Raw genomic sequence first — 144,179 nt, forward strand, 5'->3', positions numbered from 1 at the left:
TCCCTAACCCAAGTTGCACCTTAAATCTATCGGATTTCAAAACTACGGATTGAAATCAAGACGAGATGTAAATCGTTGCTGCAGTTGCTGTTAAGAATATGAGATGGATTCGAATACACTGATACCCCATCTTCTCATGATTCAATTGCAATGCTAGGGTTCAGCACAATAGTAATTGTGCTCTCAGTTATCCCTTGATGTAAGTTTGATTTTTTTTTCTTTTCTTTTTAAAGTTTATTATTGATTTTAGATGAACTGATTGATAATTGGATTTCTACTACTTCAATTTTCACAGGGGTTTCTACCTTCTGAGGCACCAATTTTCACAGGGGATTTATAAATGAGATCAAATTAAATAAGCTGAAGATGTGAAATATGTGCTTGTGTGGTTTTTAGAAGTGCTGACCAAGGGTGTTTGATATCCAGCCTATAATTGCGCGACTTTAACGCAGAAACTGAGAAGGTTATGGTGAGTATCTCATCCATATGAATGAGATAAAACTGTTTGAATTTGGTAGATGGTAAACGATACCAGTTATAAATATAATGTCACTTCAGATTTTACATTGTGGAATGAATTGAATTGTGAAATTTTCCGTTCCCTGAATTTTCCTTAATAGGGCAAGTGTGAAAGTGTGGGAACACTAGGAAGTATGCTTATAGTACTTCCAAATATATGTTGGAAATCTTGAGACTATTACAAGTTGTCTCATGTTTTAGTCAAGTTATTGTGCTTTGTTGAAGATTTTATCCAGCATTTAGAAGGGATTTACTTACCATCTTGTTCTGCGGCCATTTGTGAATCATGTTAAACTTGTATTTTGTATGGATATGCGTGGTTTCAACAATAATGGATAGAGTGAAAGGCACTGTCTGTTTTTTAATTGAATCGCAGTTGCTCTTTTCTACCCTGCCGTTTGTTAAATACTACGAACATCTGTGTGTCATCTATAAAGCAAATAGGTATACTTTGTTACCAACTTTGTGTTGGAAGATGACTACATGAATTACTAACTTAAACTGTATCTTTCATTAGTATATTAATTGTTGTTTGGTTTACTTTTGTTTGTTTCATTTTTGTTTAGAGTGAGACAGTGGAGAGTATGAGGTGATGATTAGATAATTTCCCTATTGGTTTGATTGTCGAAACGGTGACATAAATGTATTCCGTCTATCTGATCATTCTCTCCAGTCCTACTAAAGAGCGCCTTTTTTTGTCTGTTTTACTTCTTTTGTTGTGTGCCGAGTTATATTTTCTTTATTTCTGGAAATTCCGTTCATCTTCTAACTTAAAGTTCATTGTTGTTTGTTTTGTTGAGCAAGGTGTTATTAGCATCAAGGTCAAGAACATGTTGGATTAGGATCCTAAAGGAAAGAATGGTCCAATGACTCCATTGCCTGATGTTACCATCCACCAACCTAAGGTTCAAGAAGACTTCGTCAGGCCTTCAATGATGGCTCCTACCGAAATAGAAATGACAGTTCCCCCACAAATGACAGTAACTTGAATGGGATGCGGTTTCCATATTCATTATGATCTGGCATACAGTGAGTGATTACTGCTCATGTGGATGATGCTTATGTCTACATGCCAACTTCAGAGTTCAAGTATGTTAGTAGTGCTGTCGGAAGTTTTATTACATGGCCCAAGGATCGATTAGTGTTCCCATAGACATCTTCATAATCTTTTTGGAGTGTGTTCAGAAAACTTAACTTTTGTATCACTGCCATTTTTTTGAATGTATGTGGTTAACACTAGTAGGTTAACTTGAATGAATGTAAGTGTATTGCACTGGCAGGTTAATGTGAATGTGAAATACTTTCAGAAATCCAGTTTCAGCTATAATTTTTTTTTTCAAAATAGTTTTATGCACACAACTTCTAATAAAAGTTGTAGTTACACATTCATTTACAGAAAACAGAAGTTATTACTTCAAATATTACAACTGTTAAGGGTATTGTAAAAACAAATCTTGCAACATAAGTAGGAGTTGTTCAGTATAGTTGTAAAACTCTAGGAAGTGTAATGATAGTAGTATTCACAATACTAATCGATGTTGTCTTCCAGTTTTTGACTACGAAACAGTTACTTTACAACATAAGTTTGTGTTGTCCAAGATAGTTCGACAATTCATACAAGTGATGTGCAAATATTATTCATAATACTGGTAATTGTTGTTGCATATGTTTCTACGATATGCTACTTATGTTTTCCACGATTGTTCTAAAATACAAGCAAGAGTTGTGTTAGGTTATCAAAAAAAATCGAAAGAGAATCACAACATTGACAAACTATTGTCGAACCATGAATCACATCACCCTTTACAACACTTGTCAACCATTGTAGAAAAACTTGGACTTTCTACAATACCCCCGTTCCACAATGCATGAAATGGAGTTGTCGTAGGGGTACTGCGACTCTTATCTTGTGTCGTCAATGATGATTTTTCCCGTAGTGCTACTGATCCTTTAGATCACTTCAACCGCATATTAGTTTCCTGCCAAATCTTCAACATATGAGATTTGTTAGTGGTTGTAAAATATATATAACAATGGAATACAGAAATATATGCAATATTCACTAACATATATATACAAACCGGTTGTATCAGGTATACTTCATGTTTTCTTACTTAGTAGTTTGACTCACATCTTGATCAACATTTTAAGGATGCCACTACAACGACTACTTATGTATCATTATACAGTTACACCCAATTAACGCATATGGTAATGTAACTCACTGAATTGTGAAAACAAGCCAAAGTAATATCTGATTACTTCTTTTCTCTAGATCACCGCTGCCTGAAATGGTCCATAATCACATATCTCTGCGAACTCTCACAGTTGACGAATATGGATTGGAAGATCACAGATCTCAGCCCCTCCACCTATGGTGAATTATTGACAAGCTTGGTCACAAACAAATTAATTAACATTATGTATGTTATAAGCACTGCGGTGCATCGAGTAAAACATGTCAAGGGGATTGTATTGATTTTTCTTATGGAAACAAGATCCACAAAAAATGTTTTTCCACAAACTCAACATCTCTTGGCTAAGGCGAGTAGAATTTGTAAACATGTATCAAAATGTTCAACAAAGCCTACCTACAGATGTATATTCCACCAAACTGGTCCAAATAAGCTAAAGGTCCCCCACATTTTAGTAATTGCCTTATTATTTGAGATTATTTCTTACCTTCAGGAAGTTCAATTTGGCGACTAAACATCAAATCAACGAGATAAACGGACCCTCATCTCCCTTATTTGAAATTCTCAGCATATAATGTTCTTATTCTAAAGTATCATTATAAAGGTGACAACCTAAATATCTTCTCAATGACAGTCACATAAACGAACTATCTTAGGACTGTTTACCATAATTCATCAATTCTTACTCCATGAAGAGATTATATAACTCAAAATAAACATGCAACTAAAAGCATCTTTCTAGATGGGTGAGTACCTGACGTGAAATCCACTGTACCTTTGCATGATATTGAAGGAGATGAATTGCTGCACAATACTTACTAGTACCGTCGCGGATGCTTTTGTCAATGGAGAATACACTTTGGTTGGCAGAACCTAGTACTCCTGTTCCCGCATTTATCGCCTCATTTTGCAGGGAAGTTACGTACCTGACTAAGTGATCAATGAACACATTCATCGGCTCATATTCAAATCAGCAGTAATCCACAGCAGATTCGTCATTTGAAGTTTCCGATGTTTCAGTAAAACAAAAGAAGTTCATTATCAAACATCTTATGTGCATTCCTTAGAGCCACCTAGCATATCTATTCGAGAAAAATCGAATACCCATATTTCACATCTTTACGATTTGCACCATCCATAGATTTGGATTTTTAACAATCTCTTCTGGTCGTCTTTGTTTAATAAATCATCAAGTGCAGGATGACTTAAAAAGCAGTAAACAAAAAATCTGGAATTGATTTGATAATCTCATTCCTTATATCATATATAGGCTCCGGATTAAGGTATACTTCTACTACATTGCCAACACTTCATCTCTAGCTTCCTAGTTTACTGTTTAGAGAAAAACCCTTTAAATCCAATAAACCAACTACACCATGAACACCTTCTCCTCAATAGTTACCAGTAGCATCACCAGTATAAAATCTACAGCAAACTGCTTGCCTGCATATACAGCTGACAACGTTACAACCTCCATATTTGTTTATTTTTTCACTTTTACAGCACTTCAACCAAGAATTTGTTTGAATGTAATCCAGTTAACGGTCTCTGATTCATCATGAGATTTCTTAACCCAAGGCTCCCACCTCAAGCACGAGCAAGGAAATGCGTTTCTGATGAGCAACTGAAACATAGGTGTACCCCACAAGTGCATTCAACCTCACAAAATTTCTTGTTCACAACCCATATTGCATTTCCAATATTTCTTGTCCATAACCCATTTGACCCTCTGATCGTCTTTTTAGTAAGATTGTGCTTGGCAGTTGAAGGACGACGGATTTGTACCTTAGCATAGTAATACCGATGAAAGGAACTCAATGACATACTCCTTGCGCAAAGGACAGTTGATTCCGGTATTCCCTTGCCATCTCCTTAGCATGCGTATCAAGTCTGAACGTCGATACATTCGTGTAGATACTGGACCAGACGATAGCTTAATGCTGTCATCTCTTTCTCCAAAGTATCAAGTCGAAATGTTGATACACTTGAAAAGGTACCAAACATGTGATAGATTTCTGCTGACCAAAGAATCGAACACATGATAACTGATAGATGCACGAACATTATCAGTTGACCCGCCTATCAAATAATATCATGAAAACTGTCAGAAATTTTATGACATACCATACAAAAACAAATTTTATGGTTTCAATTGGTATGATAACAAGTCCTCACAGGCACGGTATCGGACACCTACTTGACATAAATTTAGGTTTGATCCTATCACCTACTAACACGTTTGATAGATAGGGTTTAAAAAGGAATTCAGAGATAAATAATCTCTAAACAAACATTGCATCACATTCCTGGATATGTCAATTGTGATTAGGAATTAATTCCCATCCAGTGGACTAGATACTAATTCATAGTCAATTTACAACACGTAGATAATAAATCTTTAAGTCAACGATGCTAGAGATGCTCGATCTCTATTAAAATTCCCATCAAAAATTAGATGATAATTACCCACTGTACGTATATAAAAACGTGGTAAGGATCTTTTCTTCTTAGGGTTCAAAGATTTTTAGATTTATAAAAATCAAGACCGACACTCAGTTTTACTGGTCCTAGTTATTAAACCCAATTCCACAATTATAATTGTTATTATGAAAAACATCTTGTCTTAAGATTTTTGGGGAATAACAATTAAAATTGATATTATATCAAATAACTAATTAATATAAGAGGCACTTATCTGATTTTCGTGTCGTCTACGATTCAATTGTTCATGACTTGAACATCCCTGTTAAACACCATAGACAGAAGAAACTGGTAATGGTAGATTGAGTCACATGTTCAACATGTTGTCCTTAAGACAAGAATGCCCGGCTACACTCTGAAAAAGATGATGCTATTGCCCTACGGGTACATCTGCCTCCAAGATAAAACAATCTTAACAAATTTGAATAACACATTCAAACTTGTCCTTCTAGAACTTGGCAGCGGAAAACTCACGAGGCGTTAGCACTTTAACCCTCGTATCAAAACATAGAAGACGAAGAAGAAGTTCTTTTTTTTCGGACGTAAGAGAGATTCATTATATTTATAAACCCTAACCCAAATCCAAAATATATAAGGTAAACTTATCCCGTAAAAACTAAGAGATAAATTTGGAAGGTGTTTTTATTTTTGGAAAAACCGTTTTATTATTAATTTTTATTCACATAAAAAACTTATTTTTCCAACATTCTCAACTTTGATTTCAACAAATTCTCACTTGCTATCAAGAACAGCCAGAATAATGGAACATTATATCAGAAATTCATCAAATTTGTAGACCAAGTGTTCATTCTTCGTGACAGCTCAAACATTCAGAGGGTTGATCTTGTTTGTGGCAAACAATGGAACGTTGATGTATCAGTAATGACTGGTTGTCTTACTACTTGGGTCCTCGCAGCTGTAAGACGGAATATTCAAGAATTTTATCTGGATATCTCTGCTGTGAAAATATCCAGGTTTCCTCAATGTCTTTTTACTTGCACTTCATTGATTAAGTTGGAATTAATACTGGGTGGTAATTCAAGTATTGTCATTCTACCTGCTTCTATGGATTTGCCTAGACTTACATTTATGAAACTAGATTCACTTCCTTCCACCGATGTTAACTCGACCAATAAGCTCTTCTCAAAATGTCCTGTTCTAGAATGTTTGATTATTGAAGGTCGTCTTGGTCATATGGATCTTCAAATTTCTTCTTTAACACTTAAACACTTGCATATACTGGATTCCGTTAGTAAAACCTCAAGTAAAGTCAAGATAGATGCTCCGAATCTTGTAACCTTCAAGTGCAGAGATTATATGTCGAAATTATATGTTTTAGAAAACGTTGCTTCTCTAGTTACTGCTGATATGGACATGAGAGCTACAAAAGAAGAAGTTGCCAAAATAAAAGACTATGCAAAAAATAATTGGTTGCTCCTCAATGCACTTTCCAGTGTGAAAGAACTAAGAGTAACGGAGGGTTTCTTGTGCATATGTAAGGTATGTATTATCGCTTCCTTTGGGGTAAAGTAATTATCTTTGTAGTTGCTTATTAGAGTCTTTACCTTTTCAAATTTCCTTGGTTTTGACGTCTTTAGACAGAAATGATAAGAAAACCGATGCAAGGTTAAGGTGCATGGGACTCAGCTTAATAAATCCTAGTTAACCCCAATGATTCGTTAGTCTGTTGATAAGCTAAGTGGTTAGTGATTTATATTTGGATAAGAACGTCTAATTAGTATCTTACATAAGAATGCACAGTTTACAGCTTGCATAGTCATCAGCCATCTGGGATTTGTACGCAGTATTCACATTCAACTTGTAATCTGTGGTTCCACCATTGTCCCTTGACATTTTCAGCTGCCTAAGAGTCTGACTTTTATTACTTAAGATGTGACAAATTGACAATCTTAACTGGTAATGTTTTTGATGGAGCACCAGCTCTAGAAACGTTATTCATATTAGAATAACTTTGAGTTTGGAGGCCGTTGTTATTACCAATCATCAGGTAGCATTTTCTGAAACTTTCTATTTTTATTTTTTTATGTGCCAAGGTTGGCTCTATTGTTTCTGCCAAAGTTTCCCTTCAGTTTTCTAATCTACGATTCGTCAAGCTGGAAACATTCTTAACAAGAGCCGGCATTCGAGCACTAGGATGGTTATTCTATATGTCTTCTAATGTAGAAAGTCTTTCGGTGGTAATTACAGGGGTAATAGTCTAACTCTTTTCATTAGGATCATGTTTATCATCACTATCATATGCCGAATGAAAATGAAACATCTACATTGTATCAGAAATCTGATGGAGAGACTCCTATATCCATTTTGCACAATGTTATATATCATCAGTCTTCCATGAAGCAACTTAGATTTTCTTTTTTCTGTTCCATCGTCTATTAAGTAGTACTGATGAAGCATATTAGGTGAAATATTTTAACCTCCATTTCCTTGTCATATTAATAGATGCCAACGTCGGACATACCCGACAGTGAAGACTATTGGGCTGGAGTGTCGCCTGATCATCTTAGGTCTGTTGAAATTCGAGGTCTCAGAGGACACTTTAATAATGAGCTGAAATTTGTGGAGATTGTGTTCAAGAAGGCTGTAATCTTGGAGAATATGGTTCTTTTTAGTTGTAAGAAATCCATGACGGATGAGCGCCTAATTACATTTCGTGAGAAGCTACCAACACTTCCAAGGGCGTCTTCAAATGTCGCAACCTTTTTGATTTAATCATTGGTAGGTCATGACTTGATTTTCAGTTTTATAATTAATAATTCATCTCAAGGAAGTTCATTTTGATTCAGGTCTTTAGACACTGTTTTAATTTTTATATACATTAAGGCCCAACCATGGGAATTATTTCAGTTCGAACACTTTTTACATGTATACTCTATATGGAATGGTTTATTTCGTAACTTGAATTGAGTGTTTTTGATACTCCTTGGTCTCCAGTTAATGTGTTTTACTTGAATAACATACCATCTTTTTCTCAATGAAAACACATTGCACACTCTAAATTTCGTAGAAACAAAGTGTTTTTGTACTCAAATCGGTTTGCCACCTCTTTGTGGGTAATCAAATTCCCCAACCTGGATAAGTGGGAAACAGCAGCTCCTAGACTTACCGGGATTCTACAGTCTCTGTTGTGTTGTGCAGTCTTTGGTGTTGGGTCTGCAGAGTTCATTAGACTACTGTTTCGTCTGAGGCAGTCCTGTATAACCTTTATGCTGTTTGTTGAGTCCTGTTTATACTGCAGAGTTGTCTTCTGTTTCTTAAGCTTTCTGCATTTCGGTCTCGGTTGTTTGAGACCCAGGTCGGAGTTCTTTTGTACTTACAGTTCTGTCACTTTCTTTTAATATAACCTTTTCACTTGAAAAAATTCCCCAACACGGTCTAAAGGCAAGGGGATCCAAACCCCCGCCTACCTGTACATGTAATATGCACTGAAACTTTATCTTGTTACCTGCTTCATATGGAGAAGTCTGATCTTATTCATGGTGTAAAGATACCTATTGTCCGGCAACTGGTCGGAAATACTCATGAGGGGGGCATTTTGTTTACTAGAAACATACACCATATACATAGGAAAATGTTGGCTAAATAACTTCACATGACAGATAAAAATGCGGGGGAGAAATATTTTGGTCCCCGATGATAATTCTGAAACTGAACTCAAACTCACGTGTCTCTTCTCACCTCAGTTGAGAAAAAAAAGTTAGCCGTTCGGAACAAAATTTCAGAATAACTTATAAAACAAAAAAATTAACTTTGCATGTAACAAATTATTTGTGCTTCTAGTTTTTTGATTTCCGCTTATGTCATCCGAAGGAGATAGAAACACCTTCTTTATTTACGAAGTGATGAAGATTCATAGCCGGGGAAAAGACCTGAAATTCAATGGAACACCACTGATCCTATAACTGCTCTCGGAAATAAATTACTAGTTCCATTACTGGGTTTGAACTCCATGAGCTTTCAGTTCCAACAGTGGTCTTGTTTGCTATATGTTGGTGTAAATAATCCATCGGGCAAGGTGGCAAGATCCTAAGCTAAGTTGCACCAGGAAACAAAGGAAAAGAAGCACCGAATAACTCGAGCATGCACGAAGAAAGAGAAATCACGTGGACCGAGTGTGACAACCACCTAGCTGTCGGATGTGACAAGTCTCCAATCATCTGACAAGACTGACAGAAGATCAGAAGGTACTCGGTCAAGCAAAGGAAGCGAATCAAAACAAAGGGACGAGAAAGGAGAGGGCGACATCGGACCAAATAACATCAAGGGATCGGCCTCGGGTATAACGTCATCAGGAACCTGAACCACATCGACCCACCAACAAGTCGGAGGAGCATCAAGGTAGGCCCGAGGAGGAACATCAAGATAGATACACCATGACTCACATTGTAACTTCGTTGTGTCCCAGTCTTAGCCTATAAATATAAGGGCTTGAAGAGAAGGTAGGTTGTAAGTGAGAGAAAGTTCACACTTAGAGAGAAAAGAAGTCATTATTGTGAGAGATCATCACTTGTAACCAAACTTGAAGTAATATTAATCGTTCCTTTCACCCCGTGGACGTAGGTAATCATGCCGAACCACGTATATCTTTGTGTTCATGTTTGTTCATGCATCTTCACTTTGGTTTAGTTTAGTGGTTTCACTCTTGGATGTAGTGTGCGATTTTATGCTACTACATTCTGGCACCGACTAAGGAGACCGTCTAACATCTTCGGATACCTTGATTTCGTCCACCAAATGAGATAATCTAAAGCTCCTAAGAACACCTTGAGTGCTGGTAGATGCTAAGAGATAAACTCTATTGGTGTGACTCTTTCTATTATTGTTTGTTTTCCGCGTTTAGTTAAGAAAGTTAGGTCTTAATTTACAAGGTTTCGATAGAATGAAAGATTCTCAGTCCGGTTGTGTCTGGTTAGTCAAGTTAACATGAAGATTTCCAAGAGCTCCCAAATAAGTCCATCGGCGTTTGGTAGTAGCCGCCGCGAAACTCTGTCAACAAATCGCTTGGCTGCCTGAAGTAGCGAGTAAAGTTATGATGTTTTAAGTGTTGGTTTTCGTCTTCTTTACTTATTTTCACCTTCAGATTCGAGCAGTTAGTGAACTTCTAAAAACTCCCGAGTAACATCTTTGATGTTTGGTTGTAGTCACTTGAAGTTCCGTGTCGATATCTTGAATATTTTAGACTTCACAAAACCCATTTCGACAGATCAACTCCAAACTGAGGAGTTAGATCGGAGAATAGGGAACGGATAGTAGCTGGATTTCTTTTACAGCTTTTGGTTTTGAAGTAGTTCCAGTGAAGTGAGTACTGATCTATCAGCTGCGGAGACTGAAGCGTAAAGGGTAAATATGAGACTTCATCCAGAGAGAGTTATCTTCAACAAACAGGCGACAAAACTGAGGAGAGAAACTGTTGGAGGTTCTGTGTTCAAAACCAGATACGAGCATGAAGAAAACTTCAACAACTTTGAAGCTCAGCGAATAAAAAATCTAAAGAGGACCAATCTTCTTCCTAATATTCTCTTATATCTTGTCCTTAAACATTGAGATTTGGAAGTTTTATGTTAAAAGATTTTCCAAAATATTTTCTTATGAAAATTGGGGTTTTGTCTTGGTGAAAAATTGAATGTTTTTTCGAAATCGTAACTCGATTTCAGTTTTGATCGGAGATTCGCTAACAAAAGATCTTGTTTTACAAACCCAATTAAGCTATTTTGAAAATATTGAATGACGAAGTTTTCAGTTGACTTGGGGATTTATCTATTTGTTTCATCTAGGGATTTTCTATCTTGAATGATATAATTACTCTTCTTGGCTATTCACTCAATCGATTTGTTGTTGCAGTGATGATTGGAATGGTGTAACAGTAAAGGGACAACCTCACAGTTGATTTTCTTAGACGCGATGGGAATCATCTCTTGTCTGCATCACCGGAGCTGATGATAAAATTCATGAAAATACCACCAATTTAATCGGGCCACGTCAACTAGTCACGGGACAAACTTCCACAATTGAACGAAGCTTTGACTAACTGGCTCGGATCATCGTCATCTCGTCTAACTTCCACCTTGGGGCAATTTAAGATTGTGAACTGCAATCAGTGTCGGATCGGTTGCTTAAGTGGAATATATCATGGGCGTGCTTGCAACTTTCCTAGGGTCAAATTCAGGGCACCATCGAATACTGTTCTTAAAGTGACTGAAAACCTTTGAATTCAGCATCAAGTTAGTTGGGTCTCAGCACTCAGCTTCAGGGTAGATCATCATCGGGACCGAACGTCACAGCTCAACCAAACTTACTATGTCAACTCATTGCACCAATCTCGGGTCTGGCCATCTCTGGGTTCATCGGCACAGCTCCAATCAATAACCAACTCGTCCAAATTTGTTCGTAGCATCAATGAGAATTACAACAACATAGTTAACCAATTCGGATCAGCGTGATTCCATATTGGACGAATTACTTAACTTACTCAGAGCAACATCACCTCGCCCCAGGTCAAATCGGGAAGATACCCAAGTAACAGATCAGAACTACCCATGTCGGTCATTCCCTTTTCATCTGCAACGCCTAGCTCGGGTCAGGTCGTTTTACATCGGGAGAGATGAATTATATCGGACAAGGAAGTCATTTCATATTGACTCGGGCTGATTAACTCGGGAAGATTGCAATTGACTCTCTTCGGGAACTTAGTTCGGGAGAATCGAGTCGGTTCGTTCCAGAATAGAACACTTTCATCGGGACATTCATCTATAACATGGAAACATTCTTAACTCCTCAATCCTCGTTATGCTAGTTATTTTGATGATTGTTATTTAAAATATTCTTCATATAAGTCTGGTGCAAGAGAGATCATGTTAGTCAAATGCAACCCACCTAAGAAAGCATAGATAGTTTGGTTTCAATATTTGAGAACGTAAATCCGAGACGTTTGTCATGCAAATATGAATTAGATTTACTACCTTGGCTTATTATCTAGTCATCGTGAAATACCGCTGTCGATCCATGTTTTTTCGCTATGAATTCCAGCCTTTCAATTGAGTAATCTCATTACCACTCCATCGAACCTGAAATTTCATTGGACTTCTTAATGGCACATCAACGCGATTGTTTTAATTGTCACTTTAACCATTTACCATTTAAATTGTCACCAGGCTTAATTCTTCGATGAATTTATTGGGGTCATTTAATATTTACAACTGTCACTTATCCGAATTGAAAGTCGCAGGTGCATAAATTTAATCCCGAGTATCAATTGAGAAGAGAATAATATTGGAAGCGCACACACGAACTGCGGGAAATGACGTAGACTCCAAAGGATCGGTAGATTTGCAAGGGGTGATGAAATGATCCTCTATGACCAAGCCACCAGACCTTACCCACTGAATTCGTGAAGTATCGGCCTCGCAGCATCGTGGAAGATCATCTCGGATGAAGATTGTTTCCAGTCACCTCAAACTACATCGGACTAACTCGGAGTAGAATCACCTCTGGACACCTCCATGCAATCTTTAGCTCTTGTCTCACCAACTTCCAGTCACTACCCATCGCCAGGAGAAGAACTGAATAGACGGTCAACTCTGACTGATATATCCTTCTTATATCGGATCACCTTGAATCACCATTTCGGATGTGATAATTTTTCCCAACACAACTGACGTGACAGCTCAACTTTGAAGCTGTACTGGGAGAACCTGCTCGAATCATGCGACGAAATGGGACAGCCACGCAATATAGGGTATAAAATTCTAACATAAGGACGTTCACGGTGACATCAAATGTATCTCTGAAGTAGGAGTAAGGATCGAAGCTGACGTCCTGTGTCAAGGGGTGTCCCTTACCAAAGCGCAGGCCATGGCATCAACCATCGGAAATAAAAGATAAGTTCCACCTTTCTCTAGCACTTAGTCCACTCAATACATCGCTTGTAACATTCATATTTTTTTGTTTATAACATTCAAATCCTAGTGAATAAACCAAATCTGATTTCGTATGCAATTGTTAAAGTAGATCATTTTATTTTGAAAACCTTAAGTACCAAGTCTTTGGCCAGGCTTTCGGGAAAGCGGGCGATGTCGTTAGTGGTACTATTATTATTGGGATGTCGAATGTGCAATCTGGGCTAAGTTCTTTCGTGTATGCTCACTGAAAATAGCTTGTTGTTGCAGAAAAGTGATGATGGGGATGGGATCTATTGAACCTTCGGCGAAACTATCTCAGAGGAATGTTGTTATAGACGATCTCTTGTGATCAACCATCTCGGATCAGCCCAACCTCGGAGTATGTCATTTCGTGCCATCTAAGCCAACGTTTATAATGAGAACACCTTCAACCATGACGGACGAATAGGAAACCACTCGTTAGAGATCATAAAGGACTACGCAATCACGTTATGATAAGGAACAACGCTCATTCGACTGTCTTATCGTCGTGATGATCAGAAAAATAAAACCCATTATTTGGGACCATAATAATGATCAATGTGGTGACTGAACAGAGTTCCACTGCGATAATGAGATAGTAAATTGGAGTTTATCACCAATCGCTATGGATATACATACAAATATCTCCAAAGATGACAGAAAAATCACTTGATTTTTTGAAAAAAAAAGTTCCGACGATATAGATGTTCGTATACTATAAATGGTCACTAATATCTTGGGCCATGAAAGAAATACATGGTGATGTAAGAACTTTAACACAAAGGAAAATTTAACTCGAAAAATATCAGCTCGGGAAGTGACAACCCGAAAATGATAACTTGTTATTAATGTGAGAATCCATCTCTGGTCGCTACCCAGTATATGGAGGAGAACTGCCCACACGATCAACTCAGACTCGCATACTCTACTCATATATGACCACCTTGGATCAAACCCTCGATCACTTCTCTAAACTGCGGCCTCGACTCCAGATAGCTCATCTCGGGACAACAAGAAGTTCGAAAATCCAAACAAGAATACTGATCGCTTAAAGAATATGTACGATGGATGCACAACAAAATGATCCAGTTCACTTCATCCCGAATCATTATGACAGACAGACTGCGAGCAACTCATAAAAAGGGGAGGATTCTTACACTACCGACTCTGATCTTTGATAGTGGTTACCTTGAATAAAAACATTTATCTCACACCTCGGTAGAAATAGCATTCAGATTAGTCGAACGAGACCAGACCAACGATAGGAAACATGACAAACTTCTGCACTTATCTGAGATTTGAAAAAACGGATTCTTGTTGTTTAGTGTGTAAGACATGAATTGATCGTACCTCCCGCATCTTTGAGTTTTCAAGCTTGATTTAATGCCTAACAACGATATAATGACACTAAATAAGAATTATAGGACATGTGTTGGCATAGGACGAGGATGATGTCTCAATCTCACTATAAAGTTTGGAAATAGACCGTGAACATCGATCCGTGCTTATCCGCTATGAATTCAAGAATCTCATTTCTGTTTCCCTAACATTAGTGGTTATAATTTTTAACGTACAGTGTCTGTTGTTGAAATTTTAGGGAAAGTTTTGGTCAAGATGCGTTCTACATAGCTCAGACAAATCAGACTATGCAGCACCGATCAACACGATGATGGTCAATAAGCTCGTTTGTGACAATAGTAATAAACCGAGGCCTCCAGTATATCGAGGCATCTCAATATGCACCCACTCACGCCAGGTCAGTCGGGGCACATACAATCCACTCGGACTCCAGTATCTCGAACCAGAAACGTCTGTGACCAGCCTGTATCGGGCAATCATCCTCTTCGTGTGAGAACTGAGAACGCTTTTCCTAACTGCTACATACCAACACAAAAAAGCTTGCGGCGATGCAGAAGTAAAATTCAGGATAGCTCCAGAAATGACAAGTCAAGGATTCCCCAGATAAGCTTGCTCCCTTTGCTTATTAATTACATGAAATACTCTAAGGAATGTCACTGGTCCATAGGAATTCATTAAAATGAACTCAAGAATTCTGCAAGAAACTCAGAAGATCGAAAGTCTAAACATGGAGACCCTGATTACTTAGAGAATCTGCACAATGAAGGCACGACAGAATGATCCAGTTTTCTTAAGTTTGCGAAGTTCATTAGGATATGCCAGTCGTACTATGAACAACAATCAGTCCTCTCGGGACAAACCAATATACCAAGATGTTGCGCCTACTCGTGTCGGGGAATATCCAATACATCTGGGGTCCTAGCAGTGAACACTTCTTCGTTGCGAATGATCATCGGGATATCAGCCAACTCGGACTAATCACATTGTCGACTCCATCTTGCAAGGCTCATCAACTTACGAGCGACACCTAAGAAAGGGGAGAATCCTTTCCCTCTTGTCTCTAGATCTTTAATTGCTGATAGTTTGAGTAACATCTGCAAAAACTCTTGAGAAGGCGCTGATTGAAACCACATGACGAGTCCAGCAAAGAGCTTCAGAAATTGAGAATTATATTCCTGAATGTCGCGATCGGTTTTATTATAGCAAGAATAAAAGGCTAAGCATTTTTTATCTTAGAAACTTCCCTTACCTAGTGTAACATGCCACAATATTTGATTAATAGTGCAGATATAATCTTCTATCTCGTTTGCTAGTTTTTCCGTATACTTTAGCTTCCCAGGATGGTGTACGACACAATTTGACACGGTAATACAAACTTTGTGGCTAGACCTCAAACTGTCTTGTGCAGGCCCGATTAACCTCAAACTGTCTTGTGGCTAGACCTTATTGTTGTGAAGATTTGAAGCATACTGTCTTGTGTCTAGACTTTCTTTGCAGTTTCTAACTTGTAACTGGAATTCACAAGGACTTTGAGGTTAATCGGGCAAGATACAACAGTGACATGATGGTGAGCATCGATCTTGGAATGGCCGTGAACCGAAATAGCAGCAATCACTTCTCTTACCAATTAGTCTACAGGTGTGGGAGATTCGGAGATACTTGGAGCAACGTGTGACTGAGACATTCCTATAGTGTGTGATGCTGAACGAACCAGGAGCAAATGCTTCTCCGGAGAACCAACTCACGACTAATTCCTTTTCGTTTCAACAAATCGGGAGCAAGTCATTCCGGGCAAACATGAAACAACTCGGGCATACCTCAATCAGTGGACAGTAAATCATCTCGGGCACCATCAGTACGGAATCGATTACCTCGCTGTAACGGCCGACTGCAACTTCGGGAAATAACACAAATGACCGCTTATCGAAATCTTTTGAAGACACCAAGTCTGATTACCAGTGAGACACTATCTCACCTTGTCGAAGCGTATAGCCGGGGGTGAAACCCGAAACGGAAGAAACCAGGACAAACAGCGGAAAGAACACATTCTTTGAAGAGAAATAACTACGCGGCATAGTTCGGAGGTTGACAGTAAATTTGTGCCAACTTGTAAAGTCACAAGTCTGCAGTGAGTCACGAGATAACCAGTAACTCTAACATCCGAAAAAGAACTTTCAAATTTTGGCAGCCAAGTGATACCGAAACTGAATATATGAAGAACGCAATATGTGTTGGATAAAACGTACAACGTTAAGAAGATGATGTGACAAATGCAGCGACAGATTATTCGTACTCAGGTCATCAAATGGAATGGCATGTGATGGTCCAAAAGTTTTGGTCCCGACCAAAACTATCGAGTCGAGGTTACCAATACACGAGATTATGGTGACTAAATAACCTGAGGGACGCCTTGGGTTGTTAGCGTATTGTAACACACGGATCATTCGTACTCGGGTCATCAAATAGAATGATCCGAGGTGATCTAAGAGTCCTGAACGAGTCAGGAGATAATCGTAATGGTCATTCGTACTCGGGGCGACGCCAGTGTGAAAGTGCCGAGGTGACTTACACTCGAATGGTCATTCGTACTCGGGGCAACGCCAGTGTGGAAGTGCCGAGGTGACTTACACTCGAATGGTCATTCATACTCGGGGCAATGGCAGTGTGCAAGTGTTGAGGTGACTTACAGTCGACTGGCTATTCGATACTCGGGGCGATGGCAGGGTGCAAGTGCCGAGGTATCCTAAGGGTTCTGGTGGTTGGAAACCAGCAACCAATTATCAAGGCATGAGTACTTTATAGTCGAGCTTACAACATTGTTCCCATCGCAAGTGTGATCGATTATCAAGGCATGAGTACTTGGTAACTCACTTGATCCGGGATAGTCGTTTGATGGCACCCAGGATATTCGGGTTATAGAACCTAGGCAAGACCTAATACACTTCCATTGGGTCAAAGCACCAATGATGAGATACCTCAATCGGGACATGGCATTGGGCCCGATGACCCTCCTTGTTGAGTGTGTTCGACAGATATGGAATATTAACTAATGCCTACTTTGAAATGCTTAGTATTACAGGAAAACATGTACGCTAAACTATGAACACTCATGAAAGCTGCAGGGGCGTTGCACATTTTGTAATGGACTTAACTTGTCAAGGGCAAGTGGCACTTGGAGGATTCATTTGGGAACCCACAAGGGCACGCGATGTATATCAGTAACAGGGGAAACACAATGGTGACGGAGGACCTACCAAATCATCAGCATATGAAACCTCATCGTCAACAGTATGAGCTAAGGCAGGGTCACGATTGTCGTCTCGGGACTACACAAACGAATAGGGGCAAGTACGCGTATTAGGACAGGGAGGATTATATTCCTTTGCGCAGTACCTTCAACAACAATCATACAATTACAAGACTGACGCAAGAAAAATGCTTTGGAGGGCCACGAGAACACCCTCATCGTTTGGATCAAACCGGGGATGCTAAGACTGTCAGCCGATCACATTATAACTTCGTTGTATCCCAGTCTTAGCCTGTAAGTATAAGGGCTTGTAGAGAGTAAAAGGCAGGTTGTAAGTGAGAGAAAGTTCACACTTAGAGAGAAAAGAAGTCATTATTGTGAGAGATCATCACTTGTAACCAAACTTGAAGTAATATTAATCATTCCTTTCATCCCGTGGACGTAGGTAATCATGCCGAACCATGTATATCTTTGTTTTCATGTTTGTTCATGCATCTTCACTTTAGTTTAGTTTAGTAGTTTCACCCTTGGATGTAGTGTGCGATTTTATGCTACTACACTATATTTCCCAGTTGACGCTAAAAGCTCATAAGTAACACATTCAGCAGGCTAGAGTAAGAGTTACTCAAGAATAAATTTCACTACACTTGCCGCCAATATATGTTAAAAAAAAAAATGGGTTTCACAAAGGATGAATGACACAGAGAAGAAATTGTTGCACTCCAAAACTTTCAAGGCTTGTATAAATTTCTTTTAGACAAATATTTCTACCCTCCCAATAACAATTGGCGATTACAACAGGTATGCGAAATATTGCCTTCAGGATACAATGAAAGCCCTGCAACGAAAACTGAATTCAAGGTTTGTACCCCTTGATTCAATCAAGAACACACAAAGAGATTTCTGATTTCTGATGATGTTTTTTTTGAAATAGAGAAAACAGATTGATTTTTCTTATATGTTAAACGAAACTGGGAGAAGCTATTTATAAAGGGTTTTGCACCTGTTGGGAATAGGTTTTTTATTCGCCAACAGGTTTCTATTCACGAAACGTCAGGTTCCTTCAGGTCGACCACAGCCTGGGGGGCGATGCCCCCCAGGACCCCCCTTTGGTTAGCGGCGTTGAAAATATTCCAACAATATATTCCTAAACATAAACACATTCAGCATTGTACTTCCATTATCTACACACCACAAAGATGCGCTAGGTTCTTTAATCATACATCTCATCCAGTACCATCAAAAAAAAAAGGGGGAGGACCAGAAAGACAATGAGCATGCAGGAAAAGAAGTCAGTAATTTCTACCCTGTCTGAAATCTCTGAACCTTAAAACTGTAAGCAGATATGTTCAGGCGAAACAGAAAAGCAGTTTATATTTCTCCTACTAAAATGTGTTTGCTAACGGATATGATGTTAAGCCTAAGTTTTACTCACAGTGAAACAAAAACATGCCATGAAATTGAAAATAAAACAATAGAAGTAGTAAAAGGATTTCAAACAAGGAAATATGACTATTATTTATTTTGTTCTATCGTGAAAGGAATGTACTTCTTACCTCAGAGTTTATGATGTGAAGATTAATACATACAACAAACAGATTTCGCATTTACAGAGACTCGATATCCATTGCCCAGTATCTATATAAAAACAAATAATAAAGATCACACCAAGAAAGTGTTGACAAAGCCATTAAATCGAATATTAATCACTTTCACCAACAACCAAGTAAGTCGTTGTAGTATAGTGGTAAGTATTCCCGCCTGTCACGCGGGTGACCCGGGTTCGATCCCCGGCAGCGGCGTTAATTTTTTTCTTTCTTAAGATTACTTCAATTCTTTTTGACGCGACCTTTAGGCTCGATACGCTTAAACTGAGAAGGATGGTAGTCTCAATGGCCAATACTCTCCGAAGGGTAAGTGATCTTACAAAGCCCTCATGGGAAGGATTGAGAGATCCATGATGCAGAAACTGTATGGATCGAAAGATTTGAAGCAAATCATCGTCAAAACTTCAAGTCAAAGGTCTTTGAAGAAATGCCTGTCAAGGATATTGTTTCTTGGAATAGCATGATTTCTGGACATTTAAGGCATGGAGGACGCAGCTTCTTGGAATTCTTTGATCAGTGGGTACGTTAAGGTAGGGGATGTGTTGTCCGCTGAAAGCCTGGACGCTCGTGATTGATGAGTGTGTTATAAGAGCTATGTACGGCCATGTATAATCCTGGCCATGTGCGGCCCTAGCTGTAAGAGCTCCCAACCAAAGATACGGCATATATGTCACTCTTTCTTATGCATAATCCTGGCCGTGCTTTCCGTAGAAGGGTATCAATAAAACTCCGATTCTCTCTAGGTTTTCACTAAACCCTCGAGTTATCACTTTTTCCTGGTTTTCTTCCAAACTGATAGTATTAGGTTTCAAACATGGAAGAACCAAGAAATTCGCCGATTTGTAATATAGCATCGACAGGATTAGCAATTTACCAGAAAACCTAATTCACCACATCATGTCTTTCATGGACATGACGTATGTAGTCCAAACTTGTGTCTTGTCAAAGAGATGGAAAAGTCTTTGGGCCAGTACCCCAATTCTCAACTTTGATTTCAACGTGCATTCACTTGCTATCAGCAACAACAACCAGAACTCCGGAGTACCATTTCAAAAATTCATCAAATTTGTAGACCAAGTTTTTATTCTCCGTGACAACTCAAACATTCAAAGTGTTAATCTTGTTTGTGGCAAAGGAACTTTGTCATTGATGCTTCTCTTACTACATGGATTGTCGCAGCTGTAAGACGTAATATTCAAGAAGTTCATCTCGATATCTCTGCTGTGAAAATATCCAGGTTTCCTCAATGTCTTTTTACTTGCACTTGATTGATTAAGTTGGAGTTGAAACTCGGTGATAACTCAAGTACTATTGTTCTACCCAGTTCTATGGATTTGCCTAGACTTACTTTTATGAAACTTGATTCACTTCCATCTGATGCTAATAGGCTCTTCTTAAAGTGTCCTGTTCTTGAATCGTTGATTATTGAGGGTTATCTTGCATCTTCAAGTTTCTTCATTAACACTGAAACACTTGACCGTAGTCGATCTTGTTAGGAAAACCTCAAGTAAAGTCAAGATAGATGCTCCGAATCTCGTTTCCTTTAAGTGCGAGGATTTTATATCGAAATGCTACGTTCTAGAAAACCTTGCTTCTCTAGTTACTGCTCATATACACATGACAGCTACGAAAGGTGATGCTGGCAAAATAAATGACTATACAGAAAATCATTGGTTGTTCCTGACTGCACTTGAATTTCGAGGTCTTCGAGGAGACTTTAATGAGCTCAAGTTTGTGCAGATTATATTCAAGAAGGCTGTGGTCTTGGAGAAAATGGTTCTTTTTATTACAAGTAAGAAATCCGAAAAAATGGATAAGCGCCTAATTACATTTCGTGAGAAGCTACCAACACTTCCAAGGGCATCTTCCAGCGTCGCAACCTTTTTGATTTAATCTGTTAAGGATCGAGCAAGAGAGAGGAGAGCATAAACGCGGAAGCATAAAAGACTACATTGATAATAATCTTGGTGTCCTATTTATAGTCTCATAAACTTGACGATGACTCAAAGTACTTTCCTAACTAAGATCAAACTCTAAACATAGACACTTTCCTAATATAACACAAACTCTAAATAGAACTCTCTAGAACCGACACACTTTGATGTGCATATCTCATAAATATAGACTCTTATATATTATTTCCTAATATCCTTCCTCAAGATGGAGCATGTAGATCACGAATGCCCATCTTGGACAAAAGAAATTTAACTTTGTTTTCTTCTTCTTCTTTTTTTCTTTCTTCGACGCTTTTGCGAAAATATCTTCAAATCATTGTTTAAGGACGTTACGGTCCCAATCATAGTTTAAGAACGTTTCGGTCCCCTTTGTAGTTTAAGGACGTTTCGGTCCCATCTTCGTAGTTTAAGGACATTACGGTCCTCTTCGTAGTTTAAGGACATTACGGTCCCCTTCGGAAGTTTAAGGACATTACGGTCCCAATGGAAGTTTAAGGACATTACGGTCCCATCTTCGGAAGTTTAAGGACATTACGGTCCTCTTCGTAGTTTAGTGACATTTCGGTCCTCTTCGTAGTTTAGGGACATTTCGGTCCCCTTCGTAGTTTAAGGACATTACGGTCCCAATCGTAGTTTTTGGACATTGCGGTCCCAGTGGAAGTTTAAGGACATTCCGGTCCCAATCATAGTTTTTGGACATTTCGGTCCCAATCGTAGTTTTTGGACATTGCGGTCCCAATCATAGTTTTTGGACATTTCGGTCTCATCTTCGTAGTTTAGGGACATTTCGGTCCTCTTCATAGTTTTAGGACATTACGGTCCCATCTTCGAAAGTTTAAGGACATTACGGTCCCCTTCTTAGTTTAGGGACGTTGCGGTCCTCTTGGTTTCTTCGATAGAATACTTTGTGTACTCTCTCGACAACTCATAGGATTTTAACCTACTATTGTTGTTCTTTTTCTCATCACCTCTCGGTGATTGTTTTTTTTTTCTTTTTTTTTTTCACAACATGAATGTTGTTTCTTCTCCTCTTGTTCCAGTCACGCTTTTGTTGCGAAACCTTCACACTTCTTTTTTTTAAGATTCTCTCACAATCTTTCTCTTGTTATGCTTCTGCCACAAGCAATAACTAACACAAAGTCTGCCACACTTTGTAGGATTTCCAAATTTCTGCCACAAACTCTTCAATCACCATGTTTCTGCCACAAATTCTCCCTGACTTCCCCTTCAATTCTCAATCAAGAACGGACCTAAACTTAATTCCATCCATAACTGGATATCGATGCCAGGGACAACACCCTTTGGTTGTTTCTCGGTCAAAATACATACAACGACCACTTCCTTCCCATCTTCTAAGTCGAGCTCTAAACCCTTTTCTAGGGTTCCAACTTGGACCAAGAAAATCCACGGACTCAAACTCAAACCCAAACCATCTGGGTAACGACTTAGTTTCTCCCTTTTCGCAATTATGAAACTCTATAAAGTTCCTTGTTTATCTTTTAACTCAAATACTTACTGCCAAACTCTGTTTCCTCTAGCGAACACGTTCTTAAAATATCACATACACCATTATTCTTCAGCATCTCTGCCATCTTCGAATCACCACAGCATCACCATGAACAATTTCATGTTTTGCTTTGACCAATAGCAGCAGCCTAACAAACTCGATCTTCATCTTCTTTCCACTATCAGGAACTTCATCTCCGGTTTCTTTATTACTTCCTTGCTGCAAATCAAACCTTTACTTTCACGGCTTGCGAACTCCTTCTAGACCTTCAAACAGCAACAACTCTTCTCGAACCTTCAACACAGCAACACGACTTGCTGACCTTCAAACTTTTTATTTTCTTCTTTAACTCGTCAGAACTTTTCGCAACTTTCTCATTTTTTTTTCTTCTTCAACCTTCTCGTCTTGTCCCTCGGACACAGCTTGCACCAGCTCTTGGAGCAGCAACATCAATCCTCTTTTTTTTTAACAGCAACAATTCTTTCGTGAACATCTCTTCATGATTGTAAAAACGTCAGCAACAACTATCCTTATCACCGATCCAGCAATACTACTCAAATAATAACAGCATCCGCTGTCGAATCCGTCAATGGCAGCAGCAGCGAAACCTTTTGGAAGTGATCAACCAAATACTCATCATGCAACATTAACGGCAGCAATCTTGTCTCTTCGTCTCTGTGTTTTACTGTTTTAGGGTTCCACCTTGGACTAAATAACTCCACGGACTCGACCTCAAACCTCGCCACCAGAACCCATCTGTCAGTTCTCGCTCCATTCATTACCGATATCCATCAGTGATCTTCATCGTCTACTTACGATAAAACAACGACCCACTACTAACAATAAACGGAAGCACCAATAAATCATCGTTGTAATATAAATCATCGGAAGCTCCATACTCTTCTTTGTCAACTCTGTCCATCAATCAACATCGACAACACAACACCATGAGAATCATCAACAATGCCAGAGATCCAACAGTAGCAGCAGCATGTCCCTATCTTTTCTCGTTCCAAAACCACCATCCTTTTGTTTGTTCAGAGAACCCTAATCCTTCGTAACCAGTCACGATTTTTTTTTTTTTTTTTTTTAACGAACATGAATTTTTTCACTAAAGAAAACCTAAACATCATGAATTCTCTAAGATTATCTAACTGTCTTCCTCTCCTCTCTCCCTCTCACCTCACTCTGATACCATGTTAAGGATCGAGCAAGAGAGAGGAGAGCATAAACGCGGAAGCATAAAAGACTACATTGATAATAATCTTGGTGTCCTATTCTTATGGCTCAATAGCCTATTTATAGTCTCACAAACTTGACGATCACTCAAAGTACTTTCCTAATTAAGATCAAACTCTAAACATAGACACTTTCCTAATATAACACAAACTCTAAATAGAACTCTTTTAGAACTCTCTAGAACCGACACACTTTGATGTGCATATCTCATAAATATAGACTCTTATATATTATTTCCTAATATAATCATTGGTAGGTTTCTTTTACGTACATCAAGGCTCAACCATGGGAATTATTTCAGTCCGAACACTTTGTGTATACTCTACATCGAATGCATGGTTTATTCTATAACTTGAATCGAGTGTTTCTGATACTCTTCCGTGTCCAGTTAATGTGTTCTACGTAAATAACATACCATCTTTTCCTCCATGGAAACACATTGCACATTCTAAATTTCGTAGAAACAAAAAGTATCTTTGTCCTCGGATCCGTTTGATATATTTCTTTGTGGGTGATCAAAACCCCCGCCTACCTCTATAGAATATGCATTGAAACTTTATATTGTTACCTGCTTCATATGGAGAAGTCTGATCTTATACGCGGTGTAATTAAAGATATCAAACTTTGCTCCTCTAATTAGCCAGTTGCTTTTTGTTGACGATAGTGTAATAATAACTACCAAGGCCAATATTCTGAAGTTTAACAATACTGAGACTCCCTGCAATGATTGTTGTGCGGCAACAACTGGTCAAGTAATCAGTACTCATTAGTCGCGCATTGTTTACCGGAAACATACATCAAATAACATGCTAAAATACTCACATGACAGATCATGTGGGGGAGAAATATTTTGGGGCTTCGACGTCAATTTTGAAACTAAACTCCAACTTATCTTTCTATGTTCGCCTCAAAACAAAAGTTAGTGCTAGGATTTTCTGTCCTTGTCTAAAGCAGATAGCGAAAATGATTTACATCGCACGGGCCAAATCCCTTGGTTTGTACCGACGTGACACAAAGGGGTGAGATCCATACTAAAACCCACCCTCTACTAAACCGCCGAGTCATAAGGTCCCCGCTCCCTTTCTCTCCTGCAGTACAATCCGTGGGATTGGGCCCGCAGGATATGTATCACTTCCGAGCAGATCGCCCAACAATTCTGAAAAATGTGGGGCATGTGATGTCTTCGTGCCAGAGGCTTGAGGCCAAGCACTATATTGTGTTTTTTCCCTTCCCTATCTCGTAAATGTACAAATTTTTTGAGAAATCCAACTATTACATAAATATGCCTTTAAAATAGGGATATATACCTTCCCTACAATTAAAAGTGAATCAGATCTGATCCACGTAGTAGAGACGGGAAATCTGTTTTATGGATATTCAGTGTCTGTGACTTTTTACATGGTAACAGAGTATTTGTTTTCTAGACCTTTTTTTCGTTTACACTTCTCTCACACCCGATTCTAATCATATATCATTCACAACGGTTCTATCTTCTCTACCGTCGGATCTCAACGGTTATTTTTTCAAAAACTTATCAAAAATCCTCTCTCAATGCAACTCTAATTATCTATTCAAATCACTCCAAATCCTCTTCTTATACCTTGTTTTTTCCACTCAAATTAGAGTTTTTTAATTTTTATTTTTCTTGCTCATCACAATGTTGCAAACTCAAAAGGAAAGAAACAAGCATAGAACGATGTAGTTGCGGGAAATCCCACAACTACACCCGTTGTAATGATAATAACACAAAGCTTAAGTCATATGTATCAACTCAAACATTAATGATATTATTCACTACTTTGACGCTACTATGATCTTCACAAACACTTTGTGTTGAATATATGGAGTTCTTACAATGATCACAAGATGAACTTGTACACAACAATGGAGAAATATGAGATGGATGAGAAGTTCTCATAGTTTTCTCTTAGTTCTCTAGATGATTTACTTAGTACTTCTCTCCCAATTGATCTCTCTCCCCTTCTCTATCATTTCTTACCCCTTATATAGGCAAATATATCAGTAGAATACAACTATGGTTCACATGCAAAATCTCTGTTGACGGATCTTATTTCAGTTTGTCTTATTCGCCAGGCTTTGGGAAGATGTCGATTTCTTTCGCACAGCTCCTTTTGAACCGATCTTCGTTCTGTCTTCATCGCGTAATTTCTTCCTCACAATCTTTCTTAATTGTCATGCTTATGTTCTTCGCCTTGATCTTTGATTATCGTAATAACTTCGTATTTGGGGTAGTTTTATCTGGAGCGAAATTAAGTTATGTCTTGTGCGATATTTCGCCCCTATATTTTGTCTCTTCTCGCATTGTTCTTCTGCAAGTGGAATAATGCGAGAATCTCAGCTTCAGATTTGTGACTTTTTGCCTTTTTTTGCCTGATATTAATTTCTCCGGCTTTTCCATATGGTTATTTCCACGTGCAGTAACTTCACCTTTTCTCAATTGACACATCAAGGTTTCAATTCTTGACCAGTTATTGCTTCAGCCGGTTCTCCTGTTTCAATAAATACTTTCGAAGAGAGAGATTCATCTTCTTCACCTTATTTCTTCCTCTTTGCTTCGACAGAACCCGTTTTCATAAAGTTCGCCTATTTGAAATATTTACCGTTATGTTGAGCCAATCTACTATCCTTTCTTCTAATGAATCATCTCCACAGTAAGTATCTGTATTTTGCTTGAGTTTTTAAGGATTGACTGCGTTTTCGGGGTTTTTCTTATTTCTGTTATTGTTAGTGTTCTTGGTACTTTGTTTAATTTTAGTATTCCCATACTTAAATCTGGTACCTCGGGTGTAATCTATCCAAACTTCTGGTGAATCCCGCTGGTGACCGGAAGAGGATGACAAAAAAGGATTCTCGGAAATGGAAACTTTCTCCGGGCAAAGAGGGCTCACCTCAAAACAAGAGGGATTCGCGCAGCAGGTCCCTCGTGCGTGTTGTGAGTCCCCTAACGCTGATGCCACCATCTACTGTCGCACAAGAAAAGCGCGAGATGACTGCCAATCTTTCCCCTAAACCTCTGTATAATCTTGCTCCTGATCATGCTCATGAAGGCACCACTACGACAATAATATGCTCTTCCTCTGATGATGTTGTCGCAAAGGATGAGTAGGCATCTGGTACTGTTGTGGCCAATGTGGTTGTTGAAGCTTCGCAATGGTCCGGGATAATATCTATCGCGCTGGGTATGCCGCATCCCAAGACTGATTCAGATTCGTCCCAACTTTCCAAGCGCGATAAACTTATCGCCATTGAATCAAAGGTAAGTTTTTCTCTTATTGATTTTTACTCCTTTCTTTGTTTATCGTGGCTCTGAAATTTGGGTTTTTGTAGGAATTTCGTCGTCGCTTGGTTCAAACTGATGAATTCTGCAAGTCTGAACAAATCATTGATGATTTCAAAAAGCAGGTGTCTGAGCTATATGCTGGAGCAAATGATGTTGCTAGGCTTCATGCGAAGAATGAGTAACTTAAAGGTGAGATTCAGCAAAATTTTCTGTCTTTCGTGCATGTTTTGATTTTGCGTCGCCCTTCTTGATTTTAGACCTTTCGTAATTAAGATTTAAACTGAAAACGTACGTCCAAACAATATGAATTCGAATTCGCCGAAAAAGATGCTAGAGATGAGTGTGTCGCAATGAAGGCTCAGATTACTCGGTTGGAGAATAGTCGTTTGCGCTTACGCGAGCAAGTTGTGGAGCTACAGATTGATAATTCTAGTTGGCATGCTCGGTCAGATCAACATTGCTTCGTATCTGGTCAACTTGCCAGAGCTCTTGAGGTATCTAATATGGTAAATCATTCCTTTCTTGATGAGAATCGGACATTGTCTGATGACAACCGAGGCTTGAGAGATAATAAGCTTTCTTTTGACGGTGCGTATTATAGGCCTCAACGAGACCGTAGTTTGTTAGAGGAGTCTCTTCTATCACATAAGGGTGTATCTGATGACTTAGCGTCGAAGCAGGTAAAATTATCGGGAGAAAGAGATGAAGATTGTCGGTGTAGAGATAAGGAATTAGAATATCTGCGGTTACTTCAAGATGTTACCCGTTAGCCTATAGTTTCGCGTGACCTTTGTGTAATTTTTTCGCAGAAAGAAGGTAGTCGTGAAGGCTACCATAATTGCTTCCTCAGTTTTGTATATTTATTTAAGCCGTGTCGTTCTGACTTATCTTTCTTTTTGAATTTACAGAGTCGTTCTAACAAGGAATTGTTGCGTTGAAGCAGAAGTTGGAAGAGTCTATCAAGGCGCGGGATTCTTCTTCTCAGCAATTTTCTACAGTTTCACGCATGGTGTCTGATCTTATGCAGGAGCGAGATAACTTACGAAAATCAAAGGAGGAGTTGGAGCAAGAATATCAGTCTTTCGTGGACGGCGCTAGCAGGAAGTATTCGAAGGAGACCCAGCGTCGTGTGAACGAAGAAACTCAGCTTGCGGTTAATTGGGTTTGCGGAATATGGTCTTATTGATGTTTTCCAGTGGCGGAACTAGAAATATAACCTAGGGGTGGCTTAAGCCTAGTACATGGTCTTAATTTTAGTAGCCCAACTAAAATAGGTAGTGGAAAACAAGGCTTTTTGGGCTCTCAGGGGTGGCTTAAGCCAGCCCTTGTCTGGCTGTAGTTCCGCCCCTGATAATGTCGATTCCGGGAGAGAAGAAGACCATTCTCAGGCTGGCGGTGGCGATATCGTGAGTCAAGAATCCATTGATGGTGTTGATGTCTCAGAACAAGCTGCTCATTCTGTGCCCGAGACCACTGATTCTTCTTCAGCCGTCCCTGATACCATTCCTTCTTCGATTTTTTCTTCTTTCCTTTTCTTTACTTGTGGACATCTTTAGCCTCTTTTTTGGATCTGGGTTCTCCCAAGCTTGGAGGGCGTATCTTGACTTTGAATACTCCTTGTTTTACTGTTCTTCAATATTTGGACAAGTAATTCTAATTCTATCGTTGTTATGTACTTAAAATTCAAAATTTATCTCAGCGTGTTTCTAGGCATCTGACAGAGGAGGTGGAAAGCATATTAATTTTAGTATTCCCATACTTGCCCCTGTTTTCCACCTTCGAAGGAAGATTAGTGTTCTATCATGTTATACAAATATAATTTATGCAAACAAATCTAGGACAATGGTTGAGGGCGAATACTTTTTTATAACCCTCGCGAATGTTGAATTTAGGTTTTGGATAATGCTAGGGTAACGCGAGTAGTAAGTTAGGGCGAAAATTAAATTTAAATCTGTTTCTTATCATGTCATTCGTGCATGGTAACGACAATGGTAACTCGAGGTTATGTCATATTTTTAGGGTTTGATACATGTGCGAAGCAAGTCCTTATTGAGGTGTTATGATTGGATGTAGAGTGTGTCGCATGGTATCATGATGATATAGGCATTTAAGTATTTCCTATCATGATATGGTGATCAAAATATCTTAATTTGTAAGTTGGATAATACTTAGCTCAAGAGGAATGTGTTTCCTTCGTTCCTCAGCGTGATTTTCTTACTGCCTCAGTTTCTTTCGCGCTCCTTTGTTATTTGTATTCGCATGATATTTATAGGTCTTATTTTCCTCATAAGTACGGTCTTATTTCATTCAACCACATAGAGAACTTAAAGGACTTATGGTCGCCTTGGGTAGGGTCTTCAACATTGGGCGACGAAATCTCAGTTCCATGTGCTCTTGCGAGTCATTGTCCATTGATCTCTCCTTAACTGTATTAGTATTTTTACCCCTCGGGTCGTATTTGCGACAATATACCGGGTCTTAGATACTCCCATGAGTAAAAAGTCCCAACACATTGTCGTCTTTGACACAATTCAACTCCCTAATGGAGGGTGTCGTCCATTTATATTCCCCCTGAATTGCCCTTTCAAGTAGGTCACCCCTAACCATTTCAGTTGGGCTCCTCCCATCCAGTTATTCAACAACCATTGTTGTCGTGACCTCGTGCCTTTCGCCTATGTGGCTTATGGGTACAAGGTCACACCCTAAGTAGGGTTTCTTTAGACCGAGTGTATCCAAGCCAGGATCTCCTGCTCCACTGGTCATGTTTCTACACCCCATGCCGGAGAAGTTATTCGCTGAGTGATTCGCTCTCAGTGGCCTCCGACGGATAGGCTTTTATTTCGCCCCAATATAAGTGACTTCTACAGGATTTTCCCAATATGACGCGCGTTAGGGCATAGGGTCGCCTCTTACGTGATCGTGCTAAAACGCCATCGCACAATCACGCGAACTAAGTTGACACGCCAAAATTTGGTATCCAGCCTCCCTAGTTAGAGGTTTTAAATAGTGACTTGTTGCTCCCTATTGAGGTCTAACGAAATAATTATGTAGACTTTGTTTTCGCCTTTGGCTTGCTCGCTTATAGAAAAATCTTTGCTTCGTATTAATGTTTTTTTGGTAGGGACATATCTTGCTTTATTCATTACATCATTTCTCCATTGCATTCGTCCTTTCATATGGTAACTTGTGTGCGACGTATCTCTTTACTTTCGTCTTCAGTCGTGGCTTCAGCGTGGTCAGTTTTAGTTTCTTGCTGATGACCTATGGTCTCCCCTTTACTTTTATTGCGAACATGGTGATCAGTTGTGTGCGGTTAGGGATTTCATTTCACTGGGGCCTTCCATCTTAATACCAAGCCTTGCAAACTTTCGCCTTGTTATCTCTTCAAGTCGAATAATGTGTTTCTTCTTGTTTTGAGCAAATCGATTTGTGCGTATGCTTTTATGAGCGCACTCTGCGATTCTGAAGAGGATGTAATTCTCATCTTTTGAGAGTGGTTGTGCTTTGATGCTTCACCTTGCTCCATCATCCCTTTAGGAGGTGAATCTCGTGACTGGCTAATCCTGCGAAATGCTCTTATCTCGCCATATTTTGATATCTTCTTAGGTTTTCGCAGGTTTGAATTCGCGTTCATCTTAACACATTCAGTCTGACTCCCCTCCTCTGTATTTCTCTCAATATCTTTGCTTTGAATTTATTTCTCTTCCGCGTATTCCTTTTCTTTTTCCCTTATCATATTGATCATCAGTCTCTCCACCCATTTATCGTCTTTCACATTTTGTCCTTGTTTTTCCTTTAACCTCCTCGCCTTGACCTCATATTGCTTCACGTCCAGTTCGTTACATCTCTTCGCACTGATACAATCCCTTAGGATCTCTCCTATGCTAGATGGCATTGGGGAGTAGATTTGTCTGTGGTAAGTTGACGCGACTCCCATTACTCCATAAATCCAGGGTCTCCCAATGATGGCATTGTATGGCGATTCTACATTTACCACACAAAATGGGACCACCGTTTCCAAAGTTCCCGCAGGAATGACCATTGTAATCTCGCCTTTTGGTCTTGATGCGACACTGTTGAATCCGTAGATTGTATACGTGGAAGGGATCAGGTCTGAGTCGTTGTACCCCATGGTCCTGAACGCGTGATGGAACAAAATATTAACTGAGCTCCCCGTGTCTACTAGGATCTTGTTTATCGCCCATGGTCGCTTTTTCTCTTCTTCGTCTTCTTCCCATTTAGAGTGTGGCTGCATAGTCATGGTGACTACTAATGGATCAGAATGCATCCCTCCTCCTATTGGTATGTTGTCCATTGTGTAGGAAATCGGTTTCTTTTGCCATTCTTCTAGTGATCGACTTTTTGTTACCAAATGTATTTCTTCGCCATTGCAATCTCATTTGTATACTCGGCTTAAGATATTATCGTGAAAGTTGTTGATATCTTTAGCAGAATGGATGATTGAATTTATCTACCTTGAGTTTTGTCCGATTTCAATGCGTTGTATGACTGCTGGTTTTTGGGGTGGTGGTGCCCTTGGTAATTCGCCTGCCTCTAGAGATCGATTCAATTTTCCCTTCTCAATCAGTTCTAACAAAAACCTACGCACGTTCCTGCAGCTTGCAGTGTTGTGGCCGTGAAACCGGTGATACACACAAAATTCACCACTCCTTCCTCCTGGTGGGGGTTCCCGTCCTATATTCCCTAGTAGTGGTATTTCTTCGGTTAGAACGACAGTCTCCCAGATCTTTTCTATTGAGGTGTTTATCCTGGGGAATTTCACATCCTCGAATAGCGGGTAATATGGCCTTCGTTCGAATCTCTGGTTGTTGTTATACCATGTTCTTCGATCATTGTTGAATCTTCCTCCCTGATTATCGTACCTCCTTGCTAGGTAGTTATACGTGTGAAGCCTATCCCCATATTCTCCCCGAAACCATTCTTCATCCTTGCTTGATAGAGCTACATATTTCGCGGTACTTTCTTTTGTGGACTTTCCCTGTCCTAGGTTGGGGGTACTTTCGACATTTCCCGCTATTCGCGGTATGAGTGTCGCACTTCCTCCTTTCGCGGCTATGATGGCGGTTAAGTTGGTATCCATTTTCCCAGCTTTTCTTCCAATGCGATAAACTCTTCCTGATACTCCCTTAATTCTTTCATATCAATTCCGTATTTGAGTAGAAATATTTCTATGTACAAGAGATCAGTTGCGTTCAAAGCATTGACAAAGGAGAGGATCAAATGTCGCTTTCATACTTCTCCTGCTGATTCACTACACATGGTCCTCCATCGCGTGGTTAGACTTCGCAGACTTTCTCCATGCGCCTGCTTTAGGTTAAACGCATTTCTAATTCCTGCCTTAGCCCGGTTACTGGTTATGTAGTTCCCAAGAACAACCTTTGCAATTGCGCGAATGAAGTCACTGATCCTTCGCACAAATTGTCGAACCATAACGAAGCCTCCCCTGTCAGACTAGCCGGAAAATACTTGCATAACCCCGCTTGTTGCTAGGACCATGGCATTAGTGTGAGGTTATAGGCTTTCATGTGTTGCACCGTGTTTCCCGTCCCATCAAAGATACTGGAGAACGTGGGTTAGGAACATTTGGCAGGAATGGGTGCTTGTAGTATCTCTCGCGAAAATGGGGATCGCTCTGCCAACTTCATTTTTCCTCTTCCTCTTCTATTATTGTCTTTCATTACTACTTTGAGTTCTTCAAGTTGTTGCAATATGGTTTGGTTCGCGTTAGTCTGCTCCCTTTCCCTTTGTATTACTGCCTCCAATCCTCTTTGTTCTATCATATTTCTTTCCATCGCCCTTCTAGTTTCTTGCTCCAAACTTGTTTCTCTCTTACATCTTTGGCTCTCGCGTTCCGAGCTGCTTCCTCTTATGCCATCGTATCTCTGCATTTCATGTTCTGGGCATTCTCTCTTTTCTCGATTCCTTGTCCTTTCTCTTCGTTCTTGCAACCTTCTTTCTATGTCGCGCGCAGTTTCTCTTTCGCGTTCTGTTTTGTGTACTTCTCATTCGTATTCTGCACGGTTATTTTGTACTTCTCTAGCCCCAGGATGGCGTTCTCTTCTTCGCCTTGATGAACTCCTACTTGTCTGAGTTTTTGTTTCTCCAGTATGAGTTCGTGCTTCTATATATTCATTTAACCGGTTATTTTCTTCTGTTAACAAGGCGTTTTGTCGTGCCAAGTTTTCTCGTTCTTCTGCTATCTCCGCATATCTTGCTCTGCTTCGTTCGAGTCCTAGCCTCAGTTCTCTTTCAATTCTCCTATCTTGTGCGAGACATTCTCTTAACTGCTGGATGGCCAAATGGTCCTCATTACTTGGATTTTTGCCTCTATTTTGTGTTGCTTGATTCTCCTCCTCCATTGTTTCGGTTTCAGTTGTGTATACAACACCTTCTTCATAGATGACTCTCTCTCCGTTGTTATTTTATTGTGTTGGATCTTGGGCGACAACATCGTTGTTCTGCTGGCCTGTTTCTATGATGGAGAGTAAGCTGCAATTACGGTTCTGTCGCTCTAAACCTCTTCTTTCTTCAGCAGTTGAAGTTTCAGCTTCATCTCTTATTCCTCTTATGTTTGCCATTCCATTACTTCTCCGTGTAGCGATAACATGTTCTGCTCTTGAGGCGGTTCACACCATTTTGTAGGTGAGTGAACTTTGATTTGGTTTTTGATTATTGAGAAAGAATCTTAAGAAAGAAATATGGACGGAGTATTGCTCGGTTCTTTGAAGAATAGAAGGTTTTTTCGACGTACATTTTCCAAATAAAACAGTGGTGATGCTTTACCAAAACTTTATAATGGTCCGGAAGAAATGGAAGTAACGTAGAGCTATGATGATGATAATAACAATGGTGGCTTCAAATACTAATCATCAGGTTTTCATAATGAACAGGGGATGATGGTAAACAATAAACAAACTTCGAAGGATGATGTTTTCTAGCTGGCAACTAGCAGGTGAGGATAAATCCTCCCTGTTTCTAGCGCCAAAATGTAGTTGCGGAAAATACCACAACTACATCCGTTGTAATGATAATAACACAAAGATTAAGTCATATGTATCAACTCAAACATTAATGATATTATTCACTACTTTGACGCTACTATGATCTTCACAAACACTTTGTATTAAATATATGGGGTTCTTACAATAATCACAAGATGAACTCGTATATAACAATGGAGAAATATGAGATGAATGAGAAGTTTTAATAGTTTCTCTTAGTTCTCAAGATGATTTCCTTAGTACATATCTCCCAACGGATCTCTCTCACTCTCTCTATCATTTCTTACCCCTTATATAGGCAAATATATCAGTAGAAGAAAACTATGGTTCAGATGCAAAATCTCTGTTGACTAATCTTATTTCAGTTTGTCTTATTCTCCAGGCTTTGGGAAGATGTCGATGTCCTTCGCACCTATGTCTTTCGCACAGCTCCTTTTGAACCGATTTTCGTTCTGTCTTCATCGTGTAATTGCTTCCTCGCACTCTTTCTTAATTGTTGTGTTTCTATTCTTCGCCTTGATCTTTGATTATCGTAATAGCTTCATATTTGGGGTTGTTTTATCTGGGGCGGAGTTAAGTTATGTCTTGTGTGACATTTCACACCTACAAACGAGATTCACTATCTTGGAAGATGTTCACATTGTTACTATGTTTTCTACTCTAAATCAAGGTAGTTTTGAAGATAAGAATGAGTTTTATAAAGCCCTTTTTTTTGAAAAATTTGTAGAAGCTTGTGGTGGGAATCCATATAAGCGTACTATAAAAAGTATTCGTAATATATAGGTTTAGCATAATCAAATCGGAGATAGATAAATTTTTTGAATGTGTTGCAAGAGTTAATGCAACTAATCCGGTCTTGGACTCTAATAACCGGGTATGTTATCTAAGTAGGTTCATTATAGTGTTGTATATTTTGTTTGTAATAATTAAATTTATGTATATCTTATTATGGTAGAATATAATGGCGAGAACCGATTATATGGAAATACACACAAAAAAAAATTTCTCGCGATGTTGAGTTTGAGATACTTAAAGATGTTGGAATGTAGAAGACGATGAAGATGAAGATATGGATCAAGATTCATATCCTCTATCATCTCAATATCCTGGAAATATCTCAAATAGGTTTTCTACTCAAACCCCATCTTCTCAGAATCCATCTTCAATCCAATTTGTCGAAACTCCATTTGCAAATTAATTTCCAAATGATTTTAATGTCCCTTGCGGTATCCCTTTTCCACAAGGATATACTCCTAGTACGAACCCAACTAAAACACATGGATCGTCGTTTGGTGGACTAAAAATGATAACACTAGAATTGATAAGTGCAAGTCAAGAGCTGCGAAGAAGACCACAGACAGTAAAAAGGTCTTTGGACCAAGCGCACCCGCTACACCCTTATCGCAAGATTCCCAAATGAGCAATGCAGGCACTAAACTTTTTGATTATCTAAAAGAATCCCGAGTGAAAATCTCACATCGTCAGCAAAAACAAAACGAAATTATGGAAAGGTAGCTAGCAACAACACAACAACAAATTGAACATAACTGAGAGAGAGATGAAAGGGAAATAATGCAAATAGATCTCGATACGTTGTCTCCAAATGCGACAATATACTTTGCATTAAAAAAGAAAGCCATCTTGGCTAAGCAATTGGAGAGGTAAGAACATATATAATCAGTTCCATTTTTAATTAAAAGTTTGTTAGTTTTAAGTTTTTGAGGTTAGATTTTTATCTTAAATAACTTAGTTTCATTATTTTTTTATTTAAGTATGTCGTGTTTTAGTTACAATAATGTAATTACCTTTTCCTAAGAAGCATCAATTTATATATTTCTTGTTCCGATAATTTGAATTCTATTTTGAACTCCCATCGGCTACTTTCAATGAGTATTATAAATTCTGATAAGCTTCGTCCCTCAGCACAAACAATCCTAAAGAGGACACTTATTAAAAACTAATATCCTTTGAATCTCCTATAAAAAACAAAATTGTGAAGATAACATAGTCATGGATGGGTAAACTGTAGAAGAAGATCTTACAATAACCGGAGCATTTGTAAGTGTTGTCACTCTGCCTCTTGAAGATGTTCAAGAACTCTCTCCCCATGATAAATGGACGCTGGCGTTCGATGCCTTTGTACAAGCATTTGGAAACATTTATCCACAGTTTGTAAAGATTGCATTTCTTAATATAATGATGTATTTGTTCATGAGTACGAAATCATACTAAATCGATTTTAGAACTTAACCACCTAAGTTTGCAAACGGGTAGGCAAACTTAAGTTACGGACTTTGGTCTTGTACGACAGTTCGCAAACGGGTACACATACTATCGTTCCGGACCGAACTCAGGTGAAACCGTTCGCAAACGGGTATGCAAACTTGGTTTCCAGACTTTAACAGTTAAAACCGTCCGCATACCGGTACGCAAACTTGGTTCCCGGACCTGAATCATACTACAACAGTTTGCATATTGGTATGCATACTGTGCTATATCCAGACAATGGTTAATTGTTCTAAACTCCCATTTCAATCATTGAAACATCCTTAGAAGACGACAATAGTTGTCTCAAACAAACTATCAGCTTATAAGTAATTTTCAAGTGATCAAATCATCAATACGAAACATTCCGAGTCTACATCAAATAACTGTCTCACACAAATCATGTAAGATGTTTCAAGGCAATTTTCACATGATCATCTTTTGACTCATTATTTAATTTCCAACTAAACTCGTCAAGAATAATGATGAACGTAGTAAAAGAAAAATCTCTCCAACACATATTTCGCGAAATATATAAGAGAGATAAACTCAACTGAAAATATCAAATGTGTATAATATAAAATTCTATATAGATATACGACTTAGTCTCAATAGGAGATAGAATAGAATAGACTTATGAATGATAGATAAGTTTTAGTCTCCACATACCTTTTGTTGATGAAGTTCCTCCAATCTCTCCTCAGTAGATTTTCGTCTTCAATCGATGAACGTCGTGAAGTCTAAAGCTCAACTACACATTATATCATAATCTGAGACACAATTATAAGTAGACTAGAAACCAAGACTTATAGTTTTGATCACCTAAACTTGACAAACAAGCTTGAGATAGCAACGCTTGCGAGTTTGACCGAGCAGTGCTCTAATAACATCAATGACACATATCACTGTTTCAAGCTATTTTCAAACGATTAAATATTGAATCATGATTAGGTTATAAACAATAAACTTTTCTAAACCAAATTCATCAAGTATGAAAAATGTTCTTAAGCTTAAGTCATATTTCGAGAAGATATTCAAATAAACTTGACTCAAAATTTCTATTATGCATGTACTGTCTAATTTAGTCATGCGACAATGTCTCAAAGATAGAAAGGTGAAAACATGAGATATAGGTGGTTATGTCTTCATTAATCTTTTTATGTTGAAGTTCTTTAAAGATCATGTTGATCTTCGCCTTCAAACGGTAGAACGCAGTGAAATATGAATCTCAACTACACACTTCTATCCTAATCCGAGACTTGACTAAATGTAGACTAGAAATCAAGATATATTTTTGACAACAATCTTGAGATAGCAACACTTGTGAGTTCGACCGAGCAATGCTCTAACAATCTAGTAGTTTAATAGCTTTAGATGGTTTAGGAAATGACAGATAATACTGTTCAACATCAACCTAATTATATTACATGTGGGACTCCTAGATAATTTTATTTTAATTTAAAACTTTAATTATGCTTGATTCTTGAGAAAGTTGCTTTCATTTTTGGAGGCAACTTGAGCCAGTTGATTCAAGATTCGAGGCAACTTGAGCTAGTTGGCTCCAGTTTGTAAGAAGCGTGTGAAATTATTTTTATAGATATATCTTAAAGTAGTTAACGAATTTGTGGTGCAATGGTATTCCATATTTTTTCTTTTGATGGGATTTCGATGAGGGATGTATTTTTAGCATCGGATATGCAAGGTTTGATGGTGTTTGATGGATCAATGTCATAGGTGTTGATTTGTGATGTGCAGAAGAAAGTTAATTTGATCATATAAGAAAGTCAGAGTCCAGATGATTCCCTAAGAGAGCTTATAGCATTGATTCTTTTTCTATTAGACGTTGGGGGATAAAAGTATTTTGTATTCTGATCATATACTTAAAAAATTTATCTCTAGAAAGTTGATGGTAGAATTCATATTTAATCTCGTACGATTTTTCTAGTTCCACTTGAGATTTTTTAATTTCTTTATGTTATATTGGAAATATTTCCGGATCTATGGATGCTCTCTATTTTTTTATCTAAGAGCGTCCACAATGGTTTGAGTAAATGATGGAGTAAAACCAAATTTGGTCGAAATTTCGATCACAGTGGGCAGGAGTAAAACTAAATTTGGTCCGATTTTTCAGGATTTCAGAGTAAATTTGGGTGAGAAACTAGAGTAAAACTAAATTTAGTCGGGCGGAAAATAAAAGTGCGTCTCGTATCAGACGGAAATTGTATCTACGTTTGAAGCAGGGCGTAAATATTTATTCCGTTCCATGGTCAGGCATAAAAGGAATGCTCACCCCAGACGCGCATACCTTAAAGATCCTCCCTATTGGGCACACATAGAATCTCCGCTCCACATGGGACGAATGATTTATTTAACACCCCACACATGTATCAACTATCACTTAGGCGGACATAAATGCTACGCCCCATCAGGCGTTGATAGAAAAGTTACGCCTGTTCTTCGCGCGTACCTTTAGGCATCCGCCTTATGGGAAGCGTAAATTACATCTCCGCCTCACAATAGGCGTTACAATTATGTACGCCCAAATGAAGCGCTAGTGTAGACAACCGGCTGTCTGTCAGACGTATTACAGTCGGTTTTAGGCGCACATTAAAATTACGTTTGACCAAATTTTACTCCAAATCGTAGCGTGCAACCACGAACTAAACCAAATTTTTCTAATTTTTAGTTTAGTTTTAGTCTTTAGTTTGGTCACATGATTGTGGACGCTCTAAGGACTTAATATTTTTGTGTATGTTGATGAAGACGTATGAATTCCAATGAGCTAGGTAGGATAAAAGTTGTAACTTCGAGGAAATTTTTTTATTGAAGTAACTATTAGACTGCAATTTCTAAGAAACTGCTACAACAATGGATACAGTAAGTGGGATAGCCAAAATCTAATGCACCTGAGGGTTTTTGTATCCTTCGTTTTTTAGGTTAACGTTGGAACAAGGTATGATAGGTGTGTGATTTGAATCTACTCCGGATAAATGAGATACCTTTGTGTCTCGAAAGTTCTGAGTTCATGGGAAGGGGATCAAGGTCATGTCGATCCTTTCGCATATATTCGCATCTCCTTTTTTGTTGTTGTACAAGTGAATGGAGCGCCATCATATCTCGCGTCTCGTAGTCTCAGAGAGTCGATTGTCTTTGCATCTCCCCTTCTGTTGTTGGACCAAATGAATGGAGGGCAATCGTATCCTGCATCGCGTGTAGTCTCAAAGAGTCAACTGTCTGTACTACAAATGACTTACTAGTTGAGCTTGCTTTATTTCCACTTTGCTTTTCGGACGGATCAAAAATGACATTTAAATCCCCTATTAAAAGCCACAGTTAATTCACTTGTTGCGCTACGTGCAGGGCGCTATGCCTTTTAACCTTTTTTTTTTTGATAAGAAAAATAGATTAGATGGGGTTTGGATACATATCATTCTTGAAATAGTTTTCAAGGCCAAAAACCTGTCCCTCGAAAGAGTTTCAAAAAGAAAGTCAGGAGGATAGCCAGAGTAATTCAAGGTTGTCGTTGCATTTGCCGTGTTAGCTAATGCAGTAGCTGCCTTGTTGGCTTCCTTATAACAGTTAATAACTACTACATTTTTGTTCGAATCCTGTAGATCCTCCATACAATTTTTGATTTCTTCTATTCTAGTTAAGGCCGTCCAGTTGATGGTGTTGTAGTCCCCTTTAACTGCCTTAGTAAGTCTGGCAGTTTTCCCTTCTATCTGCATGTTGATGTAACCAAGCTGTTTTGTCCAACTGAGGGCTTCTGGCATTGCCTGGGACCTGGGTGTCCATCTATTTTAACTTAATCGAGTTGAAAAACATCTTTTTAGTAGACATCCAAACACACTCTAAGAGCTCACCGAATGTAAGTAAAACCCCATTTCCCTAATGTTTTCACTTTCCTGGAAAACCATTTAAATCAAGAGATCCCAAGCCATCGCTTTAAGTTTTTCTGGATTTCTTCCAAACTGATATTAGGTTTCCAACATGGAAGAACCAAGAGATTCACCAATTTGTAATAGTATCGATAGAATTAGCAATTTGCCAGAAAACCTAATTCACCATATCTTGTCTTTCATGGACATGATACATGTAGTTTATACTTGTGTCTTGTCAAAGAGATGGAAAAATCTTTGGGCTATTACCCCAATTCTCAACTTGTTTTCACTTGCTATCAGCAACAACAACCAGAACTCCGGAGTACCATTTCAAAAATTCATCAAATTTGTAGACCAAGTTTTTATTCTCCGTGACAACTCAAACATTCAAAGTGTTAATTTTGTTTGTGGCAAACAAAGGAACTTTGTCATTGATATATCGGTAATATTCAAGAACTTTATCTCGATATCGCTGCTGTGAAAATATCCAGGTTTCCTCAATGTCTTTTTACTTGCACTTGATTGATTAAGTTGGAGTTGAAACTCGGTGATAACTCAAGTACTATTGTTCTACCCAGTTCTATGGATTTGTCTAGACTTACTTTTATGAAACTTGATTCACTTCCATCTGATGTTAACTTGACTAATAGGCTCTTCTTAAAGTGTCCTGTTCTTGAATCGTTGATTATTGAAGGTCGTCTTGGTCATATGGATCTTCAAATTTCTTCATTAACACTTGAACACTTGACAATAATTGATCTTGTTAGTAAAACCTCAAGTAAAGTCAAGATAGATGCTCCGAATCTCGTATCCTTCAAGTGCAGAGAATTTATATCGAAATGCTACGTGCTAGAAAACTTTGCTTCTCTAGTTACTGCTGATATATACATGAAAGCTACGAAAGATGAAGCTGGCAAAATAGAACACTATAAAAAAAATCATTGGTTGTTCCTGACTGCACTTTCTAATGCAAAAGAAATAAGATTATCAGAGTGGTTCTTGCATTTAGTACGTATATATGATAGCTTCCTTTTATTTTGGGTAAATTGATTATCTTTGTAGTTGCTTATTAGTCATTCCTTTTCATATTTCTTTGCTTTTTATGTCTTTAGACCAGAATGATTAGAAAACCAATGTTGGGATTAGGCGCATGGGACTCAGCTTAATATATCCTAGTTAACCCATGATCAGGTGGTCTGTTGATAAGCTAAGTGGTTAATGATTTGGATAAGAACATGTTACTAGTATCTTATGTAAGAAATTGGAATGCACAGTTTACAGTTTGGTGTAAGGCATAGTCATCAGGGACTTGTACGCAGAATTCACAATCAATATGTAAACCTGTTCCCATTGGCCCTTAACATTTTCAGCAGCCTTAAGATGTGAAAAATTGGCAATCCAGACACCAGCTCGAGAAACGTTATTGGTTTTAGAATTACTTTGAGTTAGGAAACTTTTGTTATTACCAATTAGGTAACACTTTCTAACTTTTTTCTATTGTTTGTGTTTTTAGTGGGCCAAGGGTTTCTTAGCTGCTTTTGGCAAAAATTCCCTTCAGTTTTCTAATCTGCGACTCGTCAAGCTGGAATCTTACTTGCCAAAACACATCATCCGAGCACTAGGATGGTTGCGCTGTATTTCTCCTAATGTTGAAAGTCTTTCAATAGTGAATCTAGGGGTAATAATCTAACTCATTTCATAAGTTTACTTTGATTATGTGCATGCCGAAGAGAAATGAAACGTCTACATTGTATCAGAAGTCCGTTTGAGAGACTCCTATATCCATTTACCATTTTGCACCAAGTTATTTAGCGTCAGCCATCAAGCAACTTATATTTCCGTTTTTCCGTTCCGTTGACAGATGGTTAAGTAGTACTGATGAAGCCTATCAGGGGAAATATTTTAACCACCATTTCCTTGTCATTTGTTATAGATGCCAAGTTCGGATATACCAGACAGTGAAGACTATTTTGCTGGAGTACCGTTGGATCATCTTAGGTCTGTTGAAATTCGAGGTCTTCTAGGACACTTTAATGAGCTCAAACTTGTGGAGATTATTTTCAAGAAGGCTGTGGTCTTGGAGAAAATGCTTCTTTTTAGTTGTAAGAAATCCACAACGGAGAAGTGCCTACTTACATTTGGTGAGAAGCTACTAACACTTCCAAGGGCGTCTTCAAATATCACAACCTTTTTTATCTAATCAGTAGGAGGTAATGACTTGATTTTTTTGTTTTATATTTAACAATTTATTTTAAGAAAATTCATTTTTGATTCAGAGCTTTAGACACAATTTTATATATATATTAAGGCTCAACCACTGGCATTATTCAGTCCGAACTCTTTTTATGTGTCCTCTACATCCAACGGTTTATTTCGAATAGCATACCCCAGAACAAGTTGCTATCTCTAATCTATAGCAAGACATTATCAGTATTGGCATCCGGATATACAATCAAATATGCAGGAATCTTGTAACAGTTCAATTCAAAATGCCCACTTTGGATTGCTCCTACTGTAAACACTATAAGATAAATCGTGACGCCTCTTGGATTTCAAAAAACACTAATGCTTGGTTTTCTTCTTCGAAATTGGACAGGTACTTTTAAAGGAATTCATCAGCAGAAGAAGCAGAGGCAGTAACCTTGCTGCGGGCAGTGAAATGGGCCAAAGAAAAAGATATCAGGAATCTGGAATCTGGTCACTGAAGGTGATTGTCAGTCAGCTGTAAACTACTTACAAGGCAAGAAAAACTCAATCAAATGGCAATGCATAGCAATCTTAGATGAAGCAATGAATTTGGCAAAAGAATTGGTCTCTTTTTCTGGTTTCCAGTTTGCAAACAGAAAAACAAATGGAGCAGCAGCTGACCTTTTTGCAAAATAATGAAGGAAGTTTACTGTTATGACAACCGTAGAAGATGTTGCCCATGCCTTTTAATTTCTAGCCTAGTTTATGATTCAGTTAAGACTTTTGATGTACATATTCAGAACAACCATGTATTTTCAGTTTCAGAAGATGTTAATCCCACGGATTCAATCATCCGAAGGACTCGTACAATGAGGGAGATCCCAAATGAGTCAAAAGGTAAATAGCTTCCTGCTTTATATATCGATCTTATTCTCAAGATTCTTATTTTTTTGCCCAATTCATCTGTTAGGCGTCTCTTATGTTTTGATACTCCTTGGTGTCAGCATAAGTTTTATTCCGACTCTATTTTTGCTCAGCATACTGCGAAAAGATTGTCGGTGTAAGTTTTATTCTAGCTCATTATGCGAATGCAGTGCATAATTAATTTTGTTGGCAAAATTAGCTAGTCATACATTTGGTCGCATAAGGTAGATCTTCGATTCCTATAATCTTATCAAAGCACATACGATCGAAAAAATGAAAAATAAGCTACGCTTGGCGGGCTGCCAGTTCTCAAAGTTAGTACACCTCTCTTTGGTTTGACGCCGCGGATGAACAACAAAGTCGTTGTAGCATAGTGGTGAGTATTCCCGCCTGTCACACTGGTGACCCGGGTTCGACCCCCGGCAGTGGCGTTATTTTTTTTTCCCCTACATCGACTCTTTTTTCCCAATTGCCAATACTCTCCGAAGGGGTGAGTGATCTTAGAAAGTTCCTCCCTACTCTACTCATGAGAAGGATCGAAAGATCCATGATGCAGAAAATACACGGTTTGAAAGATTTGAAGCAAATCCACGCCACCATCGTCAAAACTTCAATTCCCCATGATTGCTCATTTCAACTTAGCAAACTTATTGAGCTCTCTGCTCTTTCTTGCAACCGTGGTTGCTTCTTATACGCCCATAAGCTACTTTCGCAAATTCAAAACCCGAATTTGTTTCTATACAACACCATGATACGAGGATCACTGATCAACAAACAATCCAATGAAGCTACCCTCTTGTACATGCAAATGCGAAAACAAAATATACTTCCCAACAACTTTACATTTCCATTTGTTCTCCGCGCATTTGGGGAGCAGTTTGAGCTTAAAAGAGGAGAAGAAGTTCATGGTTGCATTTTGAAAACTGGGTTCGGTTCAAATCTGTTTGTTTTAACTACCCTTTTGAATATGTACTCATTATGTGGAAGAAATTCAAGAGCTTTCACACAGGTATTTGATGAAATGCCTGTGAAGGATGTTGTTTCTTGGAATAGCATGATTTCTGGACATCTAAGGCATGGGGAGCTTGATTTGGCGAGAAAGTATTTTGATATGGCGCCGGATAAGAGTTGGTCTCATGAAATTCGATGGTTGCTGGTTATGCTAACTCTGGGAATATGATAGAAGCAGAGAGGTTGTTTATGGAAATGCCAGCTAAGGACGCAACTTCTTGGAATTCTTTGATCAGTGGGTACGTTAAGGTAGGGGATGTGTTTTCTGCTGAGAGATTATTTGAGAGGATGCCTGAGAGAGATGTGGTTTCTTGGACGCTCGTGATTGATGGATATGTCAAAAATGGTCACCATGATCGTTCTTTAAGCCTCTTTCACCAAATGCAGCTAGTTGGAGTTGAACCCAGTGTCATAACTCTAATAAGCGTTCTCACTGCTTGCGCCAATTTGGGTGCACTTGAGTTGGGGAGATGGATTCACTGCTATATAGAAAAGAGAAAACTCAAAATAGATAATAAACTTGGTACTGCACTAATAGACATGTATGCGAAATGCGGTGACATTGGAAAGGGTTTGGAGGTTTTCTCCTCGCTGGAATGCGGGAAAGATGTGATCACTTGGACTTCGGTTATTGTAGGATTAGCCATGAATGGAAAGTGCAGAGAAGCTCTAGATTTTTTCACCTGCATGGTGATGGAGGGTATCAAACCAGATGAGATCACTTTTCTAGGCGTCCTATGTGCTTGTTCTCATCAAGGTTTTGTCAATGAGGGACGCCAATATTTTGATTCTATGATGAAAGATTACCATCTCATGCCTAGAATTGAGAACTATAGTTGCATGATTGATCTGTTTGGAAGGGCTGGTTTGCTAGAAGAGGCTAAAGATTTAGTTGAAAATATGCCTTTCCAGGCAGATTCAGTTATTTTGGGCTCTCTTTTTGCTGCCTGTCAAACTCATAAAAATGTGGAATTGGGGGAACAGGTGATGAAACTTCTTGTAGAGATTGAACCCGAGAACAAAGGAAATTATGTGATCTTATCAAACATATATGCCGTGGCAGGTAGATGGGAAAATGTTGCTCAAGTGAGAAAAAAGTTAAAAGAGAAAGGTACGAGAAGAGTACCTGGGTGCAGCTCCATTGAAGTTGATTACCAAGTTCATGAGTTCCTTTCAGGTGATAGGTCACACTCGAGATCCATGGAAATCTTTGAGATGCTTGATCTGTTGAGGGGCTATGATAAATGAAAAACCGGGAAGCTGCAGTTCGGGTCAAATCAAGATAATCAGTCACCAGATGGAACAGTGTTTTCCTCCTACTGTCCGTGCTCACTTTGTGAGACTCTAATCCTCCTCTTCCAATCTTTCAATTCAAACAATTTGGTAGTCAGAACGTCATTCCCCTAATTAAGCAAACCTAAAATGATGAGGAAACTAGTTCACCAAGGTTTAGCAAGGAACTACAAAACCGGTATCCATCCATTATTTGACGTTTGCAACCTGCCAATTAGTGGGGCAGAATAGAGCTAGTTGCTCAAGATATACGTTTGGCAGTATCCTGCACATCACAACTGCTCGTGAAGAAGGCAGAGAATGGATGCTGGAGAGCTAAGAAAGCATGACTAAACAGATTCAAATCGCTTCAAATATTTTTGGACTTCGCAGAGCACAATATGCAGGCTTTTGGTATCAGATGCTCAAATTGTTGTCTGAAAAACTGGCATCACGGAAAAGTCATGCTCTCTAGGCGATCAGTAGTTAGCAAATGTGAAGATATTTTTGAGTCAGTGTCAGGTTTTGATACCAAATCAACTGGCTAGATGCTGATGTTCATTAGTTGTGCAAAGGACTCGCAGATCTTTGTTCAGATCATGCAGCTCACCAGGAAAGTTGAGCATTTCATTACATTGTACCAAACTTCATGCAGAACTAAAATTATAGTTGTAAAAAAAGAGATAAGAGCTTGAACTTCCAATTATAACTTCATTTACTTTGGATTTGAATACAAATATCATTCTGAGAATATAGTTTGAACTAACTACAAAGCTTCAGAGACTAAACAACAATTCACTCTTAACTGAACGAGTATGACTGAACTCTACCCATAAAATACAAATCCAAATTCTACCTCGAAAAGAAAAGTGAAACAAAATTCATACCACCTCGTTAATCCTTTCTCTGTTCTATGAATCACTGCTTACGACAATTCAGTTCTGCCTATTCGCAATATAATCAGCTAGACATATTAAGGGAGCTGCCTTTGCAGAATCAAACTCAGAAAGCTGATCCCTTGCATCCTTATTCAACTTCTCAGCAAATTCTCTTGATTTCTCAATCCCAATCAATTTCGGATAGGTAGCCTTATCTGTCATTAAATCCTTCCCTGCAGTTTTGCCCAATTCTTGAGATGACTTCGTAACATCAAGAATATCATCCACAACCTGAAACAGCAATCCGATACACCTTGCAAATTTCCTAAGCTTCTCAATTTCTTCATCAGAAGCACCTCCCAGAATTGCCCCAATTACTACCGATCCTTCAAGTAAAGCTGCAGTTTTGTGAATGTGAATGAATTCAAGTTTTTCTAGTCCAATTTCAGTCACTCCACCTGATTCCATATCAACAACTTGTCCTGCAACAAGCCCTTCAGTTCCAATCACCTTCGCCAATTCTCCAACCACTCTAACAACTCTCGTTGGTGACACCCCCCTAGTTTCATTAACAATATGCTCAAATGCATAAGCCAAAAGTGCATCACCTGCCAATACAGCAACGTCTTCGCCAAAAACCTTATGATTTGTGGGTTTTCCTCGTCTTAAATCATCATTGTCCATACATGGAAGATCATCGTGAATTAACGACATAGTATGAATCATTTCAACAGCACAAGCAGAAGGCATCGCGGTCAATTCATCCCCTCCAACTAATTCACATGCAGCAATACAAAGAACAGGACGAACCCGTTTCCCTCCAGCCAGAAGAGAGTATCTCATAGCTTCATGAATCTTAATTGGCTCTTTAACAGTAATTGACTTTTCTAGGGCTTCATTAACGGAATTACCTTTCTGATACATATAAGTTTTGAAATTGAAGGGTATTGTCGTTTCCTCAATTGGGTTATCTTCATTTTCTACCTCCTCCTTGAGTCTATCTTCTTTAGATAGATGTACAGCGGAGATTGCAGTAGAAGTATATGGATAACAAGAAATGTCTAATCTTTTTGCTTTCGTGAGAGAAAAGACAGGATTTTGCTTATGAAATTGAAGAGTTTTTCTAAAAGGGTTTAATATTAAACAAGATGGGGTTATAGATCTACCTGCATAATTAAGCACTGAATAGGTTTGTACCCATGAACCCAGATGCATTGTTGCTGCAGAACCCATGTCTTCTCTCTGTGTTGGGAATCTAGAGTGAAGCTTTAAGAATAAAAGTACAGCAAGAATAAGGAATTTTATATGGAACTCAAAGCATTCATGTCTGGTTTAAGAATGAAGATTTGGTGGGGTTATAAAGTAAAGGAATCAGTAGCACTCAAAGCATTCGTGAGCATAGTAATTTACACATATGAAATTCATAAACGTTTCTTTTCTTGGTCGGTAATTGAGGAGTACCTGATTGGAGTTTGAATACACCAAATTGGTGGAGAAGATGGACTTTTGGATTGGAGCTTACAAGTTTTTCTCCTTCTAATGGGACCTTGAGCGTGGGTCCCACAGGAAATTGAGGATGTTGTCATGTGATCCAAGGATCTGAAAAGAGACCAATTAGAAAGAGAGGGAGTTAAAAATGAAGAAATTAACCAGAGTGAGATAAATTCTCATCATGCAGAGAGGATGAGATGCATTATCTGGGTACTTAAGCCGGCTTATGAACAGTCTCACAGTTTTGACTTTTGAGGTGATGCGTAAGCCGTGTATTTAACCCGCCTTGTGAACAGTCTCACGAGTCAAGACAATTGGCTGTCAATTTACAATTTTGTTATGAGAAATTTCCTGTTTAGTCCAAAAATCCGATCCGGGATTACTGTGTAGTCCAGAGGGATAAACAAATTATCCGCTGGTCCAAAAATGTTTAAAAACAGCGGCAATTACTTTTATACCCATAACACGGGATTATGTCAGTTCCTTTTTCATTTTTCTTTTTCTCAGTTTTCAGTTTCTTCTCTCTCAGTTCTCTCTCTTCTTTCAAATTCAGTTACTGAAATTTGAAATCAGTTACAGGAAAACGAAATCGATAAAGGTCATCAACAACAATTACCGAAATTTGAAATCGAAAATCTATCAACAACAGTTACAGAAAACCTAATTTTCAGACCTAATTTTCATTTCATTCAATTGAAGAGAGAAAATGGTATTGAATAGAAAAATTAAGAGGACAATTACAGAAGAAAATACAGAAGAAATTACAGAAGAAAACCCTTCTCCAGCAAAAAGAAGAAGAAAAAACGATGATGATTCACCAACAACAAACCCCGAAGAAACCCCCCCTGATGTTACTCCTTCACCAATAACAAGAAGTAGGAGTAAAGTTGTTACTCCTTCACCAACAAAGAGGAAGAAACATATCGATCAGAAAACAGGTAAGTTGTTGTCGTTTTTCTTTTTGATTTCTATGCTCAATGGAATCACTACATATTTGTATGTAGTGTCTGGTATACATGTTTTCATATGTTGTATATGTAATTTGAGACAACATATTGACATGCAGTGTGTGATTCATATGTTTTTTGTTCAATAGAAACACAACATCTCTGTGAGTCATATGTTTTTCATCTGTTGTGTATGTAATTTGACACAACATATTGACATGCAGTATGTGATTCATATGTTTTATATCTGTACTACATATCAATATGTTGTCTACAATTTGTACTTATTGATATGTAATGATAGCATCTCAAATTGATATGTGTGCTACATATTATTATCTGCCTGTAATATGTAATGTGTACAAAACTTTTGGTTTACAAAAACAGCAAAAACCAAAGGAAAGAAAGCAGATGTTTCTCCTGAAGCAAAAAGCAAAAGAAAAACAGCAGCGGCAACTACTAAACCAAAAGGAAAAACAGCGATAAAGGCTGCTACTCCTTCACCACCAGCAAAGGGGAACAAAGCACTTGTCCTAAGAGCTGCTACTCCTTCTCCAAAAGGAAAGGGAAAAGCAAAAAGGGGGAAAGCAAAAGCGCTCCTGAAAGAAGGTTTGTAATGTTAAAAGTGAAGATAATTCTTAATAACAAGGGGGCGCTGCCCCCTCGACCCCCGTAAATTGTGGTTCATATGTAGTTATCAGTATGTAGTTATAAAATTACCAATATATTGTGGTATTTGATATGTAGTTGTTTCATGTTCATGGTAGATACATTAACTACATATTTGATATGGTGTAGGGTAAGAGAATGGGAAGAAAGCACTTGCCTTGAGATCTGCTACTCCTTCACCAAAAGCAAAAGGGGGGAAAGCAAATGTAGAAGGTATGTAGTACAACTACATATAAGAACAAAGCGTATGAATAATATGTATCCTTAATAACATATGTTTATGAGTATGTAATGATGCATTGTTGTGCTTGTTTTTGGTATTAAGTGTTTTTATATTTTTACTGTATCAAAGCAGATACATATGCCATACGTACTATTACAAATCGATATGTAGTTAAAATAATACGTAGTGGTATCTACTATTATATATCAATATGTAGAGATAAATACTTATACTCTCATAACATATTACATATCAATATGTAGAGGTAAATACTTATACTCTCATAACATATTACATATAAATATGTAGAGGTGGATACTTATATTCTCGTATGTACTGTTAATAATATGTAGTTTCAAGACTTGGTAGATATTACAACTACATATTGATGATGTAACTACATATTTGATATACCATATTGATATATATTGTAACAGTTTTTGGTTCTTGTCATTGTGTAGGTGCTAATAAGCGTAAGAAAGGAGATGGAAAACCACAAAGTTTATACCGTGGAGGTTTCAGGGGCTTATGGGGGCTTGCGAAGACTATTAGGAGCACTAAGAAGGTTATTGCGAAGTCCACTGAAAACCTTGAGTTGAGTGAGTTGCAACTGAAGATGATTTCTGAAGCATCATTCGGTAACCTGTTCCTAATGTTCTGGTACACAAGATTTGAGTTGGAACATTGGTTGAAGATTGAAGATGCAATGACGAAAATGTTACGCTGTTACGTTAGGGGTCAAGATCCAAACAAGCTTAGATTTGTCTTTAAAAGGCATGGCCAACCGAATGAGCTAGTATCCACACCAGAAGAAATGGCACTTATTTATGGGATGCCAAGAATTCCAAATAGGGAATATCTTGATTATAGGCTTACACAAGTCAATAAAAAAAGTGGATGGTGTGAAACAGAATTTTTCAAAAGGACTTTTCCTACTGATATGAAAGCTGGTGATAAAGTGACTAGGCCAATGATTGTGAAGGAAATCTTGAAAATCCTTAAACGAACACCAATTAATCTGAAAAAGAAGAAGTCTGATGAAGAGTCTCTGCAAAGCGTGGGTGATCAATCAAATGAAGATTCTGAAGAAGACGAGGAAGACGAGGAAGATGCCGAAGATCTTGTTAGGCTTATCTGCCTGTATATGTGCACTTCATTATTTTTCGCTACAAGTGATGCAAACGCTTTGACTGAAAAATATATTGGTTTCGTTCTTGATCTTGAGAAGGCTAAGAATATTTCATGGCCTGACCTCATCCATTCTCATTTAGAGAAAGAGTTGAATGAAAACGTGGAATCCGTAGAACGCACAAATGGTTGTGCTATTTATTTGTTGGTAAGAATCTATTTATTTGTTTATTCTACTTCAAAATGTTTTTGTTTTATGTGTTTTCTACATTTTGATAGTATATCTAATACTGCATATCAATATTTTGCAGCCATGGTTTGCGGAGCATACCCATTTGGTGGCGCCCGAGGATATAGTGACAGGACCTGCAGGAATGTATGTGCCAAGAGTGGCTAGGTGGAATCACACAAAGATATGTGTTGAGTTCCTAAAGGATATTGATCTTTCTGAGTATCAGGTAAACTTGCCGTACATATTTTGTCATAATAAAATATATATTGATAAGTACATGTAGTTCGACATATTGATATGTAGTTATTAGCATATCAATATGTAGTAGTTATTAGCTATCAATATGCTACTACATATTAGCATATCAATATGTAGTAGTTATTAGCATATCAATTTGTGGTGATACATATTTATATGTAGTTATTAGCATATCAATATGTATTTCTCCCTGTGTATCTAATAGAGAAAGAACTACGACATGTTTTTTTTGGTAATATCTAATATGTAGTTGCTTTTTTACATTTATTTGATTTGTACCAGTTCCATGTTGATTTCAAAGACGAGATCACACACGAAGAAAGACAAATCCTTAATCGTATTTCAAGAAGGATTCAACAGGAAGCAAATGATGATGCTTTTTGTTTAGATGACAATTCCGAATCGGAAGAAGAGAAAGAAGAAGAGGAAGAAGAGAAGGAAGAAGAGGACTCAGTATTGGGGGGAGAAGATTGGAAGATTAAATACGATGATTTGAGGAATACAATATCTGCCAAATGGAGTGAATTCAACACAATGCAGCAAGAGGGCGAACCGGTTGACGCTTCAAAGCTTGAGTTCATGTTGCATGATATTTACCGGAAAGCTTTCCCTTTGCAGAGAGAAGCCATCCAGGAAGATTATGTTAGCTTGGGATGTACACCTACTCCAAGAAACCCCAATGAAGAGTTGAATGTGGACCAAATAGTTGAGAACGAAATACAAGGTTCTCCGGAAGATCAAACAGATGCTAATGTCAACATTCCTGAAGTTGGTTTGTCAACACCGAAAGATCAAACTCATGCTAATGCCACCTCTGAGGTTGAATTGTCAACAACTTCAGTATTGAAGTTCCATGATGTTGAAGTTCCGCGTTCTGAGGTTAAAAATTGGGCTAAATCTAATTTGGAGCAAAAAGTCAAAGAGATACAAGAGAAAAAGGGCAAAGAAAACACACAGGTAAGTAGCATATCAGTACGTAGTCTAAGTAGCATATCAATATCTATCTGTTACATATCAATATGTAGTGGTATCTACCATTACATATTGATATGTAACAGTACATTCTTGTATACCACTATCTATCTGTTACATATCAATATCTATCTGTTACTTATCAATATATAGTGGTATCTACCATTACATATTGATATGTAACAGTACATTCTTGTAGTGGAACATTTATATGTAACAGTACATTCTTGTGGTGGTAGACATAGCAAAAACTCAAGCTAAGTAGGTTTTTGTTGACAGTTTCAATTGATTTTTGCAGGTTGATCAACTTGAAGTTAGGCAGGAAGCACAAAGGAGTTGCTTACAACTATGCTAGAAACGAAGTCTTCAGTTGTAGTTAATTCGCAGAAATTTCCAGAGTATAACGCCGGATTGGCGGCGGAAGAGTTTCATTTGCTGGATGTACCTTTGTTTACTATGATGTCGAGTTTGGAACACATTGAAAAGCTGTCTATGCCAGATTTTATAGAAATGGCAAACTCTGGCATTGGTGTTTATGTCGAAGAGTTTGCAGACCTCCTTCCAGATAACAACGATGGTCTTTTTGGTATTAACTTACGAGAACAATTTGATAATCTGTTTGGAAGAGATTTGCGGCCTTTACAAATTCCACAAGAAACAACTGAGCAACAAGAACCCATTGAACCGAAAGATGCAGGTGAAGTTACAGGTAAGCAACAAGAATACATACCTACAACCAGTTCAAAAAGTCATTTGGAGGTTGCATCACAAGATCCTTTGGATGTTTCATCACAAGATGTTCTGGATGTCCCCTCGCAAGATGTTTTGGAGGTTCCATCACAGGTGAATGATATGTACTAAAAATCTCATTTTGTGTAGTTAATATTACACTACAAATCACTACATACTGATATGTATATCAGTATGGTAGCACTAGAAATCACTATACCATACAATCATATACCACTACATGCTTTCAAAAATGATTAGGTGATGTAACTATGTTTTATGCAATATAGATATTTACATTTTTTTTATGTTGATTAAAAATGCAGGAACAGTTTAGCCCAAGCCAGAAACAAAAAATGGTAAAAGTGAACAAAAAGCGCGCTACAAAGCCCGAAAAGCAGCAGGTAACAACACCCACCAGACCTGTTACTCGTTCCCATCCTGCAAAGAAGGTAGATGATATATGAGAGTGGAAGTAAGTTCTCACCATCATATAAAGGACCGAAAGCTGCAGCAGCAGAAGCAATACCACTAAACAAAAAGAGAAAGCTTAAATTGCGCAAGTATTTCCGGAAACTGACTAAATCACCATTCTATAATGACATGAACGATGAACAAAAGAGTACTCTTTCCACATACATCAATAATGCAAAAAATCTTAGGTGAGTTCTCAATTGACACTTTTATATTGATATGTACTATTAGTTTGTGTATGTACTTTTGATATACATACATATTTGTATAAAAATACTGAGAAAGACATATCAGTATGTACTGTTACACAAAGAATACTAACCTTTACGTCGTTTATTTTCTAGCTCAATTGCTTGGAGAGTGGGAGAAGGTGGTCTTTGTGTAAGTGGAACTACAGTTGATGACTTGGTGCAGAACGATTTATTAGAACAAGATCTTCTCAACTACGCACAATACAAGCTTAACACCAAATTTCAGAATGAGCAACGATGCACGAAGTATACAGGAAATACTTGCCTGTGTTGCATCTGGATCCGTCCGCTTGGGTAAGTTGTTATCTTACACTGCATATTTACTACAACACATATTCAAAAATTAAAAAGTATGTAGGGGTAGGTACACTACATATCGATATTGCATAAAACAAAATTAGATATAAACTATTTCAAGTACATCCATGTTTTCAGTACAATGTCGAGTTCTCGGATAACCTCAAAGGAGCAGCACATGATTCTGTTTACAAACCAATATTGGCGATGGATGAAAGTATCAAGAAGATTCTTGTACCAATGTGCCACCACAATCTTCATTGGACGCTACTTGAGTATGACTGCGAAAAAATGGTGTTCAACCACTACAATTCTTCTAAGGCTGAATGGGGAGGTATTTGTTATCCACACGCCTGCAAAATGGCAGATTACATGTACGTACCTATCAACGTGTACTTGCTGGAGAAGAACAAAGTAACAATGAAGAATGTAATAGTGAATGAATGTGAAGCACCTCAACAAGGGGGATCGCCAGACTGTCTACTGTTTGTGATGCATTTTATGAAGATGAAGTCAAAAAGAAAATATGTGGGAGTGCCTTTGGGAGATGATGAAGAAGTGCAAGCGAAGATTCGTAACAAAAGGGTCCCGTTAGCATGCAAATTGCTGAAAGCATCTCCACCAGAAATCAGTTGGCAGATAACACAAAAATAGTCTTACTTACTAAAAGTAATCTGACAGTACATATCACTATTTACCTATTTTCTTTTCTTTTTATTCTTGGTTACATTTCATTTCATGAGTTCAAGAATGTTCAAAAACATATAGCTTTTCCAAACATGTTTTTTTTGGGTATATCTAATATGTAGTGATTTTTAATTTGAATTTGGGTTTAACTTTAATGTAGTGATATTTCAATTGTGTTACTTAAACATGATTTTGTGTTGTTGATACGGGGCGCTGCCCCCTCGACCCCCGTGAAGATGGTGAATCAGCTGGAAAACCACATATCATAATTAAACTAACCACTACATATCAGTAAGTACTGATTGTTTTCTTTAATATGTACTAACCTGATTGAAACCACAAAAGTTTTTGTGGAATTGTAATTATGATATGTTCTAAATAATCTTAGTGGAAGATGGTTAAACACTACAATACTGACATGTAATTTCAGTATGTAAATACTTCACTACTGGTGATAGATACTGACATTTTGATAGACTTAACAACATATTTCATTATTCGAAAATAACTACAATAACTACATTTTGATAGACTTATAATGTTTCAAAAACCAAAAGATGTTCTAAGAAACAACAAAAACAGTATTTTCAGTACACTTGTAATGTATGTACTGTAAATGAAATACTTATTAACCAAATTCAGTTGGTACTGACAAAATCAAAAAGAAAAACGGTAGAATAGAACAAGGGCTAGAGGAAAGAATTGTGGAAAAGGAATCTGGCAACATCATCGATATAACATTCTGCTGCACGTTCAAGCCTGTGATAAAAAAAAAAGAGAAATCAGAACACTACTTGCTTAAAAGTACATTGTATTGTATCATACTTACTTAATTAAGACATTAATATGTATCTGACTGAAATACATACCTGACACAAAATCATTCTTCAGAAAGTTCATACTGTCGGATAAGATTGCATGTTGCCTTGTTGTGATGAGTCTTCAAATTACAGTTTGAACACTTGACAGATTTTCTACTAGTCTCATATGCAGACTTAATACGTTTCCCCTTTTTCCTGCCTGGTGGAGACCTAATTACTTCTGCTGGGAGAACGATATCGTCTACGTGATACTCATCGGGCCTGTGAGAAAAAAACAGTATCATATAAATGGAATGAACCACAACTACATATGAATATGTACACGGTATATTGTTCCTGAAAAACAAATATCAAAAAATGTAGTGGTATCTACCATTACATATCAGTATGTAACATCCATATGTAAGTAGGTTTATGTTGAGTTTCAATTGCTATTACATGTGTAAGTGGTATCTACCATTACATATTGTTATGCAAAATATGAAAATGTACTGATTAAAGACACATACCTGTCGTGGTTAGGAACGGGTCTAATAGCTATTGAATATAGCTTACGAAAAGTGGTAACTTTGAAATAATCTTCAACGTAATCAAGAATCCTTCCTCCAGATCTAGTAATAGCTTGCAGTAGCGTGCGAGCATGGAAAACCATAAACGCGCCATCGTTGGCAAGTACAAGTTTTTCTCTCTAGATCTACCATATGAGATCTGCACAGTACATATTCATGTGTTATTTTTCAGTACACCTAATATACACAGTACATATTTATATGTTCTCACAGAAACATGGTACTTAAAAAAAAAAGAGAAAGTAAATAACATTCAGATGATAGAGATTAGGGGTAAACGCTAACCTTGGAGAATGCACTTCATAACGATTAGCATCTGACTGGCTAACTTTCCAGGGACGGCCAATTTGGATGTGTAGTTCAAGCAAGGCTTGATACGTAGGGGTTAGTTCTGGGTCCATCAAGAGACTCTCACGACGTTCTGACATCATTTCCATCATACGTATCCTACACGACAAGGGAAACAAGTCTATTATACTAAAATATACGTAGATTAACAGAACATATATGCTAATACTGTTACAAAAAGAAAACTAATATAAGCTTGTACTGTGACTAAGGAAACTGATACAAACCTGATCGAGTCAACGAACGCACACGCAGGTAATTTCTTCTCTTTGTTAATCCAGCTATTGAACGATTCAACAACGCTAGATGAAGTGTAACCATAACTACAGCCCTTGAAGAAAGCACTGGACCACTTTTCTTTTGGAATGTTGTGGAAGTAGTCAGCAACCCAAGGCCTTTCCAAATTAACCATTTCTTGAAGACCTTCCTCGTATGTTGCAGGAGAAAGAGCATATGTCGCCTTTCGGAAAGCATCAGTCACTTCCTTATACTTTTCGTCAGACTTTGCGATAGGTAAGTTTTTGTCCAAATGGAAGTAACAATATCTTTGATGAGAATCAGGGAACTCTTTGGGAATATATTTAACCAACCCTTCACCTCGGTCAGTCATAAAAGTGATTGGGCGATCATCATTCAAAGCCTCCTTCAGTTTCTTGAAAAACCATTCCCAGCTGATATTGTCTTCACCGGGTACTAAAGCAAACGCAAGCGGATAAAATCCTGCAAAAAGGAATTACTAGTTATGTTAAGCAACTAATATTGACACTACATATTGACATGCAATATGGTTTACCTCTTTGTTGATATGTGAAAACCTGACACTACATAATGACATGTTAAGCAACTGATTGACACTACATTTTCACATGCAGTATGGTTTATCTCATACTCAGTAAGGTCAATATGTAGTATGGTCAATACTCATTGTCAGATAGTGAAGCAAGGTCAATATGAGTGATCTAACTACCAGACACTACATATCAGAAAAAAAAAAGAACCAGTTACCTTGATTGCAATTAAGACATGTTGCTGCCATGAGACCTCCTTTAAAAGTTCCAATGAGAAATGTACAGTCACAGAAAATCATGGGACGACATAGTTTATATCCCTTTATACAAGCTCCAAAGAAAACAAAAAGTCTATTGAATCTTTTTGTAGCATCATTGAAATCGAAATCAATAAATGACCCAGGGTTTGTTTCCCTAACAGCATTCACCCACCAAGCCAGATCAGTGTACGACTTCACATCATTACCAAAAATCTGTTTATGAAACAACTCAATTGCATGATATGCGTGGTGATACTGGATTTCAATGCCACCACCAACTTTAAGATAATCTATGATCTCTGCTGGTGTTATGCGAGGGTTGTGCCCTGACCATCTCATGAATTAGACTGTTCATGAGTTTTTTTTGTAACTCTTGGATTCTTCAACATATAACCACCGCCACAGGTGTGCCTTCCCACATATTCCTTTATCTTAAAAACATCAATAGAACTACCAATGGCAGTTGCGTGAAGCTTCCATGAACAACCTTTCACACTACATACGGCGGTGAATCTCTCAAGGTCATTCTTCTTCTTAATTACCTCATATCCAGTTCTCATGCAGTATTTTTGGCATGCTATACGTACGGCATCAACACCACCATAGAATAATTGATCTGTATCATAAAAAATCTTATCCCAACCATCTGAAAAAAACACTCTTGGGGCTTCTTTACCTTCTTTCAAATAACTATTCTTTGCACTGGCAACTAAGTCTGCATTACTGTCAACTTCCATACGCCTAGATGCGCCATTTGAAATTACATCCACGTGCAAATCAAAGAAAGCTGATTGCTTTGAAGAATATAATGCAGAGATGCCCTGGAGTGTTACATCGGCAAGAATAGGAACTATCGCTTGATTCTGGAAATAGTTAACCAGAATAGTCGATGGAGTCAACCAGCTCCACATATTACAGATGCAAAATTCCAAATCCTCTAAAGTTGAAAACGATGTAACCTCATATGCAAAATGATATTGCTTATGGTATACATGAGAATAGATGGAGAAGTCTGGTTTGGGAGCAACGTCAGACATGTTAACCCTGTAAAAAATGACATGTACTGAGATGAAACAAAAAGAGTCTTTGTATTGACATGCTATAAGCAGTACGTATTGACATGTACTGACTCATATTGATATGTATTGGCATCTACTGCAGGATGAAAAAAAAAATGCTATATGAAGGACGTATTGACATGTACTGACTCATATTCATATGTATTGGCATCTACTGCATAATGAAAAGAGAGCACGCTATATGCAGTACGTATTGGTAATACATACTACACGATCTGTCTAATGAAAACTAAACAGAACAGCAGCAGAAAAACGTAGAAAATACAAAAAATCATATTACAAAAAACAGAACAGAAATCATAAAAAGAAATCATACCTTGTTCGAATCTGAGATAAACCTAATTCGAAGCTCAAATACCTAATTGAAACACACAAAAATCACGAAAATTACTTAAATAACGAACGAAAATTACTTCGAAACTGAATTGACATTGTAAATCATCATAAAACAGAAATCATAAAACGAAATCATAAAAAGATAACAATGTACATCATATACAATTATCCTGATAGAAATCGGATCAGAATAAACCTAATTATTCATCAAGATTTCTAGAACAACAACAGAAGAGGATGATTGAAAGGATAAATACCTTGGTTCGAAGCTCAGATGACCTAATTCGAAACTCAGAAGAACCTAATTCGAAGCTCAGATGAAGATGAATGAAAAACAGTACCAGAAATTGATTCTATCCAAAACGCAGAGTGAGAGAAACCGATCTGAGAAGAAAAAAAGAAGAAAGAAACTGACTTGGTTTTATGTTCGTCACTTTGAGTTGCAGAAGGGTATGTTGGGAATATTTGAAAACTGGTCTTGTGTAAACCGCACGTGGATGGACTAGGGGATAAAGTTTCTGGTCCAAAAACATGAGGATAAATCAATTCTGGGAGTGGACTAGCCAGTAACCGATTTCCTCATTCCTGGACTAGCCAGTAATTCCTAGTTTTGTTATTTGGAGGAAGATAAACCTAGGTTGATAAGGATGATTTCAGTTATCTTTTTCTGATCGGTTATCTACCATGGTTGATAATGCAATCATTTTTATGTAGATAATCAGATAATGGGGTTTACCAAAAGGAATATAATCACCGTAAAGTAAATTCTTGCTGTCGGTTTCCCACTGGAGATCCCAGGGATTCCTTGCCGCGACTGTGGTATTTTTGTGTTTTTTATTCCTGGGCGGACGAGTTGAAAACAGATACCATAATTCTAACAAATAAGATTGGATGGGATATGCTTATATGCAGGCAGACAGCAACAGCCGAAAGACTAAACCAGATACACAAAGAAGAGCCAAAAGAGCATCTAAGCTTGGAAAGCACTGGCATCTGTAATAATCTAGATAAGAGCACAAAAACATTTGATTGAACAAAATTATGTTCTCAGAAGTCAGAACATCTTCCCAAGTCTCAATCTGATTATCTCCTAAGTTTTTAAAGTATCTTCTGTCCTAAAATCGTAACTCTGACTTCTCTCATACTTGGATGGAAAGCGTCTGCCATTATAATGCTGCCACTTCGAAAATCTATTTGTGGTATAAATAGACAATAGTGAAAACAAAGAAACCAGCCATCTGCAACCAAAAATACAGCATTGTCAGGAACAATCTCTTACTGTCCTGCATCTCATTGTGCGTGTATATGTAGAGACTAGAGAGAGATCTTACGGTTGAGAATGAAGCTCCATAATAGGGAAAAGCTGTGGGTATAAATCTCTCGTATTCATTGTGTCTGTAAGGTCGAACTGGAATCTGTAATTCAAAAAGTCCATCAAGTAAAGATCACCTCCAAAGGCACAAATTGAAATAAGAATATGCTAGTTACATAAATTAGTACATTATCATAGAACACTGCATGCATATGAGCTGTCGTAAAGGGGTTCAAGTCGTTTAGACCATAGCATCTTTGTTTTGCAAAAGAGTTATACCATGACTTGGCATACAAAAGACTGTCTCAAAATGCCAAGTCATTTGATGAGTTAAATAAACAATACGAAATAGTTAATATTAAAGATGATTTTCTAAAGAAGCTAGTAATAGGCCACCGTACGCTTATGAGCTGCCGTAAAGGGGTTAAACCGTTAAAGTCGTCTTGACAATAGGATCTTTCTTTTGCAAAAGAATTTTACCATGACTTTGAGTAAACCAAGATTATCTCAAATTGCCAAGTCATTGATGAGTTAAATAAACAATATGAAATAGTTAATATTGAAAATGATTTTGTAAGAAAGCTAGTAATGGGCAAGAGCAAGTTGATCTAAAGATTAAACTACATTTGACAAATAGCCTAGCCTAAGCATTCAAATCACGGTGACTAAAAACATTGAATGTGACCAATGGAAAGGCTAACTAATCTCTAAACTGTCATACGACAACCATGACTTCAGGTTACTTGGCTGCGCATTATTAACTGTATTACTACATGAAAGAAATATGGTTTATGCAAAGATAATATAAATACCTGCTTTGAAAGAGATAGGCTTGTGTACCCAAGTCTCTGGTACTCAACCTTAAATTGGAAAACACCATAAACATCTGGTACCTTGAAGATTGTAGAGTATAACCCCTGCAGAAACAAGACATGCAAAAAATCATTTATAAAAGGCTAGAAAAACACAAGTAAATGAGAACTTCGGAATCAAATTACCTTCTTATCAGTGGATAAATTCTTCAATACATAGGGGCTCATCATGTAAAACTGGAGTTGAACATCATTTGCAATATATGGTACCCAGCTTGTCCCAGACCATTCATAGATCTCGACGGAGTACTCCTTCAAACAAAATTATGGGTCAAAAAATAAGCAACCAAATACTGACTCATTCCTTGATTTTCATCCATAATACGAGAAATGGTATTCTATCAGAGAAAAAAGGGACAGAAGCAAATACCACTTCATCATTTATCCTGTAAATTGCAGGCTCATCTGTTTCCCCAACTCTGTGATGCCTAACATAGACCGCCTACAGACAACATGGACGTTATACTAATGCTCAAACTGGATGTCAATCATAGTAGTTGAATTGTAAGTAAAAGTTTACTTCGTATCCGCAGGAGATAATTTAAACTGTGAAGGGTGAAAGCACAAACATCTAAGATCTGACCTATAGTTTCTTTCAGCAGACAGCAGTCATAAAATTTCAATTCAAATACGAGGTAGAAGTCTTACCTTAAGATGACCTCTTTCATGGAAGACCCATTTGCTGAGTTCAGTAGCAAACTGCTCGTTGCCAGATTTCTCGTGTCTGAAATTGAAAGCAAAATTTCTCAATGAGTTTTTTAATCTTAAAGTGGATCATTGTGTAGAATCTAGGATGTGCCTTCCAAACCCAATGAACAGCCAAGAAAGAAATACATCTCAGTTATTACTTTTCTGAACTTATTTCATGCATAGTTAGGCAATCATAAGCGGAAAGCTTAAAGCTAAGACAGTATGAGAGCTTTGCTTACTTAATTGAGGTTCCTGCTTTCTGCACAGCCGATTTGAACAATCTAAGTCAAAGAAAAAAGTTATATCAGTGGAAGGAGTAAAAAATAGTGAAAAAACATCGTACAGATGAATTTGACGTATACCGATTGCTGAACAGATCTAAGGAGCCAGATATAACTACACGAGCATTGTTTCTTGCCTGCAAATGTAGAAGAAATTAATTCATACCCTGAGGATTTATATAAAAAGGATTACAAAGAGATATTGATGAAGCAGCTAAAGGTATATAAAAAGCAACAACAAATGGTCTCGTTAATGTATATCATACTAGAGCTGAACATCATATAACTGCAGTTGCAAAGTGAGAGACTTCTTACTATACAACAAAAAATTATTATAAAGGGCTTGGAGATAACTCCCCAACAGCAAAGGAAATACCTGAACAACTGACACTAAAGAGATTGTAGCTCCTGTGAGTGATGGAGGATTTGACAACTTTGCATTTGGATTAGCAGAATATGCAGCAGGAGAAGCTGAGAGAACTTTTATACCCTATACGCAATGTAGAAAAAATGGTAATAAGAACATCAACAAAATGCACCAGAATGATAGCTGAACAATAAGTTGAAACAAGTAACTGCATTAACAAAACCAAGTTTACCAGGCTATTGGCAGAGCTTAATGAATGGCCAATTCCTTGAAAGAGTACAGGTGCCTGTACCAGTTCAGTTAATACGTACATCAGAAATCCATGGCGCTTTCATATAACCATCAAGCTACTAGAAAATTGTTTGTTCGAAATGGCATTGTATGAGAAGTTCAAGAAGATAGTTTTTAGTAAATTTTGTCACAGTTGTTTCACAAAATCAACAATGTTCTATGCATTTACAGCTGGAAAAACAAATTAATAAAAATCAGAAATAAACTTGCCTCAATTTTCTTGCTTCCCAAAATCACATCAGATTTAATGAAATCATCACTAGCAATCAAAGTATGATCCCCATCAGTAGCTGATACAGCATAACTGGTATGATCAATAACCTTAGCTTCGGAATCCTACACAAAACACAACAAACAAACAAGCAAAATTGAAACAAATCAAGAATTCAGTATGCATTTCCCATACAATCAGTTCTAGATTCTCAAACTAACCTCATCAAAATCAACACCACATTCGGTAGCAATATCTCTAATCAAATCAGAAGCAGAAGAATCAGCTGTAAGAATCAAATCATGCCCAGCATCAACAAATTCCAATACAGCAGCTGAATCCAAAGATCCTCCCAAACCTACACAACGCAATATACCAAAAAAAAAAAAAAAAATGTTCAATTAAAACCCCAAAAAAATTGACAATTCTAATTAACACCAGAGCAAGATAAACTTACGCTTAGTTGATGGAGAGAAAAGTAATAATCCATCATACAGATACTTCCCATATCTCTTGAGAGTAAGCTTAGGATCCTCAGCAAGCTTAAAATCAAGTTCAAATCCACGTGTTTGAAGAGATTTGAAGAAGATCGAATGCGAAGATTTGATACCTAGATCATCTACTAACACCAGAATTTTCCGATCACTAGGGTTCTCAGAAGAGAATGAGTTACACAACAATGGAAGAAACGAAATTAGGGTTAAAAATATGACGAGATTTTTCGCCATTTTTAGGGTTTTGGTTTCTGGATCCAAACTCACACAGAAAATGAAGAAGATCGATATAGTAAATAGTAGATGTCAAAGAGAAGAAAGTCTTTGTGGTTTGTGGAAATTACTATATTTGCCACTGGGTGGGGTGGGAATAGAATAAATCGATACTTGGGTGGGGTGGGAATAGGATAAATTAAGAGGCGTGTAGAGAATCATCGATGACGTAAGCAGAAAAGGAAAGAAAGAAACCTTTTTATACTCTGAAGACAGAGCTTCTCTTCATATTCAACGTTTTTTCTCTTGGCTTCTTCATACTTTTTTACTCACCCGCGTCTCAGAATCAATCAGGTTTGTTTCATGGATTATTTTATCTCTGTGTGATGATTCTCATGTTTCGTAGTTACGATCGAGTTTATTTGTTTGCAGATTTGGTATAAAAGAAAACCCTAAATTTTCTTAGGGTTTTTTTATTGAATTTTGTACAATTGAGGATTATAGTTGTCTTCTTTTTCTATATTTATCTGTGGTGTATATTGTTTATCTGATTTCATTTTGAGCTTATTTGGGGTTTCTTTTTTGGGTTTGTACTGAATTTTAGGGTTTACCCATGTTGTTGGTTTGGCGTTGTTAAAGAACTAGAAGACTAGTTATCAAGCAGGATTTTGTTGTAGTGATTTACTCTCACGGGTGAAGTAGAACTCAGCTTTGTTTAAATTTGATCCGGATTTTGTTGTTAGGTGCATGTCATTATTGTCTGACCATATGCTTATGCTCTGGTCTTATACTTTGCTATGTACCTCAAAGAGTTATTAGATTCTTGAGTTTTTATTGTTTTGTAGTTTTGAATCACTTTCTTACAAACGTTATTGCACCATTGTACCTTGAGAAGCCTTCAGCCTGTGTGTCAAATCTATTGAAGTGGCATGTTGTCACTTTATATACTATCTAAAGGCTTATTGTGATTTGTAGTTTTAATTGGTCGGCACAATGGACTTGTGTGGGTTTTTTTTTGTATGTCATAATGGATATGCCAATATCTAGGTAGAGGTCTATGAGTCTATTCAGTATGAATGCAACTTGGGATAACTTTATTAGTGGAAATTGTAGAATGGTATGAATATAGTTTGGGTATTCTTGAGGGTCTTGGCTTCTTTCTTTTTGATGCTTTTGACTTGTAATTGCGGTGATTGCTGTTGTCTTAGAAATACCCCATGTCATGGGGATACTAATTTATGCTGCAAGGAATACTAACACTACATTTTGTTTATGTAGGAACAATGATTAGGCTTTTTAAGGTAAAAGAAAAGCAAAGAGAAGCTGCTGAAAATAACAATGGGAGAGCCCCCGTCAAGAAGCAAAGTCCAGGAGAATTGCGTCTTAATAAAGGTTTTTACTCTCCCTCCCTCCAACTGAACATGCACACATGAACCATAGAGTAACTATGGACAGTTGAGATTCTGGTTCTTGGATAACCTGTTTTCAACTGGAGCGAATTTTATAAAGAACAGCTTAAGAGCTCTTGCCTGAATATGTCATCCACCTTCTTCATTTGTTGTGGTTCGATTTATGTATACACACCTGGAGTATTTTTTCAAAGGACTGGTGATATCGATTTTTTCACGTTAATTGTTTCTCACCTTCTTCAATCTCTTCCTGGTCGATGTTTAACACACTATACCATTTGTAGCATGTAGCTTTTCCATTTCATTCATTTATTTGTGAAATCTTTTTCTCGTAGATATCAGCGAATTGAATCTTCCCCAAACTACTAAAATATCATTTCCTAATGGCAAGGATGAGCTGATGAACTTCGAGGTCAGCATTCGACCTGATGAAGGATACTACAGGTCTGTAATTTTTTTGCTGAACCTAATGATCTGCAAAATGCAGCGAACTATTGAGATTTTGAGATGATGAAACAGTCGTATTCTTTTGATAATTTTATTTTGAACGTGTTTCATGTGTGACAGGAGTGGTAAGTTTGAGTTTACTTTCCAAGTCTCCCCTACCTACCCTCACGAAGCACCAAAAGTTAAGTGCAAGACAAAGGTAGGTTTTTCTCCAATGACCCTTCTTTTCTGGTGCATTTAATCAGTTTACATTGTGCTACCCTGTGCCTATGTCTTACGAGAATTTCTTACTCGCAGGTTTACCATCCTAATATTGACTTGGAAGGAAATGTCTGCCTCAATATCTTACGTGAAGACTGGAAACCTGTCCTCAACATAAACACAGTCATCTATGGACTCAATTATCTTTTCACGGTATGTTTCTGATCAGTGATTTCTAATAGGAAAAGATATATGGTGTTCTTCTTACCTCTTGTTTGTACTTTTTTCTGATTTTAACACCATTGTCTTTGAAGTTAAATGCTTGCCATTATACCTGAGATTGTTTTAATTGAAAATTTGTAATGTATCTATATATACATAAAATTTGGAATGATTTTAATCTGCTGAAGCAAGGCCTTAGTGATTTTCTTCCTTCTTTATACGAGGCATATTTTGGATTGCATCGTATCTTGAAATGCTTCTTTTTCATCCTTGAGAGTATTGTATCCTGCATGTTGTTCTGTTTAAGAGTAGATTCTAACAGTTTTCGAATAATTGCAGCATCCTAATCATGAGGATCCCTTAAATCACGAAGCAGCAGCTGTATTGAGGGATAACCCAAAAACTTTTGAGGCAAATGTGCGTAGAGCGATGTCTGGTGGATATGTAGGGAACAATACCTTTTCGCGATGCATTTATTGATATCTCAGATTCTCAATTGTCCTTGCCATGATATTCCGATCCTTGAGGTTCCAAGGCTGTATATTTAGTCCTTTGTGTCTTATCCTTTACATGGCTTTAAACACTTTCTGTGATTAAAGGTGAAAGATCTATTGAACTGAGCATGATGTGAGTCCCCAGTAGGATAGTTTCTGCAAGCTTTGTGTAGCTTATGACTAGAACCGTCAGTAATATCCTTTCTATTCTTAAATCTTTCTTTAGTGTCGATTGTTTATGTGCATCTATCATGTGTCCCCGTCTTTGTTTTGTTATTACATTGTTAACAGCTTCATCAAATATGAAATCACTGTTAGCATGGGTTACCATGTACAAACAATATGCAGAGTGATTATGTGCTGTTCGTTTTTTAAGCTGGAGTATATCTGATACAAGCTGTTGAACAAAATTTCGGCTTAAGAGTCCTGAAAATGGCGTTATTTTCCTGCAGACAGGCTGAGACAAATGGATATCCCTAGGATTAGGAAGAGCGCTGTTGGTTTGATAATGTGGACGTCAGCTTTAAGATTGTGGTTTCAGACGTATACCACGACAGATGAGCAATTGGCTAATGCACTTCTTTTGAAGTCAAAACCAAGAAGCTCAAGAACTTAGAATTTCAGATGAATTGTTTAATTTAGTTAAGACTATTGAGGTACAGTGCTTAAACAAGTGAAGTCATAAGAATCCTGTAACTTGTTCTACAAATCTGGGTGAACTCACGCCAAATTCCTGGGACCAATTTGTACTCACCAAGAATCACTACACAGGCTCGTTTGCTTTAGCTGGGACACCAGTTAAATCAGAAAGCTTGTCAAAAACTAGCTTTAGAGAATCCAACGACATCTACTCACGTCATCTCTTGCTCTTTCAAAGCAGCATTTTTAGCATTTTCTCGATCTCGCTTGTAAAACCAATACAATGGGGTGTAGAACAGGGAACACAGAGCATAAGGAACACACATCATCGATACAAGCCCTCTTGATAAAGCAAACGCTTCTTTCAAGGAACCCGATGCCAAATTCGCAGACTTCAGATCATACCCGAATGTCTTCTCTGAGAGGATCCCAACAATGGGAGCGGCGAATGAAGAGAATGAGCCTTCGAAGGCACGATCAAATGCATATATCATGGTTCTATGCTGGGTGGGGACTACTTCAGCAAACATTGGATTGTTGGCGCAAGAACCATTCCAGCTGATCATGAGTCCCATAAAGAAGAGAGTGACAGCAAAAGTAGGCCAGCTACTTACAGATTGTGGAATCACCACAAGGAGGAACCATGAAAAGCATACTCCCATGAAAGCACTAAACTGTGCACCCATGATACGCCCCCTGCTTGGGTATATGCGTGAAATCCTATCTCCTATCAATCCACCTAAGAGGGATCCCATTGCACACCCGATGGCAAAGAGACTGAGGAGAGCAGCTGTTTTCTTATGATCAAAGCCTGCAATATCATGTTCCAACGTTAGTGTGTGATTAGAACAAACTCGATATCCTTAAAAAAATATATAAAATAGTACTTTTGTAAATTACTGCTGAACGGAACCAATAGTACAATGCGGATCTATTCTCACCAATTAATTCAAACCACATAGTGAAGAACACCATGGCTGTCCAGGGAAGTGAACCAACAATTCCTTGCAGTACAATAAACTAGAAAGTTTTCAATCTCATCACAGTTTTCATAGCTCTCCATGACTCTGACCAAACTGAAGGTATACTAACATTCCCCTTTTTTACCAAATTGTCCCTGCAACATAGGGATGCTGTTAGCAATGGAAATTCGGTGCAGGAGAGAATCCTACTGATGTCTTTCAGTAACAAATCTGATAGCAAAAATATAGAAATTCATATGCCCCCTTCAAATGCATTTTTTAAATTGTAGCAAAAAATATCGGATTTTTTGAATGCAGATAGCAACCTTTACCTTTCACAGCTCTCAGCCAATTCATAAGGAGCATGTTTTTGTAGCTTCCTTGGGTCAATAACAAACAAATAGACAAGCAATGCAATTACAGAACTCGCTAATGCCATCATAATAAATGCACACCGCCACCCGGGAACTCCCCAATATTCCTGTCCAGCCATAATTGTTGCCAGAGCACTACCACCAATTCCGCCCACAGAACCAACAAGGCTCAGCATACCAAATCCTCTACCTCGAACACCATCTATGTAACTATCAGCAACGAATGATTGTAGTGCGGGTATCACAATAGCTAAACCAACACCATTCACAGCTCTCCAAAATGCAATCTGTGAAAACTGAGAACTTGCACCCACTCCAGCCGTTGATATTGCCCAGCACAAAGTGCCCATAGCAAGAACAGTAGGTCGATCATAACGAAGAACTAAAACTCCAGCTAATGGTGATGAGAGTGCCTGCACAAATCTCAGTATGAACGTAAGATAACCCAGATCAGTGGGTCCAGCATTGAATGTTTCACTGACTTCTTTGTAGACGGCAGGTAGGAGATTCTCATCAGCACGTTCCATAATAGCAGCCAGGTTGATGAGAATGAGAGATAGTGAAATCCCAAAGACCGTCCTTGTACTGTAAGATAAAAAGCACAATAGCAGGATATTGAATCCCAATTATAATCAGATTTACAAAAGAATTGTTCACCATCCATCACATGTTTAGAATACACAATCAGTAACTACTCTCTTACACCTGTTAGTCGAAAACTAGAAACTTACTGTCCTTTTACTTTAAAGAAGACAGTGTACAGCTGACATTCTACCGTACTGATAAACATAGGAAGCAACTTAGAGAACACAATGTGAGACCTAAATGCAACTCAACCAAGAGCATCAATAGTCGGTATTAATTTGATAGCTTTCTATTCATCCAGCCAATGGATGAGGTTTTTACACTATCCCAAGTCTGCCGCAATCAGGGGTAGTGGTAACCAGCACAACTGCACAAGAGCCTATGAGTATCCGGTTCCTCTAATCACCACAGTTGCTCTAATCAATCCGTTGAAATTCATGAGGCCAGTAATCATCTAACAAATTAGGACGGTGCCATATGGCACAGGTTACCCCAAGTTCCATATAATTTGTAAGGTTACAACTTACAAGCTTTACTTAATTATCAGGTTACTTCAAAGCAAGACTCAAAGAATCAAAATGGAGCAGTGAAACAATGACAAAAAAATACAAACTGTATCCGCTTAAACTACATTTAACATACTTATACCAAAACCCAGATACTCTAACTTTGAGAATACACTAGTAGAAATGAATTAAAATCAGAAAACTTACTTCATTTTATCCATGGAAATGTAGATGCTGTTAATATCAGAAAATCGATGCTAGATTGATGAGAGGAAGCTCAAATCACTCCCATCAGTCAGAAACATCCATCCTTCAGAAACAGAATAAACAGATCCAATCGCATCTGTGGTAGATTGAAAACAATGGTTCTTGGTTGTATGAGAGATGAATCTGAAAACAAGAACAAACAAAAGAAGAGGATATAGATGGAAATACTTAAGAAGAATATTCAATTAGTATTTATTATAAATTCATCTACCCGAATCTTGAAGCGATTAAAGTAAAGTGTTTGTAGTAATATTTTTTATTTCATTTTTTAAATGTACCCGCCACAATCACGAAACGCGGAGAAAAATGGTCGACGACCAAACCACACCCATTGGATTCTTTTCAATCTTGTTTAAGCTTTAAGAGTTGAGAGCATATGGGAGGAGAGTTGACTGTTGAGAACTGAGTTTCTTTACTCAGTTCTGGGGTTTTGTTCAAAGACTCCAGACCTGCTCAGCCCAAGTTTCTAATAGCACCACAACAGATGAGCCACAGACAACAATAAAGAAAAAAAGAACTCTTATGGTGAAATGTACAACCTGCATTTTGCGTTTGAATTTCAGGTATAGCGTCATAGCATACACGAAAGCTGCAACATAAACACTCATTCTACAACAAAATTGGTTTTTTACAGAGATGTATTGAGCTATACTGATCCCAATCTCTTGTAATAAGAATTGAGAATTTGTATAAAAGATTCTACAAATGATTGTACGATACAACTGGCTCATATCTGGTGACACTAAAAATGAATTCGCACCAAATCTGTGAGATCACCAAGTTCTATGCCTCGAGTATAAATAAAAATGTTTGTTTACTGTAGATGGGTGGGATGTCAACTGGATCAGAGAGTGTGTCAACAACTAAATCTACAAAATTCTAAGACATCTTTTCATGTCATCTCTTGCTCTTTCAAAGCTGCATTTCTAGCATTCTCCCGATCTCGCTTGTAACACCAATACAATGGGGTGTAGAAAAGGGAACACAGAGCAAACGGAACAGACATCATTGATACAAGCCCTCTTGACAAAGCAAATGCCTCTTTTATGGAACCTGATGTCAAACTCACAGCCTTTGGATCATAGCCGAATGCCTTCTCTGAGAGGATACCAACAATGGGGGCGGCGAATGAAGAGAATGAGCCTTCAAAGGCACGATCAAATGCATAAATCATGGTCCTGTGCTTTGAAGGGACCACCTCAGCAAACATGGGGTTGTTTGCGCAAGTAGCACACCAGCTAATCGTGAGTCCCATAAAAAAGAGAGTGACAGCAAATATAGACCAACTACTTACTGACTGCGGAATAACCATAAGGAGGAACCATGAAAAGGGTACACCCATGAAAGCACTAAATTGTGCACACATTATGCGCCCCGAGTGTGGATAGACGCGTGACATCCTATCTGCTATTAGTCCGCCTAGGAGGGAGCCCATTGAACACCCGATGGCAAAGAGACTGAGGAGAGCAGCTGTATTGTTATGATCAAAGCCTACATGAATGTATGTCAGATGTGAGTCATTAATCAGAACAGATTTCATGTCCTAAAAAACTGTTTAAAAATATGCAAGAAATTATAACTTGTACAGCTTTTTCCCACAACGGAACATATATAATACAATATGGATCATTTCTTACCAATCAATTGAAACCACATAGTGAAGAACACCATGGCTGTCCAGGGAAGTGTACCAACAATTCCTTGCAGTACAATAAACTGGAAAGTTTGCAATTTCGTCACAGTTTTCATGGCTCTCCATGACTCTGACCATACCGATGGTATACTAACATTCCCCTTCTCTACCAAGTTTTCTCTGCACCCAAGGAAGCTCTTAGTTGCAAGAAATCGGCGAAAGAAAGAATCATATCAATGTCATACTTGAGATGGAAAACTAAAAATAAATACTTAAGGAAAAAGTATCAGATTCGCGAATGCAGATAGCAACTCTTACCTTTCAGAGCTCTCAGTCATTTCATGAGAAATATGTTTATGTTGTTTCCTTGGGTCAATAACAAACATATAGACGAGCAAAGCAATTACTGAACTCGATAATGCCATCATAATAAATGCACATCGCCACCCAGGAACTCCCCAGAATTCCTGACCAGCCATAATTGTTGCCATAGCACTGCCACCTATTCCACCCACAGAACCAACAAGGCTTAGCATACCAAACCCTGTGCCTCGAACACCATCGGCATAACTATCAGCAATGAATGACTGAAGTGCGGGTATCACAATAGCTAAACCAACACCATTCACAGCTCTCCAAAATGCAACCTGTGAAAATTGATAACTTACACCCACTCCGGCCGTCGATATGGCCCAGCACAAAGTGCCCATAGCAAGAACAGTGGGTCTGTCATAACGGAGAACTAAAATTCCAGCTACTGGTGATGAAAGTGACTGCACAAATCTTAGTATGAACGTAAGATATCCCAAATCAGTGGGCCCAGCATTGAAAGTTTCACTGACTTCTTTGTAGACAGAAGGTAGGAGATTCTCATCAGCACGCTCCATAATAGCAGCCATGTTGATGAGAATGAGTGACAGTGAAATCCCAAAGACAGTCCTTGTTCTGTAAGATGAGACATACGCAAGAGAAGGATATGAAATTCCAATTTCAATGCGTATAATCAGACAGTCAAAAGCATTGTTCACCGGCCTTCACATGTTCAGGATGCACAATTAGTAACTGTGACTGATAATACATCTTTTTAATTGAACATTAAAGTCTAAAGACCTGCTATTTCCGACTTATAAAAGCCACAACCTATACGCTGGTATGTACCATATATAGTCGACATTAATTCGATAATATTCCATCCAAGTATCCAACAAACCTATGGGTGAGGTTTCTGCAGTGTCTTTACACAAGAACAAGTCTGCTGAATCTGGGCAGCAGCAACTGGCATAACTCATAAGAGCCTATGTCTATGTGCATTCATTTTCTCTATTCACCACAGATATTCTAAACCAGTAGTTACATTTAAGGCCAACAATCTTCTAATTAATTACGTCTCTGCAGCCATATGAAACAGGTTATACCCAAATCCATACTGTATATTTACAAACATAATTCTATCAGAACTAACAGTCAAAAGCAGAACACACAATCAGAATGAAATAGTGAAACTTAAGATGACTAAAAAAAACTCAACCATTTTCCATTCAAATAACATATAACACACTTACAAACAAAATCCAAACAATGAATTTGAAGACAAGAATTTACAAAAGCAAAAATGAATTAAAATCATAAAACTTACTTCATCTTGTTTGGCTTTTTGATTAGATGAAAGTGATTATTATTAGTAGATCGATGAACTGAGCCAGATTGATGAGAGGAAGTTCTAGCTACTCCCATCAATCAGAAATATCGATCCCTCAGAAACTGAAAAACAGATCCAATCGCATCTATGGTAGATTGACGATAGTGATTCTTTCTTAATTGAATCTGAAAATAAAAAAGGAGGACATATATGGAAATACGTAAGAAGAATATTCAATTAGTATTTTTAGAATAGAATTAAAATTATAGTTTAGGGGTTTACACATTGGTCTTCCCGAATCTTAAAGCGATGATGAAAGCAAAGTGTTGTAATATTTTGATTTCATTATTTCAAATGTACCCGCCACGATCACGATAAACGTGGAGACAAATAATTTTTTGTGAGGTCAACGAACAAATCAGAACCGTTGATTGGTAGATAACGAGAAACGTGTCCCCATCTCCCACATACTGTATTTGTGAACAAAAAAACTGAAAATGTGTATCTGGTTTTTACTGTGTTTAGTTTGAACTATGAAGCCCCTACCTCTTCCCAGTTCTATCGCGTCTAGTTCAGTACAAGTGGGTGGATGGCCCCACTCCCCAGTTCTTGGACTTGTAACCAAGGTTTGAAAAACATGTGTTTTTTCTAAAGAAAAACACCCGTTAAAATGGTCACACTCATATACCGTGATCGTGAGGGTCCCTGAACCCCGTGCCTATATTATACCGATAAATAGGAAATAACGTCAGTTTTTTGGGACCGTTTTTCCATTTTCATACATGTTACCGTTTTTCTAAAATTGAATTTTACGTTTTTTCTATCTAAATAACATTTTAACGTAAGGTTTTTAGACCATTTTTTCCGTTTTCATGTCAGTTGTAACCGTTTTTTAATTAAGATGAATATAAAAATATTTTCTTACAATTCTTTATGTTTTAAATTAAAGAAATATAATTAATAATTTAAAAATAAAAGAATAAAATAATAATATATAGAAAACGTTATTAGACCCGTTATAACTGTTTTCACGCACGTTGTAACTGTTAGATATGAATTTCAAACCATAATTCTTTTTCATTTTCTATTTAACCGTTATAAAGCCCGTTATTTTAAAATAACATATAAAAAACGCGATTTTTCCCTACATGACGCGATTTTTGTCCAAAAAGTGCTCACGTCCGTCAAAACGCGTTATAACGGTCACCCCCAATAATCGTGTCCTGAGTCGTGACCTGTTTTTCAATCCTTGCTTGTAACTGTTTGGATTCCTGAATTTTACTGGTTTGTAAATACGTGGTCCGTGCCCGTTGTCACATCCCTCAGTTACGACTTGCAAACTCTATGGCCATCAATTAAACCAAAAACTGTTTTGTAGACTAAGGAAAATCAATTAAACCAAATCATGTAGAAACTCGTCAAGACAGTGATATAAATAATTCTTGTGGAGACAACTTTTTTCACAAGCTCTTACTTCGTTTTGGAAAAAAGAAGAAGAAGAAAAAAAAAAAAAGTAAGTAAGTAATCCAATGTTTTTATACCCATGTCATCGTTTAATGTTTGCATACTAACGTGTAATTCATTTAATTGCAGCTGGAACGATTTTTAACTGCCTATGGAGAATTCGTAACGGGGAAAAGAAGTTCATTCACCACAAGGAATATGTGGTGTTGTAGCACCATGCTCGGTTGTTCATTAACGATATATTGATATGCGAGATTCAAAAATTTGCATAATTTTTTTTTTTTACTCGATCAATATTAAATTTTATTACTCAAGAGAAATCCAAAAAAAAATACAATCAGAACCTAAGAAACAAAACTGAAACTGCTAACAAAAACCAAGACCCTAGACATTTTGTAAGCCCATTCTTAGCTTATTTTGTAATACATTTTATTCGGTATTTCTAAATCCTTTATGAAATATGGTTTTGACCAAAATTGTTGGCTAGCACCTCTGCCCAATCCTGCTCCTCTTTTCGCCAGATGACCAGCCGTGAAATTTATTTCTTTATCACAGTAAAAGAATCTTAACTTTAAAAAACCTCCACATACCCTACTCCATCTGGTTTGAATGAACCAGGGAAGATTACCAGTATTAAATGTACATACTGCGGCCAATGAATCAGAGTTAATTACCAAATCTTCAATTATGTTTTGAAAAGCCCATTTTGTAGCACTGATGACACCTATAAGATCAGCAATTATCTTTGTTGCCACTCCTAGGCCTTTTGCTTATGCATATAAGCAACCTCCTCTGTTATTTCTGCACACAAAACCAAAGCCAGCATTTCCTGGATCACCTCTTGAAGTTCCATTGCAACAAATGAGAAGTTGATTCATATCAGGAAGAAAAGACTTCAGTTATGAGGTTCCTTGAATTTTAATAGGCCTTCTCTACAAATCAAAATTCTTAAGAACTTGAAAGTCATAACTGCAGTCCCACATGACCCCCTTCATTCTACTTGCACATTCCTTTGTAAACTGCATAACTCTCTATTTGAATCTCTCCACATTTACTTTTTCTTCATCAAAAACAATTCTATTTCTCAAAAACCAAATTTCCATCATTGTCACTGAAGCTGTCAAAATCCATACTTCTTGAACTGCTTTACTTTTCTTACTTGCAAACTGCATCACATCCCTATATGAAGTTGGATTTAGAAATAAGAACATATTGCCAAGCCATTTCCATATTATTTGACTGAAATTACGATACTATAGTATGTGATCCAAGTTTTCACTTGATGTTCCACACAGATAACACTTGGAGGCTAAACTAAAACCTTTTTCCTGCATTTTACTATCTGTAGCACATATTTGTCTAACCAATTTCCAAACATTGCTTGATGTAGTAGGATGTAAAACAGAATGCCATACATTTTTTTCCCAATCTACTTTTTCATAATGAGTTATGATACTTTCTACAGCAGAGCATACAGTGAATTCACCTTTCATATTTGCAGTACAAATTCTCTTATCTTCACCCTGAGCTAGTACTGGTAATTCTTCCACTTCAAAGTACTCCAGCATTCTTTGAGGTATTAACCACTCTCCAACTGTAATCAAGTCTGAAACTTTCATTTCACTGTGTTGACTCATATACTCATCTTCAGGGAAAAGTTCACATAATGGTTTATCCTTAATCCATACATCCCTCCAAACTGATATATACTCTCCTGATCCAATCAACCATCTATAATTCTGTTTCACATCTTCCATAACCTATTTAAGACCAGGCAAAATAGATGATTTTTTGTAACCAGTACACAACTCCCCATTAGCTGTAAAATGCTTTGCTCTCATGAATCTGGACCATTCTGCTTCTGAGTTTAAAATCTTCCATAATAGTTTCATGAGTAAAGCTTTGTTTATGATCTTCAATCTTCTTAAACCTAGACCTCCTTCTTCTATTGGAGCACAAACATACTCCCATGTCATAGTAATCATCTTTCTAGTAGAAGGATCCTCAGTCCAAAGAAAATTCCTTATCATTTGTTCACAAGTTTTAATGACCCTGTCTGGTAGTTCATACACAAACATATTATATACCTGAATACTACACAGAATTGACTTTATTAGGACAATCCTATCCTTGAATGCCAGCATCTTGCCAATCCAGCTTGACAGTCTACCTTGTAACATCTCCACTACACCCCACACATTTATATCCCTTATCACTCCTGGTTTCAACATCACACCAAGATATTTATCTAGGAAGATTGATAGAACCATCTGCAACTCAGTAGAAATCTGTTGTTTCCTAATTTCTGTAACACCCCCCACAAACAGTTTACTCTTTGTTTGATTAATTACTTGTCCACATGAACATTGATACTCACTTAGTAACTTCATAACAGCATGAATAGTTCTCTTATGCCCATTAAAAAATAGGAAAACATCATCAGCAAATAGTATATGAGTTGGACTTACACCTCCTTTACTAACCATTGGTTTTATCTTCCCTTCTTGCACTTGCATACTCAAGCTTCTACTTACTACATCTTCAACAATAACAAAGAGAATAGGTGACAATGGATCACCTTGTCTCAACCCCCTACTAACAGGAAAAAACCCCACATGACCTCCATTAACCAGGACTGATACTCTTGCAGATTCAAATAAAATCATCAACCATCTAACATATTTTTCAGAAAACCTAAACTTTCTCATTACTTCCCATAAAAACTCCCAGCTTAGAGAGTCATAGGCTTGTTTTATATCCAATTTAAGTCCCACATTACCACCTCTTCTCTTTATATCCAATTCATTAATCATATCAGAGGCTAGAACAATTTGCTCTTGTATGCACCTTCATTTTATGAATGCCCCTTGTTGACTAGATACTACCTTCTCCATCATTCCATACATTCTTGAGGTTATTATTTTTGTAAGGATTTTGAAGCTAAAATTGTTGAGCCCAATTGGTATGAACTGGTTTGGTTTCCTTGCATATTTCACTTTAGATAGAAGAAACAGAAAATTTGAGTTCATACCTCTGGGAATGAAACCTTTCCTCCAACAATATTGAATAGCTTGAACTATTCCTTCACCTATTATATCCAAGCAAATCTATAGAAAAAAACAGGAAATCCATCTGGTCCCGGTGCACTATCATGCGCTAATTTGCATACTAAATTATCCTATGTAATGCGCTAATTTCCTAAACTATGCAATGAATGTTTTGTTTCTGAACGTATGTCATAATCAGGTTATGTAGACATTTATAAACTTTGTTTTATGTGTACATTAATAAGAACCGATTCTGAGTTTTCTTCGTCATTTTAAAAAAACTCTACCTAGAATCGGTCTACAATTGCACGAACATCAACCGGTTATGGGTTGAGTTTTTTCAAAAAAAATCAGGTTTTGACGATGAACTGACAGTAATTGACTTGATTATAATTAAGTAAAATAGTTAGATAAGGAGTTTTACTTCAAATATTTTCTTTTGTCTCGTGATAATAGTCCTCAATTAATATATTTTTAGACTCTTTTATTCTTATTTGATATGCCCAAAATTCTTCACGAAAAACCAATCATAATTATTGCGAGAAACTCAGGTCATGTTTTTACTCACACCTTAATGTGGCAGATTTTCGGTCACGATTTTTTGTCGCCAAAAGACATAATTTGTGTGGCAACATATTTCTGGTCACGGTATAAATGTTGAATTAATGGAGTAGATTTTAGGTCTTAGTGGCAGATTTGATTTCTGAAAAATTTCGTTTCTTTCCATTGTGCACTCCTTATATTAATGTTACATCGTATTTATGGGACTCGAGCAACGTTGGTCAGCTAAACTATTGGTGTGCCGGAGTAACGGGCTAGTACTATCTCTTGTTTACAGCTAAGAGAACTAGAAACAGTTCACATAGGCTAGAAACTCCGGAAGCATTGATTTCTATGGAGTGTTTAAATTAACAGAGAATTGTAAATAGTTACCACAGTACTCACCGAACCTAACGAATCAACATTGTCTCTTCTAAGAATAATGTTAGCAGTTTCAATGAACCTGATAATTCACCGCAGCAAAACTCGCTCAGGCAGGCAACCGTAAGAATGTATTCAAGCTCCAAATTAATTCCTGAGACCACACATTAAAAAAGAAACACATTCGTTTGCTTCCAATCTGCAAGTTCGTTGGACAATTTCGCCATATATTTACAGAATTCAGGTAGTACATGTTTTTGTTACAATGCAGCATTTCTAGCATTCGCACGGTCTCGCTTGTAGGTCCAATATAGTGGGGCGTAGAACAGACCACACAGAGCAAATGGAACACACATCATGGAGACAAGCCCTCTCGACAAAGCAAATGCCTCTTTTGGAGACCCTGATGGCAGAATCACAGACTTCGGATCATAGCCAAAGATCTTCTCCGAGAGGATCCCAACAATGGGAGCGGCGAACGAAGAGAAGGAGCCTTCGAAGGCACGATCAAACGCGTAAATCATGGTCCTGTGCTTTAAAGGGACCACCTCAGCGAATATGGGGTTGTTTGCGCCAGTAGCACACCAGCTAAGCGTGAGTCCCATGAAAAAAAGAGTAACAGCAAATACAGACCAACTACTAACTGACTGCGGAATAACCATAAGGAGGAACCATGAAAAAGGAACGCCCATGAAAGCGCTAAACTGTGCAACCATGATACGCCCAGTATTTGGGTGTAATTGCGACAGCCCATCTCCTATGAACCCACCTAGGAGGGATCCCATTGAAGTACCAATGGTGAAAAGACTGATGAGAGTAGCTGTGTTTTTGTGATCAAAGCCTGTAAGTTGTATGTCAGATATGAGAACCACAGCAGATCAAATTTTGATATTCGCAGCAATAATAGATGTGCAGATTTAATGATATATTTCCTTGATAAATGTTTTCTCACCAATCAATTCAAACCACATAGTGAAAAACACAATGGCTGTCCAGGGTAGTGAACCAACAACTCCTTGCATTATAATAAACTGAAATGTTTGCACTTTTGTCACAGTTTTCATGGCTCTCCATGACTCTGACCAAACTGATGGTACACTAGCATATCCCGCTGTTAACAGATGGCCCTGCACAAAACAACAGCTTCCGTAAAATTCAGTGAAGGGTATGGATGTCTTTCATAAGAGTGATAATGATGGTAAATCTCTCTTTTACTTGAGGTTTCAGGAGAAGCATCTAAAAACATATTGCGTTCAAAGATGCAGATAACAACGCTTACCTCTCAGAGCCTTCAGCCGTTTCAAGTGTAAGATCCTTGTATAATTCTCTTGGGTCAATGCCAAACATAAAGACAAAAAACCCAATAAGGGAACTAAATATTGCCATCATAACAAATGCACATCGCCACCCAGGTATTCCCCAAAACTCTTGACCGGCCATAATTGTTGCCACGACTCCACCGCCTGTTCCACCCACAGCACCAACAAGGGCTAATATACCAAATCCAGTACCTCGAACACTATCCTCATAGCTATCAGCTATGAATGACTGAAGTGCAGGTATCACTATAGCTAAACCAAAACCATTGACAGCTCTCCACAATGCAACTTGCCAGAACCGATAACTTGCGCCTACTGCAGCCGTCGACAGAGCCCAACACAGTGTCCCCAAAGCGAGAATTGTTGGTCTATCATGGTGAAGAACTAAAACTCCGGCCAGTGGTGATGAAAGTGCCTGCACAAACTTTTGTATGAATGTAAGATATCCAAGGTCAGCTGGACCAACACTGAAAGCTTCACTGACTTCTTTGTAAACAGACGGTAAGAGATTCTCATCGGCCTTTTCCATAATAGCAGCCAAGTTAATGAGAATGAGAGAGAGAGAAACCCCAAAAATAGTCCTTGTTCTGTAAAAAGACAAGATATGATAGCACAATATTGGAATCCCATTTCAATGCATCTTTACACACTAAGTAGTAACTATAAATTTTAAACACCGGCGATTAAGAACTATAGAATAATAGGTTCACCATTGGAGACCTGATTTCCTGAACTCTTTGAAGAAACTTGATGTGTATAACTTACAAACTACCCATGAAAAAAATGAAGGGGGATTTTGAGAACATGATTTATTCAATTCGGGACATTTAATCATATTCCTAATGGCCAGAATAGGTATGTGAAGGACTGTTTTTTATGTTGACGCATTCTATTCAGATGCTTCATACAAGTACTTAACAGAAAGAAATTAAGAAAATGGTCTAGACTAGAGATGGGGTATTTACCTTTGACATATTGGTTAACTGCAACATGCACTAACCTATGAAGCTAATTAGGAATATTCAGCTCAGTTTACAACCATCCAGAAGTCATGGGATTAATTCCTGTCTTGGTACCATTATCATCATCGTATTCAACTCAATATAACAAGAATGAGACCAAAGAATCAGGCCTAACTAGGATGTTCATATCAGGGCAGTTCGCAAACCGTGATAGTGCAATGCTGTGAAAAGCCTAAAAGACCTACCTGGGTGCACCAGGCGCCTTAAACAACACTTTTCCCAGCAGTCCATATAATTTGAAAATTTACAATCTATATACATTACTATCACTAGTACAGTTGTAAAACAAAACAAGAAGGGTCACAAAGAAAACCCCAAAACTACTCATTCTAACAAAAATACAGTTCCCAGAAAACCTAATCACTAAATTGAGAAATAAAACTGAAATTAGGAAATAACCAATAAATCTTAAACTTACTTCATTGTATCCGGATTTCTGGTAGTCATAATATCACGAGAAGATTATCAATGAGTTCTAATTATCTTCCATTAATCTCTTAGAAGTGGAAACAGATGAGTCGTCTCTATCAGTCCATGGTAGATAAGATACATTGCTTCTTTCTTTGCCCAAGATATATTGTATCAACAACAGGGATATATATGGATGTAATCATAAAACTTTCAATTTAATTTTTTTCCTATTTTAAAATTTTCGTTGACAAATTTACGAATTATTAAGTGTTAGTTGCTCTTTCCAAGTCCCTATGTCTCAAAGAAAGAAAAGAGATATTTTTATTGTTTGTTTTCATTTTTCTGTTCCCGCCATGTGTCATGACTCTTAAGAACATAAGGTGAAATGGGTCAAAGCCACACCTTGAGTCCTCAACAACTCCTTGACATTTTAAGCAGTTAAACGGAAACGGTAACTCGGGTTTTCACAGATTTACTCGTAGTTTGTTAGCAGGCGTTAAGAGTGGTAAGACCAAGACGCACTTGTCTTGTCCTAGGGTATTGTCTTTGTCGTGTCAAGGACTCAAGGATTGGGTCCTAAGTGTAACAAGTGGTCCCAAATAGAGCTGGGTTTGGATCTGTTGGAGAGTCTTGGACTGTATAAAACCATCTTTTTGGGAGTTTTTGCCAGAACCAGTTTTAAGGCAGGCATGATGTAGGCAACAGGCGTACCTCAAAAGACGTACAAAAAAGACCGCAGAAATCAGCTTTTGTTTGTTATGACTTATGATCACAAAACTTGTCAAAAGAGAAAAAAATCATGTTCGCCCAAGTATGGGACGACCTGCTATGGGTATTGTGATCGGTATGGCAATTGAGCAGTCTACAAAATTTCTCATGGTAGAAGATATTCAAGAAGGACTGAAATGTGTTTATTTAGATACAAGAACACTGGCGAAATCCACAAGGAATCACGAGCTCGAATGAAATAAAGACTACGGGTCAAAGATACACAGGAGATACGAAAAGCATGAAACCATACAGACCAAGTGAACACTATACTGGTTTCTGATCTACTTCATACATCTTTTACATTTTGTGTTCATCATCACTTGGGCCTGTATGGTTTTCCATGGACAAAAGAAGCCGGAAAATAACAAAAATCTACATATTAGACAGGAGATAAGCACATTTTATCCAAGGTTTTAGCAAGTACTTCTGTTTCCTCAACTACGTCTTCTGAAGCCTTTTGGATGTTTGAATTGCATTCTTGGTATCTAAAGCAGGATATGAGATGATCATTAACAATACCTGCTACTTGCATGAAGGAATACACAACTGTGGGACCAACACAGCGGAAGCCTCTCCTCATTAAGTCCTTGCTAATGACATCAGCCTTTGGGGTCTTGACAGGTACTTGACGAACGTAGCGGAACCCGTTTTTGAGTGTTTGATGATTCACAAAACTCCAGCAATAATTGTCAAAGGAACCGCATTCCTCTTGTACCTGCAAAAAACAGAGTGAAATTAGTCCAGAAAAATCATTTTATTTATGAAATACGAATCTTATGACATTTATTTTAAAAGACAAAGGACTTCCATTCAACTCCATTGAGAACGGGTTGAATTTATACCGCTAATTCATCATACACGATTTGCTTGATTTGACTTCAATTAGCATAAGGCTGTGGCATTGGATTTACTAAACCATATATCAATTACCTTGAGTATCTGCTTGGCGTTGTCCACGACTGCTCGAAGCTTTGGCTCTGATAGCACATTTTTGCCAGCTGTTTTCATAGCCAGTATCTTCTTTTCGGAGAATTTGGCGACAGACGCTATGTCAAAGTTATCGAAAAGCTTCCTGTCACAATGATCAGAAAACCAACATATTAAAAAACCTGGAGATGAAGCTTTGATACATCTAAATGACGAGGGCAGTGGAGCCTCTTATGCCTGAAAGCGTCTCTCTTGCTGAGAATTGTCGGCCAATTGTGTTCAGCCAGTGCTATCGCAAACACAAGCAGCTCAAATAGCTTCCTATCATCATGAGCTGGAACTCCCCATTCTTCATCGTGGAAGCAAGCATAGAGTGGATCTATGAGGAAGATATCAAATCAAATCAGTAAACCTTCTCAAGAGAGAAATATGTAAAGACAGACGTAGAGACATTTTAAGAGAATTTACGATCAATAGAAAGTTAAAGTAATATGGCTATTTTCACTTAAAGGGGTGAAGAGAACCCACACTTCATATATGATAGTAAGACGCTATTGAGATGGGACCAAAAGCAGACTTCTGTCCTTAAAGGCATACAAATTTCTAATATCAATATAGCACAGGTTGCATGTTGCCCTAAGACATAACCTACTTGACTTGAGATTAGGAAAACTGAAACTACCCAGAAATACTTCACAATGATAACTGAAATGGAATATAAGGAAGAGCTTAGTTTTTAGTAGGATCCATAGTTTTAGACCATTACAGCAAGGACAAGCTAAAATCTAATGCTTCATGTCTGGTCTGTCTCTAGGTTGAGTTGGCTAACCCTGAGCTCAGCACTTTTGTGTCTGCAAAACTAAATACTCAAACTCACTCTCAATACAAACTTTAGGGTTTGCTGAAAGCTCCAAATTGTCTTTTCGGATAATAAGAAGCTGCCCACTTGAGTCACTGATGGCTTTGGTGGTTATCTGCTATTTCATTAATGACACAAATAGGCTATCCTTTGCAAGATTAGGTGCTCTTTGAAATTTTAAATACAAATCTCCAGTCTAATAAAATAACACGAAAGAAACTCCACATCTGAAAGTTTTTGGCTCGTATTAAAACTCCGCATCTCATGCAATCATCAGCGAGTCAGCAGCTTGCCAACTAGACAGCTCATAGATTATTGTATCAATGCTGTTGCTCTTTGATGACTAGAAGTTTGCTAGTGCTGACTATTTGGCTTTTGTTAGGAAAAGAACACAATGCATAAGAAAACATTGGACACCACATTGGCAGCTCATACAAGGTATCGTATTAGTGCTGTCGTTATGTTAATCAATACCAGTTCGCTGGTTCTGACACTCCGAGTCGTTTAAAGCAGTCTTTAAGTACAAATAACGTAAGGTAACGCACATTACAGATGTACTGCTACTCATATATTAAATTAACTGGAATGCAGGGAGCATTACCTAAATTCTAAAACAAGAATATCCTAAGTAATCATGAATAAGCACGGTCTAAGTATACTATAAGTCCTACATTGCAGCCAAGTAGTCTAACCTGACTCTGGCCTTGACAATTTATAGGTAACTGATTACGGTCGACATATCTCACCAGTTATTCTAGGCCAGATGAAGTTGGAGAAAAATATGGTTCCTCGGACAATGCCAAGGTCCAAAATGGGAAATGATTAGAACTCTGAAATGTGAAATCTCCGGGAATCTATAAAATCATTTTCACAGTTGATGCTTTAAATGATGTTCCTCCTCTTTCACCGGAACAAGAAGTGGGTTTCTGAATTTTCTTCTCACTGTCCAAGAAGGTGACTTTTAATTGTACTGAGATTATTTTAATCCCGAGAGTACATTTGAATCTCTTTTAAATTTGTTAAAATTTTTGATTCGTTCTAGAAAAAACTTGTAATACTTACCAAACAATCCCTTAAATAAGAATCAAAAGTATTCAAACTAGGAGGAAATTCACAGAACAAGACAGACATTTCTAAGCCATTTTCTGCAAAAACTGACATATGCTATCCAAGAATAATGGACACAAGATATTAATAAATACTCATAAATGAATACTAAAAATCAACCAGATTGAGCTTCAATAATTCAAAAATTAAACCAGAAACACGGAAATGTACGACTTACCAGAGTTTGCTGTAATCCAATCACACCTCTTCATCAAATTTACTGGTGAAGGAGACGGAGAAGGAGACCTAGATACTGACCGTGGTCGTCGAATAACTTCAACTTTTTCAGAAACAATTTTAACAGGTTTCAACATGACATTTTGCTGTTGATCCATTGTTCTAGTCTTCCTCAATGTCTTTTTATTAGAAGAAACACTAGAAGAAGAATCTGACGAACACGAACTATCTACAGAAGCATTAGCTCTAACAACTGAATCTGGTAATTTTGGAACCAATAACCTTCTGGTCTGTAAAGGTTTCTTCATAATTTCAGTCTTTCTTTTAATCTCTAAAATTTCTGAAACCCTAACTCGATTTCCAGCTGGTCCAAGAACAGGTCTAGTTTCTGAATCTTGTTCAGTTGGTGATTTAAACTCTGCAGCTACAGACATTGCTGTAAACCCTAAAATTTCACAAAAATCAAACTTAATTTCTCCCAAATTTAGCTCAAAAAATTAAAAAAAAATCAGCTAAATTATTACTGAAAAATACTTTTACCTTTATGAACAAATCGGTGTATACTACTATCTTCTTTAATCAGATTGGGGAGATTTTAAATATGCTCTGGATTTTCCTTTTTTTTTTTTTTTACAGGGAAAAGAAAGAAACCCTAAAAATTTGTGAGAAACAGTGTACTACTTTGAATCTGGAAAGTTTTGTGAGGGTTTTACGAAAATGGGAAATGAGCAAAAGAGAAGAGAGAGAAATAGAGCAAAAGTAAGGGACTGACTTTAAACGGGTGGGAGATGGTCTGTAAAATGACTGGTTTTTGGGATATGTTTTGTTATATTTACAAAATAACCTCAACTGTATATTATACTTTCATTTCAACTACACTCCATCGCCAACTTGCGTGTCATATTCTTCTTCCAATGACAAAATACGGAATTCCATTTAATTTAACTGTAAAATGTCGTCTGATGAGTATTCATAGTTTCATACTGTATTTGATTTTGATTTATCATCTTGTAATCCAATCCGGAACGTATACGAAATGGCATTGCACACAACTAAAGATGAATGCACTAGGAAAATGTTTGGGAAATCCGGGCAAACGTAGTAAAGTTGTAAAATCGTTGAGCGGTGATACCAGTGATCTGATTTGAAACTCGCCAACACCATATTATTACCAATAATAAAAATGAAATGTTTGGAAAATGTTTTCGGTATCTCTAGAGCTTATTTTGGCAATCAACAACAAAACTAATTTTTAATTTCTAGCTTTAGCATCACTTAAAAAGTTACTTTTTAAGTGATATCTGAATACCTTCTTAATATGTACTGGATTGGGTCAAGACAGTGGTGTTTGGAATGTTCATTTCACAAATACTTGGCACCATTAGAGAAAAACCACCGTAAAAAGCATTTAAAGTGTTCGTGGGCTACCTTGTTTGCTGTCAAGCTGGAAGTGTGTTTTGATGGTGGTGATATTTGTACATGATAGACAAGGTCATTATCGATTTATATCTTTGTCTAGCTACCACTTAGGCTTGTCCTAGAGCCCCAACTGTCACATATCACTCTCAAGTCTCAACCTTAAAGAGAAAACTCTTATTCGTTCGTATACTTCTTCCTTTTCTTTTTCTTGCGAAAGAATTTTTTTCATTCCTACACTCAAAATAATTAAGGCCATATTATATGCTGGCATTATAGTGAAACTTTTTACCGTGAAGGGTTTTGCTTAATATAATCATACAAAAGATAGGAACTGGGGTATTATGGGGCGTATACACAACGGAATATAATATTGCAGGTCATGGGAGAGGATGGAGTAGAAAAAGAATATGAAAGCGGCCGGTGCTTAGGAGATATGTCGCATTCAGTGGAAGGTGGAATATGGAGTTTGCTCAATTGCCGTTACGTTTAAGAATCCACTTCCTTTCTCTTTTATCCAATTCCATTCAATTCCATCTACATGTAACAATATATATTAAAGCAGAAAACACTATGCTTAACTCCCAGCTCAAGCAATGACAAAGTTTTCCAGATTACAACTTCTTACACCGTCTTGTCACTATGCATGTAAAAATAATGGCCCGACGGTGCAACTATTACTTGACAAGGAGGGCCAACAACATCAGTAATTTGCCTAATTGCCGGATCATTCGACTGATCTACCGGTTTAATGCATTTTGGTATCATTTAGCTCGAGAAAGACATAAAGAGTACTTTTGGAAAGGTAAGTATAGCGGTGGTGGTGGTGGGTATACAACGGCTATATATATATATACACTCCAACGGCAATCACTTTGTTTTCTTTCCCTTTTTGCCTCTTCTTTTACTTTCCTTTCTGTTTTAAGTTTATTTTGTAATCTTCTAAGATTTTATTACTCATTTATGTTTTGTTTTTTAAGGTTTTGTTTTATAGCTGCACATTGACCAATTAATTCACATCAAGAAGATTAGTAATGATATTTATTTAGTCAATAGGTTACCTAACTAAATCAATCATGGTGTCATGACTCATGATCTTTCAATCTATATCATCTTCATTGGATTCTGATATCTCATCAGTATGTGGGCTCATAAGGGCCACCACCCTTTGTATAAAAAGCTCATATGGATGGACTAATCCGGCAAGTTAATGTACTTGATTTGTTAGGAGAAAAACAATCGTTAATTTAGTTTTTAAGGTTCGTTGGTTTGTTATATGGACTTCGTTATCAATGGAGACGTTGAGATCACTGTAAGGTTTCGAATTATCAATGTTGATCAGATTGTCACTTGGTCAGTCGTATTCCTAGGTGATGATATGGGTCCCATGCTTTACCAACCTAACGGCGGTGTATAGCCACTCTTGAAGTTATTAGGCCATACATTGTACCGGGATAAAGGATATCCTGGCGAGAGCAAATGGCTAATTTGTTCCTTTTGAATCGTGATAAGATCAAATGCACAACAGTGTGTCGCGCTATTATTTTGAATCCTATTTTGAGACATACAAGATGATTATCATACCTAGGTGGGGTGATAAGAGATGGCTCATGGGTAGTACATCACTTAGATATCCTTGAATACTTTAAATCACAAAAACACATTTTTATTAATTAGAAATCTAACTTAGAAACTTAAAATCATAAACTTAATTATCACAAAATCAATTTCTTTTTCCTCATCTTCTCTTCTCAAAGGAATTTATTCGTGAAATCCTGATTCCAAATTTTCATCATCTTCGATTTATAAAATTTTAATCGCCATAGTTAAATGATTTGCACGAAAATCGTAATCATTCTACTTTCTTCTAATCCGCGAACTGAAGAAGAAGAAGAAATCAAATCGAGTAATGTTATGTACAAAGTATTTCCTACAAACCCATGTCTTATTTTCTAGGGTTTGATTGACATATTAGGTTTAAATCAAAAAAAAAACGAGGGTGTTATGGCATTACAGAGTGATGGTTGGATGAAAATTGAAACGAATTATCTCGTTGTTCTCCATTCTGAAAGTGCTGATGACAAGTTCGGCTGATAATTAAACATGAAAATGATAGACAAACTTCACTTTGTTAAAAACACACTAAGTTCGGCTGATCAAAAAATTTTCTTCAAATCAGCCGAACCTAAATTCTTCAGTTACAGAGTGAAGCTCGGCTGATAACTTGTTAGCCCAACCTATGTATTTTGAAAATATACCTAGGTTCGACTGACAAGTTATCCTCCGAACCTCTTGGTATTCTTCATATATGAAAAACACCCTAGGTTTGGCTAATAACTGTCAGCCGAACCTACGTATATTTTCAAAAAACATAGGTTTGGCTGACAAGTTATCAGCCGAACCGTTCTTCTGGTCATTAGATTTAGGTTGTAAAAATTCAAATTTTTGACAAATTCAACTCATAAAAAGGACATTAGACCTCGTTTAGAAGTCTATGTTAGATCATTGCTCGGTCGAACTCGCATGCGTTGCTATCTCAAGCATGTTTGTCAATGTTAGTGATCAAAACTATAAGTCTTGATTTCTAGCCTATTTTTAGATGTCTCGGACTAGGACATAGACAGTGTAGTTAAGCTTAAATCTCTCGATGTTCATCTCTTGAAGACGAAGAACTACTAAGGGGAGATTGTGGAACTTCTTCGACAAAAGATATGTGGAGACTTGAACTTATCTATCACTTGGAAAGTCTATTTCTAGTATCTCCTATATTGATACATAAGTCGTGTTACGATATAGTTTTCTCTATACACATTTGAGACTTCGAGATGAGTATATCTCGCTTACATATTTCTCGAAATATGTGTTGGTAAGCTTTCGCTTCGACCAAGTTCATCTTATATCATGAGAAAATTGCCGAGTAACATCTTACATGGTTTGTGTGATACAATCATTTGGTGTAAGACTTGGAAGGTTTCAATAATGATTATTTCAATATCTTGAAAATTGCTTTGATGCTCATAGCGTGTGAAAAAGGCTATTGACATTATAGAAGAATGTTTCAATGATTGAAATAAAGAGTTGATGATGTAACCATCTTTGGATATAAACATATATAGTGTGTTCGCACATTAGTGTATAAGTCCATAAACCGAAATCCAAGAGTATGCATATGTGTGTATAAGAAATTGGTAAAGGAGACAGGTTAAGTATGCGTACGGGTACGCATACTGGCGGAAGTTCTCGAACCGAGAATTTCTGCTGAGTTTGGTTTTGGAAAAACTCTTAACTAGTCACCTTAAGTATGCGTACCCGTACGCATACTGGCGGAAGTTTTTGAACCGAAATTTTTTGCTGAGTTTGGGAACTTTACAAACTCAAAAACCGGTTGCTTAAGCACGCATACCCATACGCATACTTAAGCTGGTTACTTTGTCAAATCGGTCAAGTTCATGATTGATTCAAGTGAATCAAACCGATTCGATTTCAATTGTGTTTTCTAAACAATTGAACAACTCTTAACTAGTTTCATTTGAGTCATTTGAACTAGTTATGGTTAAGATGAATAAGGTTGATATGAGAGTAATCATATGGCTAACCTCGGTTAACTATTTGTGAACTAACATGGTGTACACATTTAGGAAAATTAATCACAAACAAACTTCGTCTCATCGTTTGTGATTCCACAATAACTTGTTTCGCTAGTCGATTAAGTTTATTGTGAGGTGGTTGATAATACTGAGCTGTTCTCCGGGAATATAAGTCTGGTTTATCAATTGGTTCATGTCCACCTTGATTTATCAAAGACGGAACAAAAACTCTTGGGTATTTCTGTGGGAGACAAATTTATTCAATCCTATAGACTTTTCTGTGTGAGACATATTTGTCTATCAAGTCTTCGACTTTGGGTCGTAGTAACTCTTAGTTGTGGGTGAGATCAACTAAGGTAATCAAGTGCGTGGTATACTGCTGGGATCAGAGACGTAGGGAGCACAACTATACCTTGAATCAGCGTGATATTGATTAGGGTTCAACTACAGTCCAGTCCGAAGTTAATTGATGGTAGGCTAGTGTCTGTAGCGGCTTAATACAGTGTGGCGTTCAATCTGGACTAGGTCCTGAGGTTTTTCTGCATTTGCGGTTTCCTCCTTAACAAAATTCTGGCGTATGTGTTATTTCTTTTCCGCATTATATTTTGTTATATAAATGAAATATTACAGGTTGTGCGTTAAGATCAATCAATTAGAATATCCAAACTTTGGTTGTTGATTGACACTTGAACATTGGTCTTTAGTACCGTTCAAGTAACTCCTCTTATATTCAATCAGGCTCGCAGATTTCTATTTGTTGATTACGGATTGAATTAAGAGTTAGAGATATTAGACTCTTTGATATACTTTATTCTAGATTGAGTCTGACTGTCTAGTTGACTCTCTAGAAAGTGCATTGGAGTAAGTCCTCTCAGATTACCAAACGAATTGTTGGGTGTGGTTGTTAGACCCCCGCATTTTCAATTGGTATCAGAGCATGCACACACATTAATAACCTTATAAGTTTGTGTTTGTAGCGATCTGAGGATGGACGATATAGTCTCTGATAAACGGGTCACCAGAAATAAAAGTTATGTTTCCTTAAAGTCTATTAAAGAGAAAGATTTGTCAATCTCGAATATAGAAGAACCTTGTGTTCAAAGAAAACAGACAAACATTGACAAGTGTTTTCTTGGCTACCTTACAGAAGAGTCTATCTCTGAAGTTGAAAGGAATGTAGCCAAAGAGAGTGATGTGATTCTAAAACTTGTTAGAATCCAGGCTGATAATGTCAACCGGTTGAAACACAAAGTCAATGCTATAGTTGGTATGATAAGTGAGCGCGACTCTCGTTTAAAGATCCTTCAAGAAGTAAATCTCAAAAAGGATACTTTGAAAATTGAACATCTCTTAAGTAAACTCTTAATTCAAGAGTGTTCAAAAGAGTCCGCCATTCCAACTGCTTCTGATTTAACTGTAAGAGAATCAAGTTCAGAAGCAAAACCAAAAGACCCTTCCGCTGGAAAAGATGTGCCTGTATCTCATCCTAATCAAGGAAAGCCCATATCACACAGAAGGAAGAATTCTCCTAATATGGTGTTAAGACTGTTTTATCTAATCACTCAGGTGATCAGAAAATGTGTCTCTTTTATGATTCAAAAGGACCAAGTAAACAAAAGAGGAATTCTAGGTTGAATGAAAATTATATTATTCGTCTTCAACATACCTTAGATTTAATTCTCAAAGGTGTAACTGACATTCGTATGTCTAAACCAATTGGTTTTAGTACTTACCCTGTGTACCCCACCAGGAAAGTCAGTTCAACGTGTTCCTCGAATGTTCAAACACATAACAGTCTTCCTAAGCCATTTCGACAACGAAGAAGAACTCATGGATATTCTTCAATTACGAAGGGAGATTATTTTTCTAATGATGTGAAAAAGATACCAGAAGAAGGAAGCAAAAATGGAGGTATGGAAGACAACTTAAAAGGGATAATTGAAGGATATAAAGAAATTATCAACAGGCTGTCTATTCCCTCTGATCAATATTCTTCAGGTAAGAATCAAAACTATGTATCATACCTTGATGATAGTAAGTTTCATGATAATTTTTCACATCATAATGGTTTTCCTCTAAAGAACGGGAAAAAGAGGCTTAACCATAAACAACGTTCATTTAATGATCTCAAGGCTCATATTTGTGCTAATTAATCACGAGGTTGAAACCTCACTCTCAATAAAATCTTGTCTGAGTGAGATGTTTTCAGGTATACTTATGTTAAAGAAATTGTCTCTTGATTCTCTATGCTGATTTCTTATCGTTCTTAGCTGGATTATCATTCATAAACAAGTTTTGCATAAGTATTTGTTTGTTTCAATAAGTGTCGGGTTCTACAAATTTCTTCTTGACATTTGTTTTGTAAAAATTGCTACACTTATATGCTCTGAATTTTTCTCATATGAGAATATTAGTTTTATTGAGCTTATGTCTGTGAATCTTTTCACGTAGCAAATACCTTTGTGAATAAACGACATTCTTGGTTGTTTGATCACTTCTAGGTACTCTCTGGTATAAGGTAAAGTTGTATAAGCGCGTGTACCTCCTTTCACATTGGCCCTGACCAATCTTGAAAAACCCTAATTTCTGGTTCTTGCAAAACCAATAAATACCAAACCTTATATAGAGTACGCATACTCTTGTTGTGCTCTTTCAAGGATGGGGTCCTCTCCAAGTTCTTGGTATTTACCAGCCAATTCAATTGATGACTCGGTCTGTTTGGAGTTTGTTTTGAAGAATAAAAGAACCCTCATTAATCTGGATGAACTCGAATCCTGTGCCTCATGCTATTATGCGTTCTCTCATCAAGATTGAGAGAATGCTGAGATGGTCTCTGCTGAAGTGGTTCATGCTTTTCTCACTGATCTTGGGAAGACTCAACTTAAGCTCGAGAACTCTGTAAAGGATTTTAACCTGTTACGAACTGAGTTGAAAAAGATTGATACTGATCTTGTTCTCATGAAGTCACAGGTTAAGGATCTTCTTAATGAGAATATCTTCTCCGAAGATGCAGTTGATACAGTTAGTCACAAGTTTGAAGGTCTCGGTACCAGTGAAGCTTCCGTTTCAGAACTCTAATTATCACTTGTGATTACTCTTAGAGTTTGTTTTGGTTTGATTTTAATTTCTAGTAAATTTTCTTTTTAATTTTTAGAAGAATAATTAGGGTTTGGAATAGCCATTTTCGTGAGTACACATAGCTATGTCCAACGATTTCCATCTTCATTGTTTTTAGATTTATTTGTTTAAATTCTAAAGTATTTTTTGGAAGATGATTTTTGCAATTTTAATCTTTATGATTTTTTATTTGCAAATTTTTATGGGATATGTTGTTTACGACCGTGAACCTGTGACTGTCCCATACTCGTTCAAAAGTTATTTTCTATTATGTCGATATGAATGTATTGATGGAAGATAGAATGAACTTTTGACATTACAAAAGTTAAAGCCTTTTATGTCATGTTTTGATAAAAACAAAAGATAAAACTTTTGTTTACAAGGATTAGGTCTATTATATGCCATTGTGCAAATAGTGATGAAAAATAGAATGAATCATTGTCTATTCCGCAGTATTTGGTCGATCTCCGATCCACAATCTTTGTGCATGTACTGTGTTGTTCCATAAGGTTTCTTATGTTGAGCACAATCGACTGAGTTGTTCATTCTTATGATTAACTTAGTTGTTGCTCCGTAAGGTTCCCTATGTCGAACATGATCAACTAAACTAATCATTCTCTTTTGGTTATTTTAGTCGTTGCTCCGTAAGTTCTATTATGTCGAGCATGACCAATTAAATTGATCGCTTTTTGTGGTTAATTTGGTTGTGTATTCCAATTGAATTAATCATGGGTTTTCTTGTGATTAATTTGATTGTATTTCTCGATTCAACTAACTATGGGTTCTCTTGTAGTTATTTCAATTAAATTTTTGGATACAAATTCATGTTTTCATGTGATTTGGTTGTACAAAGAAATCCTTCTTTTCTTGTGAAAGTAAGGTCGTCTTTGTTGTTCCTTCGGGGATGACATTTTATGGGGCAGAGTTCTTTTGAACTTGTGCTTGATTGCCAAAACTTTGTGGGGAATGCGGCTGTGGAATTTTTAGGGGTTATGTTGTATCTTCATTAACTCCTTGATAAATGCATTTAGCTTCGGCTTTATGATTGCATCTAAATTTGTTTGTATGTTAATACACCTTGTGGTCATGATGTATCTCCGTGGAAATTTCATTAGGATCCCACTAATTTTCGTACCTTTGCCAAATTTTTTGACAAAAAGGGGGAGAATTAATGTGATATGTGTTGCTATCTCAAGCATGTGTTTTCAATGTTAGTGATCAAAACTATAAGTCTTGATTTCTTTCTTATTTGTAGATGTCTCGGACTAGGACATAGACAGTGTAGTTGAGCTTAAATCTCTCGACCTTCATCTCTTGAAGACGAAAAACTACTAAGGGGGGCTTGTGGAAATTCTTCGACAAAAGGTATGTGTAGTGATAGACGCATTTATGTGTCTAATTTGTCTCAATTGTTTATATTGTCAGTGCTCGATTTTGTACTTATTTGGTTATTTTATGTCTTTGTAGGTGTTTTTGGAGAAATAAGCTTTTGCGGCGAAATTGGCTAAAAAGTGGTTTTTGCGCTCATGGGAGAAAATTTATATACGGACTCTCACTTTGGATAAGGGGTAACCTAATTACTAAGGGGCACCCCATTTCAGGGCATGTACTAAAGGGACACCGGAACTGGATAGGGGGAGGTCATCTTCAAAGTTTCAAAACTGGATTTTGGCGGGAAAAAAGGCAGCAGCGTCAACAGTTTTGGATCAAGGATTTGAGCGACCTAGGAGGCGATTCAATGGGTAAATTTGGTACCCACGGACTCTACAAGACATAAGGGACCTGTTAGAAGCGATTATACCCATCTAATTGGGCTGGATAAGTCATAAAATCCACACAAAGTCAAGACAGTACACACGGTCCCTGTTTAGGGTTTTGAATTGGTTTGAAAGATTTGGGAGAGATTCTTGCGTGGGATATACTTCAAAACAGTTGAGTCCAAGTCCTAAAAGATATTTGAGTCGATAGAATAGCTAAAAACAGCCTGGAACGCAACAACAAGAAGATTATTCTTCAAACAACCCGTAAAGAATAATGGAGATTTCCAAGGGGTTTGATCGAGTTTCAAGGGAATTTAAAGCCTATAAATAGTTGGTTTTATGTAAGCTAAAGGGTACGAAGAGTTTGGGGTCGATACAGATCCAGGAGGAGCGAAGAAGAAGGAGTAGCAGCAATGTTCACCTGCTGCTGCTGCTGCCATTAAAAAGCTTCAAGAACATGAAGAACAGACTCCCCAGGACAGTCTTATTTTCAGCAGCTTCAGAACAGTCTTATTTTCAGCAGCTCAACTGCAGAAGATAGGTGTCGCAGTTTGCTGCAGTTCTCTGTTGTCGTTCTTTTCTGGACGTGTTTTGTGAGTCTCAGAACTACTATTTATAACTTTTGACTCTTTTAATCACACTTTGAGCTTTGAATTAATATGTTGAGTGTGTGATTGATATGAATAGCTAAACCCCAATACTGGGATGATGGAGGAAACCATTCTTTATGCATGAGTAATTTTATTTAATTCTTTTATGACTATTTGCACTATTATGAATGGAATTATGATTTTATTGATTATTTGTGATTTTGTCTGATGATGTATGCTTAATCCATGAGATTCTTGATGCATCATGCTTATGATTTACATATAATACTTACAAAATCTATTTTTGGCAAAGTAAGAGTCGATATTTGTTATCATAAGCTTTAATTGTCTAGAATTAATAATTGAATCGCATGAGTATAAGAATTGGTGAAATCCTGAGTCCCGGTATCTCTTGATCCTGTGACAATTTTGTATATATTTTTGTTTTTAAATCTATTCAAGTCCGAGCATCGAATCCGTATTTACCGCAATCAATACTACAACAAAATGGCGCCGCCGACGCGGACTTGTATATAGATTTTTTTAGGTTTTTTATTTTATTTTTTTTTACTATTATTTGTTCCTTTTTACGTTTCTTTTTGTGTCTTTGATTTACAGGTTCGAAGTGGAATACTAAGGACTTGGGAACAAAAGCTTAAAGCTAAAGCTAAAAGCAAAGATAAAAGAAGAGAAAAAGACATAATTTTTTTAGGATTTAATTTTTTTATTATTATTTTTTTTTGTATATAGCTTTTATTTATTTTTTTAGAATTTGTAAATAGGCTTTATTTTTCATAATTTTTGTAATTTTTGGACTTTTTATTTGGACTTTATTCTGGACTTTGGACATTATTTTATTTTAAACCCTACGGAAGGGTATCCTTAAAATAAACTGTTTGCAGGGAAGGACGACGATTACGATATCGTCTCGGCCCCTCGGGTTCGCACACGTCATAGGAGTCGTGGCCCGAGTCGACGACAACGGTTCATCGCCCGTCTGGTACGGGAGGTAAGTCCAATCGAAACACCCGCGAATCTCCTGCAAGCGGGTTACTGTCTGCCTTAAGGTGATAATTGTTTGAGGACGAACCGGACTGTCTTTATTTTCCTAGTAAAGGGCAAGGCCTGGCCTAAACAAGATAAGGACTCGGATTTCATCACCGTTTCCTTCTTGCCCGCCTTAGGAAAACGAAACCAAACGCGAACCTAAGCCTAAAATTTTGAATAGAACGAGACCAATAGGGTAACGAGCTTAATAGGAAACTCGTTCGAAAAATATTGGTTGCTCTTTAAGCACATTTCAAAGTTCATGATGGTTTCTGTGAGTTGAATGCGTGACTGCGCCGCCTTGTGATAGCGGTGAGGCCTTGGGTATCAAAGCTCCACTGAGCTTCCCTCGCCTCGATTCAACTTACATTAGCTCGGATTGATTCCAGAGGGGTGTGCTCAAATTGTAACGAATTCCTTTTCGAAGGAATAGAAGCTGGTCTAGAAAACAATCTAAGTGGAGCCATCATGCTTTTTGTTTGCTAGATTCTATAGGTTTGATTTGGTCGAGTCGGACTTGTTTGTGATTGCGTAGAATTCCCCTGCAATTAAGAATGTCGAACTGGTATGATAGAAGCCAATACAATGAATATCGACCTGAATTTGAATATGGACATCATCAGTATTATGACCATAGTGAGAATAGTGACTGGGGACGCCAACCTTTTCAAGGTTATGGTTCATACCATGGTGAGCCCAATTACTATCCGCACGCGCATCAGTCATACGAGCAAGAAGATTATAATACTAGTTCTTCGTCTTTAGAGGATACAATCAAACTTTTGAAAAGTAGTCCTTATTATGATCCTTCAGTTCCTATTCCTTCTCTAGAAGAGACTCTCAGGAATTTAGCTAAGTCATCACGTCAGTTAGCTGAATCGACGTATAAATTAGATGAGGTGAATAATGTAGTTATGGACGAAAGAACTGCAACAACAACTGAATCTGTAGAAGATATCCTCAATAGATTAACTCAAAACTTAGATCCTACACTAAGGGAACTTTCTTTGGAAGAGACCCTTGAGAGGATAGCTGAGTCGACACGTAGACTTGAGTTAGAGACGAACGAAAGTATTGCTCGAAATAACTTGAATTGCCAATATAGTGTATCCAATAATACCCTTGAGAATGAAGATACTTTTTCACATAATCAAGATAACGAGGTTATAATTGGTAACACTACTTATTTAGATAAGGTTCAATCATCTTCGTACTATTATGATGATGAGGATAGTTGATGAAGAATCTGAAATGTAGGCATAGTAATCAGGAATCTAGTAATCCAATTGAGCTTTATAGTGATTATATTATTTCTACTTCAAATCCAAATAATTTTTATGATTATTCACCTATTCAAAAGGACGAGGATTTGATTAGGGATACCACCGTTTTAGACGATGTAGTTTTTCCTTTTGATTACGAAGCCGATAGTGGTTTAGAGGAACGGGTTCATTTCGAAAATACTGTTTTAGAGTCTAGCGACTTAGAAACAATAGTCTTGGAAGAAGAAGATAGACCCGTAGAGATGAGTAAAGATGCACTACCTGATAATAACTTAGAAGAATCTCTTGAATATTTTAAGGACTCTGAAGATACGGAAATTCAAGAAAAATTAGAGGTCTATCTAGAGAAACTGAAAACTCTAAGTTTGGGGGTGATTATCACTTCCCTAGTGCCTTACCTTTAACTCTCAGAAAGTCCCCACACTTAGGACTTGACATCAATGCCTCAACCATTTTACAAGATTACTTTCATACTCGTTTTCCCGAGTGATGTCCATAAGGAAGTTCAGTTGTTAGAAACCCATCCTCTGGTTGATGAGGTTCCAGGCTATGATTAGATCGACTTTGTTTTCCCACCAAATATTTTTTCCAATTGTGGGAACGTATAAATTTCAAATGTGTCAATTATTAAGTTCTGAGACTAAACCTAATTACTTTAGGATATTAGAATCGACACATTAAGAATGACCACTACTCTCACTGTGGTCAATTATGTAAGTCAAACCTGATTGACTTAGAGGATCCTCAATTATTTAGGTTATTTTGTGCTTCTAGTTCTTATTTAAGTTTTCAGACTCTAGGACCTAATAATTCGGATCTCATTTTGAGGAGTGCAGCCTAAAGAAAATTATTTAGACCCTTTTATAGAACCTGAACCTGAACCACAATTAGATAGATATAATCAGGAAACTAGGTAAGGGCATGCTAGTCTTGTACATTTTCTTGGTTACTGCAGTTTCCTTTTGTCAGCTCTTTTTGGTTTAAAGACCCACAGTTATTCCGGCTACTGTTATACGGTTCGAGTTGACTAACTTTTCTAGTCTGGCTGAAGACTTTAAACTTAGCACTTCTTGGGAGGTAACCCAATCTCATGCAACCAGGTAATATCCTTCCGTAACTCTTTCATTCAAATGGTAACAGTTTCTCCTTGTTCATGCTTTTAATTTCATCTTTAGAACATTGAGGACAATGTTAGGTTTAAGTTTGGGGGTATGGGAGAAACTTTTTAGTTGCATATGAATAAATAAACTCCAGAGCTTAGAAATTTATGCCTATTGAGGATTGCACTAACTAATCTAAGTGGATGGAAGCATTTTGATTGTAGGAGTTTGAGGAACCAATCTGATTAGATGGAAACATCTAAAGAGTCTATTCATAAAAGCACAGAGCTCAGGTGTTAGAAATAACATGATAGTTTCACCATATCTCGTTGAGTCCTTTTCACTTCTATTTTTATTTTATTTTGTTTTAAACTATGTTTCTCTAAGTGATAGGTGGGGCCCACGATTCAAGTTGTTACCAATGCTAGGGTGAATTAGAGTGATTGAGATACCGAAAAAAAAAAAAAAAAGTTGAAAAAGAAAAAGAGATGAAAAAAAAAAAAGATGAAAAAAAAATGGTAGTTACCAAAAAGTAAAAAAAAAAAAAAAAAAAAAAAAAAAAAAAAATTGAGACCAGACCATTTGACCAAAAGGAATAAATTCAATAAAGTCGACCACTGGTACCCTTGTATATGCCAGTTGTGTTGACCTAGAGTTAGGTTATCGACCACTGGTACCCTTGTATATGCCAGTGTGTTGATATTAGTCAGACTAGTATCTCAATCCATTAGGATAGGTTCATTTTGGCGGAGGCCTTCAGACAGATATGGGAAACGTCGTTCACTTAGTAAACATCAAAACCATCTATGTTTTCTATATCCATCTTCTTGATCTATCCATGTGATTAGTTTAGACTCCGAATATGATGTCCATAGTGCAACTATCTGAGTAGAGCTCTGTCACTTTATATGAATTTTAGTATGCTTGAGTGCAAACTCGTGTACAATAATTGGAATTTCGCATCAGGGTACTTCTTCCTGTAGTCAATAAGTATGCCAACCAAGGAGATTCTTTAGTGCCTTCCAAGGTTTTGCGTAGATAGCTAAGCTCTGGAGTATTAAGGTTTTGTGGGTACACCTCTGGTAAACCCCCGGAGACAACACTCCGCCACTAGGGCCACCTAGTGGTTTAACGGCTTACTGCACGTGCTAAGTGTAGTCATTTTATTTTAGATTAGATTTGCTCGAGGACTAGCAAATAATAAGTTTGGGGGTATTTGATAGACGCATTTATGTGTCTAATTTGTCTCAATTGTTTATATTGTCAGTGCTCGATTTTGTACTTATTTGGTTATTTTATGTCTTTGTAGGTGTTTTTGGAGAAATAAGCTTTTGCGGCGAAATTGGCTAAAAAGTGGTTTTTGCGCTCATGGGAGAAAATTTATATACGGACTCTCACTTTGGATAAGGGGTAACCTAATTACTAAGGGGCACCCCATTTCAGGGCATGTACTAAAGGGACACCGGAACTGGATAGGGGGAGGTCATCTTCAAAGTTTCAAAACTGGATTTTGGCGGGAAAAAAGGCAGCAGCGTCAACAGTTTTGGATCAAGGATTTGAGCGACCTAGGAGGCGATTCAATGGGTAAATTTGGTACCCACGGACTCTACAAGACATAAGGGACCTGTTAGAAGCGATTATACCCATCTAATTGGGCTGGATAAGTCATAAAATCCACACAAAGTCAAGACAGTACACACGGTCCCTGTTTAGGGTTTTGAATTGGTTTGAAAGATTTGGGAGAGATTCTTGCGTGGGATATACTTCAAAACAGTTGAGTCCAAGTCCTAAAAGATATTTGAGTCGATAGAATAGCTAAAAACAGCCTGGAACGCAACAACAAGAAGATTATTCTTCAAACAACCCGTAAAGAATAATGGAGATTTCCAAGGGGTTTGATCGAGTTTCAAGGGAATTTAAAGCCTATAAATAGTTGGTTTTATGTAAGCTAAAGGGTACGAAGAGTTTGGGGTCGATACAGATCCAGGAGGAGCGAAGAAGAAGGAGTAGCAGCAATGTTCACCTGCTGCTGCTGCTGCCATTAAAAAGCTTCAAGAACATGAAGAACAGACTCCCCAGGACAGTCTTATTTTCAGCAGCTTCAGAACAGTCTTATTTTCAGCAGCTCAACAGCAGAAGATAGGTGTCGCAGTTTGCTGCAGTTCTCTGTTGTCGTTCTTTTCTGGACGTGTTTTGTGAGTCTCAGAACTACTATTTATAACTTTTGACTCTTTTAATCACACTTTGAGCTTTGAATTAATATGTTGAGTGTGTGATTGATATGAATAGCTAAACCCCAATACTGGGATGATGGAGGAAACCGTTCTTTATGCATGAGTAATTTTATTTAATTCTTTTATGACTATTTGCACTATTATGAATGGAATAATGATTTTTATTGATTATTTGTGATTTTGTCTGATGATGTATGCTTAATCCATGAGATTCTTGATGCATCATGCTTATGATTTACATATAATACTTACAAAATCTATTTTTGGCAAAGTAAGAGTCGATATTTGTTATCAGTATAAGCTTTAATTATCTAGAATTAATAATTGAATCGCATGAGTATAAGAATTGGTGAAATCCTGAGTCCCGGTATCTCTTGATCTTGTGAAAATTTTGTATATATTTTTGTTTTTAAATCTATTCAAGTCCGAGCAACGAACTCCTATTTACCGCAATCAAAGTACTACAACATGTAGACTTGAACTTATCTATCACTTGGAAAGTCTATTTCTAGTATCTCTTATATTGAGACATAAGTCGTGTTACGATATATTTTTCTCTATACACATTTGAAATTTCGAGCTGAGTATATCTCTCTTACATATTTCTCGAAATATGTGTTGGTAAGCTTTCGCTTCGACTAATTTCATCATATATCATGAGAAAGTTGCCGAGTAACATCTTACATGGTTTGTGTGATACAATCATTTGGTGTAAGACTTGGAAGGTTTCAATATTTATTATTTCAATATCTTGAAAATTGTTTTGATGCTAATGGTGTGTGAAAACGGCTATTGACATTATAGAAGAATGTTTCATTGATTGAAATAAAGAGTTGATGATGTAACCATCTTTGGATATAAGCATAAATAGTGTGTTCGCACATTAGTGTATAATTCCATAAACCAGAAGCTAAGAGTATGCATATGTGTGTATACGAAATTGGTCAAGGAGACAGGTTAAGTATGCATACTGGTACGCATACTGGCGGAAGCTCTCGGACCGAGAATTTCTGCTGAGTTTGGTTTTGTCAAAACTCTTAACTAGTCACCTTAAGTATGCGTACCCGTACGCATACTGGCGGAAGTTTTTGAACCGAAAATTTCTGCTGAGTTAGGGAACTTTACAAACTCAAAAACCGGTTGCTTAAGTACGCATACCCGTACGCATACTTAAGCTGGTTACTTTGTCAAATCGGTCAAGTCCATGAACTTAAGCATTTAAATCATAAGGAATGCAATCTTTGCAAACCGTGGCTATAATGTTCATGATTGATTCAAGTGAATCAAACCTATTTGATTTCAATTGTGTTTTCTAAACAATTGAACAACTCTTAACTAGTTTCATTTGAGTCATTTGAACTAGTTATGGTTAAGATGAATAAGGTTGATATGAGAGTAATCATATGGCTAACCTCGGTTAACTATTTGTGAATTAACATGGTGTACACGTTTAGGAATGGTTACATAAACCTAAATGAGGGTACATTTCATTCGTGTGTAACAAGCTAAGTTCGATCTAACGGTTGAAAGATATTAGCTTTGTTGAATCAGGTTTTTCATCTAACGGTGAATATTGAATGCTTTGTTACCAAGTTAACTTGGATTGCAAACCCTGATTTGAAAACTATATAAAGGAGAACTCTAGCAACTGGGAAACCTAATCCCCACACCTCATGTGTGTTACTAGTTGCATAAATAGAGTCGATTCTCCGTTAACCTTAGGTTTCTTCTCGAGACCCTATAGGTTAACGACTTGAAGACTTCATTGGGATTGTGAAGCCAGACCCAACTATTATCTTTGTAGTTGCGTGATCTGATCTTGTTGTTTCTATCGTGTCGAGTGCAATTAAAATAATTGGCTCGAGATTTTATATATCCGATAGGCAAGATAGAAAAGCAATCAAAAAAAACTTCGTCTCATCGTTTGTGATTCCACAATAACTTGTTTCGCTAGTCGATTAAGTTTATTGTGAGGTGATTGATAATATTGAGATGTTATTCGGGAATGTAAGTCTGGTTTATCAATTGGTTCATGTTCACCTTGATTTACCAAAAGACGGAATAATAACTCTTGGGTATTTCTGTGGGAGACATATTTATTCAATCCTATAGACTTTTCTATGTGAGACAAATTTGTCTATCAAGTCTTCAACTTTAGGTCGTAGCAACTCTTAGTTGTGGGTGAGATCAGCTAAAGGAATAAAGTGCGTAGTATCCTGCTGGAATCAGAGACGTAAGGTGCGGAACTGTACCTTGAATCAGTGTGATATTGATTAGGGATTAAGTACAGTCCAGTCCGAAGTTAATTGGTAGTTGGCTAGTGTCTGTAACAACTTAATACAGTATGGTGTCCAATCTGGACTAGGTCCTGAGGTTTTTCTACATTTGCGGTTTCCTCGTTAACAAAATTCTGGTGTCTGTGTTTTTTCTTTTCCGCATTATATTTTGTTATATAAATGAAATATCACAGGTTGTGCGTTAAGATCAATCAATTAGAATATCCAATTTTTGGTTGTTGATTTACATTGATTGACACTTGAACATTGGTCTTTGGTACCTTTCAAGTAACTCCTCTTATATTGAATCAGGCTCACAAATTTCTATTTGCTGATTGCGGATTGAATTAAGAGTTAGAGATATTAAACTCTTTGATATACTTTATTCTAGATTGAGTCTGACTGTCTAGTTGATTCTCTAGAAAGTGTATTGGAGTAAGTCCCCTCAGATTGCCAAACGAATTGTTGGGTGTGGTTGTTAGACCCCCGCATTTTCAGTCTACCTCTGTATTAACAAACTTTCATTATCTATTAGTTTAGCCGATCTCAAAAGCCTAATTTCTTATTCTTTTTCTTTAACAAACCCTAACCTAACTACTCTAGAAAATATCACTTTGAAACTAACAATATATAATCATTGACCACCAATCATTGATATTAGATTCTAATTACTATCATTAACACTAACGAAGTAAAGGCATTATTGTCATGATAAAAATATGATGGATAAGGGGTTACTGATTTTACCACATAGTGGCTCTATTTTGTCATTACCTTGTATACCCCAAAAAATTTGAGTATGCCTTAAAACAGGATTCGCTATTTTACTAAACTATGGTCTAATCCAATGTGGTTGTAGGTATCATCCCATTAGCTTGATTGGGATAAACTACGATACAAGCCTATATGATTATCGATGGCAGTCCATTAGCTTGAATGGTTTAATGACCCATAATTTTATGTGTCATTATCACTAATATATTTTTCTTTGTTTTTATTTCTTTTGAATGAGAACTAATATTAACATTTTATTCGCTTCGCCTCTTCTTTTTATAGGACGGCGATGCGGAGTATAGGGATTTGTGGATCTGGTAGATCCAGATTATTTGTATTTGTGATGGCAGTAGAGAACCGAGTCGACCAACGATATTTTTAAATAATTATTATTATAACAGAATGGTGTTTCGAGATAGTCCCACTGGTACGCAGTCGTGAATATGTGGTTTTGTGGTGGAAGTGGTGAAAGCTTAGGTGATACATATGATCTCTATACTTTGGTAGCTATTACTATAAAGGAGGAATTCAGAATAATAATATACGGGACACTTAGAAAACAAAACACAAGTAGTTATTCGAAGAATTTTATCTTCTCTAGATTATGAACAAGAAAACGATTTACAATTCTCTCTTTGTTACGCTCACAATCTCTCTAAACAGTAGTTAACCCTAAACTGTTTGCTAAGCTTGCTTTTACAATAAGTAATTGTCTCACAAAATTCTCTAGGTTTTCTGTGTCCTTAGCTATAGACAAAGTCCTCTATTTATAGCCTTCATCGTACTCAGCTGACCAAGGACTTCTATTAGGAATCTATTTCCTAAACTAAGAGTATTGCTTAAAACAAAACTCTTCCCTAACTAGGAATTTTGCCTAGAATAGGATTCTTCCCTCAACTTATCTTGAGGTTAACTAAGTTCCCTAAAGGAGTACGGATACACCTGTATCATGGGTCCCCCTTTTAAGAACTTGAACTCCGGTGAGAGTTAAAAATGAAGGTTAGGGAACTCGAGAGTCCCTTTTTTCCTTGTTAAACCACTTGTCCTTGCTAGGAACTTGACCTTTACTTCCAATTAGAAAAGCTTCTTTCTCCCCTTGTCGTGTTTTAGTCACTCTTCGCTCCAATATGCAATCTTCCTTGAGTGGTTCTTCTCTATTAAACCATAAGTCTTCTACTCTTGGTAAGATGATAGTGTCGTCGCCGTCATCATCAAGTAATGGTGGTTCAAACAACTTCAAGTATTCGACATTTATAACCGAGTACATTCCTAGATAAGGTGGCAGATCCAGACGAAAGGCATTGTCACAAATCTGATCGAGAATACGAAATGACCCATATTGCAATGGCTTCAAAATCTTACCTTCCCCCTTCAGTCGTTGCTTGCCTAATTTTAACCATACCAAGTCTCCAACACCAAAATTACAAGGTAAAAGATGCTTGTCATGCTTTGCTTTGTATTTGGCTCGTGACTTCTTTAGTTGTGCTTCAATAGTCGCATGAATCTGAGATATCTTCTCCAAGAACTTTTGTGCCTTTTTCCTTTCACTTCCTTCCTTCCCCCTCCCCCCATTGAGGTGTCACTAGAAAATACTAGATCGAAAGGACTAGGTGGTAAGTAACCACAAGACGTCTCAAAAGGAGATTTTCCAGAAGAACTATGAACTGCTCTATTGAAAGCGAACTGTAGATATGGTAAACTCTCATCCCAAGTTTTAGGATGCTTAGAATTATATCCCCTTAACATGTGAACCATAGTCCTGTTGACCACTTCTGTTTGTCCGTATGTTTGTGGATGAAAAGTTGTACTCTTCTTCAACCTAGTGTTCATCATCTTCCATAAAGAATCCCAAAAGTGATTAAGGAATCGACTATCCCTATCAGAAATAATCGAAGTAGGTAACCCAAAATGCTTCCACACATGCTCGAAGAAGAGCTTTGCTTCACCGGCTCCCGTTACTATCCTTGTACATGGAATTAATGCAATCATCTTGTTGAATCGGTCGACCACAACGAACAAGTAATCATAACTAGACTTGGTCTTTGGTAACACACCAAGAAAATCCATAGAGATACTCTTCCAAGGTCTTGATGGTACTGGTAATGGTATATATAATCCACGTTTTCTATTAGAAAGCTTAGAAGTGTTACACAACTTACACCCTCGAACTAACTTAGCCACATCATCTTGCATCTTCGGCCAAAAAACATAACGCCGTAGGTTAAGTAGAGTTTTATTTATTCCAAAATGTCCAGCAACTCGGGAAGTGTGTGCCTCTCTCAACCATTGTAAACGATCTCCATCTTCTGGTATGCAAAGTAACTGACCTTTGTATAACAATCCATCTCGAAGTTCAAACTCGCCTTTCAAACCACTCTTTACACCTTCTAACACCTTTTTGAAGTCCTTCCTAGATGCGTATGACTCTGCATACTCTTGAGGAAAAACCGGCTGAATTCTCATGGCCACCATTAATGCTCGGACTGTTGGACGAGACAACATATCTCCCAACTTGTTTGTTACTCCCTTCTTGTACCTAATGAGAATGTTGAAACTCATCAAGTAAGACATCTACTTCATGTGTCTGGCTTGTTGTAGTTTTGTCTATGCGTGTAGATACTCCAATGGTTTGTGATCTGAATGTACCACTACTTCTTTACCTAAGAGGTACACTCTCCAATGCTTAATACATTGATATAAAGCATAAAATTCTTTGTCATAAGGTGAGTAGTTCTTAATAGCACCTAAGAACAATTCTGAATGGTACTCCACTGGTTAACCATCCTGTAACAATACTCCTCCCAATGCATAGTTAGAAGCGTCGGTCTCAACTTCAAAAGTACGATGTAAGTTAGGCAATGCTAATACGTGCTTCTGAAATCTTCCTTTTTAGTAACTAAAAAGCGTCTTCATGGGTTTGCTGCCATTCAAACTTTGTTTAGCTCCCGTCAAACCATGCAATGGTCCTGCAATATTTGAAAAATGCCGGATAAATTTACGCAAGTAGGTACAAGCCCCTAAGAAACTTCTGATTTCAGTTACGGTACTAGGTCTAGGCCACTTAGTGATCACTTCAACCTTCCTTGGATAAATTTTTCGTTGTCCACCACCAACAATGAATCCAAGGTACACTAACTCCTCCTTCCCAAACTCACACTTCTTTACGTTCAACTTCAGTTGGCCTTCATGTAACACTTTAAACACCTTCTTAACGTGAACAAGATGTTCTTCCCAAGTTCTGTTGTATATAAGGATATCATCCAAGTAAACAATCACAAAATCTTCTATAAAAGGTCGTAACAAATCATTCATCAAACGCATAAACGTCGCTGGAGCGTTACACAAACCAAAAGGCATCACCAACCATTCGAACAAGCCTTATTTGGTTTTGAAAGCAGTTTTCCATGTATCATATTATCGGACTCTAATCTGGTGGTATCCGAATTTGAAATACAACTTTGTAAAGACTCGAGATTTTTCCAATTGATCCATCATGTCGTTTATCCTAGGTAGAGGATAACGATTCTTGGTAGTAATCTTGTTCAACGCTCTATAATCAATACGCATACGCCAGCCTCCATCTTTCTTTGGTACTAACAATACCGCTGATCCACAAGCTGAAGCACTTGGAACTATCATTCCTAATTCTAGGAGTTCCTGGACTTGTTTCTTGATCTCATCAGATTCCTCGACGGTCGTGCTATAAAGACCTGCATTAGGCAGAGAACTCTCCCCGGTCAACATGATTTCATGTTCTACACTTCTTTTTGGCGGTAACCCTGTGATATCAGAAAATAAATCCTTGTTTTTTAACTTCAACCTTTCTAGATCGCCTTTTAGTTGAGCAGTCAAGGCTGCTAAACATACTCTACTCGGCCCCTCTTCGAGAGAACGGATCACAAGGAGAATGAACTTTGTGCTAGCATTCACCAACCGCTTAGCTTGAGTGGCTGTGATCAAGCTTTCTCCCTCTAGAGGAGAATCTATAGCCCGAATCACAAAACTTTCCCCATCTTTGGTAAAGGTATACTTTTGTTCCCTCCTGTGTAGAGTTGCATATCTATCCCATAGGTAAGGACTACCTAGTACTACCTGGAAGACATCCAAAGGAACTACATCGCATGTAACGTCATCAATATATGACTCATCTAGAGCAAATTTGAACGTGCACTATTGTGAAACTTGTAAGCCTCCTTCCTTTTGAAGCCATCCTAAAGGGTATGGTTTTGGATGTTTGTTAGTCTTGAATCCTAACTTCTTCACCAAAGAATTTGAAAGTAAATTCTTCTGACTTCCTGGGTCAATAACAATATCAACTAGTGATGTTTTGACTTGCATCTTCACTGTGAAGAGTCGCTCCCTAAGATCATCTTTTGAAAGTCTTTTTTTGCCCCTGTCATAAGAAAAAGCTTTGAATTGGGTTACGTTAGTCCATGAACTTCTTTTGGAGTTTGAGTAACTAGTGATGCCTTCTTGGCTTCTTTCCTCTTCAACCCTTTAGGTTTTAGATGAGGATTCTTAACCCAACACTTGTCGACAACGTGACCTGTTTGCTTGCAATGGGTGCAATACAAACCTTCCTTGTCATTAGACTTCCCTTCTTTTTTTCTCCTTTCACCTCCTTTCACAGTGGTACCTACAGATTTCACCTTAGTATGAATCAGAATTCTTAAGCCTGACCTCAATGGCATTAGCTTTTATACTTGCTTCGGAGATAGTATCCACCGAAAACATCTTCAACTCCTTCCGTATATACTCATGGAACCCGGAAATATATTTCATATAGATAACATAATCTCCCAAGTCTAAATCCAAAACCATAGCTTGATTCTGATATTCCGAAGTATACTCTTGTACGGTTTGGTTATAAGTCTGCTTCAAGTTATACCACTTGAACCATCTCTCCTCAAGGTAGCCAACCGGATAAAACTGTTTCCTTACAACTGCCTTGAATCTTTTCCACGACAATACTCCCTTACCTAGGTTTTGTCTTTGATAAGCTTTCCACCAGGTTAGAGCATGCTTTTGTAGCTTCAATGTTGCGAAAGCAATATTTTCCTTTGAACCATATTCGAAGAAAGAAAAATACGTCTCTAGACGTTCAATCCAACCATCCAATTTTTCTACATCGATACTTCCATCGTAAAGTGGAATATCAACACGAAAATCAATTTTCATATTTTTACCATGAGGTTTAGTTGAAGTAGGACTTTTAATAAACTCACTTTTCTTCTTTTCGTCATCCTCATCTTCTTCCTCCTCTTCTTCTTCTTCTGAATCGTCTTCTTCAGAATCATCTTTTTTCGAAGCTTCAGGTGAAGGTGTAATCTTTTTATTCGTCTTCGTCTTGGGTGTATGAGAACGAGTAAATTCACTCATCTCCTGAAGGGTAACTTGAATTGACTTCATGTCTATTTACAGTAGCCACCTTTTTCCCCATAGTTTGTGGTTCTCCTTCCTTAGGATCATCATCTGATTTTGTCATCCTTGATCCCCTTGTTTTCTTAACGTCTTTTAGATTCTATAGTACCTTACCAAGCTTTATGTAGATAGATATAGTGAAAACCATAAACCACAGGGATTTACCCTAAAAACTAACCTTGCTCGTGATGCCAACTTGATACGTATGATCTCTATACTTTGGTAGCTATTACTATAAAGGCGGAATTCAGAATAATAATAGACGATAAACTTAGAAAACAAAACACAAGTAGTGATTCGAAGAAATTTATCTTCTCTAGATTATGAACAAGAAACGATTTACAATTCTCTCTTTGCTACGCTCACAATCTCTCTAAACAGTAGTTAACCCTAAACTGTTTGCTAAGCTTGCTTTTACAATAAATAATCATCTCACAAACTTCTCTAGGTTTTCTGTGTCCTTAGATATTAGCCAAAGCCCTATATTTATAGCCTTCATCGTAATCAGCCGACCAAGGACTTCTATTAAGAATCTATTTCCTAAAACTAAGAGTATTGCCTAAAACAAAACTATTCCCTAACTAGGAATTCTGCCTAGAATAGGATTCTTCCCTCAACTTATCTTGAGGTTAACTAAGTTCCCTAAAGGATTACGGATACACCTGTATCATTAGGTAATATAATGCAAGGGAAGGAAAACCAAATAGTGTCTTGGAGCTATGTGGAAAAGGCATAGAAGAAAAGAAATAAAATACAAGGGTGTCAACATTCTGTCAAATCTTTTTGTTTAACCTATATAAGATACATCTTTGAAATAATCTCTTTTGAGATGGAAAAAAAACCACCAAGGTGTATTCTTGCACTTTTACTTTAATTATAAAGAAAAAATTATAACACGTAAAGTAAAATAAACAACACAATACATGAAATTTTGTTAACAAAGAAAACTGCTTGGCAAAAAAAAAAGGCCAAATTGGGGATACATGGATTAATTGGGGGATATATGCCGGCATGGTTTTTTGATGATGCCGGCACTGAAAAACCATGCCGGCACATATCCCCCAATTAATCCATGTACCCCTTAATATGGTGTTAAAAAAAAAACAGAACCTAACACCGTTTTGAATATTATATTTATCAGATGACCCATATTTTTATTTGCTTTTATTTTCTTTGTTTTTATCACTAATATATTTTTCTTTGTTTTTATTTTCATTTGAAAGATAACTAATATTAGCATTTTACTCGCTTCGCTTTTTCTTTTTGTAGGGACGGGTATGTGGAGTATAGGCCTTCGTGGATCTGGTAGATCCAGATTATTTGTATTTGTGATGGTAGTAGAAAACAGAGTCGAACAAGGATATTTTCAAAAAAACATTACTATGACAGAATGGTGTTTCGAGACAGTCCAACTAGTAAACAGTTGTGAATCTATGGTTTTATGGTGGAAGTGACGAAAGCTTAAGTAATTTAATGCAAGGGAAGGGAAACCAAACAATGTCTTGGAGCTACGTTGGAAAAGCACATAAGAGGAGAAATAATATCATTTTCGAGGTATACGAAAAGATGAGGGCATCAACATTCCATCAAATCTTTTATGTTTAACCTATATAAGATACATCTTTGATATAATCTTCGTTCGAGATGGAACACAAACCACCAAAGTGTATACTGGCATTTTTAGTTTAATTATAAAGAAAAAAATATAACACGTAAATTAAAATAAACAACACGACACACAAAATTTTGTTAACGAGGAAAATTGTTTGACAAAAAAATCCCGGAACCTAGCACCGTTTTGAATACTCTCATATCATTCTTGTTTACTATGCAACTTCGATATGGTGCAGTTGAGAAAGAATAACTTAACTCGCAGTTACTTTGTTTTCCCAGTATCCACGACCATTCTTGACCTGGTGCAGGTGAATCCTTTAACAGAATTTTGTTACTGCCAAGAGTTACTCCACAACCCGTCATGAAATTTTTTTTTATCTAGTCTCCAACCCGACAATTAGATTTTCTTTGGAATGTCAACCACATGGTCAAGGAAGTACTATATGATTCTAACTTGGTTTCAATCACGAAATATAAGAGTTATGAATTTTCCAAGTCAAGGTTCTTCTGTTTAATCTCCAAAAGAAACTCGAATCACCAAATATTATATTTATAAGATCTAAACTTCTTGATCGAACAAGGTTTAAGTTCACAAGGTGAACAACATGATTCCACACGAGTTAAGTTCAATCATTTGAGCACTGATTATCTCAGTCAATCAAGTGTATCAGATGTTCACGTTACCAGTCCTTCAAATCTTCATAGTAATAATTAACCCTTGCAAAACAATAATTTGATTCCATTATTGATAGATGCATAAATCGGAGTGTGTAAATATTGACTTAATCAACAACATTATTCACAGTTTCTAAATCACTAGAATCTGTAGAACAAGTTTTTGAGGCCCATGTCAGGGTTATTTAGTGTTTGATAGTTAAGATTTGTCTAGTTTCAAAAATTGGTCTAATATATGTCCAACTTAAGGGTTGGTACTTGAAAATCACATGATTTTTGTTAGAGGGAGAGAAAAAAAAGTGATTTGAGGAGAGCGAAAATCATTGTTGACTCGCTAATTCCATCGATTCAAATAAAAAATATCGACTCAGACCAGAATATCCTTAATAACACACGCTTTCTTCCCATGCTCACCAACCTTAACCTATTTGTTAACCAAATTTTTTTGACAAAATTTTAGGACCAAAATCACGACAAACTTACTCCTCCTCCTTCCTTCAGAAGCAGTAGAACATCATAACCACTACTCAATCCATTACGCGTAAGCAAATCGGGAATCTATATTTGGATTTCTTTCAAGTTGTAAATGGTAATCAATCTTGGATTGTGTAAAAGCAGTACTAACTACAATTGTTTTATTAGTTGGTGAAGAAATTCCTTTGTTTCAAATACTAGTGCACCATTAAATTGAGGACAAGAAAACACTTATAACATCTGTTTGAGATATTACATTCATTAATTCATCCGTGATCCGTCAATTCCTTAGCAAAACAACCCCGTCAAAATAAAATAAAAAATCAAAGCAAAAACAACTTTATGATTTATTAATAAAAAATAGATCACCAATATGAATTGCAGATGCAAAAGTACTCTGGCGGGGTTAATTTGATTACTCCGCCCACAACATAGAATGTAAATTAATAGTACAATCAGATCATAGTAATCGCTCAACCGCAAGTCCCAGTTCTTTGCACATTTGAAACCTCGTTATTATCATAGGTATTCTCTAAATTCCCAACAGAAATCATTGGGTACTTCCCTATCAAATTTTCTTTGTATCTAAATTGCAGTCGCTTCAATTCCCAGACTAATCAATCAAATAAGTCGGTAACTCAGCCATAACTTTGATATCGATCTGTTCAAATTAGATTAGTTGAGTTAACACATCAGGTTAGGATAGGGATATTTTCAGTCCGAAAAAAAAAGAAAATTTGATTACTCACAACAAGATTCGACTGAGTTAACAAGTCAACAACGATTTTTTCTCTCCTCAGATCGCTTTTTGCTCTCCCTTTCATAAAAATCAATCACATTAGCCCACATTGACTGTTATTTCTTACATTTGAATTCATTTTGTCAAATAATTTACACGAATTTACAAATATATCCGATATGGGCCTAACATCTAACAATTATGATGTAACAGTTATACAACAATCATGATTCACTTGGCCTAATTAATTTTCACTTGACCAAATTGATTTTTTACTAAGATATCCACTTGACTAATTAATTTTCTTGTCACGTGAGAACTTCAAATGGTTGTTTTTCCGACCAAATTTTCCTCCAAATCCGAACCCAATTCTTACTTAAGTTCTTTCTCCATCTCACTTCAAAAACATATTTGAAGCATTGGACAATCCCCCCACAAAAACCATGACGCGCAGCTTGCATAAAGCTAGAGCAGAATTGGTTCCGTCAGTTGTTGGTAAGTGAACCTGGATTTGTAAATAACAGTCACTCGGGCATTTTCTCGAATAGTTTACAAGCATCTTGCAAACTAGTGTGATAGGAAGAACTTTGTTGAGTCTTTTTTCTTGCTCATTTCTTTCCTCGCAAACTTGAATTCATACACAACCGATCTTTCATAACCTTAAACATAATTTATTTACATTTATCCATTCAACCATAATAATCAATGACAGTACATCGTCGTCTCCACTGTAATCTCGCAGGAAGATCTGAAATCTTCAGCGCTCATTGCCTATGGATAATATGGATAAATGGCAACATCCATTTCCGTGACTGACTTCTCAGCCAAAATTCTCACCAATTCGCTTCAAACTTCTTGTTTGTGATGTCGGCTTGGATTCCAAAACAAACCTACTTCTTATGATTGTTCAAAGACTCAAATCATTCCTTAATCTCCGTCACTCACCATCATAATAAACAGGAAAAGCTAGCTTTATTGATGATGATTGAGGTGATGAAGGTAAAAATAAAGCAACATTCATTCTGATTACAATTCTTAATTGAATTAATTAGACATAAATGGGTTCATATATAGAAGATCGAAACCCTAATCCAGCCCCTAACCAACAATCATTTGACAATGGAATAAAAATCATTACTTAGAGCATTAGGGTTATTCTGAATTAGGCAAAACTAAAACGTAAAACTAAAACTTGGGAAAATTGACAAATTATGGAAACATAATAAAATAGGATCACTTGTCCATGTGATCGCTTGTCCATGTTATATGCATGTGACGTACCGTTAATATACCATCGTGATTTACGGGCAGGGAAACAAAAAGAAAAATACAATCTCTAATTCTTGTGAAGAGAAAATAAAAAAAAAAAGAAAAAAAAAATAAGAAAGAAAACCCTTAGAAACGAATAAAGTCGACCTAATAATACTACTGCGATTCATTTTTCTTAACTCAACTTTCTCTCTCCTCTCTCTCACTTCTCTTTCTTCAACAAAACCATCAAGAACAACCCTTCTCTGCAGATTTCTTAACTATTTCTTGTTTTCTAGATTAGTCAGTAGTTTTAGCTTAATTTTCATTATTTTTTCTACTTATCTACACCATTATGGTGGTTTTATATACTCTTTTGAGGTTTATTTTTGCTTTAATGCCGGTTCTTGGCTATTGGGTTGGGTTCTAAGATCGATAGTGATGCTCTCCAACGACGAAATCTTCATCTTCATCGCTGATTTCTTTGACGGCGGAAGCTCCATCACTAGTTACAAAATATTTGAGCAAATCACTCCTGGTTTGAGAGCATATCTTTCTAAAGAAGAAAAACAAACTAAATAGTTAGGATTTACTTCCGAGATCATTCTTCCTCCGATTTAATCAGATCTTATTTATACTTATATTTGTCTTGTTCCGGTAATCCTTTTCTTTCTCTGGCCGGATTTCTCGGTTTTACTATTGCTCTGGTAATCTTTTTCATCTCTGACCGGATGTCTCGGTATTGTACTTTTACGTTATGTTCATGTTACTTTATATTCTCTTATTATCGATCCTAAATTCATCGTAACATTTCCATTAATGAGAAGGTTTCTTGTTTATTAGAAAAAAAAATTGGCCCAAGTGGCCAACGGGAACAACCATGGGTGGGTTAGGTAGGGGAAACGTAATGGACCTTAAAAAGGCAGTCAGAGACATCAAAGGAAACAAAGATCCAGCACGTGTATTTATTTATTTTCCATTTACAATTTTACCTACCCTGTCAAGAGCCCAACATTAAAAGTTACCTCGTATTGGCATATACCCAATTGAACAAAAGATTGGGCAAATAGCACTCCACTGGACTGCTCGTACCCAATGAAAACAAAATATTGGGCAATTGCATCTTTCACCGTCAGGAGCCAAATATACAAAATTACCTGAAATTGCTTTTTACCCAATCGACCAAAATTTTGGGCATTGACTATTGACTCTTGAATTCCCCCTATTTCGGCTAATCTATGTTGGACACCGGACAAGTTAGAAAGCGACCCACACACTAAGTGACTCAAAATACTTCACTTACTTCCATCGTCATCTTAGTTTATCACCACGACCTTTCCTTGCTGCAGTTCCGCTAGTGAAAGCCGTTTAGCATTTTCAGCTGCTCGCACGTAATAGTACAATCTCCAAAGTGTTCCATTATCCTTCATAAACAAACCACACAACCAGTTAACATATAGCGGCAAGAAAATGACCTAGTGAGTACTCATTCTGTCCTTTTCATATGTTACCTCCTTATCCAGATCAATGTTCAGCTCGTAAAACGATTGTCCACCTTTTGGTAGCTTTCTACGTTTGATAATTTGTACAACTCGATCTAGATTTTTTGGGGACAGAGTCTGAATCAGATTCCGAAGCTGTTGCTTCTCGACAATGTTCATTTGTCTGCAAATTCAATTGAATATAAAATATTAGTATTTGTAATCAAAACAACACAAGAGCAATGGGGCAGATTTCACAAATGAAGTTCTGCCGTGCAACAAATTAGTACCAAACTGGAAAGCTCATTATGTTGTTCTTGTCACACAAATGATGTTTACTAATTCTAAGTTCAGGCTAACTAAGGCAAATGGATAGACACATGTTTATTAGAAAAATGAAAGTTCTCATTAGCATTGCCAAAATCATTCAACTAGAAAGTTACTAACTGACAAGAATTACAACAAATCCCCGGAAAATCTCTATTTTTATTCTGGTATACATTAACGAACCTGCACTTGGACACTACAATATCAAGAACTTCTTCGAGCTTCTGCTCCATGTGTTCTAGCTGAAAAAAGAGAAACACTTAACTTCAGGTAGGCTACAGCTCTTACTCTAAAGTATCGCAAGGATCCATAAGGACCATAACATAATCTTCACAACGAACTGCTCAAGATAAATTTTTTTTTACCTGTTTAGCTAATTCATCATTATGTTTATACAAGGCTGCCTTAGCTTGCATTCCACCATCCTCCAGAAGAGTAAGTAAATAATCATTCACCTGGGAAACATGTAAGGCCCAAGGCCATGAGTAGTTTAATATACAGTATAGCTCCAGAGATGGACGACATAGATGAACCCCCAAAGAGCAAATATGAATTAGGCAAGTTCTACTTCTGTGGCAGATTAATCCAACAGGTTGTTACCGTTGTTTTATTCCTGCCAAGGAGTAATAAACTTCTGATCTTTCAAAGCACACACACACACACACACACAGAAACTTCTTACAAACTTGAGGAAAAACCACTAACACGTCAAGAATACCATGGGAAAAATTTCAATTGGGTGGTTGCATTTTTACTGTTACTTGTAACCCATTATTTTTTTATCTTTTTTGGAAATTAACATGCTTTCTCTCCACATAATGCAACTCTTCCAAACAAATGCTGCAACAGACATAAAGCTGGGTATATGAGCTTACAGATTCTGTGTCTTCCTCAGCACCTTTGGCATCTGACGCAGCTTTCTGTTTTTTGTATCTGATCCCACAAGCGTTACACAAAGTCTGAAACAATTAAACCTTCTCAGATGATACAAATCAAACTGCCAACTGGGGCATTGAAAGTGACAAAAGGGTTTGGCTGACCACCTTAGCCCCACTGGGTCCAACTCTCCATTGAGGTGTCGTTGGTGAGCTGCAATTACTACATCTTTTTCCCTTCCCACCCTTGCGGCCACTTTCATCGGACACAACTGTGTCTGAACCTGATCCCTGCTACCAGAAAAGAAGATAAGCAATCACAGCAAATTCACACTCAATGGGTGCTAAATCAGAGCAAAGGTAAAAAGTGCGAACCTGCGTAGAAGATTGGGGGCCAATGGAGGAATCACTACATGTAGGCGTACTTATTGGAGTGGAAGAAGAGGATGATTTTTGCTTCTTAGATGGAAGTGAGCTGACAACCCCACGTTCCTTGTCTTTTAAGGACGATGTTATCTTGTGCATACCTAAAACAGGCTCCACCATCTGCATTCAGAAAACGATTAATCACCAGAACTTAACTATCTATATTCTTCACAATCAAATTGTTTAAAGGACACCCTTTGTTTATTTGTGTGAGTCTTTGTTGTGGGTGCGTACACCTGTGTGCATTTGAATGGATTTCTAATACAAAAAAAACCCACAACACGTACCTCGTCAAAGATTTGGATAACCATCAAGAAAAAAGCACAATGGCAGGTCAACAATCAAGTCCATTTCTAAGAGTCAAACTCTAACATTTCTAAGATTTGGATAACATTTCTGTTTTGTGTCATCATGGAAGAATTTTAGGCCAATAAAGAGTGAAAATTACCTGATCAACTTCCTTGCTTAGGTCAGTGACACCTTGCTTGAGACATGTCTTCAAATTTTTCAAAGAGATGTGTGAAAGACCAGGCCTAAAGCTGTCGGAAAAAAATGCACCAAGTTCTTCAACCACCGAAACATGGCTACAATCATTTTGGCGGAAAATACGTTGAACTTCAGAAATGTAATATTCAGCAGATTTCGGTTCAGCAAGTGAAGCTTCTGACATCACCAAGGAATATTGCTAGCACTGCATGTGACAACCATTATTTGTCAGCATAGTCACATTGGAACTGAAATTCAAAATATAGAAATCTAGTAACAAAGATGTAGACAGAGTAACACAGAAAATCCATTCAACACAATTCAGCTGATTAGCATATCAAATACTCAGCTGATTAGCATATCAAATACAATCGTTATAACCTGACCCTGTTGAGTGAAAGTTATGCTTTTCTAGTTTTCTATCTTTTTATAGTTTCCTTGTAAATATACATCCATGCAATCAATATAAGGGGAGGGAGGGCAGTAAATGTTCCAAGAGGTTTGCTCTCCTATGTCACCCACCCAACTACAGTAGCATCTTGGCCACTGTCATCAGAGAGAGATGGGAACCCTGTTCAGATAAAAAAAAATTGACAGTTACTAATTAAAGGCAAGACATGGTCTGTTATGATTGATCTAGCAAATCAGTTACAACAATTGCTCATACAAGAAGGCTATATTCTGATGACTTTATACAGCTATTCAAACACTTGCATCATACACGGCGAAATTCTGATGGATATGATTGTGTTACCTAGTAAGAACACACGAGTACGTGTTCCAGAACTCAAAACTTACAGATACCATCAGTTTACAACTTTTGCACCAATAACTACCTGCACAACCAGGATAACCATCATCTTATTGTACTACATCACACAAAGTTGGAATCTGTTTGCAGAGAGGAAAACAAAGACATCTGCAGATCTAGTCTTTTGAAAATCAACATATACTATATCCAAAGAGTCAGCAACCACAATTTATACAGAAAATGCAAACTCATGATATGACAACTGCCTCTCAAGCCATAATTAAGGTAGGTCATACACATATCCCAACCAATAGATGCCTTGGATTTCAGCTTGTCCCAGACTAAAATGGAGCAAAGATGCAAACAAAAGATTTGTATAAGAACTTAGAATCACAAACTACATATTCAAAAGAAAGGGATTGGCAGGAAACAAGCATTTGATCAAAAAGTTCATTCTCAAACTAGTAACACTTTACTGACAAGGAGGGATACTATATACACCTACATGCTCAAAAAGCATTATCGAGCATAATGCAGGATGTTCTCCGCACCATGTATTTCATCTTTACCTTAAATCACCTACACCATTCTATACCTTGAAATATTTTAAGGCAAATAATATACCTTTATTATGAGATAACTAAAAGATCTAAAACGGTTAAGTTTTTGGACCACTTAGTCACCACACATGATGTATACAACCGATATCAACACAAAAAAGAACACCTTTTTATCCATTTCTTAAACATTCCAACTACCTAACCTTCTTTATTCACATTTGACGATGGTAATGCTAGAATAACAGTACAATAGTAATACATAATGATTTACGATGAAGATGAACCACATACTACGAAGAACATACTAGATCATGTTTTATGTAAATAAAATTATCCACCATATTCTCACAACACTTCATAAAAACATCATGATTTCTGGATCTAAGTATTTGCATCGTACTCGGAGAAAATTTACATGATACAAAAGAGAAAAAATAACTACAAAAAGCATTTTTAATTGTACTTTCCATGGATCTTATAACATGAAGAGCCTAACAATGTCAACACTTCCAAAAAGAAATCCATCCAACTTTTAGCCTCTTTTTGTTCAGATCTAAAATGAAAATTACAATTTCAATACTGGTTACTGTTGCATAAAGTTAATTTTCTCATCTTATATCATGCAAATTTTCTCCGGAAACTACGCTACAACTGTTTGATTCTAAATCCGTCTTCACTTTTAGACCCAAATATGATGGTTTCACAACTAGGTATTAAAAAATCTCCTTCCAGTCTCAAACAAACATTCTCATCATCATCGTCATCAAGCTTCAATGATGCAGCATGAATGGTAACAAAACCTAAAGAAACGGGAAAGCAGAGGAAAAAATCAAGAACAAACCCTAGATTTGGTTTTCACCTGAAATAGCCGAATATTGGCAGGGAAGAAAAGGGGGTTTTGATCTCTCGGGACCACACAGTTTGTATGCTCTTCGGATCCTTTCTCTTCACCTTCTAGGTTATCTTCTTCCTCACCTTCTAGGTTATCTTCTTCCTCACCTTCTGGGTTATCTCATGAAAAGAGAGTGACGGTGGAGAATATAGTACAGAGAGAGGTCTTATATATACTTACAGAGAGATAGAATTGGTTCATCTTTCCTTAGGTAGACCCGATATTCCACCCGATGGAATGCCATCTGTCTTTTATTTACTGCCTTATTTTACTGAAACGGCTAAATACCCATTAACAGCCGATATATCCTTCCAATAATAACTCCGTTTCTGGACTGATTTCAAAATTCAGTCTTTGCGACGAATTAAAGTCTAAACACGAAGCTACAAATTTAAGCTCCATCCATATTGGCTATGGTTTCGAATTCCTATTGACAAGTTGGATTCTAGTTTTGTATTTTGACTACGACATGTGTGTACCTCGTGATTATTTTACCAAGTTTCAAAGTCATCTTGCCCATCGGAATAGGTCATGGGAGTACAGACCTAGTTCATTTTTCTTATTCCGTTTTCTTTTTCTCTCTCCTTCATGTCATCTAATGGCGAAGAGCAGTGCTATCCCACGCAGCTGCGCGGGACTGCTCAAAAAAAAACAAGCAATTTATTTATCATAGGATTATTTACCCCACCGTTAAATTAGATTCATTTTCATTTTTTATATAAAATACAGTTGGCCGAGTTTGGATATTAGAAAGAGGCCCCTTCACTTACAAAATGATATAAAAACAATCCCTTTATGATTATCTTGTTTGTTCATGTAAAAGAAAAATGAACTTAACTGGAAAAAAATCCTGTAATTTTGAATCACGAGGTATGTGATAATGGATTAGAAGTGATCAGAAAACACTCTTTTTGAATGCAATTGAACTCAAGTTTTCAACTGGTTACATCCATCTCTGGTACAATCAAAAGATGAAGATCTAAAAAATGTTCATACTAAATTCAACTCAAGGTTGCAACTGTTTATATCTATTTTTGGTACAAACAAAGGAGATATATAAAAATGGTACAACTAAACAATTCAGGCTCCACATCTTTTTATAATAATTTAAAGCAACGAAAAATTTCCAAGAGATTTCGGTTGGAATTAATCATGATCTAGTTCAACATCAGGAACATAACTTTTGGTCTTCTGATGCAAATTTGATAATAACCTTAATTAAATGAAGAAACTTTAAAATCCATCAAATAAAAAGCACCACTCACTAAAAATCCCCACAAGATGTAATCTCAACTAAATACATATCGATAGATACAACTTAAGAGAAACCCACAAATATTTGTTACAGTAAAAAACAAGATAATCAACGAAAATGGTAAATAATAAAATCAAATCTTGAGATTGGATTGATGAAATCAGATACAAACTCATTCATCCAAACTAAAATTTGAACTGGAAATATAAAAGATTCACTCAATCATTGAGTTGATTTCTACTCTTGGAGGTTTCTCTACTCTAAGAGAAACATCAGTAACGTCGTCATAAAAATAATGTGAAAGGATGCATGATGAAATAAACAAATATCAAAGGGACCTAGAGTTTAATACGCTAACTATGCCTGTTGTAATTTAAAGAAAAAATAAAAATGAATCTAATCCAACGATGAGGCAAACAATCCTACGGTAAATAAGCTGTTTGCTTATTAAGCAGTCCCGCGCAGCTGCGCGAGACAGCACTGCTCTCCAAAACGCCCAGCAAAATAGTACTGAGCATTGTTGGAATGACATTTCTCGAACTTTGTGTTGAGTGTCTATTAAATTGATATTGAGTGTCACTTGAATTCACTTTTTCTCTCGTTGGATATACAACAGATCATCGATTATGTGGTAAACGTCAATCGGATTTGCATTGAGTGTCAGTTGGATTAACGTTAACACAAATCAACAATTATGGTTATGTGGTAAGTGTCATGTGACGTTTTCTGGCTAGATTCAACGTTTTTCCGATTGATAATGTATGTGAACTGGATAACCGCTTTCACTTGGATTTGAAGCTCCCTTTCAAAATACCTTGAAACATGATTTGGAAAAAACGTGGAATTGCTCTATTTAGAAAGCGAAAATAATAATAATCATGTACTGCATATTTCAAAATTCGAACGAGCACCTCCATCATCGTCCGGTTACCAAGGTGTGATGTCATCAACTTGTAAACTATAAAGACAATGATGGACGTGCTTGTTCAAATTCTGATCGCGAAGCGGCGCTAAAACTCTCCTCTGAAACCATTAGATTTGATGTTCCGCACTTGGAATTAAGGGCGAGTATGGTCCAGAGTGTACCGTTTTTCTCACCATCCCCATCCAGTCAAATACAAAACAAATTTTAAGTTTGGTATCCGTATCCAATCCAACACCAACATATTTGCATCTGATGAAAACGTGAATGAAGAGGTTGGGTATGGATGATCCAATGCATTTATTTTGTAATTTATATTTTAAATAGAGATACAATACCAACAAAACTAACTTGAATTCTCAAGAAGTAACAGAAAATTAACCCGACCAACAACAAAATACTAAATCCACGAATACTAAAATTCATAACCACAATAATAACACCACAAATCAATATTCAAAAGTGCAAAGTGCAGTTATTACCTGCTTTCTGGATGTCTCTCGAGTTTTGGCCCTTTAAAGTTTGATAAGGTAAATGTTGAAGAGATAAATACATAGTAGATTATATATAAAAATAAATAGTACATTATCCCCATATTTTACACAAAATATTATGAAGAACCTTTATGTAACGAGAGCGGGTGTCCAACGTTTGTCCAACGTTTTTTAGGACAACAACCACTTCCAATCCAAAATCCGATGGATCCTCCAAATTACACTTGCATCAAGATCCCTTTTGTTGATGTACAGGTAGGAAACTCACCCGTGGAAAAAAGGATGGGCCAGATCAGATTATGTAAATTGGATCCCATATTTTATTTTATTTTTTGATACGAAAGGAAATATATTGAATTAAAAAGATTACACACCGTTATCCCTATGGATACATTGTGTTATCCAGACCGGAATATTGTTTGCCAATTTTTTAGCTGAAACGCCAACTATACCATGTTTATCCAGCGAGTGAGCAACATTATTTGCATCTCTAAGTCGTTTATCACTAGACTTAGAGATGCAAATAGAATTGGATCCCAAATTCTCACCCTTATTTGGAATAGCTCAGATTCCACCGTAAACCTTGCTCTTACTTTAATCTACGGGGTAATTGAAAATCAAAATCAAAACATTATTTCAAAAATAATATCTCCGATGCGAAAGGAGTTTCAAAAATAATAGAACTCTTAAACTTTCCCCTAATATCTTTGTAGCCACAACGAAACACATGAAAGATTTTATTGCTCCATCAATGTAATTCATGGCCCTAGAAAAAATCAAGAGGAATCCATTTATTAAAGATTAATCAACAAACAAACTGACTTGAAGACACACACTATATTCATACGTAAATATTACAAATATGTTATTTGCTATGAGAGGCATCTGCCGAACTCTTAAACCGGCAGTTTCAACTAGACTTTAGAGGGTGTCTGTAAACCATATAAAGAGTAAGTTGTTTTTTATTTATTTAAGTAAATCGGAAAGTCAAAACTTATTAGAGGATTCTAATTCCAAAATAATTGATAGAACCAATAAAATATATATTTCGGTAAAAAAATGTTTTTAACTTTTGCGTATTTTTCTTTGTTGTCGTTGTGCTAACAGGTTTAAACTCAAGGGCTTGGTATCATGTCCTAAAAAATTTACCGTCGTACTGAAGGGAGGCCGAGCATACGTTAATCTCGAACCAGCATGTTTCTATAGAAGTAAATTCCATCAAACAACTTACTCTAGATAACTTATCTCTAATCATTTACTTACATTTTTAAATTAGCATGATTGATAATACTAGCATGGGTATAACAAATACGATAATAAACAATCTCACATGATACAAATATTACTTGGTTCACCTTTCCTATGTAGGCTACATCCATGATCAAAACTACCCCGAGAAGCTTTCATTATCATAACAATTTATACAACGATACACTTCATATAATCAACTATTTATATAACCCACTAGTGATAAAGGACTTAGAAACAACAAGATATATTACGAAGAGTTTACCTCTTCCTTTGTTCTTCTTCTTTCATAAGCCTCTATCACCATGGTTGCTTCGACTTTATACAAGAACATGAAGAACATCGATAATTCTAGCTTATACCATATGAATCTTAGAAATCATATATTTCTTCCATACCATCTCACTGCAAGTCTCTCTTTTTACATAGATTTTTCCCCATCATCCACTGTTATAGGACATAATGGTTGTGACCCTCTTACCCCTTGTCAAAAGGGTGATCTTCCTCACCATTTAAGCCCTCTTATATAGTAGTTGCATCCTTGTACCCCAAGTCTTAGAAAACTCCTAAGAATTGTCTCATACCTTAATTAGGAAATCCTAAACTTGTAAAACAATCCTCCAAACCGTCATACAAGTTTCCAGATCCAAATAAACTTTGTAGACATTGCATTCCCGTAATTTCCCTTTCGTCGCAGTTTCTAACAACATAGATCATTGTTTTTTTCTTCAAAACTATTATCAACAATCCGTTAGAAAATCTTCAGCTAAGTCAATTTTCAAAAAAAGCAGGTCATCAAAGTAATGACACCTAGGATTTAAAACTTTTTATACCTATAGTTCATCTCTAGTGCAAAAATCAATGTTAATAGGGAAAAATAACATGGCATATCATTTTTTTTTTGAGCAAAGAGAAATATCTTCAAAACAAGAGAACATTATAGTAACAGACCACCGTCTGACTCTAACATACAGACGCGAAAGCATGAAGCTAAAAAAATATTAATCGGATTCCCTCGTGAGAACATTACCGATATTATTTGGTGTGATCTCCCACCAAACTTGACTTATAATACTTTTTTTTTGGCATGTTTAGTAAGCAAATTTGTTACATGGTTGAATCCCTTCTTTTGAAAGAAACAAAACACTGACTCAAAACACTAAGGACTTTTTAACACTCTACGATTAGAAAATTCAAAGTTTATGGGAGCATCAATATAATTTTAAGTAAATCCTTAGAGAGTTTTTGCCATGATTCAATTTTTCTAACTTTCCTATTGCATAAGTTATCCTTGATGCCTTTATTTAAATTAATGTATAATCTAATTCTCTAGATAATTTTCCTAGGATGATAAGTTTTATTATGGAAAAAAAATCGCATTTGATTTTCCACAGATGACATAGGTGTAGGCAGCTAAATTGGCAATGTTAAAATTGTTAGCTTCTTGTGAGTTTTTGTCAGAGAACCAAGAAGTAATCCACTGCTAGAGAGAAATGCTAGCTCCTTTTGAATGATGAAGTGATGAGGAAATTCCAAACCATATAATATCTACATATTGACATTGAAGAAGGAGACGAGATCGTGTTTTTTCTTATATGTTGCACATGGGGGCAAGAACTGTCGATGTTCTTGATGTATTCACTCAGCTTCTTATTAACTGGAAGAATATTGTGACTACGTTTCCATAAATGTTGGATCTTATGAGGAATATACGTATGCGATAGCTTTAACCAATCTTGTTCTTTCATATTGTTTGGTGAAGGCGTAACTGATGCTTGTTTTTTGTAAGCTCCTTGTAGACTGAATTAGTGGTGAATTTACCACATTTAGTAAGAGACTATCTTAGTTTGTCTTGGCTTTCAGATGGGATTCTTATGGATTTTATGTTCTGAACGACACTCTGATCAAAGTATTGGTTAAGAGCATTAACATTCCAAGTCTTTGAACTTTTATCAATAAATTCAGAAACCTTTACACCCTTTCTGCCTTGAATTTGAATGCTATTGCGACCAAGAGTACTATCATTTTTGTTTATCCAGTTGTGATCAAAAGCTTTAACTGAAGTACCATCATGGGTTTCTTGTATGTAATGTTCTTTAACCAATTTGAGGCCATGCTAGATGATATTCCATGCCCAAGAATCAGATTTTTTTTGAAGCGTCATCAACCAGTGGATATTTTTTTGAAAAATAAATTTCTTTAAGAACTTGAACCCATTTGGTTGTTGGCTGAGTCACCATCCTCCAAGCTAGTTTCGTAAGCATTACAGAGTTATACTTTATACAATATTCCTTGAATCCAAGACCACCATATCTCTTTGGATTACTTATAAAAATCCATGATTTTGGGCAGAAATTTTTTTTTTCTTCTTATTTCAGGTAATTGTATTCTATTTATTCTGTCATGAATTTTATCAGAAAGGAAAACTATACTCCTCTGGTACTGAGTTGTTGAACTTAAAGAAGACTGAATTTGTGTTGTTTTTCTTGCCCGACTTATGAGTTTTCCTTGCCACCGTTGAAGCATGTATAGATTTTTATCAACGGAAACATATGCACATTGTTATTTATCTCTGGAAGTAATTAGATTGATACCAAGATATTTTCTTTTGGACCCACTTCCTTCATTTGAAACATTTTAGAGACATCCTGACAAGCCTCTGGACTCAAATTCTTACTAAAAAACGATATTTGATTTACCTAACTTAATCATTTAACCTGAAGATGAAGTAAATTTCCGAATGATCTGAATAAGATTTATGATAGCTCCTCCATTAGCCTTTGTAAAGAGAATGCAATCATCTGCAAAAAAACATATGAGAGATGACTGGCTCAAATTTTGCAGGTATGACAGGTGAAAAAGCGGGGGTCTAACAACCACACCCAATATTTCTCTTAGCAATCTGTATGGACTAACTCCAATATACTTTTAAGATAATCAACTAGACAGTCAGACTCAATCTTAGTAAAAGTATATCAAGGAGTTATATCTCTCTTTCTCGAGTCAATACTTACTCAAGCAAATAGAAATCTGCGAGTCTAATTGAATACAAGAGAAATCACTTGAACGGTGATAGGGTGTAGAATACATCCTATTTGTTATCTATTGTTTATGGTTTCTCTGCTATTTTTCTTGTAAATTATGTATTTTAAGCGTGTTTTGAGTTTTATAGCTACTTTGGAGTCATGCGGAAGAAAAGAAGAAGAAATCAGTCAATTTGAGAAAAAAAGAGCAAAATTGTCATTTCACATACGAACACTATCTGAAGTGCAGTTAAGGTTAAGGGGAAATTCTTTTGGAGGAGCATTAAAGACAGCCTGGCCAAGTATATGGGGTACCCTAAAAATATTGCTAAAGGCAGAGGCTGGATTAATAAGGACACTCAATCTAGGATGGTTCTTATCGGTGGGTGTCCCAATCCTGCCCTAAAGTATAACCTAACCCTTTCGAGAGACGTTTTCTCTCGATCATTAGTTCACTTGAGAATGTAGCAGCCGCTGTTGGTCCGAGAGAAGAAATAAAGAGAGGAAATGGGAGAAGCTTCAGCCGCACCATTAATGGCAGAAATAGATCGAGAAACAGTGAAGAAGTTGGAGATGGTATTGATGTTACAAAGAGAAGAAGATGGGTTTTGTGGCTCGAGAATTACTGTTAGATTTTGGTCTCGATTGAGATTGAATTGTTTCTGATGAATTGAAGATTGAGAGTTCCTGTGATGAAGAATGATTCGAGAAGATGGATGGTGTCGATTTAAGGGTTGGTGATGAATTTATTAGTGAACTTAGATTTGAAGCCGTTTCTATCAGAGAACAAAGATAATTGGTTATGGTGGTGAACTCAGGGAAGAACAGTGGGTATCTTCCATGAATTAAATGGGTATTTGGATGAATCGGAGACGGATTTTTGTTGGTGGTGAGATTCAGATGAAGATATAGAGGTTGATGTTTGAGATGTTGATTGTTGCTGCTGTTGGTTCAGAGCAATGTTCGAAAAACGGGTCACGGCCCAGGTCACAGGTACTAGGCGTGACCATTATAACGTGTTTTGACGGGTGTGAGCACGTTTTGGGTCAAAAACGCGTTATATAGGAATAAAACACGTTTTTTTGACGTTTTTTTTAAAATAACGGGTGTGATAACGGTTAAATAAGAAAAATAAATAATTTGTGATCTGAATTTCCTATGTAACGGTAATTACAGCTGTGAACACGGTTACAACGGGTCTAAATAACGTTGTTACTACGTTTTTTCATTTTTTTTGGTTTAATTTATTTATTTGATTTTTTATTTATTTGTTTATGGGTTTTTAACATACAAATTTATGGATATCTAGTAAAATTCACAACCCTAAGTCTATGACTTATAACAATGCATTGTAGTTATCGTCTACCGACAATATTTATACACGCATACTATCACTATCCACTTGATATGTTCAAGTTGTCACTCGAATAGTTCAATGCATTCCCCAATATTTCAATAATGCATATTCGGATTCAAAAGCAGTCAAAACTTTGTTGTCAAATAATACTCCTAGGCTCTTAGCTACTTGCTACAAGACTAACCAACAAGGAATGCAACAGGAAGAGAGTCAGAGACTAGCTAGAGAAAAAGAGAGTGAGAGAGGGAAGTCAGGGAGTCGATTTATCTTTTTCTTTTTCATTTGGAGGTGTGTACAGTATATGCTACATGTGGTCTGTACTTTAGAGTTCAGACTCAAAAGTTAAAGAAATAAAACAAAAAAAAAAAAGTAAAAAGAGTAGTTGGTTTCATGATCAAAGACATAGCTAGCCTGTGCTTATATACGCATGCAACGAGATTCCAAATGTTTCAAGAATATTTCGATTTGCTAGCTATTATGTCTTCTTGCCCAAAGGAATGCTTTAAAAGGACAAGAAGAGAATTGAAATGAAATCAATACCTCTGGTTCTCTGCTTCTCTGCTTCTTGCTCAAAGGAATGCTTTACATTTTGAATTTCTCAAATACAAGTTTAAGAGGTAATATTAATTATTTTTTGTAGATTTTTCATTCAATTAGAGATATAATTTATTAATACGTTATTAATTTATTTATTATCGTTTTTTTCTTTCATGATGTTAGAGTAGTGAATATAGATGTTTGAGAAATATCGATGTTTTTTTCTTTCATGATGTTTGAGAAATATTTAAGAAATGTTAAGTGAAGAAATGTTTCATTCTATTAACGTATATTTACTTAATAAATGTTTCATTTTTATCTAAGAAATGTTTTAAGAAATATAGATTTTTTGTTCATTTTATTATCATTTATTTAAGAAATGTTTTAATAAATGTTAATATTCATAATTAAATAGTCCATCAACTTGAATCAGTTGGCACGTAAAAAATCATTGTTTCTTTATAAAAAAATGGCATGATGAATTGATGTATGGTATGTTTGTATTCCTGTTCTCAATCATGAAAAAATGAGAGGCTACACGATCCTTAATTTCAACTTTTAATATTCAAGTTGAGTAAATGACTAATGCAACTTGTGATTTCTAATTATAATGCTACTCTAACCATTTTTATATTGATGGAATATGTCCACTTAACTTGTATTTATATATGTCACTTATTGCTATGTGAAATTTCCTACTTACAGAATATAATGGAAGGATCAACATCTGCAAAACGAGATGTTTTTCATGCATATTGTACTGTAATGAGTGATGGTAAAAAGTTGAAGTGTAATTTTTGTGAAAAAGAAGTGTCTGCGGGAATTTCGCGTTTCAAAATGCATTTGGCACAACAAAGAGGTACAATTACTCCCTGCATGCATGTGCCACCTGAGATTAAAAATTTAGCAAAAGTATGGGTGCAAGACAGAAACAAAGCAAAACGGCGACGAGTACCAGAAACTGAATATGAAGATACATAAATTCAAGATATGTATGAAAATGAACCGTGGAACCCTATGCATGATATAGATGAAGAAGAACAAGCGACGGTAACACAAAAGAAAATGGGCGGGTTATCGAAGTTGAAGAACCTTTTTGGACGAAAAAGTAAGAATACTAATGCCGGAGAAGGTACATCACAACGTCCACAGGCCTCTATGGACATACCTAGTTCTTCAATGCGTACACCACACCAAGCACCTAGGATGTCTGTAGATATGGGAGGACAATATAATACTAATAGGGATTCTCAACCTAGCATGGCGAATTTTGGGAGAAGTAAAACATGCCGGGAAAAAGTTGATTCTTCTGTTGGACGTTTTTTCTATGCTAATGATATTCCCTTCAATGTGGCCAACTCAACTCAGTACCACGAGGCATTCAATGCAGTTGCAAATTTCGGAAAATCATACAGAGCTCCGTCTTCCTATAAGTTGTCGAACCCATTATTAAGGCAGGAAAAACAAAGGATTCAGAAGGATGTGGTGTCGGTCCAACGAAATTATTGGAGAGAGTATGGGTGTACACTCATGTCAGATGGTTGGAAAAACAAAAATAACCATACGATTGTAAACTTCTTAGTTTACAGTGGCCATGGGACAACATTTTTGAAAAGCGTTGACATCGAGCATAATCGGTTGACAGCAGAGTATTTGATGAGTTTGTTCAGACCGGTTATAGAAGATATTGGTCCGACAAATATTGTTCAAATAGTAACTGATCAAGGATCCCAATTCAAAGCCGCAGGTAACTATTACAACTTAATTTAATTACAGTTGTTTATTTTTATATATTATTAATTCATTTCTCATTTTGTTTTAATAGGTATGAGATTGGCCATAGAGTATGGTACATTTTTTTGGGTACCTTGTGTAGCTCATGTGTTGGATTTAATGTTGGAAGATACTGAAAAGTTCCCCTTTGTTAAAGGTGTGATTTCAGAAGCTAGAAAAATCAGTAAATTTATTTATAATCATGGTTGGGTTCTTGCTAGATTCAGACAACATTCTGGGGGACGCAATCTATTGCGCCCTGGCTTAACAAGGTTTGCGACAAATTTTATCGCAATCAAAAGTATCATTGATCAACGTAATGCAATCGAAAGTCTTTTTGTAGACCAAGAATTTGTGAACTCGCCAGAAGGAAAAACTCGTACGGCTAAAGATGTGAAAAACATTATTTTGAATGAGATGTTTTGGCACACATGCCAAAATGCATGCATGATGGTTGGTCCTTTATTGCCGGTACAAGTTGGTTTGTCTAAGTTTAAAATTTCAAGCACTACGGTCACTAGGTTACTTATTGTAAGTTTATAAAATTTGAAGTGTTTAATGATTATTTATGAAATTTTAGTTCTAAGTTTGAAATTAAAAATTGTATAAGAATTTCTCCAACTCAAATTTTTTTTCCTTAAAAACGGGTTTAACCGGTATGAAAACGGAAAATACGGTGTAAAAAACGTGTGTTAAAATTTTATTTAGAAGAAAAAAACTGAAATATTAATTTTAGAAAAACGGTAATCACAGGTGTGAAAACGGTTATAACGGGTCTAAATAACGCCATTTTTTCCTATTTATCGGTGTTATTTAGGTAAGCGTGTTGGTGAGCCTCACGGGCACGGTATATGGGCGTGAGCGTTATAACGGACGTTTTTTCGGAAAAAACGGCCGTTTTTCAAACCTTGGTTCAGAGAAGGATTATGTTGATATTCATGGGTGTGAGTGGAAGAAGGGAATGGCTGCAGTTTCAGTAGATTTGAAATTTAAGATGTTACTGCTTTACAGGGACCGATGTTTGAGAATTAGATGTATGTCTAGGATGCAGGTTTGTGTAGGAAGTGAAGATATTGGCCTGAATTCGGCCTGAGAAATGCCCAGAAAACAGAGGAGACTCTGTCGGATTGTCTACCCCGGAAAGTCAACTCAGATTCATATGACAGATCCAGTGCCATAACTCAACTGAGTAAGATCCACTAAGACTGACTCAGATAAGCTGACCGAGTAGCTAACTCACTCCCTATTTGACCTTACTGACTGACGGCGACTGTTAGTTTGACAGGTAAGATTGACGGAATATTCCGTTATCAGAGAAAAAGATTCCAGACACCGATAACACTATTCCGGTACCATTTCAGGATGGATTCCGGTGATCCCGAGAACTTTTTCCGGTGACCCAAAAGTAGCAGAATTTGTGAAGAATTTTCTAGACTCATCTATGGGTTTGAGGAATTGGACTTGAATTTGGAAAGTGAAGATGGAAGATTTGAGAAAGACAAGGACTTGGAAAGAAGACTTACAACGGGAAAGGGATTCTATTCCTAAGAGGATTGCTAGGAAATTGAATCCTATAAATAGAGAAGTTCTCTACACACACTTCTACACCTCTCTACACACACAACACTTGTGTTTTTGCTTGTTTTTTTTTTTTTTAAAATCCTTCTTTTAATTATTTGTGTGAACTTTAAAAATTATCTCTTTAATTATTTGTGTGAATTTCAAAAATACGAGTAGCTAATTTTCTTTCTGATTGAGGATGAATTCCTAGTTCTTAACATGTTTTGAGTTTTGTTTTTAAATCTACTTTGAAGTTTTTCACATGATTATCGTTTGTTTTTACTATTAGGAATGTTTTTACATCCATGGTTGATTGATAGATTGTTAGGTGGCCAACTAAATTGATTTGTTAATTGATCTAAAGCTAGTGAAAGTTAGGGGATAAGTAATCGTTTCTTGACTCTTTACACAAGTAGCAAACACGAGACCTTGCGGAGGGATTCCATGGAGCAATTGTGTGTGAAAACAACGTTAGCAAGTAAACCTTGAGCTAAGAGTCTAACTACTAATATCAGCCTAATAAATTCATAAATCTTAATGCGTTTAACTAAATTACATCTTGAGTGAGCTACTACTAGGTGGTTTGGTGAATAGAATCCGGTAATCGAGAATTTACGTATCCGGTGATACTAGGGATTTAGGGGTTTAGCACTGAGATAGCTGCTTTACCTACGGTTGGTGATAATCTATGACTAATAAAAAGTGGAAAAGAACATAACTTGATTTATTGTTTTGCAACGAAGAAGGATTCCTTGATCTAATCTCTCTTATTTATTTCAACTTAAATTTTTAATTGCTTTATTTACTTTCTTTTGTTTTTAAAATCTAAAACTAATCCCTCCTTTTTGTGACAATTAAACAACTAAAACCTCTTGCTCCTCGTGGGAACGAACTTGACTACACTATATTAATTGTTAATTAGGTGGGAAAATATTAATTAATTTGTTGTGGTTACGACACGCATCAAATTTTGGCGCCGCTGCCGGGGAGCAGCGGACGATTTTAGTTGTTTTATTTTTCTTTTTACTTTATTCTTGCTTTGTTAGATTTTATATCGTATCTAACTTAGTTTTCGAGAATCTTGTTTCAGGTACTATATCTTTGGTGAATGCTTAAAGAGGAAAGACCGAGTCCAACTGGTATACGTCTTCGATCCGACACTCAATTGAAGTACCTCTTTCGAGCGGTTAACACTCCGCTTACTCGTTCTTCATCTAGTGAGTTCGCAGATTCCGATATAGACGAAGAAGAAATGGTTGATCGTACACTCAAGGATCTAGCTTCTCACAAGATCGATACACAACAATGGTGTATCCAAACTAACTCAATCTTCGAGATCAATCCGGGGTTGATTAGAGAGTTACCAAAGTTTCATGGCATGGTGAATGAAGACCCAAATGAGCATCTTATGGACTTCCAAACCATAGTCATGGCTATGCTTCCAACGAAGACTAATGCGGATGGAGCAATGTTGAAAGCTTTCCCGTTTTCTTTGGCGGGCAATGCTAAGGAATGGTTGTATTATTTGCCTTCCGGAAGTATCACCACATGGAATGGGATGAAGAAACTTTTCCGCGAGAGATATTTTCCTGCCTCAAAAGCTACTCAAATTCGCAAGGAGATTTGTGGGATGAAGCAAAATGTGGGAGAGTCATTGTATGAATGTTGGGAGAGATACAAGAGATTGCTGGCAAGCTGTCCACGCCATCAATTAAGTGATGTTATGATACTCCAATACTTCTATGAAGCTCTCCAACCAAGTGACAGATCTCTTTTTGACGCCGCGGGTGGTGGTGCACTAATGAACAAGACGGTGGCCCAAGCTACCGAGTTGATTGAGAGTATGGCCGCGAACTCGCAACAATTCTACACAAGAGAAGAACCAACGGTTAGGAGATTGCATGAAGTTAGTGATTCATCATCATACCTTGAACAAAGGATGGGGAGCATGGAAAGGGTAATGCAACGAATGGCCGCGGTAATTATTCCGGATGATGAGACGGAACAAGTAAATGCTTTATATCCAAATCAAAGGCAAAGTTACGATCCACACTCCAATACTTACAATCACGGTTGGAAGGATCATCCTAACTTTAATTATGCGAACAAGAAAGCGGCGGCTCCTAATCCATATGTGCAACAAGGTGGATTCCAACAATCACGCTTCTAACCTCAACAACAATTCCAACCACAACAAGTCAAGGATCAAGATTCTTCGAATGATGACAAGTTCAATGTGATAATGCAAAGCATGCAAGGTCTCACTTCTATGTTACAACAAAACCAACAAAAGACCGATTCGGCAATCAAGGCTTTAGAACAAAAGACCGGTTCGACAATCAAGGATTTAGAACAAAAGACCGGTTCGGCAATCAAGGATTTACAAATTCAAGTGGGGAAATTGGCGACCGATGTGAATCTATTGAAAGCTCAAGCATCCACAAATCTTTCTTCACAACCATTTTTGAATCCAAGAGTGAGTGTTAATGCAATTTTCTTGAGGAGTGGAAAACAAGTGGAGCAACCAAGTCAACAAGATAAGGTGCATGAAGAGTTAGTCGAAGACAAAGAGGAAACCACACCAAAGGATAATTCCAAGGAACCAGTTCCTACTTTCACCACTCCACCCCCGTTTCCTAGCCGATTTGCTAAGTCGAAGAAAGAGTTGGAATACAAGGATATTTGGGACATCTCTTAAAGAAGTACAAGTCAATATTCCACTCATTGAAGTTATTCGAAAAATTCCTCGTTGTGCAAAGTTCTTAAAGGAGTTGTGCATGAAGAAGAAAAGATTGAAAGGGAATGAAGTCATGAATGTGGGGGAGAATGCTTCGGCGTTCATTCTCAAGAAACTCCCACCTAAATTAAAGGACCCCGGTAGTTTCACCATACCTTGTACAATTGGTAAAACAAGGTTTACTCGAGCTTTGCTAGATTTGGGATCATCGGTTAATGTTATGCCTTCCTCGATTTATGATTCTTTAAATCTCGGTCCTCTTAAGGAGACCGGAGTAGTTCTTGAACTTGCTAACCGATCTAATGTTTACCCGAAAGGGATTGTTGAGAATGTTTTGGTGCAGGTTAATGAGCTTGTATTCCCGGCCGATTTCTATGTCTTAGACATGAATGATGAGAATTCTCCGAAGCCTACACCTTTGCTATTGGGTAGACCATTCTTAAGCACCGCTGGAACGAAGATTGATGTCCAAAATGGAACCTTGACTATGGAGTTTGATGGTGCAGTCATCCAGTTCAATATCTTTGAGACAATGAGATACCCAAGTGATGTGAAGTCATGTTTTCCCGTTAAAGAGATTGATGCGGGCTAATGAATCATGCAAGAGCTAAGTCGGGCAGTCGACTTTAAAACAAGCGCTTAATGGGAGGCAACCCATAGGTTTTGTATTTCTTATCCTTTTATTTTTTATTTTCTTTTTGTTTTGTTTTGTTTTTTTTTTTGTTCCATATCATACTAGGATTTCCCACCTTGAATTTACTTGGACGATTCAATTACATCGAGGACAATGTAAGTTTTAAGTGTGGGGGAGTGGTTAAGCATATTAAAAAACAAAAATTGCATAAAACCTCCAACTTTTAGAGATTTTAGAGTCACTATCATACTTCTAGGTATGTTTACATAGAGAATTCTGACCGACATAACTGAACTTGGAAGTGTTAGGGAACTATGTTCGGATTTTTTGCTTGTTAGAGTGTTAAATAATGGATTTAATTATGCCGGTGATGCAGATTAGGAGCAGGGAGACATGCATTATTAGAGTTGCTGATCAATCATTAGTGGAGACTACCCTATTTATATCATGCGAGGCACCGGCCATATTTTTTTATAAATAACTAAAGAGCTTTCTTTTGAGTGTGTGTCACCGTACGTTAATTCCGGGTAGAATGGTGAGCTACCCAACCTCCCACCAATAGAAGCACTACTCTTTAATCTCTTGAGTGCTAATTTTATCAATCATGAGGGTGACGTCTATAGATGAAATCCTCCTTCTTGTAGTTCGATTTGCAGTTAGCACCATTCTCTTTCTCGACAACAACAGGTCCATAGAAACACCATCATCATCAACAAGGGAGCGACATAAAAATCTACAAGGAAAGTTGAAAATGTTCAAGGTTTACAAGCAACGGAACAAGAAAAGATTAAATTTCATATCCAAGTAAAGCAACATATAATGAGCGGATTTTTACATATACATGTTGAAGACTTATTTACAAGAGCAAAGAAAATAAAAAGGTGAGAATTATTGAAGTTTATGATTTCGAGACGATACAAGTTGTGAAGAATCAAGAGGTAAAGTACTTTTCCCACGGCTATGGTTTGTTTTATTTTCACTTTGTTTTGTATTTTATTTCTCTTGTCTTTATAAAAAGAAAAAAAAATTGGAAAATTAAAAAAAAAATGGAAAATAAAAAAGAAAAGAAAATGATGACAAGAGAATTTTTTATTATTTTTGGTTTTTATTTATTTAATAAGCCGTGGGTAAGGAAAATATATAAGGAAGTTTAAAGCGACAAGGATTTAAGGTAAAGAGTTACAAATTGTCAAGGATCTACGAAGTTCGAGAGTTTATCATCAACTAGCCGAAGACGAAGACAAAGACAAAGAAGATGAAGACGAGGAGACGAAGACGTTTCTATTGGATGTTGTGAGAGTGGTGTTATCATCATTGCAATCGGATGTGAAGGTAAGTAAGTAATCTCATCCTCGATAATAGTGGTTGATTTCCTTTCTTAGAGATCATCAGAAAAATGGTTTTTCAAAATGTTAAAAGATGTGGGTTTTTAAAATATTTCAGAAGTTATCCTTCCCACCATTCAACGTGTTGCAGGATTTCTCTCTTAATTCCTACTTGCACACAAGTGAGAACCATAAAAAGTACGTCTTTTGAGTGCAATTTCATAAAACCCTTTTTGGTGAGGCAGAAGTCGAGGCGAAATTCTTATTGATCGCTTCTCAAACACGCGTTCTCTCATTATGGTGTGGTTATTTCTCACTCAACATTTAAGAATGAGAACATGTTCTTTAGTATTTCTAACTTCTTATTACTAGCATGCAAAAACTCTATGTCCTCATAGCTCTTTGGATGCTTGGGACGCTGGAACGCTTTGAAGTTGTAAGTTTTAGTTTGATTTGCTCGAGGACTAGCAAAGTCTAAATGTGGGAGAATTTGATAGGGTGTAGAATACATCCTATTTATTATCTATTGTTTATGCTTCCTCTGCTATTTTTATGCTTCCTCTGCTATTTTTCTTGTAAATTATGTATTTTAAGCATGTTTTGAGTTTTATAGCTACTTTGGAGTCATGCGGAAGAAAAGAAGAAGAAATCAGTCAATTTGAGCAAAAAAGAGCAAAATTGTCATTTCACATACGAACACCATCTGAAGTGCAATTAAGGTTAAGGGGAAATTCTTTTGGAGGAGCATTAAAGACCGCCTGGCCAAGTATATGGGGTACCCTAAAAATATTGCTAAAGGCAGAGGCTGAATTAATAAGGGCACTCAATCTGGGGGTGGTTCTTATCGGTGGGTGCCCAATCCTGCCCTAAAGTATAACCTAACCCTAAATTCAAGAGACGTTTTATCTCGATCATTAGTTCACTTGAGAATGAAATTGAGAAAGTAGCAGTCGCTGTTGGTGTTGGTCCGAGAGAAGAAATAAAGTGAGGAAATGGGAGAAGCTTCAGCCGCACCATTAATGGAAGAAATAGATCGATAAACAGTGAAGAAATTGGAGATGGTATTGATGTTACAGAGAGAAGAAGATGGGTTTTGTGGATCGAGAATTACTGTTAGATTTTGGTCTCGATTGAGATTGAATTGCTGCTGATGAATTGAAGATTGAGAGTTCCTATGATGAAGAATGATTCGAGCAGATGGAATGGTGTCGATTTAAGGGTTGGTGATGAATTGACTAGTGAACTGAGATTTGAAGCTGTTTCTTTCAGAGAACAAAGAGAATTGGTTGTGGTGGTGAACTCAGGGAAGAACAGTGGGTATCTTCCATGAATTAAATGGGTATTTGGATGAACCGGAGATGAATTTTTGTTGGTGGTGAGATTCAGCTGAAGATATAGAGGTTGATGTTTGAGATGTTGATTGTTGCTGCTGTTGATTCAGAGAAGGATTATGTTGATATTCATGGGTGTGAGTGGAAGAAGGGAATGGCTGCAGTTTCAGTAGATTTGAAACTTAAGATGCTGCTGCTTTACAGGGACCGATGCTTGAGAATTAGATGTATGTCTAGGATGCAGGTTTATGCAGGAAGTGAAGATATTGGCCTGAATTCAGCCTGAGAAATGCCCAGAAAACAGAGGAGACTCTGTCGGATTGTCTACCCCGGAAAGTCAACTCAGATTCAGATGACCGATCTAGTCCCATAACTCAACTGAGTAAGATCCACTAAGACCGACTCAGATAAGCTGACTGAGTAGCTAACTCACTCCTTATTTGACCTTACTGACTGACGGCGACTGTTAGTTTGACAGTTAAGATTGACGGAATATTCCGTTATCAGAGAAAAAGATTCCAGACACTGGCAGCACTATTCCGGTACCGTTTCAGGCCGGATTCCGGCGATCCCGAGAACTTTTTCCGGCGACCCAAAAGTAGCATAATTTGTGAAAAAATTTCTAGACTCATCTATGGGTTTGAGGAATTGGCCTTGAATTTGGAAAGTGAAGATGAAAGATTTGAGAAAGACAAGGGCTTGGAAAGAAGACTTACAAAGGGAAAGGGATTCTATTCCTAAGAGGATTGCTAGGAAATTGAAGCCTATAAATAGAGAAGTTCTCTACACACACTTCTACACCTCTCTACAGACACAACACTTGTGTTTTTGCTTGCTTTTTTCAAAAATTCTTCTTTTAATTATTTGTGTGAACTTTAAAAATTCTCCCTTTAATTATTTGTGTGAATTTCAAAAACATGAGTAGCTAATTTTCTTTTTGATTGAGGATGAATTCCTAGTTCTTAACATGTTTTGAGTTTTGTTTTTAAATCTACTTTGAAGTTTTTCACATGATTATCGTTTGTTTTTACTAATAAGAATGTTTATACATACATGGTTGATTGATAGATTGTTTAGGTGGCCAACTAAATTGATTTGTTAATTGATCTAAAGCTAGTGAAAGTTAGGGGATAAGTAATCGTTTCTTAACTCTTTACACAAGTAGCAAATACGAGACCTTGCGGAGGGATTCCGTGGAGCAATTGTGTGTGAAAACAACGTTAGCAAGTAGACATTGATCTAAGAGTCTAACTACTAATATCAACCTAATAAATTCATAAATCTTAATGCGTTTAAATATATTATATCTTGAGTGAGCTACTACTAGGTGGTTTGGTGAATAGAATCCGGTAATCGAGAACTTCCATATCCGGTGATACTAGGGATTTAGAGGTTTAGCACTGAGCTAGATGCTTTACCTACGGTTGGTGATAATCTGTGACTAATAAAAAGTGGAAAATAACATAACTTGATTTATTGTTTTGCAACGAAGATGGATTCCTTGATCTAATCTCTCTTATTGATTTCAACTTAAACTTTTAATTGCTTTATTTACTTTCTTTTGTTTTTAAAATCTAAAACCAACCCCCCCTTTTTGTGACAACTAAACAACTAAAACCTCTTGCTCCTCGTGGGAACGAACTTGACAACACTATATTACTTGTTAATTAGGTGGAAAAATATTAATTAATTTGTTGTGGTTACGACATGCATCAAACGGTACCAAAGACCAATGTTCAAGGATCAATCAATCCCAATCAACAACCAAAGGTTGGATTTCCCAATTGATCGATTTAACACACAACCTGTGATATTTCAATTATATAACAAAATATAATGCAGTAAAGAAATAACACAAACACCTGAAGTTTTGTTAACGAGGAAACCGCAAATGCAGAAAAACCCCGGGACCTAGTCCAGATTGAACACACACTAGATTAAGCCGCTACAGACACTAGCCTACTACAAACTAACTTCGGTCTGGACTGTAGTTGAACCCCAATCAATCTCACACTGATCCAAGGTACAGTTGCGCTCCTTACGTCTCTGATACCAACAGGATACTACGCACTTGATTCCTTTAGCTGATCTCACCCACAACTAAGAGTTGCTACTACCCAAAGTCGAAGACTTTAATAAACAAACCTGTATCACAGAGAAAAGTCTACGATAATAGATCAATCTGTCTCCCACAGAAATACATACGAGTTTTTGTTCCGTCTTTTGATAAATCAAGGTGAACATGAACCACTTGATAACCCGTACTTATATTCCCGAAGAACAACCTAGAGTTATCAATCACCTCACAATAATCTTAATCGACTAGCGAAAGAAGATATTGCGGAATCACAAACGATGAGACGAAGGTGTTTGTGACTTCTTTTATATCTTGCCTATTGATAGGATCCGGAGATGCCTATTTATAATAACCGCAATCGCATGGTGTCTTACTAGTAGATAGAGGCAAGTACGGGTCGAACCCACAGGGAGCGGTGGAAATACCAATAATCAATATTCTCAATCAACTAACCAGAAAAAAGATGTTTTTGATATTTTTAGAATTAAAAATGAAATAATAAAATTAAACTAGTAGAAAGAGTCCAATGGAAAGCCGGTAACCAGGGTTTTATTGTATCCACCACTATTTCTATTCAATTACTGAAATGAAACATAACTCATGAATATTTATTTATTGTTCGTTCTATTGACATCACCTATTATATATATTAGGGTCGCAAATATCACTGGTATACCCTAAGCATGGCACATCAAAAGACTAAATCCAAGCATGAACCATCAAATTGCATCAGCGACAAAGTTATACGAAACTAAATACAGGTTCACAAATTCTATATGGCTTTTCTAAGCATAACCCATCAAAGTTTTTAATGAAGCATGGATCATCAAATAATAAGACAAATATATTTGTAACACTATCAATTACGTGCATAGGTTTTTAAACCGGTGAATCAACAACTTATTTATTCGATCAATCAATAAACATTATTCAAGAATTAATCAATTCAATCATAATGGCTAATGCTATATAATCAATTCAAATTAGCCTAATACCCATAATGGTTTCAAGCCATAAAAACCCTAGTTACAAATTTAGCAAGACATAATCATGGATTTCTTAAAACCCATAAAAATAATAATCAAGAGAGAAAAGATTAAACCAATAGCATCGTCTTTCTCCCTATCTATGCTTGAATGGCCTTCACTGCAACTTCTCTCCTTCTCTCGCTGTAGCCAACTCTCAAAACTCCAAAACTCCAGTCCGGCCTTCCCCTTTTTTCCAGTCACTGTGGAGATGTATATAGGTAGGTGTTGTCGACATTCCAATGAGGACCCAGCAAAAATTACCAAAGCCCAGTCCATAACCAGCACCCGTTACCAAATCTAACACCTTCTTATTCCGAACCCGACACCTGGTTTTGTCTCCCTAATCACGCACCATCTTCTTTGGCCACATCAACAAACCAGCAACAACAGACGAGTTTCTCCTTCGCAACTCCGTCTAACCATCAGCTGCGACTTCCTTGACCCACTACAATAACTGAATTCGATCACCACAGATAGTTCAGCCATCATATCCATCTTCATTCTCAACTGCAGTGCCTCACTATCGAATGCACACAGCTCCGGTAACTCCACAAAAGCAGACTCAGACCATTTTACCATTACTCCAGCAACAGTCGCTGAACAAACACACAGAACGCCTTTCTTTCCCTGCGTTTCAGTTCACATCGATGATTCGTCTAAATTCCCAGCCAAGACGATCTCAAGAACAGCTTCACTTGCTTTTGTTATCATCAGGCACTAGAAACAGCACCGCCACTGCCAACTATGACGACAACAACAACTTCCATTCTTCTTCCAGTTGCAGTCGGTCACCACCAGGTTTGATCTAAGCTTTTGATTCCATCTTCCTCCACTGCCGAGTGCCAACAACATTACATTCTCTGAACTCTCATTGAACCGAGCAAGTATTCACCCATTGCACCGAGCTCAGTCAAACACAGGCACCACTTCTGTTAAATCATCATTCATGCCTTCACTGCTCAGCCCCAAATTCAGAGCACACCAAAACCCTTTCTTCGTCTTCATGTTGCTGCCATTTTCTCTCAATCGAACCAATATCTAAGAACTGAGCTCAAAATCGCAACAGATCAACACCCATTTTTCTCCCTGTCAACACCAGTTTGAGAATGACGTCCATCATTGTCTTCTTCTCGTTTGAAAAGCAGCTGCTCGAGACTTTCCCTTTTTCCATTTCATTCGATAAGAATTAAGAAGAGAAGAGTTAAGAAATCAGATGTGTTGGAAATGTAGCCACATCCCATCATTTTTTCCTTTGAAGTTCTTTTAGAAACACCAAACGGTAGATGCCCACTTTGATTAGTAAAACTCCACTAATTATTTTCCTACCAGTGGAGTTCACGTGCTTGCACTTTCATATTTTTCTTTGCATGTGGACCGAGAAGAAGTACCTTAACGATCGCAGTTAACTCAAGCTAATTACAAGACAGCTTAATCAAGCCTCTCTCATTCGTACCTTAAGTCGTACACGCCATTTTAGCTCTGTTTAGCCGTTTATTCCCCGGAAGATCGAATTCACTGTAATTTTTTCAAAAGCATTAAAATAGTGTCGTTAGCTAAAATATCGAGGTCTAACTAATATAAATATGGGTATAAAGTGTAGCACATATATGCTTATCAACACCCCCACACCTATATTTTGCTAGTCCTCGAGAAAAACAAAAAATTATATCCGCTACACAGCTGGATAAGAAGAGATATCTGCTAAACAGCGAGACGTGGCCGCTAAACATCAAGACCAAGAAATGTCTGCTAAACAGCGAGACCGATCTGTTAAACAACGAGATCGATAAATGTCTGCTAAACAGCAAGACGAATCCACTAAACAGTGGATATAGATGTCTGCTAAACAGCTAGACAGAAAGACCCGCTAAACAGCTGGTCATGATAAATACCATACACAAGACCCGCTACACAGCTGGTCATAACCTTAAAAATTATAATGATAATATTTTTAATTTTTTTTCAAGACCCGCTACACAGCTGATCATCTTTTTTTTTACCCGCTACACAGCTGGTCATAATATTCAAATTTTTTTTAAATCAAAATTCCCAACAACAGTGCCACTCCCCCACACTTAAATATTACATTGTCCTCAATGTAATTGAGTCATCCAACGAAGAAATTAAGGTGGGAAATTCTAAAATAAAATATGCAAAAAATAAACAAATAAAAATAAAAGATAGAGTGAAGAGAACAAATCTGATGGCTTGACTCCCGTGAAGCGAAATGTATTTTTCTCCC

At 37.0% G+C, this 144,179-nt stretch overlaps 10 protein-coding genes, 2 non-coding genes and 1 pseudogene across 19 annotated transcripts; 6 read left to right on the forward strand and 7 right to left on the reverse strand.

The window, feature by feature from the left end:
- The first annotated feature begins 1,101 nt into the window (after positions 1–1,101).
- LOC113292262 lies at positions 1,102–1,185 on the forward strand. The gene has a single exon (XR_003331748.1). It is a non-coding gene; the product is annotated as a small nucleolar RNA Z102/R77 (small nucleolar RNA).
- Positions 1,186–6,077: 4,892 nt separating this feature from the next.
- LOC113291490 (putative F-box/LRR-repeat protein At3g44810) lies at positions 6,078–7,928 on the forward strand. The gene is made up of 3 exons (XM_026541015.1): positions 6,078–6,695; positions 7,250–7,393; positions 7,659–7,928. The coding sequence occupies exons 1-3, from the start codon at positions 6,078–6,080 to the stop codon at positions 7,926–7,928; spliced, it is 1,032 nt and encodes a 343-aa protein (XP_026396800.1).
- An 11,543-nt stretch (positions 7,929–19,471) lies between these two features.
- Positions 19,472–19,543, forward strand: TRNAD-GUC. Its single transcript has one exon. It is a non-coding gene; the product is annotated as a tRNA-Asp (tRNA).
- A 20,947-nt stretch (positions 19,544–40,490) lies between these two features.
- On the forward strand, positions 40,491–43,630 carry LOC113289299 (putative FBD-associated F-box protein At5g50270). Of its 2 annotated transcripts, none has more exons than XM_026538525.1 (4): positions 40,491–40,960; positions 42,032–42,196; positions 42,452–42,728; positions 43,115–43,630. In XM_026538525.1, the coding sequence occupies exons 1-3, from the start codon at positions 40,628–40,630 to the stop codon at positions 42,716–42,718; spliced, it is 765 nt and encodes a 254-aa protein (XP_026394310.1). In that variant the 5' UTR covers positions 40,491–40,627; the 3' UTR covers positions 42,719–42,728; positions 43,115–43,630. The 2 variants fall into 2 exon arrangements, with proteins under 2 accessions (XP_026394310.1, XP_026394309.1); XM_026538524.1 differs by lacking the exon at positions 40,491–40,960 and adding an exon at positions 40,967–41,559.
- Positions 43,631–44,138: 508 nt separating this feature from the next.
- Positions 44,139–46,531, forward strand: LOC113289301 (pentatricopeptide repeat-containing protein At5g66520-like). The gene is made up of 2 exons (XM_026538527.1): positions 44,139–44,730; positions 44,916–46,531. Exons 1-2 carry the CDS (start codon positions 44,156–44,158, stop codon positions 45,886–45,888), a joined length of 1,548 nt encoding a protein of 515 aa, XP_026394312.1. The 5' UTR covers positions 44,139–44,155; the 3' UTR covers positions 45,889–46,531.
- Positions 46,532–46,599: 68 nt separating this feature from the next.
- LOC113289300 (geranylgeranyl pyrophosphate synthase, chloroplastic-like) lies at positions 46,600–48,293 on the reverse strand. The gene has a single exon (XM_026538526.1). The coding sequence runs from the start codon at positions 48,021–48,023 to the stop codon at positions 46,848–46,850; it is 1,176 nt and encodes a 391-aa protein (XP_026394311.1). The 5' UTR covers positions 48,024–48,293; the 3' UTR covers positions 46,600–46,847.
- An 11,928-nt stretch (positions 48,294–60,221) lies between these two features.
- LOC113289303 (dolichyl-diphosphooligosaccharide--protein glycosyltransferase 48 kDa subunit-like) lies at positions 60,222–64,165 on the reverse strand. The gene is made up of 13 exons (XM_026538529.1): positions 63,831–64,165; positions 63,595–63,731; positions 63,373–63,498; positions 63,104–63,157; positions 62,881–62,994; positions 62,586–62,641; positions 62,463–62,504; positions 62,182–62,257; positions 61,904–61,975; positions 61,660–61,785; positions 61,474–61,578; positions 60,681–60,764; positions 60,222–60,587 (listed from the first exon to the last, which is right to left on the reverse strand). Exons 1-13 carry the CDS (start codon positions 64,099–64,101, stop codon positions 60,540–60,542), a joined length of 1,311 nt encoding a protein of 436 aa, XP_026394314.1. The 5' UTR covers positions 64,102–64,165; the 3' UTR covers positions 60,222–60,539.
- Positions 64,166–64,297: 132 nt separating this feature from the next.
- On the forward strand, positions 64,298–67,100 carry LOC113289304 (NEDD8-conjugating enzyme Ubc12-like). 2 transcript variants are annotated; one of them, XM_026538530.1, is made up of 6 exons: positions 64,298–64,434; positions 65,359–65,472; positions 65,825–65,933; positions 66,057–66,135; positions 66,234–66,350; positions 66,699–67,098. In XM_026538530.1, exons 2-6 carry the CDS (start codon positions 65,364–65,366, stop codon positions 66,837–66,839), a joined length of 555 nt encoding a protein of 184 aa, XP_026394315.1. In that variant the 5' UTR covers positions 64,298–64,434; positions 65,359–65,363; the 3' UTR covers positions 66,840–67,098. The 2 variants fall into 2 exon arrangements, with proteins under 2 accessions (XP_026394315.1, XP_026394316.1); XM_026538531.1 differs by lacking the exon at positions 64,298–64,434 and adding an exon at positions 64,692–64,773 and having other exon boundaries at positions 66,699–67,100.
- On the reverse strand, positions 67,093–70,542 carry LOC113289302 (annotated as a pseudogene).
- A 179-nt stretch (positions 70,543–70,721) lies between these two features.
- LOC113289305 (multidrug resistance protein 2-like) lies at positions 70,722–73,797 on the reverse strand. Its single transcript, XM_026538532.1, has 5 exons — positions 73,741–73,797; positions 73,456–73,643; positions 72,138–72,764; positions 71,824–71,999; positions 70,722–71,677 (listed from the first exon to the last, which is right to left on the reverse strand). The coding sequence occupies exons 2-5, from the start codon at positions 73,551–73,553 to the stop codon at positions 71,079–71,081; spliced, it is 1,500 nt and encodes a 499-aa protein (XP_026394317.1). The 5' UTR covers positions 73,554–73,643; positions 73,741–73,797; the 3' UTR covers positions 70,722–71,078.
- Positions 73,798–79,008: 5,211 nt separating this feature from the next.
- On the reverse strand, positions 79,009–81,781 carry LOC113286182 (putative metabolite transport protein YyaJ). The gene is made up of 4 exons (XM_026534870.1): positions 81,650–81,781; positions 80,182–80,796; positions 79,843–80,027; positions 79,009–79,731 (listed from the first exon to the last, which is right to left on the reverse strand). Exons 1-4 carry the CDS (start codon positions 81,676–81,678, stop codon positions 79,151–79,153), a joined length of 1,410 nt encoding a protein of 469 aa, XP_026390655.1. The 5' UTR covers positions 81,679–81,781; the 3' UTR covers positions 79,009–79,150.
- Positions 81,782–82,531: 750 nt separating this feature from the next.
- Positions 82,532–86,238, reverse strand: LOC113289306 (DNA-3-methyladenine glycosylase 1-like). Its single transcript, XM_026538533.1, has 5 exons — positions 86,024–86,238; positions 85,485–85,928; positions 83,578–83,719; positions 83,344–83,485; positions 82,532–83,128 (listed from the first exon to the last, which is right to left on the reverse strand). The coding sequence occupies exons 2-5, from the start codon at positions 85,915–85,917 to the stop codon at positions 82,793–82,795; spliced, it is 1,053 nt and encodes a 350-aa protein (XP_026394318.1). The 5' UTR covers positions 85,918–85,928; positions 86,024–86,238; the 3' UTR covers positions 82,532–82,792.
- A 29,535-nt stretch (positions 86,239–115,773) lies between these two features.
- LOC113289307 (GATA zinc finger domain-containing protein 11-like) lies at positions 115,774–120,831 on the reverse strand. Of its 6 annotated transcripts, XM_026538536.1 has the most exons (11): positions 120,604–120,831; positions 119,188–119,269; positions 118,956–119,004; positions 118,396–118,638; positions 117,897–118,067; positions 117,690–117,812; positions 117,522–117,605; positions 117,012–117,101; positions 116,830–116,888; positions 116,350–116,503; positions 115,774–116,262 (listed from the first exon to the last, which is right to left on the reverse strand). In XM_026538536.1, the coding sequence occupies exons 4-11, from the start codon at positions 118,615–118,617 to the stop codon at positions 116,155–116,157; spliced, it is 1,011 nt and encodes a 336-aa protein (XP_026394321.1). In that variant the 5' UTR covers positions 118,618–118,638; positions 118,956–119,004; positions 119,188–119,269; positions 120,604–120,831; the 3' UTR covers positions 115,774–116,154. The 6 variants fall into 6 exon arrangements, with proteins under 6 accessions (XP_026394321.1, XP_026394323.1, XP_026394319.1 ...); XM_026538538.1 differs by lacking the exon at positions 119,188–119,269; XM_026538534.1 differs by lacking the exon at positions 118,956–119,004.
- Positions 120,832–144,179: the final 23,348 nt, after the last annotated feature.

This window comes from Papaver somniferum, chromosome 6, assembly GCF_003573695.1.
Source record: "Papaver somniferum cultivar HN1 chromosome 6, ASM357369v1, whole genome shotgun sequence".
Lineage (NCBI taxonomy): Eukaryota > Viridiplantae > Streptophyta > Magnoliopsida > Ranunculales > Papaveraceae > Papaver > Papaver somniferum.

What these genes read in the sequence shown, in the direction of transcription:
- LOC113291490 (XM_026541015.1), top strand. Translation starts at nt 6,078, where the DNA reads ATGACTGGTTGTCTTACTACTTGGGTCCTCGCAGCTGTAAGACGGAAT. An exon ending in GTTTCTTGTGCATATGTAAG is followed by an intron (nt 6,696 to 7,249) that starts GTATGTATTATC and finishes TTATGTGCCAAG; the next exon opens with GTTGGCTCTATTGTTTCTGC. An exon ending in ATGTAGAAAGTCTTTCGGTG is followed by an intron (nt 7,394 to 7,658) that starts GTAATTACAGGG and finishes TCATATTAATAG; the next exon opens with ATGCCAACGTCGGACATACC.
- LOC113289299 (XM_026538524.1), top strand. Translation starts at nt 41,101, where the DNA reads ATGGATTTGTCTAGACTTACTTTTATGAAACTTGATTCACTTCCATCT. An exon ending in ATAGCTTCCTTTTATTTTGG is followed by an intron (nt 41,560 to 42,031) that starts GTAAATTGATTA and finishes TTGTGTTTTTAG; the next exon opens with TGGGCCAAGGGTTTCTTAGC. An exon ending in TTTCAATAGTGAATCTAGGG is followed by an intron (nt 42,197 to 42,451) that starts GTAATAATCTAA and finishes CATTTGTTATAG; the next exon opens with ATGCCAAGTTCGGATATACC.
- LOC113289301 (XM_026538527.1), top strand. Translation starts at nt 44,156, where the DNA reads ATGAGAAGGATCGAAAGATCCATGATGCAGAAAATACACGGTTTGAAA. An exon ending in GAGCTTGATTTGGCGAGAAA is followed by an intron (nt 44,731 to 44,915) that starts GTATTTTGATAT and finishes TTCTGCTGAGAG; the next exon opens with ATTATTTGAGAGGATGCCTG.
- LOC113289300 (XM_026538526.1), bottom strand. Translation starts at nt 48,023, where the DNA reads ATGGGTTCTGCAGCAACAATGCATCTGGGTTCATGGGTACAAACCTAT.
- LOC113289303 (XM_026538529.1), bottom strand. Translation starts at nt 64,101, where the DNA reads ATGGCGAAAAATCTCGTCATATTTTTAACCCTAATTTCGTTTCTTCCA. An exon ending in TTTCTCTCCATCAACTAAGC is followed by an intron (nt 63,732 to 63,830) that starts GTAAGTTTATCT and finishes TGCGTTGTGTAG; the next exon opens with GTTTGGGAGGATCTTTGGAT. An exon ending in ATGGAGCTTCATTCTCAACC is followed by an intron (nt 60,588 to 60,680) that starts GTAAGATCTCTC and finishes TTTTGGTTGCAG; the next exon opens with ATGGCTGGTTTCTTTGTTTT.
- LOC113289304 (XM_026538530.1), top strand. Translation starts at nt 65,364, where the DNA reads ATGATTAGGCTTTTTAAGGTAAAAGAAAAGCAAAGAGAAGCTGCTGAA. An exon ending in AGAATTGCGTCTTAATAAAG is followed by an intron (nt 65,473 to 65,824) that starts GTTTTTACTCTC and finishes TTTTTCTCGTAG; the next exon opens with ATATCAGCGAATTGAATCTT. An exon ending in GACTCAATTATCTTTTCACG is followed by an intron (nt 66,351 to 66,698) that starts GTATGTTTCTGA and finishes GAATAATTGCAG; the next exon opens with CATCCTAATCATGAGGATCC.
- LOC113289305 (XM_026538532.1), bottom strand. Translation starts at nt 73,553, where the DNA reads ATGGGAGTAGCTAGAACTTCCTCTCATCAATCTGGCTCAGTTCATCGA. An exon ending in AAAAAGCCAAACAAGATGAA is followed by an intron (nt 72,765 to 73,455) that starts GTAAGTTTTATG and finishes CTCATCTTACAG; the next exon opens with AACAAGGACTGTCTTTGGGA. An exon ending in ATGACTGAGAGCTCTGAAAG is followed by an intron (nt 72,000 to 72,137) that starts GTAAGAGTTGCT and finishes CCTTGGGTGCAG; the next exon opens with AGAAAACTTGGTAGAGAAGG.
- LOC113286182 (XM_026534870.1), bottom strand. Translation starts at nt 81,678, where the DNA reads ATGACTACCAGAAATCCGGATACAATGAA. An exon ending in AGAAATCCGGATACAATGAA is followed by an intron (nt 80,797 to 81,649) that starts GTAAGTTTAAGA and finishes GTCTTTTTACAG; the next exon opens with AACAAGGACTATTTTTGGGG. An exon ending in TATGTGGTTTGAATTGATTG is followed by an intron (nt 79,732 to 79,842) that starts GTGAGAAAACAT and finishes TACAACTTACAG; the next exon opens with GCTTTGATCACAAAAACACA.
- LOC113289306 (XM_026538533.1), bottom strand. Translation starts at nt 85,917, where the DNA reads ATGTCTGTAGCTGCAGAGTTTAAATCACCAACTGAACAAGATTCAGAA. An exon ending in TTGGATTACAGCAAACTCTG is followed by an intron (nt 83,720 to 85,484) that starts GTAAGTCGTACA and finishes TCTTCCTCATAG; the next exon opens with ATCCACTCTATGCTTGCTTC. An exon ending in ACGCCAAGCAGATACTCAAG is followed by an intron (nt 83,129 to 83,343) that starts GTAATTGATATA and finishes TGTTTTTTGCAG; the next exon opens with GTACAAGAGGAATGCGGTTC.
- LOC113289307 (XM_026538538.1), bottom strand. Translation starts at nt 118,617, where the DNA reads ATGTCAGAAGCTTCACTTGCTGAACCGAAATCTGCTGAATATTACATT. An exon ending in GCCCCCAATCTTCTACGCAG is followed by an intron (nt 117,813 to 117,896) that starts GTTCGCACTTTT and finishes TTCTGGTAGCAG; the next exon opens with GGATCAGGTTCAGACACAGT. An exon ending in TTGGACCCAGTGGGGCTAAG is followed by an intron (nt 117,606 to 117,689) that starts GTGGTCAGCCAA and finishes TAATTGTTTCAG; the next exon opens with ACTTTGTGTAACGCTTGTGG.